Below are 128,105 nucleotides of genomic sequence, written 5' to 3' on the forward strand. Positions count from 1 at the left end.
CAACTGGAGTAAGTATTTAAAGTCTCTCATAGTGAAAGTCAGCACCTACCCACCAGCCACAGTTTAGCACTGGGATAGCACTGTTGAGTACACTTAAGAGTACACTAACTTGACTGATGAGGTCAAAATGGCAGGTGAGATGTCAAATTAGCATTTGATGTTCACAGATGTCATAGTCAGCTTATGCTGGACTTTTCCAGTATGCATGTCATGCCCATGCTAATTCCTTAAGGTATAGGAGCAGAATTAGGCCATTAGATCCATCAGGTCTGCTCTGCTATTTCATCATAGCTGATATGTTTCCCCAACCCATTCTCCTACCTTCTCCCCATTAATACCACAATGGTAAATACTCTGCTGAAACTGTCTTTCCTACTTCTCTTAAGCTTCAGATACTTTGTCCTCCCCACATCCTCACGGTTTTGAAATCAAGACTCATCCCATTGTCTCCCATTGGAACTCATTCTATTCTAGATTTCAAAACTGGGGATCACCTCACCATCTGGCATTTCTTTCGACGCGCAATCTACAGGCTTTTAAAATCTGAGATAGGCGCCGCCAGACACTACTTATTGATTCACCTTGTCTACCTTCCATATTTTTACGATCCTAGCTGTGTCCGCATTACCTCATTATTTTTCTCCTTGAACTTTATTTGTATTTGTAATAGAAGCATGCTTAACTACAGGAACCTGTAAAATACTGAGAGTGAGTAGTCCACTGTTCATAGAATCTGAGGCCTGAAGAGCCACACAGCTCCAACGTACTCAGCCTTAATTAAATCTGCAAATCTGACCTTTAAAGTCAACACGTTTGAACGATTTTTGATCTTTTCAAACTTTGTTGCTGCTTCTTTATGACTCATCTGAAAAATACCTTGTGCATGGAACCCCTTTAAAAATAGAATCACTGTTAAATTACATTTAGTGCAAGAGGAATGCACTGAAATGAACAGAGTGGGAGGCAGAAACAGTGTGATCCTTTGGTACAGAACTTACTAATTTGTCACTGCCAGTTGACATTAAGAGATCTATGATTGAACTTGAGAAAGACAAAATGCATGGTTAAAGACATTAGTTTTTTGAGATCGTTTTTTGAAGGCAGAAAGAGCAGCAGTAGGCAAGGATATTTTAGAAGGGAACTCTCAAAGCAGTGGCTGAAAACTTAACCTTCAATGATAGATCAAAAGAAATAAGAATTGAATTATAACACTGAGTTAAAGGAGCAGAGAATTCTGAAAGTGAAATATGATTCAGATTGGAAGAAGTAAAAGTACACCAGGATCTAAAAATGAGAGCAATGTCTTGGGGCATGGAAAGTTGCCTCAGCAATTTTGTTTTAAAGTCAGGACTTAATTTGTTTGATTGTTTCTGGAAAATTGTGCACAGCACAGTAACTCAGTGGTTAGCATTGCTACCTCATGGTATCAGGGAGCCAATTTCAATTGCAACCTTGGGCAACGGTCTGTGTGGAGTTTGCACATTCTCCCCATGTTGGTGTGAGTTTCCTCCAGGTGCTAATGTTTCCACCCGCAGTGCGAAGACCAAAGATTGAGATGAAAGGAGAGATTTGGTTCAAAGCAATTGTTGAGGTAGCTCAAAGGCAATCCTCATTCATTCAGCCAATCAGATTAATGGAGCTGCAGCTGTAGTCATAGTGAATGGGATCCTGGAAGAAAGACTTGAAGACAAAGAAGGTGAAGGTGATACACTTAGCCAAATAATTTCCTTTTGAATAATAAATTTGAGAACTCAACAATAACGAGACTTGATATTATGTGCTTTAAACATACTGAACGTTTCCTCCTCTTTAGCGTACCTGCCTCAAAGAGAGGCAGAAAGAGGGAAGGGTGGGCAAAGGAGTAGGGAGGGAGGGAAGGGTGTGTAGCTCAGAGGAGGAGAGTGGGTAAGGTAGAGGAGAGTGGAGAGGGTAGGGTTAGAGAGGCAGGAGAGGGAGTGTGAGCATAAAGGGGTATAAGTCTGTGAGAGGGTGTGTGTGGAAGTGTAGTATGAGGGTATGAGAGAGAGTCCGCGTGAGTGTGTGTCTGTAGGGGTGTGTGTGTGTGTCTGTCTGTCGTTACCTAGCCTACTTTATTGTGAGTGCTCAATGCAAACATAAAATCTTCAATTCTTCTTTATGTTTTTGCATTATTTTTGTACCATGATCCAATTTTCTACTTGTCCTGGTTTCTCCTGCTTTCACCTTTTTCTTTCTTATCTTTCAGTTCTACCTTTACTTCTCTTTCTTTTGTCTTGCTGTTCAGGTATTCATCCCACTGACACTCCAATGCCCCTGTGAGGAGTTTGGCTCCAGTCCACCTGGGGTGCAACCTGTTTAATTTGTAAAGGCCCCATTTTCCTCAGAAATGGTCCGTTGCCTCAGGAATTTAAATCCCTCCCTATACTATCTCTGAGTCACACATACATCTATTCTCCTATTCCAGCCCTCACGAGCATGTGGTTAAGGGAGTAATACTGGGATTATTACCTTTGAAGTCCTGCTTTTAAATTTATTCCTTAGCTTCCTACATTTTGCTTCAGGACCATTTTTTTCATCTGTATTATTGGTATTGACATGGACTACAATCTCTGGCTGCTCACCACCACTTCAGAATGTCCTAAAGCCACTCAGCGATATCCTGGACGCTGGCACCAGGGAACCTGCATACCAACTCAATGTTTTAACTATTGCCACCTAAGCTTCTCTCTTTTCCCCTTAGAATCTTTTTTCCTGTTCTTTTTTAACACTCTATTCCAGCTAATCCACTCATGGTATGACAGACTTGGCTCTTGCTGCATTCCCCTGCAAAACAGAAAGTTCATTAGAGAGGGAAGTGGACCTGGGGAACTCCTGCACTACTTACCTGGTGTATTACCTACCTGGTGTATTTACTCGGTTTGGTGATCACTCATTTCTTTTCTGCCTGTGCACTATTTACCTGCAGTGTGATCGTCTCATTGTACATGTTATCCATAAAGATCTCAGGCTCCACAGTGACTCTGGCTAGTCCAGGTGCAAACAGCATATTTAGAGTAGCTGAAGCTGTGACACTTCCTATGTCACACTGGAGAACCATTTCATTTGGCTGAGTTGCCCCATCATGACTTACCTTAAATTATTTTCTATACATGTATTTCCTCTTGATTAAAGAAAATTAAATACTGTACAAACTAAAGATCATATCTTACTTCTAATACTTTAAACACTCCTCAATCTAAACCTAAATTCAAACAGAAACTGTCCAACAACTAATCAACTCATGACTTTCCTGTGACATCATTCTTGGGACTTTTTTCTCAAACTCAACCCAGTTCCTGATTAGGGTCTAACTTTGCTCAGCTGTTTCCTTCCCTGACTTACCTGCAGCTAAGTACATTCATCTAGTTCTGTCCTTTGGTCATCTCTGCTTCTGTATGTAAGTTAGCTCGCTGAGCTGGAAGATTTGTTTTCAGACGTTTCGTCACAATACTAGATAACATTATCAGTGAGAGCCTCTGGTGAAGCGCTGGTGGTATGTCCCACCTCTCTAGTTATAGGCTTGGTGTCTGAAGGTGGGTGGTCATTTCCGGTTCTTTTTTTTTCAAGGGAAGATAGATAGGATCTACATTGATGTGTCTATTGATGGACTTCTGGTTAGAATGCCATGCCTCTAAGAATTCTCATGTGTGTCTTTGTTTCATCTGTCCTAGGATGTATTGTCACAGTCAAAGTGGTGTCCTTCTTTGTCTGTATGTGTGGAAACTAGTGATAGTGGGTCATGTCTTTTGGTGGCTAGTTGGTGTTCGTATATCCTGGTGGCAAGTTTTCTGCTTGTTTGTGCAATGTAATGTTTTTACAGTTCTTGCATGGTATCTTGTAACTGACATTAGATTTGCTGGTAGTATCTAATGGATCCTTTAGTTTCATTAGCTGCTGTTTAAGCGTGTTAGTACGTTTGTGGGCTACCATGATGCCAAGTGGTCTGAGTTGTCTGGAAGTCATTTCTGATATGTCTTTCAACCTGAGCTATAAATCTTCTCAAAAATCACTCATCTCTGCTTCTAATTATTCCAACACTAATGGCCTTTTGTTGTTTGGCTTCTGTTTCCTTAAAGACGATCCTGAAAGTCTACCTCTTCAATCAGGTTTTTGACCATCTGCTCTGATATCACCTTATATGGCTTGTGGTCCAATCATAATCCATGTGAGGCATCTTCAGATATTTGACTACAGGCAGTCTTTGGAATGCAAACAGGGTCTGGTCTGGAGACCTTTCACAAGTCATTTTGTATGCAAGTTGGAACCCAATGCAGGACAATATAAAGGAGTATTTTTTAAGTAAAGAAGGTGCTCATATGTTGGATCTTTAGAATTATATCCCAGTAGAAGATCACATTTGTAAGTATAAGCATTCGTAAGTCCAATGTACGTAAATCAGGCCCCCACCCCCTCCAAAACTTAAACATAAGTTGTTGTTGTGATCTATATCACATTTTTTGTTCTTGGATCTCAGTCATAAGAGGTCTGCAAATATCACAATCAATGATGTTTTACAATTGATTCTAATAAAAACTGCAGGGAACAAGCAATGATTTTCCCTCCCTTTTGGATTGTAATTCTCAAATGTAGCTCATGGATAGTGATAGATGGTAAATTCAATAAGCTCACTGGGATTTGATGTCAGTAAGTAAATCTCAATCTTTTCCCTAGTATTCCAGCTACTGTGTGAAGGGAGATGACTAATGCTAAATTCAATGGAGTCAGAAAACTGAAAAAGCCCTGTGGCCTTAAAAGCTGCTGTCCCATGTGGGTGGGAACCTTGTTATTGCCTAATCCAGCTCTGTTGAAACAAAGCTTAGAGGCGGGGTGAAACTGGAGAACCGGCATGACAGGTGGGGAGTCTAAACTGAGCACCTGTCTGCTTTTGTTCTCAGCCCCAGTGGGGGCCAAAAGACTTGCCCATCAACTCTTGTTTCCCTCTCCAAAAAAATGGAGAGTATTTCTAGATTTTCTATCTTTACTTCCCTTTTGTTGTATGACATAATGAAGGTGCATTATTTGAAGTGTTAACTTACCAAATTATTCACTGAATTTATATCTTGTACAGGTCACTTCTACCCCAGGAGAGATTCCAGTTATCCAAAATTGTGAATCCTTCTCCCCTGCACCGGCTCCTCAGCCACATATTCATCCTGTTCTATCCTCCTATTCCTACCCTCACTAGCTCATAGCACCGGGAGTAATCCAGATATTACTATCCTCTAGGATCTCCTTTTTAAATTCCTGCCTAACTTTCTATATTCTCCCCTCAGAACCTCATCCTTTTCCCTTCCTATGTCGTTAGTTCCAACATGTACAATGACCTCCTGCTGGCCCCTCTCCCCTTTGAGAACAGTTTGCACTCTCTCTGAGACAGCCTTGATCCTGGCACCAGGGAGGCAGCACACCATTCTGATGTTTCTCTGCTGGGCGCAGAAACATCTGTTTGTGCCTCTGACTAGAGAATCCCCCATCACAATCAATTGTTTGGAACCTGACGTACCCCTCATTACATTACAGCCTATCTCGATACCAGAAACTTGGCTGTTGTGCTACATTTCCTTGAGAGTCCATCACCCCTTACATTTTCCAAAGCAGCATACTTGTTTGAAATAGGGATAACCACAAAAGACTCCTGCACTACCTGCCTGCCCCTCCTACCTTTCCTGGAGTTAACCCAACTACCTGATTGTATCTGCGGCTTTTCTCCCTTCTATAACTGCCATCCATCACACCCCCTAACTCTTGTAAATTTCTCATTGCCTCTAACTGCCGCTCCAAGTGACCTATATACACTTCAGCAAGGTATTCGACAACGTTCCTCATGGGAGACTGGAGTTAGCAAAGTTAGATCTCATGGAATACAGGAAAAATTAACCATTTGGATACAGAACTGTCTCAGTGGGAGATGTCAGGGGGTGATGGTGCAGAGTTGCTTTTCAGATTGGAAGCCTGTGACCAGGGGTGTGTCACAAAGTTCGGTGCTGGATGCACTACATTTCATCATTTATATAAATGATTTGGATATGAACATAGGAGGTATATTTTAGTAAGTTTGCAGATGACAATAAAATTGGAGTGTAGTGGGTAGCAAAGAAGGTTACCTCAGATTATAACAGGATCTTGATCAGATGGGCCAGTGGGCCAAGAAGTGACAGATGGAGATTAATTCAGATAAATGTGAGATACTGCATTTTGGGAAATCAAATCTTAGCAGGACTTATACACTTAATGGTAAGGTCCTAGAGAGTGTTGCTGAGCAAAGAGACCTTTGAGTGCAGGTTCATAGTTCCTTTAGAGTCACAGGTAGATAGGATAGTGAATAAGGTGTCTGGTATGCTTTCCTTTATTGGTCAGAGCATTGAATATAAGAGTTGTGAGGTCATGTTGCGGCTGTACAGGACATTGGTTAGGCCACTCTTGGAATATTACATGCAGTTCACGTCTCCTTCCTATCAGAAGGATGTTGTGAAACTTGAAAGGATTCAGAAAAGATTTACAAGGATGTTGCCACTTGGAGGACTAAACTATAGGGAGAGGCTGAATAAGCTGGGGCTGTTTTCCCTGGAGCATTGGAGGCTGAGGGGTGACATCATAGAGGTTTATAAAATCATGAGGGGCATGAATAGGAAAAATAGACAAGGTCTTTTCCCTGGGTGGCAGAGTCCAGAACTAGAGGGCATAGGTTTAGAGTGAGAGGGGAAAGATATAAAAGAGACCTAAGGAGCAACTTTTTCACACAGAGGGTGGTGTGTGTATGGAATGAGCTGCCAGAGGAAGTGATGGATGCTGGTACAATTACATCATTTAAAAGGCATCTGGAGGGGTATATGAATAGGAAGGGTTTAGAGAGATATGGGCCAAGTGCTGGCAAATGGGACTAGATTAGTTTAGGATATCTGGTTGGCATGGATGAGTTGGACGGAAGGGTCTATTTCATGTCTATCTATTTCCATGTCTATTACTGTGACTCTATATCTCTAGCTTGAATGCAAGAAAAATTTTGGCTTTGCAAAAAAATACAAGCTGCTCAAATAGAGTGAGTGAGACCTCAACACTGTCAGAGAGATAATTTGCCTGAACTAACAATATTTGTCCTCTATTTCTCTGAAGCCTGTCCAATTAAAGTTTATAAATTGAAAATCAAAAAATGACAATGATTTCATCACTAGAAATGAACCATTTGTAAAGGAGAATTCAAAGTGTTGATGACCTATTTACCATAATTTAGAACCCAATTTCCAAATAATATTATATAACTTTATCACAACTTCCTTTTCATGGAACTAGAGTGCATCAATTTATTGGGAGGCTCTCACAGGTTGTTACAGTCCAAAGGAAGTGGTACTAGCAGCCACTCTTGGCTTGCAATCCAAAAGGGAGAGGTTGTGCACAGATAGAATCAGGAGTGAGAACATTGCTTTGCGAAGGTTATTGGCTTTTCAATGGTGCAGGGAAACCACTGAAGAAACACTTGTGGCTCTGTGAGTGTCAGATCTCAACATGGGCATGTACTGGGACCACAAACGATTCCATCCACATAACAAGCAGTCGGTATGTAACTATGCATATTGGTTAATGCAATCTACCATGGTAGTAGCCACGATGCTCTTATCCTGCGCAAGTCGGCCATTCTAGCCTTTTTAACTTGAACTAGAAGGTGACTGGTGACGCCCTTGTTCAGAAGTCCCCTCAATCTCCTGACCACATGTGCATAAACATTGATGATTGAAAATGAACTATGTTGTGATCAGGGACACTGTAAAACAATCAGTATTTTCAAATAATGATTCTGGACTGCAAGGAGTTACTTGCCAGTGTCTCCAAACATTCTAGGAATGGTTGTGGGTTGCTATATCCTACACAAGCCAGACAACATGAAGGCACAACTCTTGTCATAAGGCTTTCAGTACAGACGTCATGACAAGGAATAGGAACAGCATTATGTCATCATTGCTCCACAATTCCCCACCGTGCCATCCCTCTGTTACATATGATCACTGAGTTGGAAGCAGGAACAAAAACAAATGCAAAGTCAACTTTATCCAAAACTTCCAAGAATACATATAAAACTGAAATATTCTTACTCAAGCATGGATGATAGCAGTCTAGGCTGGCTGGTTGAGGAGGCAACAGCAGGGACATCAGCTATACTTTAAGACTAGAAAGTTGGGTTGGTAACGGTTGCCATTCACTTTAATACACTCTCCAACTCCCTTTCCCAATCCTATGTCCATCCTTGGTCTTCTCCACTATCAGGGTGAGGCCAAACAGAAACAGAAGGGACAACACGTTTTATTTCGCCTGGGAGGCTTAAAGCCCAGTGGCCTTAATGTCAACTTCACCAGCTTAAAAATCCCTCCTCCTCAAACTTCTCCAGTGTCTAACCCCACCCCTCCTCACCTCTCTGACCTGTTTTAACTTGTCCATCTTCCTACTCACTTACCTGCTCTACCCTTCCCACTGACCAATCACAATAATCCCCTACTTACATCCACCTATCACCATTCCACCTACCTTCCTGTAGCCCCACCCCCTCCTCTGATTGTTTCTGGGCTCCCCTCCCCCAGTCCCAGCGACGGTTTCAGCCCAAAACATTGACTTTCCTGCTCCTTGGATGCTATATAACCTGCTGCACTCTTTCAGCTTCACATCTATTGACTCTGACTCCCAACATTTGCAGTCCTTACTGTCTCCTACTCCATGTCTGTGTGGGCTCTGAGAATATCTACAGTGTGAAAGCAGATCATTCGGCCCATTGGGTCCACACCGATCCTGGAAAGAGCATCCATCCAGAACCATACCCTTACCATATCTCTGTTATGATGCATTTCCTGTGGCTAATCCATTTAGACACTGTGGGCAATTTAGCATGGTCAATCTACCTAACCTGCACATCTTTGGACTCGATGGACCAAATGGCCTGCTTCCACATTGTAGGGATTCTATGATTCGATTTTGTATGAGGCTTGTAGCTGAGGTAAGTGCAGAGATTTGAGCATATGAACATTAAGTGTACGTTGTGATTGCGAGAGATTGCTAATGGTTGAGTGATAAGCTGGGGAGCTTGATTGAGCAGGAAATGACATTTGTAGATGTGCTCACTGAGCTTCATTTGTGTGAGGTCATTTATCATTTAACAGCAGGTTGGCACTCTGAGAAATAAACTAGAAAGTCAGTTGTAAAGGATATAAATTGAGTTAAATCTTTACTCAGTCTGACATTTATTTACACATAACAGCCACTGAAAGTATCACTCTAACAGAAAAATCAAATTCTTAAAGGAAACTTTTAAGTTTTAATTAAAATTTTGTTGTAGTGGGAGATGATGCTATCCATCAGCTGTGTTACCCACTGGTTGAGAAGGTCTCAAACATAACTTTAGACATGGCATGCTCCCTATTGAAGGAACCACAAGCACTGGCATTAAGCACAGAAGTGAGGCAGACAGTTAGGTCTAACAACTTCCTCCAAAGTACCACTTTAAATGCTGAAAATGTGTTGCTGGAAAAGCGCAGCAGGTCAGGCAGCATCCAAGGAGCAGGAGAATCGACGTTTCAGGCATGAGCCCTTCTTCAGGAATGAGGAAAGTGTGTCCAGCAGGCTAAGATAAAAGGTAGGGAGGAGGGACTTGGGGGAGGGGCGTTGGAAATGCGATAGGTGGAAGGAGGTCAAGGTGAGGGTGATAGGCCGGAGTGGGGGTGGGGGCGGAGAGGTCAGGAAGAAGATTGCAGGTTAGGAAGGCGGTGCTGAGTTCGAGGGATTTGACTGAGACAAGGTTGGGGGGAGGGGAAATGAGGAAACTGGAGAAATCTGAGTTCACCCCTTGTGGTTGGAGGGTTCCTAGGCGGAAGATGAGGCGTTCTTCCTCCAACCATCGTGTTGCTATGGTCTGGCAATGGAGGAGTCCAAGGACCTGCATGTCCTTGGTGGAGTGGGAGGGGGAGTTGAAGTGTTGAGCCACAGGGTGGTTGGGTTGGTTGGTCCAGGTGTCCCAGAGGTGTTCTCTGAAAGGTTCCACCTTCTTAACCAACTTATCTACCCTACCACATTCAGCGGTCGGTGAATATGCACACCAAGATCTCTCTGAAGTACTTTTCAGGGCCCTACCATTCATCGTGTAATCCCTTGATTTGTTTGCCTTACCAATGTGCATTACCGTTGACATGCTGTTTCATTGCTTTTCTTTCTTCCATATTAGCAATACATATCGACGGGTCCCAACACCTATGGTTGATTGCACCACCTCTTTAAGAAGTACAGACCCATTCAAGTAGACAAATTTCCAGAAGGTGTTTAGCACCAGGCTACAAGCTACAACCATGGAGCTGAATAGGCAGTGCATACATCACCTCAACAATGCATCATAGTTCCCACAACAGAACTGATCCTTATCCAATTCTCTGTCTGTACATTTGCAGACAAAAGGTCACAAAAACAATATTCTTTTAAGGAAACCTCAACTCAGGTTCAAACACCAAGTGACAGACAAATTCCAGCAAAGCTCTCTGTATGAAAGGGCTTCTACCAACACCTGCTGTTTAAAGCCAGATGCATCACTAAAACCCTCAGAAGCTGCACTGCATGTATGTTCTTGAATGTCTATGATAAGCATATGATACACATACAAAGCTTGTGACATGTGCAGTTTTATATTTATTTACACAGTCTTTGAAGTTTCAGTTTCAGAACAGTCTTACTGAGAAATAAAATAGATTTATTTTTTAACTCTTGGGGATATAAAGGTCAGCAGAAGAATTTCAGCAAATTTTGAAAGGTCCCTAATCGAATAGAGTTGCTCTACTATTCCCCTCCAAGCTTTCCCATCCTATTCAGAAGAAACCTACTTCAGGAGAGCTATACTAGGTGATTAATAAAAGCTGAATATTTTTGTTTCTGATTTTAACATTTTAAAATAAAGGAGCTTGCAAAACGTTAATCATTGCGAAGAAAATCAGTGCTGTTTTTCTTACTATTAGTCCTGATCTTCTTAACATCACTAATGCATTCTTCAACATGACTTCTTCAGTATCAGTACTGGGATCCTTCATATTAATGTTAGCAAAAATCAGAAACTTCTGCAAAGTTGTATCTGATCTGATAAAGGTGATCGTTTCATCATACAGGTTAAATACTCTTACAAGTTAAACTTGACTTGATCTTCTTTTTCTTGATAGTTCTGAGTTTCTGTAATCTGACCATGAGGACAGGACCTGGTAAGACTGTTACACCATTCAGACTAATCTGCAGTTCTGTTCCACAGCTTAATTGGCCTCCCTTTTTTTTTAACTTTCATTGATACCTTACCCAACAATTAAATCTCTCAATGTTTGTGTCAAGGTTTGTAGCTTGGTTGCCATTTGCAGTTGGCGTGAGGAAGTTCGCTGGAATTTGGAGTGCAGACGTTTGGTCCCCTTTCTAGGTGGCATCTTCAGTGCTGTGGAACCTTCTGTGAAGCATTGCTGTACTATGTCGGTTGGAATTTATTAGTTTTTTTCCCGCTGCTTCTGCCCTTTCCAGTTGTTCATTGCAGTGGTTGGTATATTGGGTGTCAGTCAACGTGTTTATTGATGGAGTCTGTAGATGAGTGCCATGCTTCTAGGAATTCTCTGGCTGTCCTCTGTTTGGCTTGTCCTATTATTGCTGTTGACCGAGTCGAATTTGTGGTCCTTTTTGTCTTACATGCGGCATTAGGACCCTGTTCAAGAGGGCTACAACTCGCTGCAGCACTCCTGATCTGAGAAGAAGAATAACACCTCTACAACTCCTTGCCAAGAACAGATATCCCTGCAACTTCATCCGCAGATGCCTGGCAGACAAACAACACAATGAAGACATGCCACAACTCAACACACTAACCACTCTACCTTGTGTAAGAAATGTCTCAGAACTGACAGCCAGAATCCTCTGACCACTTGGATTTATGACAGCACATAAACCAACAACCAGGCTCAGTCAACAACTCACCACAACAAAAGACCCAACACCTACCATGTGCAGGACAAATGTGTTGTGCAAGATTCCATGCAGAGATTGCATGAAACACAATATAGGCAAACAGATAACTAGCGATCTGTATTCATAAACATCAACCAGCCACTAAATGCCACTAGTATCTATACACACAGATGACAAGGACCACAAATTCAACTGGGACAACACAACAATAATAGGACATGCCAAATAGAGGACAGCCAGAGAATTCCTAGAAGCATGGCACTCATACACTGACTCCATAAATAAACACATTGACCTAGACCCAATATACCAAGCACTGCAACAAACAACTGGAACCAGCAACCAGAAGAAGTGGGAACGAAACCAAATAAGTTCCAACTGCACAGTACAGCAGCACTTCACAAGAGGTGGCATATGGTCCATTGGTTATCACTGCTGCCTCACAATGCCAGGGATCCGGGTTCAATTCCAGCCTTCAGGACTGTCTGTGTGGAGGTTGCACATTCACCCTGTGTCTGCATGGGTTTCCTCTGGGTGCTTAAGTTTCCTCCCGCAGGCCAAAGATGTCCAGGTCAGGTGAACTGCCCATGCTAAATTGCCCACAGTGTTCAGGGATGAGTAGGTTAGGTGCATTAGTCAGGGGTAAATGTGGATAGTAGGGGAATGGGTCTGGATGGGTTACCCTTCAGAGGGTTGGTGTGGACTTGTTGGGCCAAATGTCCTGCTTCCATACTGTAGGGATTCTAGATTCCACAGCACTGAGAAACTCTGTAATCCAAATTCCCAGCTCGGTGAATATATCCACAATAACTAAATCTGTCAATTTCAGTTCTACCTTCAGATGGAATGGACCCAAAAAACAATAGTCTTTTAGAGGAGTGAGTTCAAGGCTTGCATTACACTTGGAGTAAAAGTTTCCAGAATTCACTCCTAATTTTAAGAAAAAGCCCTTATGTTCTGAATTCTCTATAACTATAAATTATATTTGTAACCCTTTTATTACTTTAACTGCCAATCAACCTTCTAAACACAAGGGAATAAAAGTAAGTGCAGCTTTTTATAATGACATCATTCTGATTAATCTCCAGTCTATCCCTTCCAAATATAATATCATTCCTGAGAGACTGGTACTCAAATATGAATGCAATACCCTTGATGGAGTCTGACCAAAGCTTCGTACAAATTAAGGCATCACTTCACTTCGTATTTCCAACCCCCTGGAATAACATATCCTCCAAATATTTTTGTAGTGCATGTTGTACATGAACAGTTTGTTCCAAATGTGCAGGGCCTTTTAATCTTTTTAAATGTGACGTGGATGTGCAGACGCAGTAAATTAAAAAGGCATTGCAAGAACTTTTGGTTTTCTGCAATGCTTAGGGAGAACATTGTCATAAAATGATATGCTTGAGGCAAAACATTCATTTACATTCTTCTAATTTCAACAGTAAATATGTCAATTAAGTGACATGAGAGAATCCAGTTCCATCAGTGGAACATTTTCCATTCTTGTGGCCATCTTCAATTAAGATGTCAATAAATGCAAATGTGGGCGAGTAGAAACCTGCCTTTTCAGCACCAGAAAGGGGCAATCAATTTTAAAGACAAACCCTGAAAGTTTAAATCTTATAGAAAAGTAACATTTTTATCCTTCCAGTTCAGAAGACTTTTAAACAAGTCCATTTGAAAGGGCAGTAGAGGCAATTTTGAAAACAGTGACAACTTACATAGGAAGTTATACACACATGACTAACATGGTACTTGTATATACAGCGAAACTGAATATATACATCAGTCAATGAAAAAAGTTATAACCAAAACATAAGCATTCCAACCCAGAATGGTTCATACCATACATTTTTTAAAAAGTGAAGTTGAGCTACAATATTAACGAAGACATATCTGATTGGCAAGCAAATGGCAGTCTAATCAGCTTTTTGAAATATACCTTTGATGAAATTTTCCTTTTAATATTCACTTCCCTATCTTTGGACCATGGGCCAAATCAGCCTGAGAGTACTGGCACAGGTCTTACTCCGAATGGATAGCTGACATCAGAAAATTACTAACTGCAATGCCACTGACAAATATCTCCACCTCCTACCAACAGCACAGTAGGATGCAAATGAAAACGAGTAAATCTGTCTTTATTAACGTAATCTTTTGTATGGCATTTTTTACAACCTATTCACTTAATTAAATACGTTCCCAATTTGTCTCAATCTTCCTCATAAATCACTGCCTTAACCATTACCTTTAATTAGATTAGATTCCCTACAGGGTGGAAACAGGCCCTTCAGCCCAACAAGTCTACACCGACCCTCTGAAGAGTAACCCACCTAGACCCATTTCCCTCTGACGAATGCACCTAACACTATGGGCAATTCAGCATGGCCAATCCACCTAACAAGCATAACTTTGGACTGTGGGAGGAAACCCACACAGACACAGGGAGAATGTGCAAACTCCACACAGACAGTAACCCGAGGCTGGAATCAAACCTGGGTCCATGGTGCTGTGAGGCTAAAGTGCTAACCGTTGAGCCACCGTTCAACCCCAATTTGGTTGACAATTGCCTGAGCAAATTAAAACAGAAAATGCTGGAAATACATAGCAGGTCTGGTAGTAAGTGGGAGACAGAAATGGGATTAACATTTCAAGTTAATAACCTTTCATAGATCATTGAATGATACAACATGGAAACAGACCCTGCGGTCTAACTTTTCCATACTGACACGATATCCTAAATTAAACTAGTCCCATTTGCCAGTATATCCCTCCATCATTTCCTATTCATGTACCCATTCAGATATCTTTTAAATGTTGTAATTGTACCAGCCTCCACCACTTCCTCTGGCAGCTCATTCTATACTTGCACCACCCTCTGGAAAAGCTGTCCCTCAGGTCCCTTTTAAATCTCTCCCCTCTCAACTTAAATCTGTGCCCTCTAGTTTTGGACTCCCCTACCCTGGATCATCCCGCAGTCTCTGATACTGCAGAGAAAAAAAGCCCCAAACAATTCAGCATCTACATGTAGCTCAAACTCTCTGAGTTCGGCAACAGCCTTATAAATGTTTTCTGCACCTTCATCAAATTTAAAAATGTTAAGATATGTAGACAGCCTTTAAAAAAAAAGTAGTTTCAGTGAGAGGGAGATGATCCAAGAAAGTGAAAGGCGGTGAAACTAAAGTTATAGATGACAACAGTGGAAGACAAAAGGAGATGATAATAGAACATAGATGTACCCAGTTTTTAGTCCAACAGGTTTAATTGGAAGCACACTAGCTTTCAGAGCGCTTCTCCTTCATCAGTTGGTTGTGGAGTACACAATTGTAAAACACAATTTATAGCAAAGGTTTACAGTTTGATGTAACTGAAATTATACATTGAAAAATACCTTGATTGTTAAGTCTCTCATCTGTTAGAATTACCATGTTAGTTTCACTTATTTCATATGTAAATCACAAAACTTTTTTTAAAAGTTACATTCTCAGGTTAACTTTAACAATTGGTGTCAACCCAGATAATGTGTTGAAGCTGTTAACCCCCTCTGTGCTGCTGTCTGTGCCATAATGTTTAGACGGATTCTAATATTAAAAATGAATTAACAGAATCTTACATGGATTCATGAAGTTTTTGAGCAAAGTACAATGTAACGCTGCAAGTACAAATTCACCCCACAAATGTATATGTGTATGTGTGCATGTGGGGTGGGGAGATGTGAGTGTCTGTGAGAGAGTGTATATGTGTGCATGTAAAGGGGTCTAAGACTGTGAGAAGGTGCATGTGTGAGTGTAGGAGTGTGTGTGTCTGTAGGAGTGTCTGTGTGTGTGTATAGTGCAATGGTAGTCACCTGTAGTGTGACATGAACCAAGGTCCCGGTTGAGACCATCCCTATGGGTACCGAACTTAGCTATCAGCATCTGCTCGGCCATTTTTCGCTGCTGCCTGTCCTGAAGTCCGCCTTGGAGGATGGTCACCCGAAGGTCCGAGGTCGAATGTCCTGGACTGCTGAAGTGTTCTTCAACTGGGAGGGAACACTCCTGTCTGTTGATTGTTGTGTGGTGCCCATTCACCTGTTGCCACAGCCTCTGCTCGATTTCATCAATGTACCATGCCTCAGGGTATTCTTGCCTGCAGCCTATGAGATAGATCTACTCTCTACTATCTGTCTCATTCTTGGTACTACTCTCTACTATCTGTCTCATTCTTGGACACATGCATCTCCATCAAGGATGGGCACCTCAGCACCACAGTCTACCGCAAACCCACAGATAACCTCACAATGCTACATTTCTCCAGCTTCCACCCAAAACATATTAAGACAGCCATCCCCTACGGACAAGCCCTACATGTACACCAGATCTGTTCAGATGAGGAGAACGTGACGGGCACCTGGAAGTACTCAGGGATGCCCTCATAAGAACGGGGTATGATGCTCAACTCATTGACCGTCAGTTCCAACATACCAAAGCAAGGAACCGTAATGACGTCCTTGGGAGACAGACACATGCTGCAACCGACAGGGTACCCTTCGTTGTCCAGTACTTCCAAGGAGCTGAAAAACTACGCTATGTTCTTCACGACCTGGAAAACGTTATCAGTGAGGATGAACACCTCGCCAAGACCTTCCCCACACCTCCACTGCTTGCCTTTAAACAACCACCAAACCTCAAACAGATCATTGTTCATAGCAAACTCACCGGCTTTCAGGACAACTCTTATACAACCCTGTCACGGCAGGCACTGCAAGACGTGTCAGAGTGTGGACATGGATACCACCATTACGCATGGGGACACCTCCCACCATGTACGTGGCAGATACACATGTGACTCAGCCAATGTTGTCAATCCCATACGCTGTAGGCAAGGATACCCTGAGGCATGGTACATTGGTGAAACCGAGCAGAGGCTACGGCAACGGATGAATGGGCAACGGATGAATGGGCACCACACAACAATCAACAGACAGGAGTGTTCCCTCCCAGTTGGAAAACACTTCAGCAGTTCAGGATATTCGACCTCGGACCTTCGGGTGACCATCCTCTAAGGCGGACTTTGGGACAGGCAGCAGTGAAAAGTGGCTGAGCAGAGGCTGATAGCTACATTCGGTACCCATAGGAAGGGCCTCAACTGGGACCTTGTGTTCATGTCACACTACAGGTGACCACCATTGCACTATATACACACACAGACATGCATCCTCTCACAGATTTAGACCCCTTTACACTCTCACACACACATATACACTCTCTGTCACAGACACTCACAACCCCCCACCCCCCACACACAAACCCACATACACACATACGTTTGTGGGGTGAATTTGTATTTGCAGAGTTACATCGTAGTTTGCTCAAAAACTGCATGAATCCATGTAAGATTCTGTTAATTCATTTTTAAAAATTAGAATCTGTCTAAACATTGTGACATGGACAGCAACACACAGGTGGCTAACACCTTCAACACATTGTCTGGGCTGACACCAATTGTTAAGATTAACCTGAGAATGTAACTTTTAGAAAATGTTTTGTGATTTACATTTGAAATAAGTGAAACTAATATAGCAATTCTAACAGTGAAAGACTTAACAAACATTCAAAGATTTTTTTAATGTATAATTTCATTTACATCACACTGTAAACTTTTGCTATAAATTGTCTTACAATTGTGTACTCCACAACCAACGGAGGGAGCGTCGCTCCGAAAGCCAGTGCTTCCAATTAAACCTGTTGGACTATAAACTGGTGTTGTCTGATTTTTAACTTTGTACACTCCAGTTCAACACCGGCATCTCCAAACAGATGTAACCAGACTTGTTGAAGGTTTCCAACTTTTATTTTGAAATCATACCACCTTTCAGAAGATGGGTGTAGAAAAAGGCTGTTTGGCCCTTTGAATCTGTTAAATCATTCAATGAAATCATGCCACAGCTACGGCCTAACCTTTGTATGACTTGGATGAATGAAATTACTCTCTTACAATGGGGAAAGAAGAGTAGTCTGGTGAATGAGGATGGAATCTGGTGATGTGAAACAAAGTGTTTGTGACTGGACGAGCGAAGACAACTCTTGTTGCTCCCTCCACAAATACAACATTACGTCAGACTTTGGGGGAGCAGACACTCACATCGCCTGACGTGATGGGGGGGGACATCACTTCCGGCCAGCGCCGGATGTATGTGGCGAGTGACGTAGCAGATGGGGGTGGGGCCGTGGCCCGGCGAGGGCGTCTGTGTGTACGGTTTGTTGTGTCCTGTCAATGAAGATGGTGGTAGCGAACAGGAACGATGTGTTGGACCGGCTGCCCCCCGACGACTGCCTGTGAGTAACGCCGTGCCCCTCGCTCTTGTGCCGGGTTTCCTGAAATATCCGTGGCATGGGATTTTGTGGCTGAAGGAACGCCCGAGGTCTGATTGACAGATGGCGGACCGATGGCAGGGTGCTCTGGTTTCCTAGGTTACTGCTTATACCAATCAGAGAGAGGAGGGGGCGGGATCTGTTGGTGGGCGGATGGCCAAGGGTGGGGGTGGTGATTGTATCAGAACAGAACGGAGCTCCTTTTAGATGGGCAAGGGGGTGTGTGTGTATAGTATCTGCAGGGTTATAGATCCCCCAACAGTTAAGTCTGAAATGAAAACAAAGAATGCTAGATTCAGCAGGGCAGGAACATGCGTGGTGAGAGAAGCTGTTAAACCATTCAAGTCACCCGTTCTTTGGCTTCTCCGCACATTTGTTTCTGATCTCTTAAGTCAGGATCCCAGTGCTGAAGTGGTTGGCATCATGCATGAGTTCCCAAGCCTTTTTCATCGCTGTTTCTGCTCTGTTTCGAGCCGGAGATCCTCTTGCGTGCGAGGTGAAGGTGGTGACTATTGCACCACCGAAACTCTTTAGGTGTACTTTTTAAAAAAAATAACAACTTGCTCAGAGACATTATTGCCTATCTCTGGAAGAGATGGGACTTGAACCCAGGCCTCCTGGCTCAGTTATGAAAATCACCACTGTGTCACAAGAGCTCTTTCAGTATGTAGTTATTCCTAACCGTCTACCAAGTCCAACTGCTGTGGGAGTAGTAGAGGTCCTTATACAGGACTAAGTCTCCGGAGATCATAGAATGTCACAACACATCTGTTTAGCATTTATTTTCTTGTTCATTGCACAACACATCCAGTTAAACAGGAATAAGATTATTTTCTAATTGCTCAAAATATGCATGGACCTTTAGAAATGCCAACCATAAATCTATATCTCATTCTATCAGAACTGTTTACATGATTGTGCAAAGAACTGTTTCAGACACTTTTAAGTTTGGAAGTTCTGAACTGTTTAGAACCATATATGCTGCTGTTTCACTTCCTTTCTGGTCTGCACTACTATTCCTCTTTGATGATAGAATGATAGATATTTTTAAGCAACTGGTTCAGAGATGTTATTATGTACCTTTGGAGATACAGCACAGGAGGTGGTCATTCACGCACAAGTCCTTTGGCAGAGTAATTTATTGACTGCATAGTTATTATGCATTTGTCTTTTGAAAATTATGTTTGAGTTTGCTTCCACTGTCCTTCCAAACGGTGCATTTGTAAGAACAGGAAAACAAGTCCTTTTGTTGCCCCTTGTTCTTTTGCCAGTCACCTTGAATTTGTCATTTAGTTATCGACCCATCTGAATTTATATCCAATTTGTTTTCATATCCTTTATGATTTTGAACATTTTCTATCTATCCAGTTTGCCAACTATTAGGAATATTGGAGTAGGACCTCTTGAGTCATTAAGTTTGTTGGTTTCCTGGCAGCTGTCCTCTGTATTACAGTTTTATCAAGTGCTTTTGATTGGTTGCTTCCCTATTATAAAATACCCTCTATTAAGGTTGTCATGTGGATCACCAAAATTTAACACCAGCATTAAAAATTTAAAATTAAATTCTTCATCTAACCATTTCTTGAACCTTAAATGGCCATTGTATATTTTCCAAGGTTTTCTTTTAAAGTTAATAACTGGTGGTGGTGTTGGTGATAATAACTAGTGTTCCAGTTATTGGGGGAAAAGTATTAGAATAGATGGTATTGCTGGTTGTAAAAACTGTTTTTATTTCATATTTGTTGGTCTTACACATTTGGCTTCTGTGTCTGCACAATGATCAGATTTCAGAAGTACTTCGACTGTGAGTACTTTGTGACATCCTCAAGTTGTATGAAGTGCTGTATAAATATATGTTTTCCTTTCTGCATAACTAAATACACTCATAATGACATCAGTGACCAAGGCCCATCTGATCAGCACCTCCCATGCCTCCCCAAAGATTAGGAGAGGTGATACTGTCGTGTTGATCTCGTAATCCAGAGACTCTGGTAATGATCTGGGGAAACAGATTGATATCCTATCACAGCAGATGGATGAAAGAATTTATATTTTTTTAAAATCTGGAATTATAAGTCGAATGATGCCTGTGAAACTATTGTCAGTTGACATTGCAATATATTTAATTTTGTGAGTAATGTCCATTACAGAAGGAAATCTGCTGCCCTTGCCTTGTCTGGCCTATGTATAACTCCAGACAAATAGCAATTTGGTTGATTCTTAACTGCCCTCTAAACTGGACTTGCAAGCCATTCAATTGTAACAACTTCCTCAAAAAAGGAAAAAAACTGAATGGACCATTGGGCATCAACCTGGACACCTGAAATAACAAAGGGTTTGGAGTCTTCAACATTGATCTTTCTCTTCTCCCTTCCCCAACTATCCAGCTGTTCCAGCATCTTGAACACAACTTGGAGGAAGCATTGAGAGTGGCAAGAATAGGCAAAAAGAAAAGTAGGTAGGGTAGCTTTGTTGTAACTTAGGCATCAGAGTCCTCTCGACTCTGCAAAGTTACTAAGATCTGAGAGCTAATGCTAAAATCAGAAGCTGCGTCATAGACTAGTCAAGCAATAACCTGACATAGTCAGACTCCAGGAATCAAATCAGATGATGGCATCACCTCCCACTTTCCAGGGTATGTCCTGCCCAAGGAAAGATGGCAGCACAGTGGTGTACAGTTGTGAGGGTGTGGTTTTGGAGTCTTCAATATTGATCTTTTCTCCTCTCCCTTCCCCAGCTACCTAGCTGTTCCAGCATCTTTAACACCAGCATCTTGGAGGAAGCATTGAGAATGGCAAGGGCGCAATGTATTCTGGGTGAAGGAATTGAATATACATTACCAAGATTGACTTGGCAGCAAGACTAAAGTGTGGGTTTTAAACTGACTAATGGATGAGGGTGTTTGACTGAAGAAAATCTTTAAAAATCATAAGACATGAGAGAGCAGAAGTGCAGGATAGTGAAGTGAGGAACAATACTCAAAGTTTGACAGGGAGGGGATAGAAGTTATTTGCAGAAGAGTGCAACAGGAATTGGAACCAGAAAAAATAATGGTAAAAAGTGAAAAGTTTAGGCTCTTTACCTGAATGCATGCAGCATTTGCAAAAAGATAGATGAGTGATGGCACAAATAGAAATAAATGATTATGAATTGATAGATAGTAGGTAGACATTGTTGCAGGATGACCAGGACTGGGGACTCAATACTCCAGTGTATTTGATATTCCGTAAGATTTGGCAAAAAGGAAAAGGAAGTAGGGTAGCTTTGTTATAAAGGAAGAAATCAGAGTGATGGTGAATAAATATTTTGGTGTGATAGATGCTGAATCAGTTTGTGTGGAAATAAGGAAGAGCAAGGGAAAGAAAAATCACTGTTGAGAGTTGGCTAGGCCCCAGTGAAGTGTCACATTGTAGAACACGTAATTGAAGGGAACTACAAGGTCATTTTATTCTTTATATTTACTGGACAAATAAGATGGGAATGGCAATGTAGAAGTTCAAGTTAGTAGACTGCACCAGGGATTATTTCTTACTGCACTAAGTCAAAAGTCAGAGCATAAGCAGTTGCAGATGCTTAAACAGATATTTCATAATGTTCAGCATAAACATATACCAGTCAAAAATAAAGTACTGATTCGTAAAACCACCCATGGTAAACAGAGGTAGGCAAGTAGAATATCCAGTCAGAATCTGGGATATACAAAGCAGTGAAAACTAGTAGTAGGCCAGAGGATTGAAATTTTGTTTTAGGAACCAGCCCTGGACTGAAAGGTTAACAGAATGAGAGAAAATTGATCATGAAAGTAAATTGGTAAGAAATCAAAAACCACCAAGAACTTCTACTGGTATGTGTAAAGAAAGAGAGGTTGCAACTGGGGTATTAATAATGGGAACAGGGAGATGCAGATAATTTAAACCTTAGTAAAAGATTTTTTTATTAATTAGAAGAACACTATAAATATCGCAAAGATAACAGTAAGAAAGATACTAATGGAAGGAAAGATTTTATAACAATTTCTATCATAAGGGGTAAAGTATTTGACTAATTAATTGGACTGAAGGAAGACATGTCTCCAGGACTTGATGGCCTGCATCCAAGCATTTTAAAAATGTTGGACGATAACCTGGTGTTGTGATTTTTAACTTTAAAGTGATCAAATAGAGTCAGCGTGGCTTTGTGAAAGGGAAATCATGTTTGACAAATTGACTCGACTTCTTTTGAGGATATAAGAAGCAGAGTTGATAAAGGGGGAACAAAGAGTATAGTGTATTTGGATTTCCAGAACTCATTTAATAAGATGCCACAAAAAAAGCGATTGAGCATGGAATGTCGGGTAATATTTGGATTGAGAATTGGTTAACACAGAGAATTGGTTAACACACATCAGGATTAATATGGAGAAAGCGAGGACTGCAGATGCTGGAGATCAGAGTTGAGTGTGTGTTGCTGGAAAGGCATAGCAAACCAGGCAGCAGGAGAGTCGATGTTTCGGGCATAAGCCCTTCATCAGGATGTACAGCTATTGGCAGCAATTCAAAAGTGATTCATTAGACTGTTTCCTGGAAGGAACTGGTTGATTTATCAAAATGGTTAACTAGTTAGGCTTTTGTTCATAAGAGTTTAAAAGAAAAAGAGATGATCTAGTGAGAACATTGAAGATTCTGAGGGGACTTGATATGGTAGATGTTGAGAAGATGTTTCAATTAGTATAGGAACATTAAGCTGGGGACATGATAACAGAATTACAGGACACTCATTTAACCTGAGATTTGAAGGAATTTCTTTACCCAGAAGATTGTGAAAGATTGGAATTCCCTACCCCAAAATGGTGTGGAGCTAGATCACCTAAAGTATTTATAGAGGATGCAGATAGATTTTTGAAGGGTCACAGAATAAAGTGTTATGAGGAACTGACATGAAAGAGGAGTTGAGGCCAGGGATAGATCAGCATTGATCTTGTCCAATAACAGGGGAGGCTCAATGTCCTGCAACTCCTATTTCTTATAATTTTATGTAGTTATTCGGCTGGCTAAGTCCTAACAAGGCCCTGCTAGTCTGGTGAAAAAGGCAACAAGGTGGAAAATCATATTTGACATCATCCTCTGATATGTCTGGCCATGCAGTATTGGTTGGCCATTGCACAGTCCTGTGGAGACCAAGTCCCATTCTCATGTTGAGGGTACCCTCCATGCTGTGTGATACTACATTGTGCTCAATGGGATTGATTTTGAACAGACCTAGCAACTCAACTGCGCATCCCATGAGTGATCAGTGGTAGCAGAATTGTACTGTGCCATAACCACAACCTTATGATCCTGCATGTTCCCCACTCTCTCAATATCATGAACCTCGGGGATCAATCCTGGTTCAGTGAAGAATGCAGGACTCCGATTCTGCGTGTACCAGCTGATGGAAGTATTCACTGACATGTTTAACCTCTCCATACTACAATCTGAAGTGCCCACCTGTTTTAAGAAGATCACCATTATCCCAGTACTAAAGAAACCACATCAATGGCTACTACCTGGTGCCCCTGATCTCCATAATCATGAAGTGCTTTGAGGTTAACCATGGCCCACATCAACTGTAGCCTTCCAGCCTGCCTCGATCCCTCAAAATTTGTCAACCGGTGAAACAGGTCCACCATTTCCCTAGCCCTATACTCATCCCTGGCACATTTGGATAATAAGGATACCTATGTCACATTCATACTTATTGACTACAGCTCTGCCTTCAACACTATAATCCCAATGAAACTAATCTCAAAAATCCAAGACCTGGATCTCAGCTCTGTTCTCTGCAACTGGACCCTCGGCTGGCTAACCCACAGATGGTAATCAATGAAGAAGACCTCATCCACAATAATGCTCAATACTGGTGCCGTGCAAGGATGCCCACTCAGCCCCCCTACTGTACTCCCTGTACCCTCATGATTGTATGGTCAAATTTCATATGAGCACCATCTACAAGTTCGCTGATGATACCACCGATGTAGGCCAGACATCAAACAATGATAAGTCAGAATACAGGAAGGAGATAGAGTACTTGGTATCATGGTGCAATGATAACAATGTCTTTCTCAATGTCAGCAAAATAAAAAACCTGATCATTGACCAGGAAGAAAGAAGGAGGACTCACCCCTATCTACATCAATAGAGTGGAGGTGGAGAGCATTAAGTTCCAAGGAGTGACAATAATCAACAATCTCTCCTGGACCTCCCACGTAGCAGCGATGGTCAAGTAGGCACAACAACATCTCTTTCTCAGATGGCTTAGGAAATTTGGCATGACTATGAGGACCCTCATCAACATTTACAAATGCTGCAAAAGTATTCTATCTGGGTACATTTCAGCTTGGTATGACAGCTGTTCTGCCCAGGACTGGAAGAAACTACAGAAAGTCGTGTACACAGTCCAGAATAATGCAAAAGCCAACTACCCATCCATGGACTCTGTTTACAATTCTCGTTGCCACGAAAGGCTACCAACATCATCAAAGACCTCTCCCACCACGGTAATACTCTCTGCCGATCTCTAACCTCAGGCAGAAGATACAGAAGCTTGAACATACATACCAAGATGTTCAAGAACAGCTTCTTCCCTGCTGTTATTAGATTATTGGACCTTTCTAACTTGAAATCTAGTCCTGATCTTTCTTTTGTGCCCCACTGTGTAGCTGTAATCTTGTATGCTTTGCTCTGTATAAATACCTTATGATTTGTATATCCTTGTATGTTATGTTATGATCTGCCTAAACTGTTTGCAAAACAGCATTTTTTACTGTACTTAGGTATATGTGACGACAACAAATCAAATCAGGACTATTGCGAGGCTATTAATTCAGAGACCTGGTAATATTCTGGGGGCTTGCAGCATCCAAAGAGCAGGAAAGTCATTTCGGGCAAAATACTGTATTCCTGATGAAGAGCTTTTGCCTGAAACGTTGGTTTTCCTGCTCCTTGGATGCTGCCTGAACTGCTGTGCTTTTCCAGCACCACTCTAATCCAGAATCTGGTTTCCAGCATCTGCAGTCATTGTTTTTACCTAATATTCTGGGGGCCTGGGTTTGAATCTAGCCATAGCAGATGATGGAATTTGAATTCAGTAAAAATCTGGAGTTAAGAGTCTAATGACCATGTAACCACAGATTGCTGAGGGAAAACTATCTCATTCACTAATGCCATTTAGGGAAGGATGCATCTTTACCTGGTCTGGCCTGGATGTGACCGACGCTTAACTGCCCTCTGGGCAATGCTGGCCTAATCAGCAATGTCGGCATCCTGTGAATGAATGAATAAATAAAAGTGGTCATGCCAGATGTAGCTAAAAGGTAAAAACAAGGACTGCAGATGCTGGAAACCAGAGTCTAGATTAGAGTGGTGCTGGAAAAGCACAGCAGGTCAGGCAGCAACCGAGGAGCAGGAAAATCGACGTTTTCGGCAAAAGCCCATCATCAGGAAGTAGCACAGGCACACCTGAGAAAGAGGTATCAGCTTGGTGATGACTTGCATGCTAAACATTAAAGTGCAGCAATAATATGACAAGAAACAGAGTAGGCTATTTGCTTCTGTTCTACCCAGTTCTGGGTAATCCAAGATGGAGGACAGGAAAAATTCCTGGCTGCAACAGCTGTTCCTTTTTTGAGGTATTTTAGGTGTTGGAGATGATTCCCTCGAATTGTAGGAGTAGCAATTACTGTTTTATATGCTGTTGCATTGTTTTGGAATTTTGGAGAATAAAAAGTCAAAACAACAGCACTTTTAAAAGGGAGAGGAACAGACAAAGGAAGCATGTGGTGAGGTCAGTGCAGGTGAGAGAGAGAGAGAGACAAAGAAACCCACACTGCTATCTGACACAGCAGTGAACCTGCACAGTTCCTGCCTTTGCTGTTTGGATTCATGTATCGCTGGACATCAGAGTGCATCTGGGAAAATTAACAGTGAAATTCGTAACTAATCTAGGAGGAACCTGTTTGGGAGAGATCACAGCATAGAAACAGGTAAGTGGATATTTTAAGCATTGCTTTACAGTAAGCCTGCAGTAGTGAGTAGAGTGGGTTCTTTCTTGCTTGTATGTTTTGTTGAGATATGTCTCTTGATTAAACTTAAAAAATAAGCCATAAGTATTAATTTAATCTGGAGCAATGTTTTGTAGAGGAATAAGATAGTGCTATTTTCTGGGTCTGTAGATTGAAAGAAGCAAAAATGGCCTTTAGTAGAGTGATATGCTCTTCTTGTCAGATGTGGGAGTTAGGGAGAGTTTGCGTGTTACTGAGGATTAAATCTGCAATAAATGCCGTTGGTTGCAAATCCTATCAGATCGAATGGATCAGTTGGAGTGACACTTAGAGGCAATGAGGCATTTGCAAGATCAAAAAGATGTGATGGATGGCAGTTATAGGAAGGGGAGAAGTCACATATACAGTCACATAGATGGGTTAACTCCAGGAAAGGTAAGAGAGATAGGCAGTTAGTGCAGGAGTCTTCTGTGGCTATCCCCATTGCAAACAAGTGTGCTGTTTTGGAAAATGTAGGGGGTGATGGATTCTCAGGGGAACATAGCACGAACAGCCAAGTTTCTGGTATTGAGACTGACTCTAATGAAATGAGGAGTGCACCGGGTTCCAACAGATTGATTGTGTTAGGGGACTGTCTAGTCTGAGGTACACACAGACGTTTCTGTGGCCTGCAATGAAAAATCAAAATGGTTCATTGTTTCTCTCGTGCCAGGATCAAGAAAGTCTCAGACAGGGTGCAGAATGTTCTCAAGGGGGAATAGGGTCAGCAGGACGTCATTGTACACTTTGGAACCAACAATATAGGAAGGGAAAAGGATAGGATTCTGAAGGGAGATTATAGAGAGTTAGGCAGGAAGTTAAAAAGGAGGTCCTCGAGAATAGTAATATCTGCATTTCTCCTGGTGCTACGAGCTAGTGAGGGCAGGAATAGGAGGATAGAGCAGATGAATGCATGGCTGATGAGCTGGTGTATGGGAGAAGTATTCAGATTTTTGGATCATTGGAAGCTCTTTTGGAGCAGAAGTGACCTGTACAAGAAAGACGGATTGCACCAAAATTGGAAGGGGACTAATGCACTCGTAGGCAGATTTGCTAGAGCTGCTCCGGGGGATTTAAACTAGTAAGGTGGGGTGGGGTGGGATAGTGGGACCCAGGGAGATACTGAAGAAAGAGATCAATCTGAGACTGTACAGTTGAGAACAAAGGTCAGTCAAACAGTCAGGGCAGGCAGGGACAAAGCAGAGAACAAAGGAGGACTGATAAACTGCATTCATTTCAATGCAAGAGGCCTAACAGGGAAGGCAGATGAACTCAGGGCATGGTTAGGAACATGGGACTGGGATATCATAGCAATTACAGAAACATGGTTCAGGAATGGACAAGACTGACAGCTTAATGTTCCAGGATACAAATGCTCCAGGAAAGACAGAAAGGGAGGCATGAGAGGAGGGGGAGTGGCGTTTTTGATAAGGGATAGCATTACAGCTGTACTGAGGGAGGATATTCCCGGAAATATATCCAGGGGAGTTATTTGGGTGGAACAGAGAAATAAGAAAGGGATGATCACCCTATTGAGTTTGTATTATAGAGCCCCTAATAGTCAGAGGGAAATTGAGAAATAAATTTGTAAGGAGATCTTGGTTATCTGTAAGAATAATAGGGTGGTTATAAAGTTAAAAATCACACAACACCAGGTTATAGTCCAACAGGTTTAATTGGAAGCACACTAGCTTTCGGAACAATGCTCCTTCATCAGGTGATTGTCAGCGTCGCTCCGAAAGCTAGTGTGCTTCCAATTAAGCCTGTTGGACTATAACCTGGTGTTGTGTGATTTTTAACTTTGTACACCCCAGTCCAACACCGGCATCTCCGAATGACTACTATAGGGTGGTTATAGTAAGGGATTTTAACTTTCCAAACATAGACTGGGACTGCCATAGTGTTAAGGGTTCAGATGGAGAGGAATTTGTTAAGTGTGTACAAGAAAATTTTCTGATTCAGTATGTGGATGTACCTTCTAGAGAAGGTGCAAAACTTGACCTACTCTTGGGAAAAAAGGCAGGGTAGGTGAGTGAGTTTCAGTGGGGAAGCACTTTGGGGCCAATGACCATAATTCCATTAGATTTAAAACAGTGATGGAAAAGGATAGATCACATCTTAAAGTTGAAGTTCTAAATTGGAGAAAGGCCAATTTTGACAGTATTAGGCAAAAGCTTTCAAAAGCTGACTGGCGGCAGATGTTTGCAGGTAAAGGGACGGCTGGAAAATGGGAAGCCTTCAGAAATGACATAACGAGAGTCCACTCCTGTTAGGGTGAGGGGATAGGCTGGTAGGTGTAGGGAATGCTGGATGACTAAAGAAGTTGAGGGTTTGGTTAAGAGAAAGAAGGAAGCATATGTCAGGTATATACAGGATAGATCGAGTGAATCCTTTGAGTATAAAGGCCACAGGGGTATACTTAAAAGGGAAATCAGGAGGGCAAAAAGGGACATGAGATAGCTTTGGCAAATAGCGTTAAGGAGAATCTAAAGGGTTTTTACAAATATATTAAGGACAAAAGGGTAACAAAGGAGAGAACAAGGTCCCTCAAAGATCAGCAAGATGGCCTTTGTTGGAGCCGCAGGAGATGGGGAGATACTGATGCAAAATACTCATTTAGTATTTACTGTGGAAAAGGGTATGGAAGACATAGAATGTAGGGAAATAGATGGTACCATCTTGAAAAATGTCCACATTACAGAGGACGAAGTGCTGTATGTCTTGAAATGCATAAAGGTGGATAAATCCCCAGGACCTGATCAGGTGTACCCGAGAACTCTGTGGGAAGCTCGGGAAGTGATTGCTGGGCCTCTTGCTGAGATATTTGTATCAATGATTGTTACAGGTGAGGTGCTGGAAGACTGGAGGTTGGCTAACATCGTGCCACTGTTTAGGAAAGGTGGTAAGGTCAAGCCAGGGAAATATAGACCAGTGAGCCTGATGGTGGTGGTGGGCAAGTTGTTGGAGGGAATCCTGAGGGACAGGATGTACATGTATTTGGAAAGGCAAGGACTGATTAGGGATAGTCAACATGGCTTTGTGCATGGGAAATCGTGTATCACAAACTTGATTGAGTTCTTTGAGGAAGTAACAAAGAGGATTGATGAGGGCAGAGAGATGGACGTGATCTATGTGGACTTCAGTAAAGTTTTTGACGAGGTTTCCTCATGGGAGACTGGTTAGCAAGGTTAGATCTCACGGAATAAAGGGAGAACTAGCCATTTGGATACAGAACTGGCTCAAAGTTAGAAGACAGAGGGTGGTGGCGGAGGGTTGTTTTTCAGAATGGAGGCCTGTGACTGGTGGATCAGTGCTGGGTCCACTACTTTTCATTTATATAAATGATTTGGATGTGAGTATTAGAGGTATAGTTAGTAAGTTTGCAGATAACACCAAAATTGGAGGTATAATGGACAGTGAAGAAGGTGACCTCAGTTTGCAACAGGATCTTGATCAGATGGGCCAATGGGGTGAGGAGTGGCAGATGGAGTTTAATTCAGATAAATGCGAGGTGCTGCATTTTGGGAAAGCAAATCTTAGCAGGACTTATTCACTTAATGGTAAGGTCCTCGGGAGTGTTGCTGAACTAAGAGACCTTGGAGAGCAGCTTCATAGCTCCTTGAAAGTGGAGTCACAGGTGGATAGGCTAGTGAAGAAGGCGTTTGGTATGCTTTCCTTTATTGGTCAGAGTATTGAGTACAGGAGTTGGGAGGTCATGTTGTGACTGTACAGGACATTGGTTAGGCCGCTGTTGGAATATTGCGTGCAATTCTGGTCTCCTTCCTATTGGAAAGATGTTGTGAAATGTGAGAGGGTTCAGAAACGATTTACAAGGATGTTCCCTGGATTGGAGGATTTGAGCTATAAGGAGAGGTTGAATAGACTGGGGCTGTTTTCCCAGGAGCGTCGGAGGCTGAGGGGTGACCTTATAGAGGCTTATAAAATCATGAGGGGCATGAATAGAATAAATAAATAAAGTCTCTTCTCTGGGGTGGGGGAGTCCAGAATGAGCTGCCAGAGGGGGTGGTGGCAGCTAGTACGATTGCAACATTTAAAGGCATCTGGATGGGTATATGAATAGGAAGGGTTTGGAGGGGTGTATGGGCTGGGTGTTGGCAGGTGGGACTAGATTGAATTGGGATATCTGGTCAGCATGGACAAGTTGGACAAAAGGGTCTGTTTCCATGCTGTACATGTCTATGATTGTAATAGCGCTGCTAATATTCCTTTTTGTTTAATAACAGGCTTCTCAATTTATTCTGACCTTTCAAAGATTTGTGCATATACCCCTGATGTCTATTTCTGTACCTGCTTTAAAACCATTCCATTTTATGTTGCCTCTCCTCATTCTTTCTATCAAAATGTATCACTTCTTATTTCGCTGTGTTAAATTTCACCTTGCCAACCATGCCTTCCTATTTCACCAGCCTGTCATGTCCTTCACATCTGTTACTGAATTCCTTATTGTTTTATAAGTTTTTATCTGCAAACTTTAACATTATTGATACTTTCTAACCAACTTCTTCTGACAGCATGTGTGTCTTGAATCCAGGCCTAACGTCTCAGAGGTATGGACATTACCACTGTGCCACAACAGCCCCTAACTTTAACATTAAGGATCTGGACTTGTATGTACAGGATATAATGTGCAGCTTACTGAAAAAAAGTGAAGTCCTAATCATTAGTTTTGCAGAAAATTCCTGCATTCTTCTCTGATGTCTAGAAAATAACTGCTTACCACTTTGTTCTGCTATCTGTCCTTAACCAAGAGTTTTATAAGGCATTATGATTTATTTACTTTGAAAGGAAGTGATATACTTTTAAATGTGTCTGCAACACAACAAACACACATCTTTTAAAGCCAATTTTAATATTTACTTACTCAGTTTATATTGATTATTCTTTGTTCTTTTTTATGTCTTAGCTCATTTAGAACAAGAAATGAGGAAATAGAAGTTAACTTACATTAAATACTTGCTGTGTCTTGAAGTTGCCATATTACAGCTATGTGTAATTACTGCTTCACGTCAGAATGTAATCCTAAAACCGACAGCCCATTTAATTGATTTTTTAATTAACTCAGTGGTTAACAATTTACTTGGCTTTGTTTGTCTGGAATAACTGCAGGAAAAACAACTTTTTGTGCTGCATCGCTTAGTCATATTTTGAGGTTTTGATTTTTCCATTTGAGTTCTTGAGCTGAGACTAATGTTTACCTGCTACCTAAAAAACAACTCGCCTATCAGATGAGGTATCAGCAGGTTGCCAATGCCTGTGGAATTGCAGAGTCAGAGCCTCCGAAAAAAACAGAACGAACTAGTCTGCACACATTGTGTTTCAGAGAATCCATTTTTGCATACTGCTTGCATTATTTGTAATACGTTATAAATGATAATTACTCTTCCTCTTTCATGTATTTTCAGTTTGATTGAAGATTGCCTTCCTCCTCTACACCACTCCCCATCAAAGCGTATATCACCTGCAAAACGCAAACAATATTACATCAATCAAGCAATTCGCAACTCTGATCTCATTCCCAGGCCAAAAGGAAGAAAAAGTCTGAGGAGACTTGAGAACAGTAAGGATTGGATATTGAGAACACAGAATTTCCAAAGTGCTCATTTTCTGTTATCAGCATGACTGACATCTTGAATTACTAATAGCATTTATTACTGTTATAGTTAAATGTTAATGTGTTTCTTTTACTGATCTAATTTGCGTTTAGTCAGGTATTCAAAAAGAATATTGACTGGATTATACAGTCTGGGAAAGTGTAACTGGTTTCTGGTGCTTGTTTTACTCAACTTTCCAAATGGATTGCTGAGTAAATTCACTTCCCAATGTGGAAATAGGAAGTTGCAAACTGCTATTATTCAATCTCTTTCACAACCTTGTGATGCTGTAAAGCATTTTGCAACTGATTAATCATTTTTGAAATGTGGGTAAACAGATCAGCAGACTTTTGCAGAGCAGTTCATATCAAGCAGCCTTCTGCTTTAAAAGCAGTTACGATCATGTTAATTTGTTGAAGTGATGTTGAAAGATCAGTATTAAGACAGAAAAAGAAATCTGAACAGCCCTGATGAAGAGTCAACGAACTCCAAGCATTAACTACTTTTTTTTCTCACAGCTGCTGCCAGAACTGCCGTGTTTCTCCAGTAATTTCTATTTTTATTTCAGATCTTCAGCATCTGCAGTTCTTTGATTTACTGTGCAGAAATAATTCTCATTCCCTTCAAAGTTACTTTGAATATAATAAATGGAACACAGCAATTAGGCAGGGCTAGGGTTTAAGATGTTTTCCAAGAGATTGTACTTCTGACAGTGCACTTCCTCTGAAATAGAGTTGTTGGAGACTGAAACAAATGGAATTGTTGAATTGCAATCTTTAGAATCAGTACTCCATTAGCTAATCTTGGCGAAAAGAGTGATTTGAATACTAGAATTAACCTAGCTTTCTAGGTTGAGGAGGGGAAAATGAACCAACGGTTTTTTGTATACGTTGATTCATGTTAGCCGAGAACCAAATAAGGCTTTGTTGTTGAAATGTTGTCAATGGTGGAAAACTAGCCGATGCTCATTTGAGTTGCTGAAATTGGAATAATGTGTAATTAGGGGGTGACGTGAAGGTTCTGATATTATTTTTCATTTTCATTGTTTTCATGCTTACTATTCTGTGAGGTCTCTGATCAGGAAGAAGGTCCAACTGAAAATTTGTTAAGGAAGTAAGACACAGATTGAGGAACCTTTTTCTTTGATCCTAGTGCAACTAGATTCAGGGAGTCTGTAATTAGAGATTAGCTCAATAATTTATGAAGCATGGCAAATCACACTTCTGTGTTAAAGTTCAGTATTGATGAAATAAGTGGATGTTAATCATTAATCAGTATATTCACCAACTACGAAATGAACATTAAAGTTATGTCAATAAATTTTTTATTTAGTTTGCCTTTCAAAGGCAGGAGAAATGCATGTAGGGGTACATTTGAGATTTCAGCATGCAATTCACATAACAAATAGTATTCATCACGTTACTTGGGGCGGGGGGAATGTTATGATTATGTAACAAGAATTTTGACTGAGAAACTTCTAAATGCCGATGACATAGTTCTGCTTAAAGCAGTGGCTGATCGCACTGAGTCAGAAAATGTCTACTTTGGACTTAAACTAGTGGTGCAAGTATGAGTAGCCTTATTCTTTAGTATAATGACCTTTTCTTTGTAAGTCCCAGCCTATAATTAAGCTAATATAGAAACAGAAATTCCTGGAGAAACTTGACAGGTCTGGCAGTATCTATGGAGAGATAAACCATGTTAACATTCCAAATCCAATATGACTCTTTGAAAGGAATTTCCAGAAATGTCTGTGTTTTTCCCAGATTTCCAGCATCTGTGCTATTTTGTAGTTACCTGAGAGCATGCCATGTCTGATATTTCACTGGAAGAAAGGTGGCAATCTCAAGATTTGGACTGGCAATGCTTAATTTAAATTCTATGGAACAGAATAGGAAATAGAGAAGTCCAGTCACAGACTCAGTGTAATTACCTCATGATTATAAACTAGCAAACCCTGCTTAGTTTTTAGTACTGAATTTATAGCATGAAAACACATCTGTACTTTTCATTATTTTGTTTAGCTCACTACTTGATGAACCTTGTAGACAAAGATGACTGTACCAAAGATGAAGGAGACCAGACAGATCCTGCCTCCCCTACAATTTTCACAGAAGTTTGTAGTAATGATGACTATATTGAGGTACTCTAGTTTATTAACTTGACTTTTGAATTAAAACTTTAATAATGTATACTTTGATTAAAATTATCTTTCATCAAGGTCATTAATTTATGCTGAATTACTAACTCAGATTCTATTTATTACATGCAATTCTGTATTTTTCTTAAAACAGTCTTCTGTCTATTTGAATCATGGTGATGGGTTTATGGCAGTCAAGCCAAATTTCATTCATTGTAAATTCTGAAATTTTAATCTGTGCTTTAATGATTCTTCATTAGTTCTGTGCATTCTTCCATGAAAAATGCAAACCAGTGACTTTGCCCATAAATGATTCCTTAAGTAAACAAGTATTGTGCACAAGTATTGGATAACCATAACTCTTGGGGAAAGCTCCTAGAAAAGCACAAAACTCCCATGCTGTACATGTGAAATTGCTACTCTATTCCAGAGGGGTAGCTGGGTTTTTTAAAAATTGATAATTGCCTCCTGAGTGAGGAAATATGTGGAATTGCGAATGCATCATTAGATATATGAAAATAAATTTCTTGCGCTCTATAATTTGTCAAGTTTGTTTTATAAACTTGTAAGTTTCAATTTAGAATTGCCAGTCTTAACACAGATGAAAGAAGACCAATAATTCAACATTGAAAAATTATAATAAAATTATGAAATAATATCTTTAGTTATGAACTGTGAAATTCCAGCAGTTTCATTCATCATATAATCTGGCTATTCAATGCTTTTCTTCTTTCTTCCAGGTTTTTGATTTAGTTAATTGCACATACCAGATCTGCTAATTATACATTTTAAAAAAGCAAATTTTACTTATTCACTTCCTCTTCACTCTATTTTAGAACAGAAGTAGTTGCATTGTTGAGCACTGCTGATCACTTCTGCTTCTGTTGTACATGTCCTTAGTTCTACCTTACTACTGTTTGTGTGCCCCTTCGCCATGAAACAAAGACCACTATTATTTGATGTGTTTTTAGTTAACCTCCATGTGAGCCATGATTTCAGCCTTTGTACACTTTTTCAGGGCACTACCATGTGAGTGTAGGGCTAAGAAGATGAAAGGTTTGTGCTTGTAGCAGAGCTATTTCTAATAATTAGGAAAGTACTTTTGCTATTCTCATTTTCCACTCTGTTTCAGTGCTTTACTGTTGGAGTGAAAGGTAATGCTTGAAGAAATATTCAGATACAGAATCTTGAAGTCTGATGAAACAGCTCCCTGTGAGCATGGATTTTATTACATTATTAGCCATGAACTAATTACCATTTGCAGTGCAAAATTTGTCTTTTGCTGGGTAACAAATATCCCAAGTTGATACAAGAAATAACAGCTTTTTACCCATTAGATTGTTATTGTTGCACAACATACCTGGTAGGTGGCAGTTAAATTCCATTTTACAGGTCTGGAATGATTTCATGAACCGTACTGGTGAGGAACAGGAGAAGTTTCTACATTACCTAGAAGAAGAAGCAAAGAAAAAGAGCAAAGGAAAAGTGCACCTGCATTCACAGGACAAAAGAGGGGGTAAGAAACAGTCCTTAGGAACATGGGAATTGAATATCTTTCTGACCTTCAGTTATTTCATGGCTGATCTTTACCTTACCTGCATTTATCAGTCTTTGCTTCATATTCCTTGATTTTCTAATCCAAGAAAAATGTATCAGATCTTCATTGAAAAAAATTAATTGACTCAGAATCTATAATCTTTTGGTGAAAAATTTCTACTGCCCTCTATGTAAGAGATATTACCTGTTTTAACTCCTGACCAGGCAATTTTTAAAATATGCCCCTTTTATTCTGGATTTCCCCTCTGGAAAACTAATAATTTCTCTTTGGTTACTCTGTTATTTCTTTATCATTCTAATCACCTTGATTAAATCACTGTTTATACCTGATAGGTATGAGCCAAGTTTCTCGAATAATATAAAAGCAAAATGCTGCAGATGTTGTAAATCTAAAATAGGCATAGTCCTAGGAAATAATAAAGTATTATCTGGCACTATCTGTGAAGAGTTAATGTTCTGAGGCCACTATGTTTGATCATAATCACTGAAGAGAGGTAAAAATGTGATGGGTTTTATGCTGTTGAGAAAGAGAAGTGGGTCAGGTGGCACAAAATGGAAGGTCAGATATGTTTAAAACAACAAAGATATATGAAACAAAAGGCAAAAGGTGTGGTATATGTTGTAATAAGGAAACAGAACTTGCACCAGAATCAGTATTAATATAGGATAAAAGACAGTAACTAGGGAGAGAAAAGGGCCTCTCAAAGATTAGCAAGCAGCCTATGTGTAGAACCACAGGAGATGGGGAGATACTAAACGAGTATTATGCATCAGTGTTTACTGTGGAGAAGGACGTGGAAGATATAGAATGTGGTAAAATAGATGGTGACATCTTGCAAAATGACCATCTTACAGAGGAGGTGGTGCTGAATATCTTAAAACACATAAATGTGGATAAATCCCCATGAACTGATTAGGTGTGTCCTAGAAGTCTGAAGGAAGCTAGGGAAGTGATTGCTGGGCCCCTTGCCAAGATATTCTTATCATGGATAGTCACAGCTGAGGTGCTGAAAGACTGGAGATTGGCAAATGTGATGCTGCTATTTAAGAAAGGTGGTAAGGAAAAGCCAGGGAACTACAGATTGGTGAGCCTGAGATCAGTGGTGGGCAAGTTGTTGGAGAGACAGGATGTACATGCTTTTGGAAAGGCAAGGAGTCATTAGAGATAGTCAGCATGGCTTTGTGCATGGGAAATCATGTCTCATGACTTGATTGAGTTTTTTGAAGAAATAACGAAGAGGATTGATGAGGGCAGAGTGGTAGACGTGATCAATATAGACTCCAGTAAGGTGTTTGACAAGGTTCCTCCTGGTAGACTGGTTAGCAAAGTTAGATTACATGGAATCCAGGGAGAGATAGACATTTGGATACGGAACTGGCTTGAAATTAGAAGACAGAGAGATGGTGGTCAAGGGTTGCATTTCAGACTGGAGACCTGTGACCACTGGTGTGCCACAAGGATCAGTGCTGGGTGCATTGATTTTTGTTTATATAAATGATTTGGCTGTGAGCATAAGAGGTATAGTTAGTAGGTCTGCAGATGACACCAAAATTGGAGGTGTATTGGACAGCGAAGAAGGTTACCTCGGATTACAACGAGATCTTGATCAGATGGTCCAATGGGCTGAGGAGTGGCAGATGGAGTTTAATTTCGATAAATGTGAGGTGCTGCATTTTCAAAAGGCAAATTAGAGCAGGACTTATACACTTAATGGGAAGGTCCTGGGGTGTGTTGCTGAACAAAGAGACCTTGGCGTTCAGGTTCATAGTTCCTTGAAAGTGAAGTCACAGGTAGATAGGACAGTGAAGAATGCATTTGGTATGCTGTTCTTTCTTGGTCAGCGCATTGACTATAGGAATAGGGAGGTCATGTTGCGGCTGTAGGGAACATTGGTTTGACCACTTTTGGAATATTGTGTGCAATTCTGGTCTCCTTCCTAGAAGAAAGATATTGTGAAACTTGAATGGGTTCAGAAAGGATTCACAAGGATTTGCCAGGTTTGGAGCGTTTGAGCGAGAGGGAGAAGCTGAATAGGCTGGGGCTGTTATCCCTGGAGTGTCAGAGGCTGAGGGGTGATCTTATAGAGATTTATAAAATAATTTGGGGCATAGATAGAATAAATAGGCAAAGTCTTTTCTCTGACTTGGGGGAGTCTAGAACTAGAACTAGAGTGCATTGGTTAAGGATGAGAGAGGAAAGATTTAAAGAGGACCTGGGAGCTTTTTCTCGTAGACAGTGGTGCGTGTATGGAATGTGCTGCCAGAGGAAATGATGGAGCCTGGTACAAGTACAACATTTAAAAGGCATCTGGATGGGTAAATGAATAGGAAGAGTTTAGAGGGATATGGATCAAGTGTTGGCAAATGGGACTAGAGTAATTTAAGATATCTGCTTGGCATGGACAAGTTGGACCAAAGGGTCTGTTTCCATGCTGTACATCTCTTATGATTTTATGGTACGTACTCTGTCCCTGTTACTCTATATCCTACTGCCTAACCATTTTATAACCTATGTTATAAATTTGCTGAAATCTTTGTGACCTTTCACTTTTGACAATGATCCCATTTGGAACCTTATTAAATGCTTTCTGGAAGTGCATAATATCAGAATCATAAAAATAAATATCAGAATATTTCATATTCTCTTACTATGTCAGTGACTTAAATTAGTTCAACTAAATTAATTGAATATTCCTTAGCCTACAGAAATCTATGCAGACTTGAGCTGACAAGTCCAAATTTGTGCAAGTACTCAGTTTTAAATAACTTCCCAGAATCTTTGTCAGACTGGTAAACTAATATATGCAGTTGTTTAAGTTTCGCCTTGGTTTAAACACTAGCTAATTGAATTGAGCAAAAAAAAATTTACTCCAAATTTTGAGATCCTGTTTCAAGTGTCCCATTCATGCTTTGGATATTGCTGTTATGAGACTGAGTAATCAAAATAATTAAAGTATTTGCACTGTTGACTGCTTTTCCAAGGCAGTCACAAGATTACGCAGGGAAATGAGCCAAAAATGTGAATTGTATTTTATTGTCATATGTACAACATTTTTTCTCCTACAGAGCAGTCTGGCTATGCAGGAAAGGAATGTTTTCAGCGAATTGATCGAAGACTCCGTGTTACTTTAAGACGGCGTCAAATTCCCATGGTTAGTACTGCAGGGGTTTTGTAATGAGAGTTTTTATGTAGCTGCACTAATAGACTAAAACAGAGTTACTGTATGTAGTTTATGCGTGTAAGACTAGTTTAAGGCAACTCAGGAGGTCTTGAAAAGCTGATTTTATTTCAGGATCACATTGTGATTTCAGCTGATTTTCTCTGAAAAGGCTGAACCAATAACCTTGAGGGCCTAATTTTCAAAAATGCATGTTAATGCATGAGTAATGTGTAACATTATATGCTATAACTATGCATAGAACACACAATGTTCCCTGATTCCACACCGCTCTCCATCCATGGTAACATATTCAGTCTCTGAGTAATATTTTGACGCTTATACCATGTGACACAGCTTTGTTCCCAAACTGATAAGATGGAAATTCTTTGAGCTGGACATATAGTTTGGTTTGTTTCAATCCTGATTTTGGAGGTATGAAACAATAGAATAGATCTCTCCTTAATGATATGAATTGTATATAAACTGATGAGCTTCATAAATTGATTAGTAAAATTCTTTCCAAAAATGGTCTGAGTAGTAGTAGTGATTTGACTAATATTATGGTATTGATTATCAATGGTAAATGTAGCATTACACCAACAATACATTCCTAAAATTGCTAATGAATGTTTTCTTGTGTAATTCACAATTGTGTAAACTAAAAATGAACTGACTACGAGTAGTTGCTTCTCACCCCCACTCCTCTTAGATAATTGAATCTATATCACTAAATCAATTTAGTTGGAGAATAAATTCATGCCCCTGGCAAACCACATGTAGAGAAATTTACACCTGTGCACAGTCATTCTGGTAATTATGATGTTGCACTGCTTATAGATCAGTTGCATAAAAGCAGGAAATGTTTTAGATGCAGTCACCAAATAATGACTAAATTTTATGGGGGTGAAGAAAAACCTTGTATTTACGTAGTACATCTCCCAACCTTGGCTCCTCAAATTGTTTAATTAAAATATGGAATCACTGCTGCACTGTAGATAATGTGGCCACCAAGTTACACATTTTTATCATAGAGCAATGAAATAATAACCAGACAGATTTTTATTTAAGTGATGTTGATGAAGGGACAGATAATGATATGAATTGTATATAAACTGATGAGCTTCATAAATTGATCAGTAAAATTCTTTCCAAAGATGGTCTGAGTAGTAGTAATGATTTGACCAATATTATGGTATTGATTATCAATGGTTAAATGTAGCATGCAGTGGGAGGAGGGGGAGGGTTACATTTTACTTCCAATCCTGTGATGAGCATTGTTTGGACATTCTTTCATTCAGGGTACCCTGGAGTTTCTAGAAGAGGAGCTGACTAGATTCTTTGCCATAAAACCACAGTCTGTGTACAAAGCAATGCTGGAAAACAGGTAAGATAATTTCCCAAAAGCAATATGTTAAAAGTTTTAACGTCTTAAATGAAAAAAAAGCTTTTTGTTGCACTCTAAATGCTGAAATATTCACTATTGGTGGATTTGTGGGGAAACTAAATTGGCTTGAACTGTTGCAAAAAATAATAAAATGTTGTATTTTTGCTACTTTATTTTCATTCGTCAATGTTTCAACGTCATATTTGACCCAAATCAATAATGAAATTTCATCTAGAAAGCAAGTAATTAGGAAAGACCAGTGGTGGCTGAGAATTCAGCTGTGGTTTTGTTTGGAAAGAATACTGAATTTAATCTTTGTAGTGTTGGATAAATGTGATTTTAAAAAATATTTTTGGAGCCACAAGTCACTTTCCATACATTTGTACATCTGTTTCAGCTACGAGAGATTATTACTTCATGCCCTTTGTCAGTATCTAGACCTTGTCTCTCAAAGTAAGTTTTACATCAGTGCTTTGTTAATTCAGCTTTGTACTTGGCGTGTAATTGAACTTGCCATACCACTTTATTTGTGCGATCTTTTATAGGTTCTGACTGCAATGGAAAACGGCAGACAGAAGTAAGCAACAAAGGGACAGATTTTCTGCCGCCTGTGCCTCTGTTATCTGCCTACCTAGAACAGAAGAGATGATCATGAAATTATCCCCATCATATTTCAGTTGGACGTGTAAATGTTAAGTGACTAATCAGCTGCCAAAGTATCTTTGTGTAAAATCCTCCATGCTGCTTAGTCACACATTAGGAACTAAAACCAATGGTTCCTATTTTATGGATATAAAGTTATTGATTGCTTTATCTGCTTAAAGCCACAAATACGTTTTTGAATGTAATGTTCAGTTTTGAAGATTGATAAAAAAATATGATGCACCACTTTTATTTTTCTATATTTCGCTTTCTGGTATATTCAATATTGATGGGGAAAGTAAATGTCTTCTGCAGACTGGTTTATGTGACATTGAATACTATGGCTACTTGTTTAATTTATGAACAATTCTAGTTTGTTTTTTATTCTGCCTGGCTTGTGGAAGCCACCCAATATTTGGGGGGGGGGGGGGGGGGGGGCACAGATGGAGGAGCTGAATAATTCCAGAGATGCACCAACTTCAAATTTTTATCTCATTTGCCAATTCTTTATCTAAGAGTCTGCAATGAGTTAGTATTGGTGTGATCACACTGCTCACTGAGAATTCCCATGAGTCTATAAACCCTAACCCTACTGGGATGTATAGCTAAGGAACCACACATACATGAAGAGTATTTTATCTCTAATATGGTGGGTTGATGGAAAATATTTTAATACATCATAAAGAATGTTTAGTTGTGAATCTGTAGGTAACATTAGGTATTGCAGAAAGTAATAGCATCTTCTGCATGTGATTTGTATTAATTTTACTTCAAGAATTAATAGACAAATTAAGAGTCAGTATGGATTTTGGCCTGTATATTATTAATAAAGGAAGAAAAATACAGACTTTGATTTGGACTGAAATAGGTGAAGTGTTGTATGGTATTATTTATCTGGAGATTTCCACATGGTGTGAATTTAGTCACCAGGAATTACGATTTTTAAATAAGTTAACTTCTGTTTCATTAAGCATGCGCTGTTTAGTAAACAAAGTTTGTCAGTGATATTCAGCACTCAGACCTTGGGTAATTTTAACATTTCTACAGAATTTAATTATTTTCTCAGCATTGTTCTGTTTGCTAAGTAAAATATTTCCAATTGCAGTGTCACACACTTGCCACCTACTTTAGCTGCTGTGACTCAATGCTCCTCATCAGCTGGTGTGTAAATGTAACTTGATTCGAGTTAAACAGTCCTGAGAAGTCCCAGCTTCAGTTTCCTAATTAGTATGGACTTGATAGTTGGCAGCTGAGACAGCAGACAGCAGTTTAAGATCAGTAATTTAACTTGGGATGGAACAAACATTCCACAATCTGTGACAAGATGACTGGACTAATTTCTTTTGGTGGTCAAGTTGTCTTTTCTTTCAGTGGTCAAGTTGTCTTTTCTTTCAGTGGTCAAGTTGTCTTTTCTTTCAGTGGTCAAGTTTTTTTTCTTTCAGTGGTCAAGTTGTCTTTTCTTTCAGTGGTCAAGTTTTTTTTCTTTCAGTGGTCAAGTTGTCTTTTCTTTCAGTGGTCAAGTTTTTTTTCTTTCAGTGGTCAAGTTGTCTTTTTTTTCAAGAGGCTAGCTTGTTTGGCGTGCTTATTATTTGCAATATTTTCTAAAAACACCTGCAGGAGTTTTGTCTTTGGAAGATATCAATGCTGACTGATGCCCAAAAAAAGTCTACATCTGCCCTACAAAATATGGTTCTGCAGTTTTACTTTCAGAATTGTTATAATCTGCCAATCCTTTTTATAAAATTCAATTTCCAATGAGTTACTAAATGACAGTTTTGCAGTTTTGATTACAAATCACTGTCTTTTTCTGCTAAACCACTTCCATTTTTAGTTGTAATGCAGAAAAACTTTAAAAGACTAGTCATTGTTGTCTGGTTTTCACCTTCTTGCAAATCCAATAGATCAATATATTAATAAATTCTAGAAGGTAGACTTTTTCATGGAAAAACTTTAAGTACATTGGTTGGCTTTGTCTTAAAGATTTCTGTATAGTATGTAGAAATTGTTAACAAACAAACTTCAACCTGTTACATATTTCATGTTATCAGGATGGAATAGAAGGCAGAATAAAAGATTGATTTAATTCAAAATCCTTGTCACAAATGTTATTCATTGTCTCAAGCCACTTAACAGTATAAAGATAGCTGATTTTTTATCTTTTGTTGTACACCCAAAAGATTTCCAATCCCATTTTTAAAGTGTAAATTTAAAATAAATTCAGCAAAATTATCTAATTCTTTAACTTTATTTTGTTTTCATACAAATTATTTATATACCATAAAAATATATTTTCAACATTTGGCTTAAACTGCTAACATATACAGCAATTTAATGAACTTGTCGCACATCCAAGATCATGAAATTACAGGCATTCCCCATATTGCAAAGGAGTTTCGTTCTTGAGTCCATTCCAAGTTGCAGCACAATGCAGGACAATATAAAATAGCCATTTGTAAGTATAGGCAATGTTCAAATATTAGATCTTTAAACTTACATCCCTGTATGGCATTGTTTGTATACAGGAACTCATAAGTTGGGGTCCCCTATATTTTTCAGCACTCCAATTATTGCATCAACACAAATTCCTGTCTGTTAACTAATGCACAGTTGTTTAATTATCTGTACATGTTAAGCAATACAACAATAATAACACTTGCATCCACAAGTCACAAAATTGCCAGAGTGGTGTCAAATCTCAATTCATTTGCTGATTTAGGCACTTCTGTAAATGAACAGAAATAAAACTCCCAGAGTACACAACTGCCTGAGAGTTCAGGCAAACTATTACTTACAACTAGGATGTATATTTTAGAGTTACTCTTGACCAAATAATCCCTTTCCACCTTGTGTAAAAATATTAAGCACTACTCAGTTTTATACACACCACCACCAAAGACTGCACACTATCAAGCAAGGCATTAGCAATGATCATTCTTTATACAAAAAGGAACAGCAAAAAAATTTGGACTTTTAACTTTTCTATTCCAAGTATTTAAATTGAACATTGACATGAGTACAAGATTCTAATCACACGCTTCCTGTATTCAAAATAAGGAGAACAGTTATATTCTTGTTTTCTAAAGGGCTAATTATTGATGCAAACATAGGTGAAAATCTGCAACTGAGTGACGGATGTCACTATTACAGGTTTAAAGTTCCCTTTGGTAATCTCAGACTTGTACTGTTTTACTGTAAGAATCCACAGACATTATATTTAAATAAATCTGAGAAAATTACAAAGCTCAACAATGCAATCACACCAGCTTAATTTTATACACACATTTATTTTCTGAATAATTACATAGTAAAGCTTTCACCACATCCACATGTTCCTTTAATATTTGGGTTATTGAAAATAAATTCATTAGAGAGTTTTGTTTCAATGTAATCCATTTCTGTGCCTAGTAGGGTTAACTGTGCTTTCTGGTCAATGAACACACGCACACCTGAAAATGAAATAATGCAATGAATGGACTAGATAATAGTGTAGAATAAGGCAGTTTGTAAAAATATTCATTAATTGAATGATCAAAAGCTTACAGCAGACAGTCTGTCCTTTTGAATACCTCAAGTGAACCTGCATCCATCAAATTTACAGGCAGCATATTCTTGTCAAACTACTCATTGTGTAAGTTTTTTCTGAAGCATCCTTGTTTCATTTACACATACATTAATCTCCTCAGCATAGGCAATATTGGTGAGACCAGCTGAAGATTCATGGCAGGGATGGAGATCTGGATATTGTCTTTGCCTTTGATTTCGGCTCTTGTTGTTAATTCGACTATTATATTTTAAGATCGCGCTGGAGAGCTCTGTACGCCTGTGCTCGGGCACATGTGACAATATAATCGAAACTAATCTAATCTGACCGCAGTAAATACAGTATATGTGTGAATCAAGAAGTGTGAGCCATAGTTCATCTATCACTGTACTCATTGATCGAAAGTGGCCCTAGTCAAGGTAACATTGATTTTAAGTGCTCATACTTATTCTGTAGTCCTTTCATGGCCTTGGTTTTCACCAATCCATAAGCTTTGGTACTTCTCTAATATTGGCCTCTTGAGAATCCCTAGTTTTAACGGCTCTACCTCTGGGGTTCTGTTTTCAGTTCAGTAGGCTTTAAGCCCTGGAATTCCTCTCAAAATCTTTCTGCATTTCTACTTTTACTTCTTTAAGACTTTTCTTAAAAGTTCTCTTTGACCAAACTTTTAGCCTTTCACTCTAATATCACCTTAGACAGATCAATGTTAAATGCTGTTTTATAAAACTCTTCTACAAAGTGTCTTTTATTACTTTAAATACAAATTACTATCGAATCAAATGGTTGTGCATCTGTCTTGCTCTAGAAACGTGAACAAAACTCCATCCTAGCATGCCAATGCCCTATTAAAAGACTGTTATACTGAAAGTGGTCTCATCATTTGAATGAGACATCAAACTGAACCCAAGGCAGATATAAAATATTCCTTGGCATGACTGTGCAAAGCTAGGAAATTATTGCCAGTATTCTGACCAATACTTTGCCTCAATAAATATCACAAAATACAAGATTATTTGGTCATTATCATGTGCTGCTCGTGGGGGGTTGCTGTGGACCAATTGGTTGCTCTGACTACAACAGTGAATACGCTTAAAATGCTTTAAATTGAGACAACCTGAATGGCACTATGCTAATTCAATTTTTTTTTGTTTATCTTCCTTTAGAAATCAAAGTTCCATATTCCTTGTAAAGACAAGGTTTCCCACACGTCAAACAAACACCATCACTCAGTTCTCTTTCACTCTCTGAAGAAAATTCATTATGATAAAGCAAGCACAAGCAACAGACCACTTGCTGCAAATCGTTGACTTGAAAATTATGAAAATGTGAGGCTCGAAAGCTAACATACATAAACGAAAAGAAAATAAATTCCCAGCAAACCAAGAATGCTTAGTTTGGATTGATGTTCCAAAAACAAATGTGGTAGACTTGACAAACAGATTTCACCATGAATTAAGAGATTGCTAACATTGCATACCATCCTGATTAACTTCTTCATCAAACTTCCCTTTCTCTGTTGCATACTCTATCATGTATGAGAGACCACTGCAGCCACGAGTGCGGACTCCAACTTTCAAACCAACCTGAAGAATAAATGGGAAAACTCTATAAACAACAAGTTGCATTAAAGCAGGATTAGTACAGTTTTAGTAAATACACTTACAAAATAAGTCCTGAAATGAAACTAGGATACGCCCTTAACTGTACATATAAAATCATAAATAAAGGTCCTTAGATTATGTGATTATGTTTCAATGTTCTATCTTTTCACTACAAATGTAAGAAAAATAAGTATATCTAAATCATGTGAATAATTAAGAGAGTGCTAGTCCTCTAGAAAATGAGAATGTGGAGTTGATGGTAAGTAAAAAACAAAGTGGCAGAATTCATTTTGCTCAATGCTTCACTATGGAAGACACACAATGTTCCAGTGATAGCTGTAAATTAGTGGGTGAAATGAGGAGAGAAACTTCGTCAAATTACAATCGCCAGGGAAGTAGGACCATGCTTTTTTTTATTATTCAAGGGTTGTGACCCAGCATTCATAGCCCATCCCTGGTTGCCATTGAGAAGACAGTGATGAGCTGCCTGCTTGAAATGCTGCAGCCCATTTGGTGTAGGTACATCCAGAATGCTCTTTGGGATGGAGTTTCAGATTTTAAGCCAGCGACTTATGGAGCTGCAGGCTGATAAGCCTCTGTGTACTGAGTAACTGCATTCTAGGGTCTTTGAAAAAGTGGCTAATGGGGCAGAGGATGTGTTGGTGTTAATTTTCCAGAATTCACAAGTTTCTGGAAAGGCTCCACAATTGCAGTAGATAGGATAGTGAAGAGGGCATTTGGTTTGCTTTCCTTTATTGGACAGAGCATTGAGTATAGGAGCTGGGAGGTCATGTTGTGGCTGTACAGGACATTGGCTAAGCCACCTTTGGAATATTGTGTGCAACTCTGGTCTCCTTCCTATCAGAAAGATAGGGTGAAACTTGAAAGGGTTCAGAAAAGATTAACAAGGATGTTGCCAGGGTTGGAGGATCTGAGCTACAGGGAAAGGCTGAATAGGCTGGGGCTGTTTTTCCTGGAGCATCGGAGGCTGCGGGATGACCTTATCGAGGTTATAAATTCATGAGAGGCATGGATAGGGTAAATAAACAAGGTCTTTTCCCTGGGGTGGGGGAGTCCAGAACTAGATGGCATAGGTTTAGGGTGAGGGGGGAAAAAATTTAAAAGGGGACCTAAGGGGCAACGTTTTAATGCAGAAGGTGTGCATGAATGGAATGAGCTGCCATGAGCTGTGGTGGAGGCTGGTACAATTACAATATTTAAAAGGCATCTAGATGGATATATGAATAGAAAGGGTTTAGAGGGATATGGGATTAAATTAGGAGAGGATATCTGGTCAGCATGGACGAGTTGGACCGAAGGATCTGTTTTCCAGCTCTACATCTCTATGACTAAGACTCTACGACTGCAAAGTAGCAAATGTAACCTCTATTCAAAAGGCAGGCAACTACATTTGTAAGCCAATTAGCTTAACATGTGTCATGGAACATAAGAAGAGAATGAGGCCATTCACCACTTCACCATTGAATATGATCGTGGCTGATCGAAACTTCAATGCCTTTCAACCATACAATTCCCATAACCATTCATGCCATGCATAATGAAAAAAAACTATCAACGTCCACATTATTCTCAAAGACTGGGCTTCCATGGACCTCAGGGTTAGAGAATTCCAAAGACTCTCCGCTCTCAGTCCTAAATTGTATTCCTCTTAGTTTTAAATTGTGCCTCTTGGTTCTTCTGTCAAAAGTGTTATAATCAATCATTAGAGAGGTATAACTGGCACTTAGAAAAAGTCAAGGAAGGAGTCAGTGTGGTTATGTAAAAGGGAAATCATATTTAATGAACTTACTGGAGTTCTGTGTTGTGGATAAGGGGCATCTGTTCATGAAGTATACTTGGATTTTGTGAGGCAGTTGACAAGGTGCAGGAGAAAAGCTTATTGCACAAAGTAGAAACGTATTGTGAAGGAAGAACAAGAAATTGGGCAAAGAGCTCAGAATTGCAGGGTGGGGGAGTACAATCCTGCACTTTGAGGGTGGGGGAGGAGAGGATGAGATTGGAACAGAGGGGAAGAGAGAGATTTTGACTTGGGAGTGTGGTGAGAGATCAAGAGTGGAGGCAGAGGGGAGTAGGGAGTGGAAGATAGTCAGAGACGGCAAAAGCTCCTGGCTCCTGGGCTTCCTTTGTCCCTGCTTCTGTGACCTCTCTCCACCACTGAAGCCCAACATGTGCAGTGATACATTGGCATGTGACATCACAGCAAGTGTATGTGATGATGTCAGTGCTTAGAAACATGATTGTTCCCAAATGAGTGTGAATGCACAATTGCCCACAGACGTCAATGAACACTGCCTTAATTCTATTGCCTAACCAAAATCTATTCACCTCTGTCTATTATTCAATGATCCCATGTCCTCCGCTTCTGAGGCAATGTTCCAAAGCTGCGCTGCACAACCTTCAGAGAAAAAAAAGTTCTCATCTACTTAAACTCTTAATTAATAAACAAGTACAATTTCACGTACACATTCTGGTCTCTGTTGCAGTAGAGTCTTAATTCTGTTGACAGCAGATGAAGTCTGAAAATGAAAAGCATAAATACAAAATTAAAAATCTAAGTTGTTACAGATAGGAAAAAAAAGAGGTTTGAAGACACTATTTGACTGTAGCGATACCACTGAAGTGAATGCTAGAGTTCAGAAGACAACTTAAATCAATTTTCCTTTTCTGTTCTAGAGGAATGTTAATGATTCCACAGTGTTATTTCTCTCTCAACTAACATGAATCTCAAATTAATTGGTCATTTATTTTCAGTTTGGTGGTAACTCCAGAAAATTGACTATTGTAGCTTTGTAACAACTACAAACACAGCAACAATGACCATTTTGCTAAAATGATCCTTTGTATGAACTGGATGAGCTATCTTTGCCAATAGCATTATATATTATTTAACAGTACCTAAACGGAGCCGGATAAGAAGTATTACACTGCTCGCTAATCTCCCAGTCATTGTTCATGGTGATATGAGCAAAGTTGTGACTTTGAATTGTGGATGTAGATCCCCAATGGAAAGCTGATCTATCAATCAATGGACACAGGAAGCTAACTGTACATTTATGGCTACATATCAGAAGTGGTCAGCATGGATCAATTATGTTACTCTCTGGTTAAAGAGTTTATTTTCTATTTACAATCATGTTGAGGGTCTGTGCTAGATGCAAGTACGAGATGCTATGACTAGTAAATATCTTGTAATATTGTTTAGAGTCAATACAGCACAGTAGCAGACCCTTTGGTCCAACTTGTCCATGCTAAGCAGACTTTCCAAACTAAACAAGTCCCACTTGCCTGAGTTTGGCCCATATCCCTCTGAACCTTTCCTATTTGTGTACCTGTCCAATATCGTTTAAATGTTGTAACTGTCTGTGCACCTAACACTTTCTCCAGCAGTTCAGTCGACCTATAAACCATACTTTATGTTAAAAGGTTGTCCCCCAGGTCCTTTTAAACTTTTCCCCTCTCAGTCTAAAGCTATACCCTCTAGTTTTGAATGCCCCTACCCCATAGAAAAGACCTTTACTATCACCTTATCTATGCTTCATGATTTTATAAACCTCTATAAAGTCAACAGTCACTCTCCTATGCTCTAGGGAGAAAAGTCTCAGCCCATCCAGGCTGTCCTTATAACTCAAAACCTCCAGTACCAGTAACATTATTGTAAATCTTTTCTGCACCCTTTCCAATTTAATAACATCCTATAGCAGGGCAACAGGAACTGTATGCAGTGCTCCAAAAGTGGCATCATCAGTGTCCTGTAAAGCCCTACATGACACCCAAACTCCTATACTCAATGCTCTGACCAATGAAGGCATGTATGCCAAACACTTTTTTCATCATCCTGGCTATATGCGATAATAACTCAAAAGAACTACATACCTAAAACCCTAGGTCTCTCTGTTCAACACCACTCTCCAGGGCCCTACCATGAACTGTGTAAAGTCCTGTTTTAATTTGTGTTACCAAAATGCAACACCTTGCATTTGTCTACATTAAACTTCATCTGCCACTCATTGGCCCAGCTGATCAAGATCCCATTGTATCCTTAGATAACCTTCTTCACTGTCCATTATACCACCAATTTCAGTGTCATCTGCAACCATGCTTCCTATATTCTCATCCAAATGATTTATATAAATGACAACAACTGTGAACCCAGCATTGATCTTTGCGGAACACTGCTGGTCATAGGCCCCCAGTCTGAAAATGAACCCTCTATCACCATCCTGTGTTTCCTACTGTCAAGCCAATTTTGTATCCAATTGGCTCCGTCTCCATGTGATTTAACTTCACTAACCAGTCTACCATGTGGAACCTTGCTGAAAGTCTTGCTAAAGTCCATGCAGACAATGTCTACCATTCTGCCCTCATTGATCCTCTTGGTCACATCCTCAAAAAAACTCAATCAAGTTTGAGAGAGACAATTTCCCATGTACAATGACCATCCCAAATCAGTCCCTGCCTCTCCAAATATGGTGAGTCAGAAGTTTTACAATCACAAGATATTATGAAAGAAGTTCAACCTCTATTCTCCCACGCTGAATTAGGTGTCATATTTGAAGGCAATAGTCTGGCAATTCAGAACTAAGACATGGAGAAATTTCTCGACTCAGGTGTGAATATTTCTAAGCATCTATCTCACAGACTTGTGGATGCTCAATTAATGAGAATATTCAAGAAAGAGATTGATGGGGTTTTGTTTTGTCACTATGAAAACCCTTATGAAATAGAGCTTATGTGAAAGTTCAGCCATGACTTTAATGAATGGCAGAACAGATTTTATGAGCTGTTATGTATTAATTCCATTTCTTATGTTTTCATATGAAGTCACTGTTGGGAGTTGTCAGAATTGGAAACTGTTATAGCTCAGCCACTGGTGAATGTGTGGTCTTGTAGTTTATGACTGTTACAAAGAAGTCATGGATACCAAAATACAGAAGAAAAATAAGGGAGTCCCTGGATTCAAATAGGACTCCAAATGCAGTTTTGAATCCTTGGGAATTGCTGGGAATTTGACTAATGGTTGAAGTGGGGACTAACAATTCCTGAGTTGAGATCACAGGTGAATGGGCTTCATCAAAATCATCTGAATCAAATCAAAATCAATAATATAACTGCAGATGCAATATTTTCTGATGTACGATATATATATTGACAAATCATATTTATAAATTCTCAAAAGTTGGTGCTGGTGTTAAAATGACAGGCAGGGCTTAGAGTACACATTTTGTAAGCATTACACATTCATATTAGGTATATTAGAGTGATGGTAAAGTTATAGGTTAAGAATGAGGGCACAGACAATCAATAGCAAAGCCTTGACATTGGCATTATGACACCAACTTTCATCAGAATAATTTATTATTTAAAATAGCAAAATACTGCAGATGCTAGAAATCCTAAAAGAAACAGAAAATGCTTGAAATCTTCATCTCAATAACATTTCACAAGACCATCTTGATGTGTTCACATTTCTGTCGCAGGTCTGCTGCAGTGTTCCAGTGACGTCTAACACAAGCTGGAAGAGTAGCTCATTTTCATTTTGGATACCCCTTCCGCCTTTCGGACTCAACATTTGAGTTCAACGTCTCAACACCAGGAATTCTGCACTCAAACTTTTTTTCCCCACTTCCTAACATTGGTTTTCTTTGCGCAGAGCTAACCTTTATCCTGCTATTCTCACCATTTTACAACTATCACTTTCACCAACCATTACTACTCCTTTTATCATTTGTTCTGAGAAGTCCATAATCTCTTAATTTCACTTGCCCTCTAACCACCTGCTGCCCTTCCCTTCTGTTCCAGTTGCTCCACCTCATCGTTTTCTACAGTATAAATTACATCAGTTTTCCACTTCACTTCAGTTCTAAAGGAGTTATACTAGCTTTGCTGGGAATACGGTTCAGAGGCATATACAAAAACTTGGAAGGAGTGTATCTCCAAGCTGAGGCAGAACTGGACTTATAGGAACACTGCTCTCTCTCCATTGTAGGTAAAAACCTGGTCATTAGGTGTAAGGTACTTTCGGTTTTGCTGCATGAGGCACAGGTCTCACCCATTCCTCAAATTTGCACCTTTGCAGTCTCTCGAGCCACCTTCATCTGGAGGCTGAAGGTGCACTGTGTTTGCAGGGACACCATGTATAAAGATCTGGATGGGCGGGGCAGGGAACATAACCAAATTTGCCTTTATCCTGATGGCCATCTTTGTGTATGGGTGCATCCAGCCATGTGCAGACCCTCTGCAAACTCCAAGTGTCACTGTGTACTGAGGTTATACCTGACCTTGGTGTTGAGACGGATGGGTCTAGTCTCAGCACATGGAATGGTCCAAGTAGCTGGACCATTCCGTACTATCTGACCTTTGTGGAAAAATGCGTAAAGAGAAACACCTCCGACCACAAGTCCATTAGGGAGTGGTCAGCATGTAACATCCTCAAGATCCTGCAAGAAAAGGAGAGGGTGGATCCTCAGGGTGGGTCCCTGAACAAGTGATCAAAGTCATTTGCTAGAATGCATTGTGATCAGAAATTTACAACAAGTACCAAGACATAGCCTGGCTAGTGGTGAGAAGGGCACTGCCTGTCAGATCCTTCATATATGCCCTGTCTCTGTGCCCCAACTCCACTGCCCTTGAAGCAGCTGCATTGGCAAACAGAATGTCATATTTCTCCGTCTGGGATGTGCCTGCAAAGGAGGTCTGGAGAGAGAAGAAGTTCGTTCCAAGCATCTTCATGATGCACAACTCTGTGATCCCAGGGCACACACCAATAGAAACATAAATTGCACCTGGATGACCAGCAACTTGGTGAAAGACACTCTTTAGTCTGTCTGAAACTTGCTCGTCTTCCAGTGCAAACAAGTGACCTCAACCGAGTGTTGCAGACTGGGACATTCCAAAATCCAGGTCTATGTACTGAGGGATGCACTAAAGCTTGGGTCAGCTGCCGCCCTGGCGCAGTAGGGAAAGGCCACTGTCCAAGGTCTTTCTGTCAAAATTTAATATGGGTCTGTTCAGTTATCAGACCCTCTCACTGCCTCCACATATGTAAATACCCTACGGCAGGAGTAAGAAATGCCTATACTTACTGCAATTGCAGAGAATGTCAATGTTTTTTTCTTGATATGCAAAGGCCTTATGGAACTGCTTTAGTACCTGTAGATAAAGATTTTTTTATGAATGAAGTAGACTTTTGCAATTAAAAAAATGTTGTTTTCTCTCTCCCGAGATGCTGCCTGGTCTGCTGGACTTTCCCAACACTTCTCCTGTTCTGATTTCAAACCTTCAGCATCTACAGTATTTCAGATCTCTCAAACTGAATCTACCTCTACCATATTGTCAGCAAGTCAATTCCAGACCCCAACGACTCACTGTATAATTGTTTCAGATCATCTCGCTGTTACCTTTCTGACCAATCACTTTAAAAATCGAGCCTCTGATTTTATGTGGATCACTTTGCCAATGGGAACAACTTCATCCCATGGAGCCTGTCCAAACCCCTCCACGATCTTGAACTGCGCTCCTCGGAACCTTCTCTTCAAGGTTAACAGCCCAGCTTCTACAATCTGTCTGATCCGCTGTAATCTCCAGCATTTGTTGTTTTTCACGATGGAGATGCCGGTGTTGGACTCGGGGGGTGTATAAAGTTAATGATTTTTAACTTTGTTGCTTTCAGTACAGGATCTACATAACTATCGGGTACCGGCCCACGGCAAAAACCTGGTGACGATGTGAACTTTCAGATTCCTGAGCACAGCTTCCGCGCCCGTGGGTTACCCCCGGCACTCCCTGTCCTTACCAGCAGGAGAGCCGCTCTCGCTGGGACCCTCAGCCGCCGATCTCTCGCCGCTCGGACACTCGTCCTCACTGCCGTCGCCATCTTGTCTCCTGCGTCACCTGCAACAACGCCGTCTCTGAGTGGCTGGCTGCAGGCCAATCACAGCGCGTCGTACTGTGTTATGCCAACGGATGGCGCCATGGCAACAGTGAGGGATGGAGTCAGAGCTGGGGCTAGTGCATTCTTTTACTCTCCATTATCAGCGGCTCGGCTCGCATTTTCTTTCTGTCAAATGTTTGTGGGGCTCGGTTGCCACTGAGGTGCTTTAAACCCAGGCTTTAGCCTCAGCCACTAGACGGTTTTTGACTTCACTTCTGCACCATATATCCTGGTGAGAAAGTAAAGAGAATGGAGGGCAAAGATTGTTCCTGAAGCAAGAGGTAAACAGGCTGGAAGAGTAGTCAAAACTGATTGGTAAATTTAGTATCAGGTTGTCTCTGGACATTCTCAAAATGGAAATCAATACTTTTGCATCTGGAAGTGTAATAGTAGGATTTCTGGTACATTTCCATCAATCGTGAACAAATCTATGGAATTTATGATTTTCTCATGTTTGCATCAATCCATCGCCTCCCTCTTAGAACATAGAACATAGAACAATACAGCACAGAACAGGCCCTTCGGCCCACGATGTTGTGCCGAACTTCTATCCTAGATTAAGCACCCATCCATGTACCTATCCAAATGCCGCTTAAAGGTCGCCAATGAATCTGACTCTACCACTCCCACGGGCAGCGCATTCCATGCCCCCACCACTCTGGGTAAAGAACCCACCCCTGACATCTCCCCTATACCTTCCACCCTTCACCTTAAATTTATGTCCCCTTGTAACACTCTGTTGTACCCGGGGAAAAAGTTTCTGACTGTCTACTCTATCTATTCCTCTGATCATCTTATAAACCTCTATCAAGTCACCCCTCAACCTTCGCCGTTCCAACGAGAAAAGGCCGAGAACTCTCAACCTATCCTCGTACGACCTACTCTCCATTCCAGGCAACATCCTGGTAAATCTTCTCTGCACCCTCTCCAAAGCTTCCACATCTTTCCTAAAGTGAGGCGACCAGAACTGCACACAGTACTCCAAATGTGGCCTAACCAAAGTCCTGTACAGCTGCAACATCACTTCACGACTCTTGAATTCAATCCCTCTGCTAATGAACGATAACACTCCATAGGCCTTCTTACAAACTCTATCCACCTGAGTGGCAACTTTCAAAGATCTATGAACATAGACCCCAAGATCCCTCTGTTCCTCCACCTGACCAAGAACCCTACCATTAACCCTGTATTCCGCATTCTTATTTGTTCTTCCAAAATAGACAACCTCACACTTGGCAGGGTTGAACTCCATCTGCCACTCCTCAGCCCAGCTCTGCATCATATCTAAGTCCCTCTGCAGCCGACAACAGCCCTCCTCACTGTCCACAACTCCACCTATCTTTGTATCATCTGCAAATTTACTGACCCACCCTTCGACTCCCTCATCTAAGTCATTAATAAAAATTACAAACAGCAGAGGACCCAGAACTGATCCCTGCGGAACTCCACTTGTAACTGGACTCCATGCTGAATATTTACCATCTACCACCACTCTCTGACTTTGACCGGTTAGCCAGTTTTCTATCCAATTGGCCAAATTTCCCTCTATCCCATGCCTCCTGACTTTCCGCATAAGCCTACAATGGGGAACCTTATCAAATGCCTTACTAAAATCCATGTACACTACATCCACTGCTCTACCCTCATCCACATGCTTGGTCACCTCCTCGAAGAATTCAATAAGACTTGTAAGGCAAGACCTACCCTTCACAAATCCGTGCTGGCTGTCCCTAATCAAGCAGTGTCTTTCCAGATACTCGTAAATCCTATCCCTCAGTACCCTTTCCATTACTTTGCCTACCACAGAAGTAAGACTAACTGGCCTGTAATTCCCGGGGTTATCCCTATTCCCTTTTTTGAACAGGGGCACAACATTCGCTACTCTCCAGTCCCCTGGTACCACCCCAGTTGCCAGTGAAGACGAGAAGATCATTGCCAACGGTACTGCAATTTCCTCTCTTGCTTCCCACATAATCCTAGGATATATCCCGTCAGGCCCGGGGGACTTGTCTATCCTCAAGTTGTTCAAAATGTCCAACACATCTTCCTTCCTAACAGGTATCTCTTCTAGCTTATCAGTCCGTTTCACACTCTCCTCTTCAACAATACGGTCCCTCTCGTTCGTAAATACTGAAGAGAAGTACTTGTTCAAGACCTCTCCTATCTCTTCCGACTCAATACACAGTCTCCGACCACTGTCCTTGATCGGACCTACCCTCGTTCTCGTCATTCTCAGGTTTCTCACATACGCATAGAATGCCTTGGGGTTATCCTTGATCCTATCCGCCAGGGATTTTTCATGCCCTCTCTTAGCTCTCCTAATCCCTTTCTTCAGGTCCCGTCTGGCTATCCTGTATCCCTCCACTGCTCTGTCTGAACCTTGTTTCCTCAACCTTATGTAAGCCTCCTTCTTCCTCTTTACTAGACATTCAACCTCCCTCGTCAACCAAGGCTCCCTCACACGACCATTTCTTTCCTGCCTGATCGGTACATACATATTAAGGACACGTCGTATCTGCTCCTTGAAAAAGTTCCACATTTCCACCACATCCTTCCCTGACAGCCTATGCTCCCAACGTATGCTCCTCAAATCCTGTCTTACAGCATCGTAATTTCCCTTCCCCCAATTGTAAAAACTTCCTTGTTGTGCGCACCTATCTCTCTCCATAACCAAGGTGAAAGTCACAGAATTGTGGTCACCATCACCAAAATGTTCACCCACTAACAAGCCCACCACTTGTCCTGGTTCATTACCGAGTACCAAATCCAATATGGCCTCCCCTCTGGTTGGACAATCTACATACTGCGTTAGAAAAGCTTCCTGGACACACTGCACAAACACCGCCCCATCCAATCTACTTGATCTAAAGAGCTTCCAATCAATATTTGGGAAGTTGAAGTCGCCCATGACTACGACCCTGTGGCTTCTGCACCTTTCCAAAATCTGTTTCCCAATCTGTTTCTCCACATCTCTGCTGCTATTGGGGGGCCTATAATAAACACCCAACAAGGTGACTGCACCTTTCCTATTTCTGACTTCAGCCCATACTACCTCCAGAGGCAGATCCCCCTCAAACTTCCTTTCTGCAGCCGTTATACCATTTCTAATTAGCAATGCCACCCCCCCTCCTTTTTTACCACCCTCCCTAATCTTACTGAAACATCTGTAACCAGGAACCTCCAACAGCCATTCCTGTCCCTCATCTATCCATGTTTCCGTGATGGCCACAACCTCGTAGTCCCAGGTACCGATCCACGCCTTAAGTTCACCCACCTTATTTCTGATACTCCTTGCATTGAAGTATACGCACTTGAGCCCATCTCTGTGTCCACAAGTAGTCCCTGTCAGTGCTACCTTCTCCACAGCCTCCCTACAGTCTTGGACATCCTGACACACAGCTAGCTTACTTGCTGGACTACAAGTCCGGATCCCATCCCCCTGCCAAATTAGTTTAAACCCCCCCGAAGAGTGCTAGCAAACCTACCCCCCAGGATATTGGTGCCCTTCTGGTTCAGGTGCAACCCGTCCTGTTTATACAGGTCCCACCTTCCCTAGAATGCAGTCCAATTGTCCAAATATCTGAAGCCCTCCCTCCTACACCATCCTTGCAGCCACGTGTTCAACTGCACTCTCTCCCTATTCTTTGCCTCTCTGTCACGTGGCACCGGCAACAACCCAGAGATGACGACTCTGTCTGTCCTAGCTCTTAGCTTCCAGCCTAACTCCTTGAGCTCTTGAGTGACCTCCCCACCCCTCTTCCTACCTATGTCGTTGGTGCCAATGTGTACCACGACTTCTGGCTGCACACCCTCCCCCTTAAGGATTCTGAAGACACGGTCCGAGACGTCTCGGACCCTAGCACCCGGGAGGCAACAAACCATCCAAGAGTCTCGCCCATGTCCACAGAACCGCCTGTCCGTCCCTCTAACTAGAGAGTCCCCAATAACTAGCGCTCTCCTCTTCTCCCCCTTTCCCTTCTGAATCTCAGAGCCACAGACCCCTTCACTGCAGCTTACACCTGCAAGGCTGTCCCCCCCAACAGTTTCCAAAGCTCTTCTGACCTAGCTGTACTTTTTGATCTTTGCAACACAAAAATTGAATTTGAATTTTTTTTCAAGTTTATTAAAATTAAAAGTCTTGAAGTTTGTGCTGATTTTATCTCTCAAGTGGGAATATCTGTATAATATGTGAGAAACAGAACTCACTCACAAATCAATTAGCCTGAGACAAAGCCTTGGAAACAAGAACAATTTATTACAGCCTTGCAAGGACCAGATGCTTCTGCAATCAAGCAGAAATGCGCGCCAAAACAGAGCCTGTTAGCTTTCTTATTCAGTTTACAAGTTGCGGAATCACGCCTCCCTTTTCCCATCCTATCATAAGCCGATTACCTCACTTGTTAGTTATTTTCTTATCTGGCCATCCTGCTGTCCTTGGCTGCATTCTTTATTCCTTGTTTGTTACAGCTTGTTCTTTTATCCAGTTTCTCTTATCATACTATAAGCTTTATTGTGAAATGCCCTTGCTGCTTCTTTTTGTGGTCAGCTACAACCCTTCATAGTTATTTCCTAGCTTAAAACTATTTTCTTTAAAAGATCCTCTATAGTAATTAAATTCTTAGCCTTAAGTATGCTACATGCTACAAGAATTCCGCGACCATTTGTATAATGTTCCCCTTCCCTTCCCCCACTACACCCCCTCCCCCACCTGCAAAAATAACATTTCTAATCTCCCACATACAGATTTATTCAATCTCTAATTTAGAATCACACCAATGTGGTGTCAACATCCAAAAACAACAAAATAGAGCTTGCGTCAAATCCATAAGGCTAATTTTTCTCTTATAATGATTGTTAGTACCTAGTAAATATCTTTCAAAGATAAAGAGTCATTGACTATTATGAAGAGTTATTTTTAAGTCAGGACCATAGATCTAGGTAATGTTTATAACTTCATAAATGTGGATCATTGGTATACCTTTTGGGGAAAGTAGGACCTGTACAAGGAGCACGGGTTACACCTGAACTGGAGAGGCACCAGTATCCTAGCCAGGAGGTTTGCTTGAGCTCTTTGGGATGATTTAAACTAGTTTGGCAGGGGGATGGGAACCAGAGTTATGGATCAGAGAATGGGGTAGCTGCTGAACAGGCAGATACAGCGTGCAGAGAGTCTGTGAGGAAAGATAGAAAGATTGATAGGGCAAGGTTGCAGTCAGTGTGAGGGGTTAAAGTGTGTCTATTTTAATGCAAGAAGTGTCAAGAATAAGGGTGATGAACTTAGAGCATGGATCATTGCTTGGAGTTACAATATTGTGGCCATTATAGAGACTTGGATATCACAAGTGTGGGAATGGTTGTTGGATGTTCCAAGGTTTTTATGTTTCAAAAGGAAAGGCACAGAAGTAATAGGATTGTTGTCACGAGTGAATTCAACTTTCCTACTATTGATTGGAGCCTCTTTAATGCAAATAAGTTGGATGGAGTAGATTTTGTCAGGTGTGTCCGGGTAGGATTCCTGACTCAATATGTAGATAGGCCGATTAGAAGGGAGCCCATATTGGATTTGGTGCTTAGCAATGAACGAGGTCAGGTGTCAGATCTCTAAGTGGGAGAGCATTTTGGTGATAGTGATCACAACTTGCTGATCTTTACTATAGTCATGGAGAGGGAGAGGAGCAGACAGTATGGGAAAGTATTTAATTGGGGGTATTACAATGCTATTAGGCAGGAACTGTGAAGCATATATGGGAGCAGATATTCTCTGGAAAAGGCACGACAGAAATGTAGAGATTGTTTAGAAAGCACTTGCTGTCAGTGCTGGATAGATTTGTCCCATTGAGTCAAGAAAAGGATGGTAAGGTGAAGGAATCTTGGATGACAAGAGATGTGGAACATCCAGTCAAGAGGAAGAAGGAAGCTTACTTAAGGTTGAGGAAGCAAGGATCAGACAGGGCTTTAGAGGATTATAAGGTAGCCAGGAAGGAACTGAAGAATGGACTTAGGAGAGCGAGAAGGGGGCATGAAAAAGCTTTGGAAGGTAGGATTAAGGAAACCCCAAGGTGTTCTATGCTGACTTGAGGAACAAGAGAATGGCCAGAATGAGGGCTAGTGGAGGGAATTTGTGCCTGGAGTCAAAGGAGGTAGGGGAGGTCCTTAATGAATATTTTGATTCAGTATTCACTACTGAGAGGGATCTTGTTGTTTGTGAGGACGGTGTGAAACAGGCTCATATGCTAGAACAGGTTGATGTTACGAATGAGGATGTGCTGGAAACTTTGAAAAACTTGAGGAGAGGTAAATCCCCTGGGCCAGACGGGATATACTGAAGATTACTATGGACAGCGAGGGAAGAGATTGCCACACCTTTGGCAATGAGCTTTGCATCTTCACTGTCCACTCGACTAGTACCATATGATTGGATGGTGGCAAATGTTATTCTCTTGTTCAAGAAAGGAAATAGGGATAACCCTGAGAATTATAGACTGGTCAGTCTTACATCAGTGGAGGGCAAATTATTGTGGAAAGGATTCTGAGAGACAGGATTTATGATTATTTGGAAAAACATAGCTTAATTCAAGATAGTCAACATGGCTTTGTGAGGGCAGGTCATGCCTCACAAGCCTTTTTGAGTTCTTTGAGGATGTGACAAAACTTATTGATGAAGGTCGAGCAGTGGATGTGGTGTATATGGATTTTAGCAAGGCACTTGATAAGGTTCCCCATGGTAGGCTTATTCACAAAGTAATAAGGCATGGGATACAGGGAAATCTGGCTGTCTGGATACAGAATTGGCTGGCCCATAGAAGACAGTGAGTGGTAGTAGGAAAGTTTTCAGCCTGGAGCTCAATACCAGTGGTGTTCCGCAGGGATCTATTCTGGGACCTCTGCCCTTTTTGATTTTTATAAATGACTTGGATGAGGAAGTGGAAGGGTGGCTGAGTAAGTTTGCTGATGACATGAAAGTTGGTAGAGTTGTGGATAGTGTGGAGGGCTGTTGTAGGTTGCAACAGGACATTGACCAGGATGCACAGCTGGGCTGAGAAGTAGCAGATGGAGTTCAATGTGGAAAAGTACGAAGTGATTCATCTTAGATGTAGATTACTGGGTTAAAGGCAGGACTCTTGGCAGTGTAGAGGAACACAGGGATCTTAAGGTCTACGTCCATAGATCCCTCAAAGTTGCCACCCAAGTTGATAGGGTTGTTCAGAAGGCATATCGTGTGTTGGCTTTCATTAGCCAGAGGATTCAGTTTAAGAGCTGTGAGATTATGCTGCAGCTCTATAAAGCCCCAGTTAGACTACACTTGGAATATCGTGGTCAGTTCTGGTCGCCTCATTGTCGGAAGGATGTGGAAGCTTCAGGAAGGGTGCAGAGGAGATTTAGGACTGATTAAGACGTTTTAAAAAAATTGTCACTAGTTGGCATTAGCAGTCTAGTGGCTATGCTGTCAGCAACTTTGTCAGGACAATCACCTGATGAAGGAGCAGCGCTCTGAAAGCTAGTGCTTCCAACTAAACCTGTTGGATTATAACCTGGTGTTGTGTGATTTTTAACTTTGTAGCAACTTTAAAACCTGTTGAACTGATGAAAACCTATGGAAACATAAATTCAATCATGAGAAAGTATACAAGTTAAGTGACCTGCATTGAATTAAGGAAGAGGAAGAAATTATCCAAGGTTCCACTGGCCATATCTTGCAATTTTAAACAGAGTTTATGAACGAAGGATGGGGATGAATTACTTGCTGGCTTCTTTCGTCCCCCACCATATCTTCAGTGGAAGTTCATCTAGAACTCTATTTAGTTTTAAAATTTCTGGTCTCTCCCTCCTGTTGGATCTGATGTTGTGAAACTTGAAAGGGTTCAGAAAAATTTATAAGGATGTCGCTAGGGCTGGAGGATTTAAGCTATAGGGAGAGACTGAATAGGCTGGAGCTTTGGCCCTGGAGCATCGGAGGGTGAGGGGTGACCATATAAAATCATAAGGGACGTGTATAGGGTAATTAGAAAAGGTCTTTTCCCTTGGGTGGGGGAGTCCAGAACTAGAAGACATAGGTTTAGGGTGAGAGGTGAAAAATTTAAAAGGGGACCTAAGAGCAACTTTTTCACACAGAGAGTGGTGCATGTATGGAATGAGCTGTTAGATGAAGTGGCGGAGGCTAATACAATTACAACATTTAAAAGGCGCCTGAATAGGGTATATGAATAGGAAGGGTTTAGAGGGATATGGGCCACGTGCTGGCAAATGGAACTAGATTAGATTAAGATATCTGGTTGGCACGGACGAGATGGATCAAAGTGTCTGTTTTCATGCATTACATCTCTATGACTCTATAACCCAAGAATAATATTTTTACAAGTGCTATAATTTGTTTTCCTTCTTATACAACATATAATTGCCACAGGGTTTCTGAAGCTAGGAAAAGTACATCTTTGATTCTTAGCTGTTGTAAAGTGATAGGCTAATTTTAAGATTGAATTTGCCACAAAGCATTATTAGGTTTGGTAATAAACTTTTTCCATTAAAATCAATCATAATAAATTTGCAGATTTTTAAAGTAAAGAATTGTTAGGACCATGTGAGCATCCACAATGATTTTGGTCCAGGTGGTTGACCCTTGTATTACTAAATTCACTACTTTGTCCACATAGCTCAAGAATAAATAAATGACTGCTGAGGAAACTCGAATAGCCAGTTCAATCTGCTCATCCGAGGCATAAACTCCTTTAGCTGTTAATCTGGTTGATACATTCTTTTGATGACATTTTAGTTTTATTGTATTACTGTATACTGTAAAGCTGAATATCCAGAAGAAAACCTTAAGAGCATAGCGTATAGGAGCAGAATTAGGCCTTCTGGCCCATCAAATTTGCGCTGGTCAAAAGACAACCACCTAACTATTCTAATCCTATTTTCCAGCACTTGGCCCATAGCCTTGTATACATTAGCATTAGAAGTGTATACCTAAATACTTCATTAAATATTGTGATGGTTTCTACCCTTACAGGCAATGAGTTCCAGATTCCCACCACTAACTGGGTTAAAAGCATTTCTCCTCATGCCCTCAGGATGACACGATGACTCAGTGGTTAGCACTGCTGCCTCACAGTGCCAGGGACCTGGGTTTGATTTCAGTCTTGAATGTGTGTCTGTGTGGAGTTTCCATATTGTCTGTGTAGGTTTTTTCAAGGTCCTCCAGTTTCCTCCCACAGTTCAAAGATGTGCAAGTTTGATGGATTTGCCATGTTAAGTTGCCCCATGGTGTCCAGAAGGAGAAAGTGAGGACTGCAGATGCTGGAGATCAGAGTTGAAAAGTGTGGTGCTGGAAAAGCACAGCAGGTCAGGCATTCATCATTCAACTCTCTTGCTCCTTTAATGCTGCCTGACCTGCTGTGCTTTTCTAGCACCACAATTTTTGACACAGTGTCCAGAGATGTGCAGGCCAGGGGGTCACAGGGATACGGTGGGGTGAGGGGGTGGGTGGATCTGAGTGCTATGCTCTTGGGGGGTTAGTGAAGGCTTGCTGGGCTAAATGGCCTGCTCCCACACTGCAGGCATTCTATCTCTGCCTAAATCTTATCTTAAATCTCTGCCCTGATCATTGATCCCTCCACTAAAGAAGGATGTCTCTTCTCATCTATCCTGTCTCTGTCACGCACAATTTTTATAAGTTTCAATCATGCTCACGTTTTCAAATAAACCCGTTGGACTATAACCTGGTGTGATGTGATTTTTGACCTTGTCCAACACCGGTGCCTCCACATCATGAAATCCAAGTCGATTATGTCAAATACATGTCCTTTTCTTCTGTTTCAACACGTGTAAACATATAAACTTTTAACTTTAAAATGGAAATGCACTGTAGAAGAATCACAGGATGGAAGAAAATTTTCAGGTTTGTAAATTATTACAGCAATTTTGTCAGAAATTATCAACATGGTACTTCTGAATGCATATATGACACATCAGTAAAATTGTTGACTTATAGCAATGTTCTAATTGCCCAATTACAGCTTTCACCCATTATTCTCATAAGTGAAAATGGAAGATACACAAAGGTCACATTTACTGGACCTCTGGCATTAAATGCACCTATTTTTAGAAATGCTAAGGACAGGTAATTTAGTACTGACTCACAGCTCTATAAAATTTTACATAGCCAAAAAAATTATTTCAAGTCTCTGCTTCACCTGCAATTAGAGGCTTCTCAATTTAGTTTAGCCATTTCAAGTAGTTAATACAATAGAGTCATCCATCACCATATGCTTTTCAAAGGAAATAAGGTCATTTAGATGAGAGCTCTTTGATTCTACAGTGTAGTGTGAATGCTCAGTTGATTATTGGTAAATTGAATTGGGGAATATTTAATCTCTTTTTCAGGTGAGACAAAACTCAGCACGTGGGTGGCATGGTGGCTTAGTGGTTAGTACTGCTGCCTCATAGTGCCAGGGACCCAGGTTCGATTCCAGCCTTGGGTGACTGTCTGTATCGAGTTTGCATATTCTCCCTGTGTCTGCATGGGTTTCCTCTGGGTGTTCCGGTTTCCTCCCACTATCCAAAGATGTGCAGGTTAGGTGAATTGGCCACACTAAATTGCCTGTAGTGTTCAGGGATATGTAGGTTAGGTGCATTAGTCAGGAAGAAATGTAGGGGAAGGGGTCTGAGTGGGTTACTCTTTGAAGGGTCAGTGTGGACTTGCTGGAAGGAATCCTAATTATAAAAATTCTAAATAGTTAAAAATGATGTCTGCAGTTTGAATAATCGATTCATACAGATTTGAGAGATGGAATGTGGCATTGCAAACTAACAGCGGCACTGGACATTAGAATGAAGACGGTTCAGTCTTGGATGTGATTAACATCAGCAGTAACAGCCAGCTCTAACCCATGCTGCTTTTGGTGAACTGGCTGGCAACTTAGCAGGTTGTGTTACTTTTGAAATTCTTTCCAACATCCTATGAAAATCACCCTACGCTTCTCCATATTCCCAACTAATCCTTCATGCTCTAGTAAATTGTTTTCGTGTTAGTCCTCAACTAAGAGACAAAATTGTGACCAGACGATTGAATCATGGAAGGAATCACCAAAGTTTAACCCTGTCCTCACTCAACATCTAAACATAACTGCACATTACAGAGTTGAACATTTTCACGTACATCAGCTGTTTTTTTTTTAATCAGTCCAGAAAATCTATGTGAACCATTTGTTTGTGTTTCCTGCTGCATTCTGCACCATTCATATTTCTTCAAACTGAACTTCAATCAACACACGTTGAAGTTGGGATATCTGTAGAATGAGAAAAGGACATTGTGTTTTCATTGACTTTCCCTAATCACTGCGTTCAAAAATGTATTCTCTACTCTCGAGATGAGGTATGGACATTTGCCCAGGGAACAAGATGTAATTTGTTGCTTCATAAGATATAGGAGCAGAATTAGACAATTTGGCCCATCAAGTTTGCTCTGCCATTTGATCACGGCTGATAGGCTCCTCATTCCCATTTTCCTGCCTCCTCTCTGTATCCTTTCAACCCATTACCAATTAATAATCTGTATAACTCCTCCTCAAATTTACTCACTGTCCCAGCATCCACTGTACTTTGGGGTGGTGAATTCCAAAGATCCATAACCCTTTTGGAGAAGTTGTTTCTCCTCCACTCTCTTTTAAATTTGCCAGCCCTTATCCCTAAGACTATGACCTCTCGTGCTAGGATGCCCCACAAGAGGAAGCATCTGCTCCACATCTATTGTATCATACCTTTTATCATCTTGAATACCTCAATTTCATCTCCCCTCATTCTTCTAAATTTAGGCCGAAACTGTTCAATCTCTTTTCATATGACAAACCCATAGTCTCTGGTGAACCTCCTCTGAACTGCCTCCACTGCCATTGCATCTTTCTTCAAATAAGGGGACCAAAACTGTGCACAGGACTCCAGGTGTCGTATCACCAATTGTTGGTGTGTGGGTTCCTTGAGCAAGAGCCAGAAAGAAAAATACACTTTTTAAAAATATCTTATGATGTCAACTGTGGACAGCTCTTTTCTGGTGATTTCCCTTCCAGTATGCCCACCTTGAATATGTTCTAGTCTTTTCTCTGACAGGATTTCTGTTTTAATCTTTTGACTTTAGGCATCTTTATTTCCCTTTCACCACAACTAATAAGCACTTTGTCTTTTACACTGGGCTTCCACACCATCTGTTCTCCTCATTCCTCCTCTGGCTCGGTCAAAAATATAAAACCTATTATTTTCCAACTACTTTCATTCTGAAAAGTCATACTGGACTCAAAATGTTAAGTCTGTTTTTCTGTCTGCAGATGCTGCAGGACCTGCTAAGTTTCTACAGCATTTTCTAATTGTTTCAGATTTCCAGCATGTGAATCATCTTGCATGACTTTGTATTTATTTACTGCAGAATATTGTCCTTTATTGAAACTACCTGAAGCGTTTACCAAGCTGCAGATTAATAGCCAACATAAGTAGAAAATTGTCCTCAATGCAAAGCAATCCCGTTTTCATTTAATTCATGATGATGAAATGTATTTTTAAATGTCCAGTTATACCAGGGAAGACAGCATTTTTTGTGAAATGTAACATTTATGGCACACTAGTCCAAGATTTGTTAGATGGGAGCATTCAGTTCTGTCCTCTGATAGAGGTGGGCTTATTGCCTTGGTTCTTATAGGTTGCTTGGAATAATTCATGGTTCACGAAAAGCAATTTCAGGACACAGAATGTTGAAAAAAGAGACAATGACAAGGGAAGACTCCCAAGTTAGAAGCATAATTGATAGATGTGCTGCAGGCAAGGAGACGAGGCAGTTGACTGGTCTTGTAAGGTTAGAACAAACTCAGAACAGTTTCAGAAACAGAAATGAAGCCAAGAGTTACAACATGTCTGAGTATAGCTTGCAGTATAGCTCTTACTTGTATAGTAAAATATTGTTTGTGCACATCTATGGAGTCTTGTGGCTTTATTCTCCTAGCAAAACACCTGAATCTAATCTAATCTTTTGACTATTTTAAAAACAAAGGTTATTGGGCCCTCACTGGATCATGACATAAACCTGGCTGTCTTGTCTGAGATCATAATACAACCAAAAAATAACAATTGCAGAAGTGTGGGATAAAGTAGAGTCAATTGGAGTGATCACATTCTAGAAATATATTGTTTGCTTTTTTCCACCATTTTACTTTCTCATGCAAATGTTAAGTGGAGTTATACTGCAGAGAGACATAATTTCCAGATTGTAGTCAGTTTGCTTCCACATTGTTAGCAATGAATAGGAAAGACTCAAATACCCAGCAAGTGTCAGAAGACAGAAAACACCAGCCCTTTGGTAACTGTTTGTGAAACAGTCCTAACATCCTCTCTCATCCCTTGCATCCTCAATGTTCAGACATAATGTACTGAAATTTGGTTGCAATCCCCCTTTTTTACCATGTATTCAAATTTTGTACCATTTGCAAATTTTAAAATTATGCCCTGCAAGGTGAAATTTAGATAATTAACATAAGTTCAGAAAAACAGTGTTCCTAATACAGACTTTTGGGAACACTATACACTTGCCTCCAGTTGAAAAACAGGTGTTCACTAATATTCTCTGTTTTCTGTCCCTCAGCTAATTTTGTAATCACAAAACCAATGTTTCTTTCACTCGCATGTGGTTTGATTTTGTTTTGAGCTTGTTTATTCTGTAATACTTTATCAATATATTTTGAAAGTCTATCTGTACATTATCCCTCATCAGCTCTAAGTTTCCTCATCAGTTGATTAACTGGTCAGTATTTCATGGTTTATCCCTTGCATATTTTCCAAACTAGGGTGCAACATTTGCAATTCTCATGTTCTGTGGTGCCACTCCCAAATCTAAGGGGGAATTGCAAGATTGTGACTACAGCCCCTGCAATTTCAATCCATTTTTGCCTTGACCATCTTACCAGGAACATTGACTTTTATATTTTGAATACTACCAACCTTTAAGTATGTCTTTGCTGATTTTTATCATATCCAATTCTTCTACTTATTCCCTCTTTACTATAACTTTGGCAGCATCATCCTCTTTAGTGAAGTGGTGAAAAGCATAAATCTCAGCCATGCCCTCTGCCTCCACAATCAGATCTCCTGTTTAGATCCTAAAGAAGACCATTTTTAAATTTTGCTTGGAATTTTTTGGTGACATACAAAGCATTTGAAAGCCATATTCACTAGACTCTGCTATCTAATCAGTACACATGCTACATCATCTTCTATTCACTCTGCCTCCTCTGTTCACTACACCAACCTGCACCATTATGGCAATTACAGATATTTGTAATCAACCTGTTCAGAGACATTATTACACACTTCTACAGCTCAGAGACATTATACACACTTCTACAACTCAGAGGTATGACACTACCACTACACCACAAGCAGCTCTTGTATTTGCCATTATACACACACCTGCTAAATATATGAATTAGATACTCAGAGATAACTTTGCACATTGGTAATTAGCTTAGTTAGGTAGACAGCTTGTTTGTGATACACAGGGATGTCAAGAGCATAGGTTCAATTCCCACACCAACTGAAGTTAACATGAATATCCTATCTTCTCAACCTTATTTGGAGAGTGGTGGTTCCCCCGATTAAACGCACCAACAGTCATTTGTCTAAAATGGGAGAACAGCCCTATGACTACTGTGACTTTACTTTTTGTCTGGATAGTGCAGAACAACACAATCAGGGAAATGAAAAGCCAGAAGTCAACATTTTAGAATGGTAGCAGGATAAGGAATAAAAGTGAAACTCTAAAAAGCAAACAAAAAGAATTGAAATGATGCAATAAAAGATATGCATCTGAATGGACTATAACAGGAGCATAGTCAACCTGTTACCATCTGAAATAAGCTAGTGAGATTGAATTTAAAACAACCAAATATTCAACTATAAGTTGCAAGTAGTATGCAGAGGGAAATTTATCTCTGTATATAAGAGAAAAAGGAATACAAAATTATGTTAGTATGATGAGAAGTATTAAAATAGGAAGAGCATAGATTCTGTTATGCCAAATAGAGGATTGCAACCAAAATGATGAAGGTTCTTTATAGTTCTACATAATATGTCTTCACTTGCATCATGTTCTATCACCTATGATACCTATGCTCTTTGACTTACATGATCTTCCAAATCCCTAATTTTAAGATTATTATTCGTATTTTCAAATCGTTCTATGGCCTCTCTGTAATAATCTCCAAAACTTCTGGTTCCTGAGCATTCTCAATTTTAATTGCTCCACCACTGGTGGTCATGTCTTCAGTTGCCTTGGCTTCAAGATCTGAAAGATCCTCCCAACACCACCACCTCACTTGCCTCCTTTAATAAATTCCTTAAAACCTCTTTGTTCAAGCTATTTAGTCATCTGGTAGAATACCTCCTTTTGTGTCTTCGTGTCATAATTTGTTTTGTGAAGCTCCTGTGAAGCACGTTGGGATGTTTTATTACATAAAAGGTACTGAATAAATACATATTGTTGCCATCTTGTGGCCATTTTGCTCACTACAATATTAGCATTCGTATAGTGGATGGGGAACAAATGCAGGTGTACTTTTCCAAGTATAAAATTTCAATGTACAATTAATACTCTCAACATATTCTCCCCCAGCAGCAAAAATGTTTCCAATTCAGATAATCCCATGATAGATCTTCGTTTCTTTTGTATTTTCGTCATTTAATCATTTCTGCTTTCACTGTATCAGATTTCCCTTTTGTTCTTTCTTTACTTTCGTCTCTCCTTTTCTTTTCCTGTCTCCATATTTGGAAGAAAACTGTTAATCTTTCTTTAGAACTCAAATGATTATTTAATAATTGAAATTATCAGCTGTTTCCCTCTCTCAACTGATGCTGCCTGATCTGCTGACTATTTCAGTATTTTATGATTTTATTTCAGATTTTCAGTATTTGCAATATTTTATTTTTGTTGCCATTTCATAGAGTCATAAAGTCTTAAGAGATGTACAGCAAGGAAACACCCTTTGGTCCAATCATCCATGCCAACCAAAATTAATATCCAAAATTAACCTAGTCCCATTTGCCAACACTTGGCCCATATCCTACTAAACCCTTCCTATTCATATACCCATCCTGATGTCTTTTAAATGTTGTAATTGTACCAGCCTCCACCACTTCCTCTGGCAGTTCATTCCATACACATACCACCCTCTGTGTGAAAAAGTTGCCCCTTAGGTCTCTTTTATATCTTTCCCCCTCTCACCCTAAACCTATGGCCTCTAGATCTGGACTCCCCTACCCCAAGGAAGAGACTTTGTCTATTTATTCTATCCATGCCGCTCAAGATTTTATAAACCTCTATAAGGTCACCCCTAAGTCTCCATTCTCCAGGGAAAACAACCCCAGTCTATTCAACCTCTTCCTGTAGCTCAAATCCATCAACCCGGGAAACATCCTTGTAAATCTTTTCTGAACCCTTTCAAGTTTCACAACAGCCTTCTGATAGGAAGGAGACCAGAACTGCACACAATATTCCAAACGTGGCCTAACCAATGTCCTGTACAGGCGCAACATGACCTCCCAACTCCTGTACTCAATACTCTGACCAATAAAGGAAAGCATACCAAACATCTTCTTCACTATCCTATCTACCTGTGACTCCACTTTCAAGGAGCTATGAACCTGCACTCCAAGGTTTCTTTGTTCAGCAACACTCCCTAGGACCTTACCATTAAGTGTATGAGTCCCGCTAAGATTTGTTTTCCCAAAATGCAGCACCTCTCATTTATCTAAATTAAACTCCATCTGTGACTTCTCAGCCCATTGGGCCATCTGATCATGCACCACCCTCTGCGTGAAAAAGGTTGCCAGTTAGGTCCCTTTTAAATCTTTCCCCTCTCACCTTAAATCTATGCTCTCCACTTTTGAACTTCCCCCAATCTATAATACAGCTCTTGAAAAACTCATTCATTCCCTGAAATCTGAAATCTCTGCCAGCTGGAAGGACAAGGGCAACAAATGCATGACAACACAATCACGCTGGGGTTCCCCTCCAAATCATAGATTATCGTGACCTTTTTAAAAAAATTTTTCATGGCATGTGGGCATTACTGGCTAAGCTATCATTTATTGCCTATCTATAACATTCCTTTATTTAAAGTATCTGCACTTAATGTGTGGTTATTTACACTGTGCATGACACAGGCACCTGGTATGGAGGAAGAATGTCTGTTACTACTGATGAAACTTCTGTTGTTTCTTACAGAAACCAGGTACAAAGATTCAGGTACACTGAATTATGGCTGATGCTGTAAAATGTAACAAATGACCACAGCGCCAGGGTCCCAGGTTCAATTCAGGTCTTGGGCGACTGTCTGTGTGGAGTTTGCATGTTATTTGCGTGGGTTTCCTCCAGGTGCTCCAGAATCCTCCCACAGTCCAAAGATGTGCAGGTCAGGTGAACCGGCCGTGCTAAAGTGCCTGTAGTGATAGGTGTGTTAGTCAGAGGGAAATGGGTCTGGGTGGGTTACTCTTCGGAGGGTAGGTGTGGACTGGTTGGGCCAAAGGGCCTGTTCCTACACTGTAGAGAATCTAATCTAATCTAATTTTTTTCCAATTATATCTTTTTGCTGCTGACAGGACTGGCTCATATTGAGGTACAGTTCCACAGGTGGTGATTGTCATTCATTCTTAATTTGTGAATCTCCAAAGTATTGGTAGGATATTTGCCACAACATACAATATGCTCTCACAATTTGCAGGTTGCATCAGTGAATAGCAGGTGACAATAAGACCACTAACATCTACTTTCCCCAAGTTAGAATCACCTAATTTAGTGAAGACAAGTGACTGACCTGCCATCTTTGACCCAAGTTGTCACTGGTGGTAAATTTATCCAACAAGCTATTACAGAACACATTTTCTTCCTTTAATTAGACCATCTGTTTTGAGGAAAATTCAAAATTCGTGCATTTTAATTCTAAAATCAAAATATGGCAATCATTTATTAATAAAGTCAGGTAGAAAATACAATCTACAATTATTTTTCATACCATAGAAGACATTTAGTTAGCAATTTACCAGGATAACTATGGCTGTTAATTCCTTATAATTTCATTTGCATTTGTACTGTGTCTCTCCTGAACATAAAAATTGACAAGACCTGTATAAAATTACAAATACAGTTAGACTCTCTCTCTTGCTGGTCTGCAAATTTCAGCTTCTATTTTCCACCAAATGATATCTTCAGATATTTATATTCTTCTGTAATTATTTCTGAATAAAGGAGGTCCTTGACCACAGATAGAGAGAGAATGAATCCTGCATCACACTTTTTTTTATTCAGTACTTCTTTGTCATCTATCTGCACCATGAGCTCTGATATTGTTGCCATAGAAACTCTAACTAACTCACAGTATAGTCTTATATATTTCTCTAAAGGGAATAGCTGCCATTTGTTTTACTGCAAAAAGAAAGCGTGACAAGGATGGTAAAAATAATGAATTTAAGAACAAAATACAAAAACAAAATGGAACACAGAATAATGAATGAAAACCAAAATAATTAGCTAGGCACTATAGAAAGAACTTCAACTTACATAAAACATTAACAGAAATATTCAAAATCCTCTGATCTGCTGTATTACCTTGAATCGTTTTTGCAATATAGATGAATAGGATATCTATGTTGTACTTCAATGAAATAAATAAATAATTAGTTTTTTTCCTGGTATTGTTTGAGGAAATTACAGTTCTTGGACACTGGAGCACCTGCTTATTTAAGAAATTATGGCATTTGAACTCATCTGTGAACAGTATCTTGCAATTATAATCTGTGACATAAGACATGGTACAAGAGGGAAGGCTTCAGTTTCTTGGGGCATGGTGACCAGTTCCAGTCAGAAGGTACCTATTCTAAAAAAAAGTTCCACCTTAACAGAATAGAAACCAATATCTTTGAGAACAGGCTGCTCATGTATTTGGGTATGCTTTAAACTACACTAGCAGAGGAATAGGCACCACTATAAAGAAGAAAGAAAATAAGAAGGTGCTTAAAATGAGCTGGATGGTAGTACATTCACTTACTAAAACACTGAAGGAACAACTCAACATTTCAGTCTGGAAGTAAGCTTTGAGCCGACGATGACTGATTTTCATTGTCTTTCCCAGAAGAACAGGTGACAGTATTCACAAACTGATAGGTGAAAATACCACTACCTTCCAGATGTTGGTCAATTCTTGCAGAAATATTTACTGGGTTCTTTGTGACCAGCCGAAATACCTGCACATTTTAGGCAGATATCAGATTGTGATCTACCAGTCAGGATTTATTTTGTATTTTGAGCACCAATGTGAATTGGTAATATCGCTGGACTGGGGTTAATCCAGAGGCCTGGATTAGTGCTTTGGTTAAATGGGCTTGATTCTCACCACGACAACTGGTGGAACTTAAATTCAATTAGAAAATGAAGAATATCAAGTCTCAGTAATGGTGACCATGATAATTATTACCAATTGTTGTAAAAACCCATCTGGTTTCTTAGGAAAGGTGTCTGTTTTTCTTACCCAAACCTGCTTACAAGTGACTCCAGATCCACAACAATGTGGTTGACTTTTAACTACATTCTGAATCACTCAGCAAGCTGCTCGGTTCAAATCCAATTAGAGATGGACCACAAATTCTGGCTTTGCCAGCAATCCCCATATCCAATGAAAGAATAAAGAAAAAAAATAAATGGATGAACAATGCATGCTCTGATCCATTGATATTAGTGACAAAGTGGTCTTGATAGCAGCTCTTAATGGGATTGATTAATCCAACATGTCTTCCTTAAATTGATTTTTGAGAAGCCAGGTATATATCTAACAAACAAATACTTCCATCTGCTTTCCCTTTGCACTACACTGAACTGCTCCAAACTCTCCACACTTCCCCCCCCCTTAACAAACAATGTTTGTTCCTGGAATCCCCTCCTGCAGTCAGTATACTGTCTGTTAATGATTGTTCAGCATTTGCCACTTGCTATGAAATGTACATGTGGTTAAAGTATCAAAAGGATGTAGGGTGGGCAATATAGTCACACCGTTTACCACCTGTCAATTTGTCACCCAAAACAAAAATCATGCCCCTTATCCTATATCTCAGAGGTCCCAGCAGGAATAAACACTCACTTTTAGAGGCAAAATGAGTTACATTTCACTGGTTATAGGACAAATCTTATCAGCAGTTACAAAGGATTACAAATAAACATCAGATTCACAAACATGAATAACTGCATAAAACAATCCCTTGTCTTCACCCCAACCCCCACACACTAGGCTATCACATCATCTACTATTATACACAACTCATCATTAGCTATTAACTGTCCACTAGTAGCTATTCATTCTCCCAGGTTGATCACTATCCATTCAAAGTGTCAAAGTACAGCTCAGAAACAGACCCTTTGGTCCAACTTGTCCATGCTGATCAGATACCCCAACCAAATCTAGTCCCACCTGCCAGCACCTGGCCCATATCCCTCCAAACCCTTCTTATTCATTTACCCATCCAGATGCCTTTAAAATGTTGTAATTTTACTAGCCTCCACCACTTCCTATGGCAGCTCATTCCATAATTCAAACCCTCCAACCCTGGCAGCATCCTTATAAGTCTTTTCTGAACTCTTTCAAGTTTCACAACATCCTTCCTAGAGCAGGGAGACCAGAACTGTATGCAGTATTCCAAAAGTGGCCTAACCAGTGTCTTGTACAACTGCAAGATTACCTCCCAACTCCTATACTCAATGCAGTGACCAATAAAGGCAAGCATACCAAACACCTTCTTCACTATCCTATCTACTTACAACTCCAACCCTTTGTCTGTCCAACTGTTCTCTCTCTTTGTGCTCTATCTCCACTGATTGTTTACTCCGTAACCCCTCCCCTACCCTAACACCTGCACAAAAAAAACATTTTCCTAGCTACCATCTGATCTGAGGATGGGTCACAGGATCCAAAATGTTAACTCTGATTTCTCTTCAACTACCAAACCTGCTGAGCCTTTCCAGCAATTTCTGCCTTTGTTTCTGATTTCCAGCATCTGCAGTTCTTTTGGTTTTTAATCCACTATTTTGATTTGAAGAGAAAAAAAGCATCCACACAGTCTACATCATTTCAAATACTAATTATGTTTAAATCAGTAACAATCTGTAAATTTTGTCTATTAAACGCCATATTAAAGAAGAGTTAACATCAAATAAAACAGGGAGGAAAGAAAAATGTATAAGATCCAGGGTTGATTGATTGTTGAGCAGTGGCTGTTGGGCACTGTGTTTTAGTTCTAGTCATTTTGAATTATATAGATTTCTAAACTAGCCCAGAGAAAGTAATAAATTATAGGCACAGGAGAGGGAGTGAAGTTTGAGCGATGAGGAATTTCTACTTTCTATTAATCCCATTTTTTAGTTAATAGCACACAAATAATGCTAAAGTAACATAAAGCAACTTAAAATTATTCATTAAGATATTGAATAGCAGCTTGGCTAAGCACGATGCATATCGTGTGGCATGTGGGGAGTGGTGGATATTTCTTGTAATCCACACAAGCCCATGTGCATAAAGTGTCAACAGCTGCACAATCTCAAGCTCTAGGTTTCAGAGCTTGAACAGCAGCTCCAGTCACTGATGTGCCTCTGTGAGGCAGAGAACTATGTGGACAGCATGTTCAGAAAAGTGGCCAACTGCCAGTTGTCAGATATGGAATAGGTGACCAGGCAAAAGTGAGGACTGCAGATGCTGGAGATCAGAGTCAAAATTAGAGTGGTGCTGGAAAAGCACAGCAGGTCAGGCAGCATCCGAGGAACAGGAAAATCAACATTTCGTTGATGAAGGAGGGCTCCTGCCCAAAACGTTGATTTTTTTTTCTGTTCTTCGGATGCTGCCTGACCTGCTGTGTTTTTCCAGCACCACTCTAATCTTGACATGGAATAGCTAACTTCAGTCCATATAACAGAAACAGGCAGATAATGTAGGAGTCGTCAGAGGTCCCATTCACTAACCAGTTTTCCATTCAGATATTGATGAGGGGATAAATCCTTGGAGGAGTGCAAGAGCCGCACCCAGCACCACAGGTGACCCAGATGTACAGGAGGGAATGAGGAAGAGCAGAATAAACTATTAATGGGGGATTCTTTACTTTGGGGATTAATCAAGCTTTCCTGTAGCAATCAATGTGATTCCAGGATGATGCATTGTCTCCCTAATGCTAGTGTCAAGATTGTCACAGAATGGCTGCAGTACATTCTGCTGGGATAGGTTGAATGGCTAGAGGTTGTGGACCACATTGGCACTACTGATATAGATAGGAAAGGGGATGTGGACTGCAATCGTAATTTAGGGAGCTATGCATAAAATTAGCAAGCAGCACCTCTGAAGTTACAATTTCCAAATGACATGATGTAAAAGTAAATACATATGGCTGAAAAGATGATGCAGGAGGGAAGGTTTTAGATTTCTGGGACTGGCTCTGGGTTGCATCTGAACAAAGCCTAGATGATTATATAGAATCTCAAAAGGACAGTGACAAGTTGGTGAATAGATTGCAAATGAGGTTCAGTGTGAAGCAGTGCGAGGTGAGAACTTTGGTACAAAGGAGGGACAATTGAAATAAAGGCTATATTTTAAAGGGTATGCAGGAACAGAGAACTCAGTGCAAATATACATCGGGTGTTAAAGGTGACGAGACAGTTAAAGTAGCCTTATGATAAAGCACACTGTATTGTTGGCTTAATTGAGTCATTTTGTACAAGAGCAAGGAGGCTGTGAATAACATATATAAGACACTAGTTAGACCTCAGCTGGGTACTGTATACAGTCTGGACACCAGATTTTATAGGAAAGATGTGAATGTATTGGATAGAGGGCAAACAAGGTTTATGAGAAAGGTTCCAGGAATGAGAAACTTCAGTTATGAGGACAGATTGCAGAAGTTGGAACAGCAACTTGACTGAAGTCCTCAAAATCATAACACTGGACACTACAGATATGGAGAAACTGGTCTCCTTTGTAAGAGGATCAAGATTCAGACACAATTGTAAAGAGTTTTGTAAAAGAAGCTCAGATGGACAAGAATTTTTTTTAACCAAAGACTAATCCAGATTTATAATGTCACGCCTAAAAATGCCTGGTGGAGGTAGGCTGAAATAAAACATTTGATGGGGAGCATCATGTTATATTTAAAGAGAAATAATGCGCAGCAGGGTTACAGAGAACAAGCTGGAGTCTAGCACTAAGTTGAAATGCTCAGACAGTTGTTGCAGACACAATGGACTGAATGGCCTGCTTCTGCACTATAGCAATTGTTATTTAGAAACTATTTAGGCGACATTCATGCTCACCAAGAATGATCTCCAGATTACAAAGTCATTTCAACATACAGAGTCCTGCGTATAAAAAGTGATACACAGATACCCCAACAGAGATAGTTGTGAAAATATTTTTGAATGGTTCACGAAGATCTGTAGCTCAGTTTGTGGATGAGGTAGTTGGTTAGCTCACCGATAAACCAGCAGTTGTAAAAATAGGGAAAATGCATCTGGAAAAGGGGTGGAAATGCCGAAAATGCGAAACAAAATCCGGAAAAATTGCGGCAGCTACAAAAAATACTCATGGTAAAATAGAAACTGAAAGATCTACGCTTAAAATCTCTTTTTCAGATACGTAGTGATTTGTTGTGTACTCCCAGTAACTTAAGTAGGGTACCAATAAATGTACACATATTTCAATATTTGGAATGGGTCAGTGAGGGATTGCACCTTTCATTTTAACATCCTTTTAATATGTCAAATCAAAGAACAAAATCTGAGTCCTTGCACAAACAGAGATCCTTAAACTTCAGTTCTAAAGAAGGGTCACTGGATATAAAGGGTTAACTCTGATCTCTCTGTACAGATGCTGCCAGACCCGCTGAGCTTTTCCAGCAACTTCTGTTTTTGTTTCTTAAACTTACCTCCTGTGGAAAAGAACATATAAAAACCTGTCTGTACGTTGTATCATTTATCAATAATTTAGAAACCGCGTTAATTGATAAATTGATTAAACTGAAATCTCACAAAGCACAGCACATCAACCGACGCATGCGCCGTGTCAATGAGCATATCGACGCTGTAAGAACGGCAGGTCGGGCTGCGCTTGCGCTGAGTACGGATAGACGGGCTGCGCTTGCGCTCTGGGTATGGCTAGCCGAACCGCACTTGCGCTCTGGGTGTAGCGGGTCGCAGCACGCCTACGCTCTGGGTACGGCTAGCCGAGCCGTGCCTGCGCTCTGGGTGTAGCGGGTCGCAGCACGCCTGCGCTCTGGGTATCGCTCGACGGACCGCGCCTGCGCTCTGGGTGTAGCGGGTCGCAGCACGCCTGCGCTCTGGGTATCGCTCGACGGACCGCGCCTGCGCTCTGGGTGTAGTGGGTCGCAGCACGCCTGCGCTCTGGGGATGGCTAGTCGGGCCGCGCTTGCGCTCGAGGCGTTGGGAAACCAAGTGGACAGGCTCTGGTAAAGTAAACATGGATATAGCGTATGTCTGTGAGTGGGAGAAGCGGCCGAAGAGCAATTATTGTCCGTCTGTATTGCTGGTATGTGCTTGGTCCTGCAGAAACCTGGTTGCCTTCACAACGGATCTGAAGAACGAGGAAGAACAAGGTAAGGTTTTGGGTCTGGTCTGCCTCATCTTTCTTTTAGGACATAATAAAGTTCTGGTGATTTAAAATTCTTAAATACTATCTCCAGCGGTATGAATTTCTCTAACGCTGAACTGGCTTTTGGAAACACCTTGAAGAGCTTCGTAAACAGAGTGTGACTGTTGTTACGTGACAGAAATATCAACCCATTTGCAGAGAACAAGATCTCAGCAATAATTCAAAACGATAAACTTATGTTTTGGTTGACTTTGTCAACCAGGGAAAGAAATAGATGTCACCTAGCCTGAATCTACCATATTGTAGCTACCAGTTTTTGTAGTTTAGTCAGGTACTTGCCTTCAAGCATCACTTCAAAGACTTGAGCACAAATCTAGGCTGACACATCAGTGAGTTTAAGAGGGAATGTACCATGCGAGAAGGTACCATCTTTGAGTTGTTGGGGTCTTCTAAAATGTATGTTAAAGATGGCCGTGCATTATTTAGAGGAGGGCATGGAACTTCTTTCCAATGTAATAATCAACCAACACCTGAAAGCAGATTATCGTGTTTTTATTTGCATTATTGTTGGTTAGATTTTGCTCTGCATAATTTAGCTCTCTGCATTTCCTACATTACAATAGTGACTTTATTTCAAAAGGAAGTGATTTAAGATATCCTGATATTGTGAGAACTGCAATAAAAATATGATTAATTTTCTAGCATTTATTGTACGCTTCTGACTATAATATTGAACAATTTGTTTTTAATACAATGTCTGTATCCCTGGGGATTAAGATATTTTATTTTGTTTGTTGGACATACAATAAATATCAAATTGGATAGGTTCAAAGAATTCCTGTGGCTACAAAAGCAGCAGGCCCTGAGAATTAAGTTTGTTGTCAGCAGAAAGTGGAGAAGACATTGGCTCTAGATTATTTTCCAAAATAAAATTTGCTGATATAAGCTGCAACCCAATTTTTTATACAGTAATTAGAAATAAAAGAAATGCTCTCAGATATATTGGAGTAGTACTAAATAAGATAAATATTCAAAATACTGTCGGGAAACCTTTAACTTCTAAATAGAAGTCAAAACAGGACAGGACTGGAGCAAGTATAAAACATTTGCAGTACCAATTGAATGTTGAGGCCACAAAATAATTGATCCAATTGCTTTGTAAAACATTTTTCCTACGTTCTGCTTCTGGCTGGACTTAAACTTTTGTGAAAGCTGACAACCAAAATTTTGAACTCTAGGTGTGTTGCCAACTTGAACCAGGTCAGTGCAGTGCATTTGTTAAAAGGAAAGGACTTTCCAACATGTTGGGGTCTTGCTAAACCACTATGACTTTGCAGTGATGAGCTCAGGCCCCAAACTTTACTCTTTTTCATGAGAAGTACCAACGTTTGCATTCTTACTGAGTGCTGACGAGAATCTTTCCTTTCTTTGTCTTTATGTTTGTTCCTAAACCTTGTACTGTATATTTTTCAATATTTAGACCTAATCAACTGGCTCTGTGTTTCAAAAATTGTTTGATATTAGATTATTCATAATTTATTTGAGAATAATTTGGGCAGTGAGATTGTGCATAGTTTCCTAACTGTACATCACTTTCTTACAGATCTTACTTATATGATTCACATTTTGGACACTGAGCATCCTTGGGATGTTTACTCCATCAACTCAGGACATCATGAAGTGATTACTTCTTTGGAGTGGGATCAATCTGGTAAGCTTTGTCTGGTTAACTTTTAAGAATATAACTGTTTTGACCCAGAACCACTAGATTCAATCATAAAATAACAAGGTAAATCTAGCTATGCAAGCCCATCATGGATTTGATAAACAAATAACTACCATATGCATTATACTTTAAATGAAAAAAAATATAATCTGATGAGGATCAGTTATCCTCACTAATTAGTGGTGCTAGGTGGTACTGAAGGTTTCGGGCTTAAGATCTGACCTGTTCAATGTTTTTCCCTATTGTCTGTACCCTCATTTAAAGATGCGCTCGATAGGAGCACTTCTTATTAATCATCTGAGAAGGTTGTATAGTTGAGATAATGTTTCTGCTTTATCCTGTAGCAAAGCCACAAAATACTTTACAAAGTGTGCTCTTGATTTTACCACACAATGCAGAGAAGAACTCTTTCTCAATGTTTGCAGAAGAGCACTCATCCAGATCAATGCTTGCTACTTCAGTAATGGTGCATGTATGGAATGAGCTGCTAGAGGAAATGGTGGAGGCTGGTACAGTTACAACATTTAAATGGCATCTAGATGGGTATACGAATAGGAAGGGTTTAGACGAATCTGAGCCAAGTGCTGGCAAATAGATCTAGATTAATTTGGGTTATCTGGTTGGCATGGATTTGGACCGAAGGGTCTGTTTTCATGCTGTACATCTGACTCTATGACATTCACATTTCCTTTGTGGATAGCTACTACGTTGTTGACTGAATTATCTTCTGACTTCAAATTTAATGTAGTTGGAAAATAAAGTTAGCTCAGGAACTGAATGGTACCATAATTGTTTCTAAAATGTATCTTTTTGAATTGAAATGTCTGTCTAAAATGTCATTTTGCTCTACTCTGCCTCCTTGTAAGGTTCTCGGTTATTATCTGCTGATGCCGATGGTCAGGTGAAATGCTGGAGTATGACTGATCATCTGGTAAACAGCTGGGATAATATAGTCGGAAGTTCAGTGGACGGGGACCCTATAGTGGCCTTGTCATGGCTACACAATGGTGTCAAGTTGGCCTTGCATGTAGAAAAGGTATGTGCTGCAGTCAAAGTCTTAAGCAATTTTTTTAATGACCTGTCAAAATCCAACATCTTGTCTGAAACAAAATTCACTGCCTGATACAGTCTGTCACGTGGCTAGGTGTAGCACAGAACTGCATTTTCTCATTAATCTGTGACTCTTAAATTCTGGAACTTTAAGATTACTTTTATTTTATTTTTTACCTCATTCCCCATCAGTCTGGAGCGTCCAATTTTGGTGAGAAGTTTTCTCGAGTGAAGTTCTCCCCGTCCTTGACACTTTTTGGAGGGAAGCCAATGGAAGGTTGGATTGCTGTAACCATCAGTGGTCTTGTGACTGTGTCGTTACTGAAACCAAGTGGACAGGTTCTCACCGCTACAGAGAGTTTATCACGCTTGAGAAGCAGAGTTGCCCTGGCAGACATAGCATTCACTGGTGGTGGGAACATCGTAGTGACCACTTCGGACGGTAGCAGCTCTTCTCCTGTTCAATTTTATAAAGTCTGTGTGAGTGTTGTAAATGAGAAATGCAAAATTGACACTGAACTGCTTCCATCACTCTTCATGCGCTGTACAACAGACACTGCTCGAAAGGAGAAGTATCCGGCTGTCACACACCTGAAATTTTTAACAAGAGAGACATCTGAGCAGGTAATGTGATTTTTCCCTTATTTCTCTCCCTGCATACCTCTGCTGCCAGTCCCACACAAAGGAATTTTTCTGTTGGAATTCAGGTATCTGTTGGTCATTGTGTTTGTTATAGTTCCTTGTATTATCAAAAAATCACTTCTGAAGTAAATATATCTAAACACAACTAGTTTCATTTTGAAATTGATAGTATTAAGGCAACCAAACTATGTTATGCCTATAGAGATTAAAAAAATCTCAAAACATACTGTCCATGCAGTTAGTGTGTGAGAATTGATATTAGTATCCACATAACATAAGTATTGCCATTGTTGATGGATGAGAGTCTATTTAAACTTTATCAAAATAACATTCATTAAGGCTATAATAATTTAAATCTTCATTTATGTTAGTGTATTTATTCTTAATTCTGGTAGGCTGCCATTTTCTGTAGCTGACCTGAATAAGAGAAGCTGTGCTGTAACCATAAACATATGGTTACCAATTTAATTCTGAAAATCAGTGGAGGTGTTAGATTCTTTTTTTCTTGAGATTTTCACACACTTGATGCATCTGCAATATGCCAACTTCTGTGAGCAGCCAAAATTTATTGAGTAAGTACAAGTTTTTGGAGGATCACTTAACACTTTGCAAAGCGTGTCACGCAAAGCTTTCTGAACAAAGTTAGTAATACCCACAAGACAACCCCCAGCCACTCCCCCGTAGTCACATGCCAACCAAGACGCAAAGTAGTGATTTGATTATTTTCAGAAACAATGTAATTAAGATCATTCCTTAATGGCAAGATCTGGTATAAATCTTTTTTTAACTACAGGGTGTGGGCAGAAGTTTAACTGCAATGTTCTTATTGATTCTGAATAGCAGGAGATGGCAATATAAATTTTTTTTTTACATTCTACCTGCAAGATAGAGAAACATGCCACCCTACCCCTGGGACATCCAATTTCTTGCAGGTCAGCAGAACAAATTAACCCTTTAACATCTCAGAAGTTTGAAATGCTTCACAAGTCTGACAGAATCTTTCGAGAAAGAAACAGCATTAATGTTTCAGGACTGACCAGAAGTTAAAGTGTTTAACCATAGATGCTCTCAGGTCTGCTGAGCATTCTTGGCATTTTATGTTTTTATTTCAGATTATTAGCCACACCAAACTTCGTTCTTGTGCCACTATAAAGTTCCTGGCTATCAGAAGTATTAGTGTTGTTTCATATTCTATATAGTCCTTTAGTTTCTTAATGTCTTTCATAGTGTCACCTTTGAATGGTTACAGTACCATCAGATGCCGTTTGACCCACCATGCTGCAAAAGCAATTTATCTTGTGCCAAATCCTGTCTGGCCCCTGCACATAGTTCCTTTTCCTGTAACAATCCAATTCCCTTTTAAATATAATGATTGAATTTGTCTCCAGCATATTCGAAGGCAGTGATATCCAGATCCTATCTATTTGCCACGTAGAAAGTTATTCCTCATTGTCATTGCAACTTCAGTCTGTGCCCTCTGATCTCTATGCCTCTGGCATCTGGATGGGTGTACGCATACAAAGGGCTTAGTGTGATAAGGGCTGAATGCTGGCAAATGGGACGAGATTAATTTAGGATGTCTGGTCGACATGAACACGTTGGACTGAAGCCTTGCTGTACAGCTCTATGACTCTATATACTCTCGAGATTTTAAATACCTCTATCAAATTTTCCAACCATTCATTCTTCAAAGAGAATAGTCACAGCTTCCCTAGTTTATTCACATAACTGAAATCCCTCATTCCTGAAACAATGCTCAAATAAGAAACATTCCAATGGGCGACTCACTCTTTAGGATTAAGTAGACATATTAAAGGTTGTGTTAAACTAAACGAAAAAGCATATAATTATGGAAATACAAGTCACAGGTCAAAATATAAAAAAAACAAAAATTCATTAAGGGGAGACAAATTAGAGCATAAATTTACCCATAAATGTAAAATATAAAATACTTAAATATTTAAGTATTTAAAGAAGAACAGTATCAACAAAGTGAATGCTGGCCCTATAGTATGTCAGACTGGAGAATTCATCTGGGAAAATAAGGAAACAGACAAGTTGAGCAGGTTTTATATCAGAGCTTAAAAATGTGTTGCTGGAAAAGCGCAGCAGGTCAGGCAGCATCAAAGGAACAGGAGAATCGACGTTTCGGGCATAAGCCCTTCTTCAGGAATGAGGAGGGTGTGCCAAGCAGGCTAAGATAAAAGGTAGGGAGGAGGGACTTGGGGGAGGGGCATTGGGAATACGATAGGTGGAAGGAGGTTAAGGTGAGCGTGATAGGCCGGAGAGGGGGTGGGGGCGGAGAGGTCGGGAAGAAGATTGCAAGTCAAGAAGGCGGTGCTGAGTCTGAGGGTTGGGACTGAGAAAAGGTGGGGGGGGGGAGGGGAAATGAGAAAGCTGGAGAAATCTGCATTCATACCTTGTGGTTGGAGGGTTCCTAGGCGGAAGATGAGGCACTTTTCCTCCAGGCGTCGTGTTGCCAGGGTCTGGCGATGGAGGAGGCCAAGGACCTGCATGTCCTTGGCGGAGTGGGAGGGGGAGTTAAAGTGTTCAGCCACGGGGCGGTTGGGTTGGTTGGTCCGGGTGTCCCAGAAGTGACACATTATCTGAAACGTTCTGCAAGTAGACGGCCTGTCTCCCCAATGTATAGGAGGCCACATCGGGTGCAGCGGATGCAATAAGTGATGTGTGTGGAGGTGCAGGTGAATTTCTGATGGATATGAAGGATCCCTTAGGGCCTTGGAGGGAAGTGAGGGAGGAGGTGTGGGCACAAGTTTTGCATTTCTTGCGGTTGCAGGGGAAGGTGCCGGGAGTGGAGGTTGGGTTGATGGGGGTGTGGACCTGACGAGGGAGTCGCGGAGGGAGTGGTCTTTCCGGAACGCTGATAGGGGTGGGGAGGGAAATATATCCTTGGTGGTGGGGTCTGTTTGGAGGTGGCGGAAATGACGAAGGATGATACGATGTATCTGGAGGTTGGTGGGGTGGTAGGTGAGGATCAGTGGGATTCTGTCCTGGTGGCAATTGAAGGGGTGAGGTTCAAGGGCGGAGGAGCGGGAAGTGGAGGAGATGTGGTGGAGAGCATCGTCAACCACGTCTGAGGGGAAATTGCAGTCTTTGAAGAAGGAGGCCATCTGGGTGGCTCAGTATTGGAATTGGTCCTCCTGGGAGCAGATGCGGCGAAGGCGAAGGAATTGGGAATATGGGATGGCGTTTTTACAGGGGGCAGGGTGGGAGGAGGTGTAGTCTAGGTAGCTGTGGGAGTCAGTCGGTTTATGGTCTGGCGAAGGCGCCTGGAGGAAGAGCGCCTCATCTTCCGCCTAGGAACCCTCCAACCACAAGGGATGAATGCAGATTTCTCCAGCTTCCTCATTTCCCCTCCCCCTCACCTTAGCTCAGTCCCAACCCCCGGACTCAGCACCACCTTCTTGACCTGCAAACCTCTTCCCGACCTCTCCGCCCCCACCCCCTCTCCGGCCTATCACCCTCACCTTAACCTCCTTCCACCTATCGCATTCCCAATGCCCCTCCCCCAAGTCCCTCCTCCCTACCCTTTATCTTAGCCTGCTTGGCACACCTTCCTCATTCCTGAAGAAGAGCTTATACCAGAAACGTTGATTCTCCTGCTCCTTGGATGCTGCCTGACCTGCTGCGCTTTTCCAGCAACGCACTTTAAGCTCTGATCTCCAGCATCTGCAGTCCTCACTTTCTCCCACCTTAATATCTGTAGCAAATGTTAGAAGCAATTATTTAATAAATTACAAAACACACTTGGATAGGTTTAAGGTTTATGGGTGGCACGGTGGCACAGTGGTTAGCACTGCTGCCTCACAGCGCCAGAGACCTGGGTTCAATTCCCTACTCAGGCGACTGACTGTGTGGAGTTTGCACATTCTCCCCGTGTCTGCGTGGGTTTCCTCCGGGTGCTCCGGTTTCCTCCCACAGTCCAAAGATGTGCAGTCAGGTGAATTGGCTATGCTAAATTGCCCATAGTGTTAGGTAAGGGGTAGATGTAGGGGTATGGGTGGGTTGCGCTTCGGCGGGGCGGTGTGGACTTGTTGGGCTGAAGGGCCTGTTTCCACACTGTAAGTAATCTAATCTAATCTAACAAAAAAGGTAATCGTGCAGAATTGGCATGGCTTTGTGAAATGGAAATCATGTTTGTTAATCTGTTATTGTTCTTTAAGGAGGTAACATGCCGTGATGATATAGGGAATTGGTGGATGTGCTGTACTTGTGTTTCCACTGGCATTTGATAAAAGGTGGCTTCAAAGATTGTTGTGGAAATTAAAAGCTTGTGGTTTGGAGATAACATATGACATGGGTAGAAATTGGCTGGCTAATGGGAAGCAGGTGTAAATTGGTCTTTTTCAGGTTGGCAGGATTTGACAAGTGGTGTGCCATGGGTGAAGCTGAGACCTCAATTGTTCACAATTTATAAAAAGATTTAGTTGAAAGGACGGCAGGTATGGTTGCCAATTTTGCTGGTGACAAAAGATAGGAAGAAAGGTAAGTTGTAAAGAATACATAAGGAGGTGACAAAAAGGTTAAGTAAGCAAGGAAAATGTGGAAAATGGAGAATAATATGGGCAAATGTGAAATTTTCCATTTTAGCAGGAAGAATAAATTTTTAAAAATTATTTAAATGGTGAGATTGAAGCGTTCTGAGATACATAGGGTCCTGGGTGTCTTTGTGTGTGAATTACAAAAGGTTAGTCTGCAGTTACAGTAATTAATTGAGTAAGTTAATGGAAAGTTTTTGTTTACCATGAGTGTAATTGAGTACAAGAATAGGGAGGTTATGCTTCAGTTACACAGGACTCTGGTGAGACCGCATCCAGAACACTGTGCTCAGTACCTTATTTAAGGAAATGTGTAAGTGCTTTGGAGGTAGTTCTGAGCAGGTTTACTAGACTAACACCTGGAATGTGCAAGTTATCTTACATGGATCGGTCAGACAATCGAGGCTTGTATCCTTTTGGAGTTTAGAAGACTACAAGATGAATTGATTGAAACATACAAAATCCAAAAGGTTCTTGATAAGATCGATGTAGAGACAATGTTTCCTCTGAGAGAAGAATCTAAACTAAGGGATCTCTGTTTGAAAATCAGATATTAGGTGAAATTCTGTGTCTGAGTCATACAGTCCTATAAGCATGGAGACAGGCCCTTTGGCCCAAACTGATCCATGCCAACCAAAATGTCTGTCCACACTAACCCCATTTCCCTGCAATTGGCCTATATCCTTCTAATCCTTTCCTATCCATGTATTTGTCCAAATGCCTTTTAAATGTTGTTAATGTACCCACCTCAACCACTTCCGCTGGCAGTTCAATCCATATGCGTACTACCCTCTGTAAAATAAGTTGTTCCTCAGGTTCCCTTTTATTCTTTCCCCCTAAACTTAAACTGATGCCCTCCAGTCCTCAATTCCCCAATCCTAGGAAAAAGACTGAGTGCATTTAACCTATCCATGCCTCTCAGTATTGAGTGTGTTTGGAGCTTTCTTTCTGAAAAAATGGTGGGATCAGAGTCCTTGAATATTTTTGAAGCAATGGCAGGTAGATTCTTGTTAAGGAGTTAAAAAGTTTTCAGGGGTTGGCAGGTTTGTGGATTTGAGTTTACAATCCAATCACCCATGATCTTATTGAATGACTGAGTAGACTCGAGGGCTGAATGGCATACATAGTCAGATTCACGAGCAAATGTGTTTCTGTACCCTCTCTCATGCCATCATGTTCTTCAAAACGGGTGTAGTATTCCTTTTTAGGGTGAACAAGTTTATGATAATGATCCACAGCGCAAGGAATAGAAATTCCTTTAGAATAGAGGGTGCGTTCACCATTAACAGGGAATCATACATCAGTCTACTGGTGCTGCCTGACCATAATTTATTTTCTTATTTTTGTAACTGCTTGTTGCTGCTTTGTAACTGTTTCTGCAATGTCTGATTTTAACTGTACAAGTGCATGCGTTTTGAGTATGTTAAAATCAGCCCACTGATACATTTTGATCACTGCAAATGATGGTTTGACTTTTAAGTTTTCACTCTTAATAGTACTTTGGTATGATAAGCATTCTGTTCGACTGGTAACTGAAATTGGCAATTTGGGGGGGGGGGGGGGGGGGGTGCGAGTAACTGTGATGGTAACAAACCATTTCAGATTAGTAGAATTAATCTTTTGTTTCAGATCTGTCACTATTACTAATGTAAAAGCTTGGGTGTCAAAGTAATTGATATTTCATGTCCCCTGCAGGTATTACTGTGTGCTTCCAGTCTGACTGGCAGCATTGTAGAATGTTGGTCATTAAGGAAGGAAGGGCTACCAGTGAATAACATCTTTCAGCCAATTTCCCCTGTGGGTGAGTATTGATGTTACTGCTCCAAACAAGATTCATTAAGTATAAATTGCACATAACAGTACTTGACACTTAACCTGCTCTTTCAAAGAGGCTGCAAGTAGTATATTACAGAATGTACATTCTTCTGAAACCTGGTTGTTATCAGTGATTAAGGTTGGGTGTGCTTCCCCCATTTTGATGACTCCCCAGTAAATTGAACTTTGTGAACTCTTCCTAGGTGGAATCTAAGTACAAAGCTGAGATCAAACCTTTTGCTGAAAAACTAGTCACATCGCAGCTCTACTATTCTTCTGCATATTACTGTTTTATTTGCTAAATGCGGTATTAATGTTTTGTGCTACTGCTTTTGGACCGACCCCTTATTCTTCACCCCATGGAAATGGCTGTTTATAGTTTAATCAAAATCAAATCAAATCTTGATCTAAGAAACAAGTTAAACACTAGAATTAGGAGAAGGGTTTCAATATATTAATGATTCTGGAAAAAGGCAAAGAGGTGACCTTATAGAGGTTTACGAAATTATGAGGGGCATGGATAGGGTGTATAGGCAAAGTATTTTCCCTGGGGTTGGGGAGTCCAGAATTAGAGAGCATAGGTTTAGGGTGAGAGGGGAAAAATATAAAAGAGACCTACGAGGCAACTTTTTCACACAGAGGGTGGTACGTGGATGGAATGAGCTGCCAGAGAAAGTGGGAGGCTGGTACAATTGTAACATTTAAGAGGCATCTGGATGGGTATATGAATAGGAAGGGTTTAGAGGGATATGGGCCGGGTGCTGGCAGATGGGACTAGATTGGATTGGGATATCTGGTCGGCATGGTTGGGTTGGACCGAAGGGTCTGTTTCCGTGCTGTGCATCTCTACGACTCATATCTGTGATGTTTCTTTGAAAAGATCTGAATAATTAAAAATCATTGGGCTTCTTCAGCTGTGTATGAGGGAAATGACCAGGTTTGTTGCATTGATAAGATAATTTCATAAGCCATTAGTAGTAAATGATTAATGATTTTTCATTAAAAACAATGGTAATCTTTAATTGCATTATAGCAGGGATGGCAATCTCACTTTGTACTGAATACTGAGAGTTTTCCCAATTTCTATCTCTCTTTAACACTGACCTAAGAAGCAGAATATTGTTCACGTAGCTGGATTAATATTCTTTGTACTATTGCCCAAGGAGTCAATTCTAATATTATCAGAAACTGTAGGTAGTTTGGCTGGAATTTGGTGTGAAAATCAATTAAAAGATAGCGGTCATTAATTTTGTGTACCATTTTGGTCATACTAACTGAGCTTTGAGTCTTTCTCTGGATGTGCAAGTTCCTATGTAAATTGGTCTGTAAACTGAATGTATCCGATGCATCATGTTGCCTGTTTCATTGTTGAAATGCACCATTTATTCATTGCAATAAAAATAAAATGGTAGAGGAACTGGTCAGGTCTGATAGCATCTGTGGAAAGAGAAACTAAAATATTTTGAATCCAATAGGACTCTTCAGACATTTTTTATGTTTAGTTTCTCCATTTTGTTTTCATTTGTGATCTCTAGTATCCTTATATTTTTCTTTTATTTCATGTTGTAATTCTTGATTTGCTTTGTTTAGGTGATAAACAGCCAAGCATTCTGAAGTGGAGAATTCTATCTGCAACCAATGACCTGGATAGAGTAACAGCTGTGGGTTTACCCAAACTTCCAATTTCACTGACCAGTACTGACCTAAAGGTGGCGACAGACACCAAATTCTTCCCAGGACTTGGTTAGTACTATCCCTCACACTAAATCCAAGTAAAAATTTTGTTAATATTTTTCCACTTGTCCAATAAAATGTGGCTTTATGAATCCCTGAGCTTGAACTTCTCAAAGTCTTCATTTTCTGTTTAATAATGTTTGATCATATTATGGTGAGATTTAGAAATTGCTGAAGACCAGCTGTGATGGTAACTGAACAGAATGGCTTTCAGATCATCAAATCCCTGTCTGGTAGCTCAAGAGAGTAAGGTGTTTGAATTACCTGTATTTGTTGGCATGCATTAGCATTGGAAATAGCTGGAATCTATGGCTGTTTCTCTTCTGTTTTGCTGAAGTCTTATTTGTATTGTTTTCAGGGCAGTTTGACATTCCTATCCTTAAGGAGCGATTTGCTGATGAAGAACAGCTAATTGAAAAAAGTTAGATGCTTTTCTGTAATGAGAATATGCCATTTTTTAAATTTATTTTCTAAATGTAACCATTCTATGAGTACAACACAGAAGGAGGCGATTCTGTCTGTTTTGTTTGTATTAGCTGTCTACAACAACAACTCCCTTTGTTCCATTCAGCTGCTTTTTTCACAAAGTCATAAAATCATACTGATGTACAGCATGGAAACGGATCCTTTGGTTCAACTTGTCCATGCTGACCAGATATCGTAACCTAATCTAGTCCCATTTGCCAGCACTTGGTCGATATCCCTCTAAACCTTTCCTATTCATATACCCATCCAGATGCCATTTAAATACTGCAATTGTACAGCATCCACCATTTTTCGTGTGGCAGCTCATTCCATACACGCACCATCCTCTGTGTGAAAACGTTGCCCCTTAGGTTCCTTTTTATATCTTCCCCTCTCACCCTAAATCTATGCCCTCTAGTTCTCGACTCCCTCCTCCCCCCCCCCCCCCCCCCCAGGGAAATGACCTTCTATTTATCCTATTCATGCCCCTCCTGATTTTGTAAACCTCTATGAAGTCACCCCTCGGCTTCTGACCTCCAGGGAAAACAGCCCCAGTCTATTCACATCTCCCTATAGCTCAAATTCTCCAACCCTGGAAACATCCTTGTAAATCTTTTCTGAACTCTTTCAAGTTTCACAGCATCCTTCCAATAAGAAGAAGACAAGAGTGCACACAAAATTCCAAAATTGGCCTAACCAATGTCTATACAACCTTAACATGATTTCCCAATTCCTTATTTCCTGATGAAGGGCTCCTGTCCGAAACGTAGATTTTCCTGCTCCTCGGATGCTGCCTGACCTGCTGTGCTTTTCCAGCACCACTCTAATCTTGACTTCTATATTTAATGCTTTGACCAATAAAGGAAAGCATACCAGACACCACCTTCACTATCCTTTCTACCTGTGACTCTATTTTGAAGGAACTATGAACCTGCACTCCAAGGTCTCTTTGCTTTGCAACAGTCCCTTTCCATTAAGTGTATAAGTCCTGCTCTGATTTGCTTTTCCAAAATGTAGCACCTTGCATTTATCGAAATTAAACTCCATCTGCCACTCCTCAGCCCATTGGCCCATCTGATCAAGATTCCCGTTGTAAACTGAGGTAACTTTTTTGCTGTCCACTACACCTCCAATTTAGGTGTCATGAGCAAACCTACTAACTATACCTCCTATGTTCACATCCAAATCATTTATATAAATGATGGAAGTCATGCAAATCATTACTCCATAGGTGCTTATACAATTCCTTTTGAAAGTCCTAATTGTGTGTGTCTCTACCAAACTTAATGCATTCTAGATTCTAATCATTGGTTGCATGATTTTATTTTCTTGTGAACATACGTGCAGATATCTGAATTAGGAGCAGGAATAGGCCATTTGAAAAGATCATGACTGATCTATCTATCCCTAATAACCTTTCACCCTTTGCTTGTTAAGAATGTATCTAACGCCATCAAAAAATCTCTGCTTCCACTGCCTCTTGAGAGAGTTCTACACATTCACAACCCTCTGTCAGAAAATAATTATGCTTATCTGTGTTTTAAATAGACAACCCCTGAATTTTAAACAGTGATCACAAGAGGAGCTATCCTTTGCAAATGCACCCTCTCAAGACCCCTCAGGACCTTGCACGTTTCAATTAGGTTATCTCTTACTGTTCGAAGCTCCAGCAGATGCAAGTTTACCTTGTCCAGTACTTATTCATGGGACAAGTCACCCATGGTACGGATTAGTTGAGTGAACCCCTAAACTGTGACAGTGCTGTACACCATACTGTCCATGTAGTTGCACCTGTATAATTGAAATATAATCTCCCTTCAATTCACCTCTCAATAAATACTTTCCTAATTACTTGTTATATTTGCATGCTAGCTTTTGGTGATTCATACACTAGAACTTCCAGATCACTCTGTAGCTCAAAGCTCTATAAACTGTCACCATTTAGATAATATACTTTCTTTAATTATTCCTGCCAAAGTGGACAATTTTACGTTTTTCCAAACCCTATGTCCTGGAGCTTTACCCACTCACTTAATCTATTTGCATCCCTTTATAAACACCTTTATTTTCTCTTCACAACTCACTTTTCTATCTGTTCTTGTATAATGACACCATTTGTTCTTTTGCTAATCACCTCAGACAATGACCTCTCTAAAGTCTTGCACTAATGGGAACAGTTCCTCTCTTAATATTCTGTCTAAAGCTGTCATGATTTTCAGCACTTTTATGATATGGCCTCTTAAACTTCTCTAAGGGAAGATCCCCAGTCTCTTCAATCTATCCAGTTAACAGAAGTCTGTCATACCTTAAATCATTCCTGTAATAGTCTGGATACCTTTGCATCCTCCTTAAAATACAGTGCTCCGAACCAATGACCAACTGCACTGTTGAAGCTGATGCAGTGTTTTAAAACAGTTCATTATAACTTCCTTGCTGTTGTACTCTGTCTCCCTTTATACAGTCTAGGACTCAGTATGCCTTTCTCAGTCTACCTTCCTACCTTCAATGATTGTCACAGTCATAGATTGGTGCATGCATACCTCCAGTCTCTCTATTCTTGCACATCTTTAACATCGTTCCCTCTGTTTTCTACTGCCTCTCTTTGTCCTTTATATGAAAGCGTGTCATTTCCCATATTGCATTAAATTTTATTTCCCACTTGTCCAACAGTTAGACTGCCTATCTGTGACCTCTGAAGACTGTTACCAGCCTCACTGTTTAAGGTAGTTCCAAGTTTTGTCATGTACAATTTTTTAAACTGTGTGCACATCCATTACATTTGGTAATTCACATATACTAGAAAAGCAGTGTTCCAAATACTGATTCCAGGGAATTCCAATTTGTACCTCCCTCCAATCCAATAAAAATCGTACAACACTGCTCTGCTTCCTGTAGCTCAGCAAAGTTTTTTTCCATGTTGTCACTGTCTACTTTTATTTCATCAGATTACCTGCAAAGTTGAAGTTTATGGGTCACTTTATCAAAACTTGTTTGGCAGTCCAAGAACTGCATTACCTTTATCAACCATCTCTGTTACATCATGAAAATATCAAACATGTTTTCCTTTTAACAAATCTGTGCTGACTTTGCCAAATAATCCATACTTGTCCACTGACCATTGATTTTGTCCCAGATTATTATCTTCAGTATATTGATTAGATTAGATTCCCTACAGCGTGGAAACAGGCCCTTTGGCCCAACCAGTCCACACCGACCCTCCGAAGAATAACCCACCCAGACCCATTTCCCCTCTGACTAATGGGCAATGACACTACAGGCAATTTAGCACAGCCAATTCACCTAACCTGCACATCTTTGGACAGTGGGAGGAAACTGGAGCACCCAGAGGAAACCCACGCAGACACTGGGAGAATGTGCAAACTTCACACAGACAGTCACCCAAAGCTGGAATCGAACCTGGGACCCTGGTGCTGTGAGCCACCGGATTTCCCACCTCCAGGGTTTAACTCTGGGCTACAGTGGTTAGGTGTACCCTTGAGCATTTTTCGATGAATGTAACATTCACAATTCTTTAGTCCTCGGCTACAATTCCTTATCCCGGAAGGATGGGGAGATTATGGAACAAAATCAGAAATTGCTGGAGAAGCTCAGAAGGTCTAGCAGCATTTGTGCAGAGAAAGCAAAGTTAACATTTTGAGTCGAATGACCCTTCAGAGCTAATAGTAGCCAGGAAATGTAGGTATATAGCTGAAGGAGGAGTGAGCAGTAGGTGGACATGGAGCCCAGAGAGAGAGTAACAGGCAAACAAAGTGACAAATGATAGTATACCAGTGAGAAAGAAAAGCTGATAATAGGAACTTTTTAAAAAAATAAATGGCTCTGCTGAAAGCAATCCCTGTCACGACAGGGTCTGGTTTGTGGGAGTGGGTAAAGAACATGGCAGAAGCTGTTGAAGTTCTAAAACTATTGAACTTGATATTGAAGGTTGCAGGGTTTCTAGGTGGAAGCTCAGGGTTATTTTCGTGGACAGGATAAGAGGTTTCTATAAATTGGTCGACAAGTCTGCATTTCCTCTCCACAGTGCAGAGGAGACCATGTTATGAGCAGTGAATACAGTGGACTAGATAAAGTAGAAGATTATGGCTTGTGCCACCCCAATTTCCACCCCAGCAACCTTGCATTCCATTTGGTCAAGGTGACTTATCAACTTATCAGTACAGCCAATCTTTCTAATGCCTTATCATTACTTCCCATCTAACATCTAACTACATTTTCTTTCAGTATGATTTTGGCAGCATCTTTATCCTAGGTAAAGACAGATTCAAACACTAATTTTGGTACCTCAGCTTTGCCCTCCGCCATTGTGTGTATCTGCTTTTTCTTTCTTCATTGGTTCCATCACAAAGACCTATTAATTTAAGTGCTTACAGAAAATGTTTGGATTTCATTTTATGTTAGTTATGCCATTGTTATTGGGTAATTCACATTGTTTACATGCCTGGCACAAAACTTCCAAAACAATTTATCTGCTTCCTGAAAATGTATAAATCCCTGTAAACTTGTGGAAATCTAGCTCAGCAGTGCCTAAACTGGAGAAGAAGCATTCGCTCAGGTGCTAGTCATCTTAAGCATCTCTGACAGGTCCAAAAAGTGGTTAAGCACAAGGAATGGAAGCAATGTGCAAAAACCCAAGCCACCTGCCTCTTCATGCGCTACCTGCCCCACTTCCGACAAGGTATGAAGATCTAGGAATGGACTGTTTAGTCACCTTGGGACCCAAACTCTGGAGTGCAAGGAAATCATACTCTGTCTCGAGGGACTGCCTAAGAAGAAGAAGTTATGTCAGTCTCTTTTTGTACTCACTCTTTGCCTCACATATTTGCTTTTTTTGCTTTCCCTCTGAACTTTCCATATTCAGCCTGGACATCTTTATATTTTATCCATCTGGTACCTATCATATGCCTCCTTTTGTCCCTCTCATCAATCAGGAAGCCCTGGCTTTAGTTGCATTACATTACCTATCTCCATAGTGGGAATGTAACTTATATGTACTCAAACCTTTAAAGGCAGCCTGTTCTTACAGTTGTTGCTTTGACTGCCAATCTTTGATTGCAATTACCTTGGATAGATTTATTCTCATTCTAATTAAAGTGGATGTCTTCTATTTTAGTACTTTTTTATACTTTAGTTTGCTCCTTGTCTTTTTCTGTGCCTAACCTAAACTTTCCACTATGTTCACAGTTGTCTGCAAGTTCCTCACTAATGTTTGACTTCTCGCTCATTCTCCAGAACCAGATCCAGCAAGACCCTTTTCCTCACTCGGCTAGAAAATTCTCTTTCGGGTTCAAAACTCTTTCCCCCTTTGTGTTCTTTTAACTATTCCTACTCCAGACTATAATAGGTTAATTGATGCCTCACAGTATGATTATTCTAGTTTCTGTATTTTTCTACAATATCCTTGCAAAGCTCCTCTTCTATATTTTTCCCACCAGTTGGTGACCGATAGAAAATAATCAGCAGTGTATGATACCTTTATTGTTTGTCTAACCAAAAAGATTCTGTCCTTGATCTCTTCAGGGTATCTCTTCTGTACAACACTAAATTTCTCCATAATCATTATAACTATCTAATTTACTTCCTTTATTTCTTTGTGTTTCCTGAACACAGTGCATTCTGACATATTTAATATGCAATTCTGACTTCTTTCAAGCGAGGTCTTCATTATCACAACTTCATTTTTGCCTACAACTCACCAATCTTATTTGCCACACTTAGAGTCATAGATCTGTACAACATGGAAACAGAAGCTTCAGTCGAACTCATCCATGCCAACCAGGTATCCTAAATTAATCCAGTCCCATTTGCCAGCGTTTGGTCCATATCCCTCTTAAACCCTTCCTATTCATGTATCCATCCATAAATGTTGTAATTGTACCAGTCTCCAATACTTCCTCTTGTAGCTCATTCCATACATGCACCACCCTCTGCCTGAAACATTTGCCCCTTAGGTCCCTTTAAATCTTTCCTCTCTCAATTTAAACCTATGCCCTTTAGTTTTGGACTCTCCCACCCCAGGGAAACCTAATTTAAACCCTTTGCCAATACCTGTTAGTTTGACACAACCTAATGCCTAAGTCTTAAATTTCTCCTGGTGATCACACTGCTTGCACTTATAGTTGTTAAAAACCTGAAAGTTTCCTGGAATTCCCATATTGAACTAGATGTGCGCTCTATGGCACTGTGGTCACCCTGCTATGCCCCTATTTAATAGGCTATCTAAACTTAACAGAAATTATGAATGACTTTCCAGAAATGGGTTTATGTATTATTATCTGTATTTTTTAAAGCTGTGCTATTTTCAAACAAATATTGTTGGTTGAAGTAGTACATGGTGGCTTTGTTCCATGCATTGACTTAATTATCCTACAGCAATGATAATCCCTAGGCTGCAGGAGTGTATTGCGTCTGATGTGGACAACGTTCTTGTACTAAATTCTAAAGATTTTATTTTTCATTCTGTTCAGGACTTGCATTAGCATTCCATGATGGAACTATTCACATTGTTCACAGACTTTCACTACAAACAATGGGAGTTTTCTACAGCACTCCTTCTCAGCGACCAACAGATGACCAAACTATTAAACGACAACGTACAACTGCATCTTCTGTACACTTCAAAGCATTACAGTTGTCCTGGACTTCATTGGCATTGGTAGGAATAGACAACCATGGAAAGGTGAGAACAAAATTTGAGTTAATTAGAAAGTACATGCAACATTTAGAAAAAAATTATAGAATTTTTATGCTGAGATGCATTTTCAAAATTTGAAATGACTGCTTCATTTTTGTTAATTTAAAAAATAAAGTAGTCATTTCAAATTTTAAAAAATGCATCCCAGCAGAAAAATGCTGTACACTGCAGAAGTATTTTCCCGCTCACCACATCTTTCCTATTTGTGGGCTACTCCAAGTGAGTTTACGTTTTATTCCCCAATGATTTGTGATCTGGAGCTGAACTGATTTGATTAATCTCGAATCAGAGCAGGTCAGGCAGTGTCTGAGGAGCAAGAGAGTCGACATTTTTGTCCTGATGAAGGGTTATGCCCAAAGTGTCAACTCGCCTCCTCGGATGCTGCCTGACCTGTTGTGCCTCACCTTAACGACTTTGAGTCTTCAACATCTGCTGACTGGGGAGGCACGGTTGTTTATTGGTTAGCACTGCTGCCTCGCAGTGCCAGGGACCCGGGTTCGTTTCCCACCTCTGGTGACTGTGTGGAGTTTTCACATTCTCCACGTGTTTGCATGTGTTTCCTCCGGGTGCTCCGGTTTCCTCCCACAATCCAAAGATGTGCAGGTCAGGTGAATTGGCCATGCTAAATTGCCCGTAGTGTTAGGTGCATTAGTCGGGGTAAATATAGGGGGTAGGTCTGGGTGTGTTACTCTTCGAAGGGTCGGTGTGGACTTGTTGGTCTGAAAGGCCTGTTTCCATACTGTAGGGAATCTAATCTAGTCCTCACTTTCTCCTTAATCTTGAATCAGTGGTACTCAATGTCAATATGTGCCCCAGCTCCCTCAACTCTCTTTTAGTGGCAGTAGTAGACGAAAACTATAAGTATATTATAGGAAAAAAACTACTTACCCAGCTTTTGGAAGGTTCTTCATGGTTTGAAAGTTGATTTATTTTTGAAAAAAATATAGAAATAAACTATGAAAGAGTCAATTCTGCTCTTGTCTGAATTTTTCAAGGAATTAGTACGGTGTTCATGATGAAAATTTGCATTGTCCTTTTTTCTTGAAATTTTGAAGTCTGGCTTTCTATCTTGTTCTCAAACAGTTAAGTATGCTGAGGATCTCCCCTTCGATGGGTCACACGTTAGATATGAACACATCGCTACGTCACCTGCTTTTCCTATTGGAGTACTGCATGGTGACTGGTTACGATTGGTGGGACATTCTTTTGCATGTGCAGCCTAACATGGTGCAAAACCTAGTGGAGAAATTACATGAGGAATATACACGCCAGAATCAGGCTTTGCAACAGGTAAGGGATTAATAGAATGTCATGTTGTGCCGGTTACATAATGTGTCTGTCTATAATACTCACTTGCTTTTAGATTAACTACTTTTGCTGCTTATTAAACCTGCATATACAAACAAAAGCCTAGCTAAACTCTATCTTACTAATGAAATGTGAGCTCAGGGAACACAGGCCTCAACTTGGAGAGTGGTGAAGGCATGGAATTGAGGTTGAGTTTGACAGTTCTGCAACTTTCTGTAGCAGTGATGAATCAGTTTATATCGTCAGTTTGGTATCTTCTAAATGGTGTTGGTTAACAGTGCAATTGCTAAATCAGAAGTCTATAGATAAGAGACTGTGTTATGAAAATACTATTTAAGGCTTCAGATATGTGAAACTGTGCTTGTACTGTTGGTATTTGTTATATTTTCACAGCTGAGTACTTAACCTAATCCTTAATTATGTAATCACAGCATTTTACAACAGACAAAAGAGATCATATGCCCTGACGTAGCAGATTACTGAAACTTATCTACTTGAATTCACATTGAAAAAGGACAAAAATATATTTATCCACTTCCCTTTTAAAAAGGACTACTCTCATTAGTGTGATGGGGACATTGCAGACTCGATGGGACAAATGGTCTCTTTCCACACTGTTGGGATTCTATGATTCTACAGAGTCTAAGCTGGGCGCTTCTGTTCCGTGCTAAGGGTATGCTACTTTGTTGAAGTTATACCTTGGAGTTAATGAGTGAAACTGATCATCACCACCACCACCACCACCACCAGGAAAAACAAATGTCATCACCTGCTTTCTTAAATGAACAAACGTAAACACATATACAAGTTTATATAACACTATATTCAGTAAGGAGCAGGGGAGTACTTCTGATATCCAGGTTGACATATGTTTCACAACTTGCATCTAAAAAAGATTTCAAAAACCAGATGCAAACTCTGAAATATGACCAGGAAAGTCTAGAAATACTCAGACCTAGCAATATCTGCAGGGAGGGAAAGTGTTAATATTTCAAGTCAACGATTTTCTTCAGAATGGGATTTTTAAAAAATAAGTAAAATGTCGGGACGTAGGAAAAAAGTGGATGGTAGAAGAGCTTAAATGACAAAAGGATCATGGTCTAAGAAAGATAGTGGCAATGAAATAAATAAAGAAACATTCTTTCTTGAAAAAAATCATAGTTTAACAAAACAAAAGGAAACAAAATCAGGCAGAGGTTATGCTCTAAACCTGCTACACGTGATATTGAGTTTGGCAGACTTTCAAATGCCAGTGGCAGACACAGTTGAGGTATTGTTCCTTGAGCTTGCATTGAACGTCACTGGAACATTGCAGGATGCTTAGGACAACAAAGTCAGAAGGGGAGCAAGGTGGAGAACTAAATTGCGGGAGCTCAGAAACTGAGAACAACTGCAGGTGGAACAGAGATGTTGGACAAAGCAATCACTCTTGTATTTTGGTGACCCCAAGGTAGTGGAGACGCATTGTTTTCAATGAATACAATATATTAAAACAAATGTAGAGATAAATCATTGTTTCCACATTGGAAAACCACCTGTAACATCCCATTTATAGGCCAGTGTTGTCAGCCTTCCTTGAGTAATACCTTGGGATAGCAGTGATCTTTGCTCAGTTTGTTAAAATATTGCTTCCTTGGAAACTTGGGAGCTCTCTTTCTGTGCACATATTTAAGTTGCTTTATTTGCTTTATTAAGGTTCTGTCTACTCGAATTGTTGCCATGAAAGCATCTTTGTGTAAGTTGTCAACGAACACATTGGCAAGAGCCTGTGACTTCCATGCAAAGCTATTGTTGATTGCGATTGGTTCCACGCTTAAATCACTCCTTCGACCACATCTGCTTAACACGCCAGACAAGAGCCCTGGAGAGCGCCTGACTGAAATCTGCTGTAAAAATACTGACATTGGTATGTGCCAAGTGATGGAAATGCAAGCTTTCTGATTTCGTCAGCTTAGATACTGCTACTAGTGTTTTCAGATTGAACTTACAAATTACAGGTGCTTTTAAATGCAAGAAAAGTTGGAGTCATATCCTGACTTTAATTATGCTAGTTATTGCCTCTTTTTTTTTGCCAAACCCGAGGCAAATAAGCATAGAGCTGGGATCATTGGTTTAAATTCTGTTCTTTCTTTAAGTCATTGAATCAGTTAACTGATTTCTACATTTTAAGATAAAACTGGACAGTTTTTAGGCAAAGTAGAGCAGCATTGTCATAGCCCCAGGACATCACTGCTGCTGATCATCAGGGTAATGTCGTAGGTCCAACAATGTTCAACAATACTTCAGTAATTACCTTTCTGCCATCAAAAGGTCATAAATAGGAATATTTGATGATGATTGCATGATGTTCAAAACCATTCATAATTCTTCATGCTGAAATAGTCCATGTCCATATACAGTAAAGCCTGGACAACATTCAGGCTTGGGCTGAAAATTAGTAAGTGATACTAATGTGGCCAATTACCATCTTCACCAAAAGAGAACCTAACTGCTTCCCATTGACATTCTGACATTATCACTGTTGAATTGTGTGGTTTACCATTGACCAGAAATTGATCTGGAGCAGTTTTCTAAATGCTGCAGTTACAAAGCAGGTCAGACCTAAGGAATTCTGTAAAGAGTAACTTGCCTCCTGTCTCCCCACTAAAAGGCACAATTTGTGAGTGTGATGGAATATTCTTCACTTGTCACATTTGCTCAACAACACTCAAGAAGTTTGACACCATCCAGGATAAAGCAGCCTACTTAACTCCATTCACCATAAGTATTTCCTGCACCACTGGTACACAGGATTGCGTTGTGTGCTAGAGACAAGATACACTGCAACAGCTCACCAAGCCTGTTTAACATCTTCCAAACTCATGAAGCCCTCCTACTTAGAAGGACAAGGGCAGCGAACTCAGAGTCATACAGCACAGAAGCAGACCTTTTAGTCCAACTCATCAGTGCAGACCATGTTTCCCAAACTAAACTAATCCCACTTGTCTGCATTTGGCTCATATCCCCCTCAAACCTTCCTACTCGTGTATCTGTCAATGCCTTTTAAGTGTTGTAATTTTACTTGCATGTACCACTTTCTCTGGCAGTTCACATCAAATGACTGTGTGGAAAAACTTGGCCTTCAGGTTCCTTTTAAGTTTTTTCCCAACTCACCTTAAAAATATGCCTCCTACTTTGAACTCCCCCACCATAGGGAAAAGATGTTTTGCTGTTCACCTTATGTATTCCCTTCATGATTTTATAAACCTCAATAAGGTCCCCCCCCCTCAAACTCCTACACTCAAGTGAAAAATGTCCCAGATTATCCAGCCTCTGCCTTTAACTCAAACCCTCCAGTACTGGTGACAGACTAGTAAATTTTATCTGAACCCTCTCCATTTTAATAGTCTCCTTCCTATAGCAGGGCAACTAGAATTGTACATATGGGAATACCACCACTAGCAAGTTCCCTCCCAAGCCACATTATCCTAGCTGTTCATTCTCTGTCACTAGATTGAAATCCTGGGTCTCCTGATATTGCTGTTGGTGTAGCCACAACATGTGGACTGCAGGAGCTCGTGAAAGAGGCTAGAAATCACCCTTTTCAATGGCACTGGATAGGCCCAGGTTGTTTTCTTTAGAACAGGGAAGGCCGATATAAGGGGTTGAAGTGTATAAGATTGAGGAGCACAGATAAGGTGGTTAGGAGGCAGCTGCTTTCCTTAGTTGAAGGGTCAGTGCGAGGAACATAGTGGAGAAGGTGAAGGGCAGGAAGTTTAGAGAGTATTTAAGGAAGAATCTTTTCACTTGGAGTGCAGTGTGAATGTGGAATGTACTGGCTCAGAGGCTAGCGAGTAGCTGGAAACCTCACAACATTTTTAAAAAAAATGTATGGCTATCCATTTGAAATGTGATATGGCTATGGGCCAAGTGCTGGAAAGTGGGATTAGTATTGATTGGTGATGGGTTTTTTTGTCATTGCAGACTTGATGGGCCAAAGGGATCCTCCTGATCTGCATGACTCTGTGACTCTAGAATTAGGATGGGCAACAAATGCTTTCCTTCGTAGTGACTGCAATATCCACAGAAAATTTTAAGTAGTACTAAACTTCTTTCTTTTTTATTTACTCATGCAACTTGTGCATCACTGGCTAGGCCAGCAGTTTATTGCCCGCTCCTGGGTTCAGTTCCCATACTGGCTGAGGTTACTGTGAAGGAATTATTTTCTCAACTTCTCCTCTTACCTGAGCCTTCCATGTTTCTATTGTCCTGTGGGACTGTGGCGACTTTACCTTTTGCAACAAGATTTTATGTTTTTAAGTTAAGGTAAAGTTTACTGCTTATCACAAATAATTAAACAAAATAAGCACATTAACTTAATGGTGTAGTTTGAAACTATGTAAATTATGAGCTGAAAATGTATTGCTTTTCCAGCAGCACATTTTCAGCTCTGATCTCCAGCATCTGCAGTCCTCACTTTCTCCTACACTATTATGAGCTCCGTTTCACTTTTCTATTTCTCTAACCCCTCCCTCCCTCCCAGGGATTTTCTTATACATTACAATAATCTTGAGGGTGTATTGACTTTGGTATAAATCAATCCAAAAGTATACCACACCACTCTGGAATTCACTTTAATTCTCCTCAATGTTCCAAACGTTCTCCAGGGTAGGATTCTATTGTAATCCTTCCATTTGTTTATTTTTTGGCTACCTGGATCTGTCAACTCTGGATGTTTCAGCTCCCTGCTCAGATATCCATTATTTTTCCACAGTTTTTCAAGTTAACTCTGACTGTATTCTGTTACAAGGCTTTTGGAGGACCATTGTAGATTTTTTCCACGAGCTGCAAGCTAGAGTAAATCTTCTAACTACTTTTCCAAAATGAAATTGTAACAATCTCAGTAGAGACCGGTAACTTGCTTTTAAAAACAAAAAGATACCTGAAATCCCAGTTATTTACAAAAACCTATGAAGGCACAAAATTCCACAGTTTAAACCCAAAGAATTTTTATTATAAAATAGTTGAGCAAAACAGAATAAATATACTTAGCTAACCACCTATACTTTTAAATCCAGAATCAATGTAAATTAAATCTGTATTCACAGACAAATTGGAAAGATAAATTTTGCATTAACTGGCAGATATAACGAATAGCAATATCATTAGTTGACCTAGTAGTCCATTCAGCATACAAATCATCAATCTCAATTACCAAAGTCTTTCAAAACTCTGGAGATCACAGTGGGTCGGGCAGTATCCATAGAGAGAGAGAGTAATCTAACATTTTGAATCTAAATGACTTCTCATCAGAGTCATCTAGAAACACAAGCTTGCGTTCTCTCGCTCGCTCTCTCTCTCTCTCTCTCTCTCTCTCTCTCTCTCTCTCTCTCTCTCTCTCTCTCTCTCTCTCTCTCTCTCTCTCCATGGATGCTGCCTGACCTGCTGTGATCTCCAGCATTTGTTGTTTTTAGCACAGACTCCAGCATCTGCAGTAATTTGCTCCTCTTTTGAAACTCTGCCTTCCTCATGAAAACTGTAGTTTCTATCCTTCTAGAGGCTAGAAGCAGTCTACATAAAAAAACAAAGCAATGACTGCCTCTGTTTGTTCCCAAATTTAGCTACAACAACCCTAATGTATAATGATATGGCGTGCTTTCAGATTTTCTCAAACAAAAATATGACTGAATTACCTTATGTTCAATGCTGCTGTTCTGTAACATATGAAGAATTCATTTTTATAATGGAGTTTTACCACTCTTTCTCAAGACTCCTTTGGTCAACTACAAAACCCTGTGTTTACAAAGCTGCTTTCAGGTTTCTTTTGTTTGTAGACTATAGATATATATGGCAGAGTTTTAGGAGATGTAGAGTCACATGACGAGTAGCAATCTGGATAGAAAACCTAGTTACAAAAGAAAAGCAGAGTAAGAGTTAATCAGTTTGTCAGATGGTGGGTATTTAGTAATCAAGGATTATTGGCTTTTTGATCACTGTTCATCTTTTGCAGTTATGTTTGGACTTGAATTGAAGTACAAGTTCAACATAGATGACGCAGATTTGTTGGCTTTAGTAAATGTACAGGAAAACTATGACAAACCTGATGCAAGGTAATACATTTTGGTGGGAAGAATGAGGAGGGCACATGTTGTTTGAAGCGCTATGTCTAACTGGAGTCAAACAATCCTCTTAAAGGAGAAACTGATGGGCATGTTTCTAATTACTTAATGTTATCCTGTACATTGGAAGAAGAGGTCAACATGCCAGACATTGCAAAAGAACCAATATTGATTCAGGGTCAGGAACTTTCTAAATTTGCTTAAGGAAAACCACAAAAATGAAGAGAAAAATGACAACAGTGACAGAGCCCCCACATCAAATGATTTCCGTAGAAAGTCGTATATCCTAATTTGCTGGAGACAGTATTATAAACAGAAATGTATTGATGAATTAGGTAGACAAAGTTGTGGGAAATGAACTTTGTAGGCAAATGTGATGTCACCCATTTTGGACCTAAAAAAGTTAGAGCAGAACGGTTTCTAAATAGAGAATAGCCAGAAACTATGGAGTCCAAAGAGACATGATAGAAGTAGTTGGGTGGGACAGTCCAAAGATCATTAAAATATTATGAACTACAGAAAATAATTAAAAATGCAAGTGGAATGCTGGCCTTTATATTTGAGGATGGAGTAAGAGTGCTTACTATATGTATGATTGAAGGTGTGACATAATCTGCTATACAAAGTGCAGGTTATGTCACACGTTCAATAATACATATAGTCTGGGCGTCACATCTTAGGAAGCATCCATAGGCCATGGATGTAATTCCAATTAGCTTTTTCAAATGGCATCTGGAATTGAAGAGTTAATTTATAAGGAGAGATTACATAAATAAGGATTCTATTCCTTGGAATTTCAATGGTTAAGAAACAAAACAACTTGATTAACTGCTCAGTTGCCACCTCAAGCATTCACTCCCTCTGTACTGTAACTGCTGCAAATGAATTTATTCAGCAGATTAATGAGGTTTCTTCAGCACCTTCCAGCCCTAAGCCTGGAAGCAACTGCAGCAGCCATATAGGACCAGCACCACCTGCTAGTCAAAATTCTGGAAGACCCCACCTAACTTGTTTGTATCTACATAGCACTGAACCGTAGTGATTTAAGAAAGCAGCCCATCCATACTCTTCAACAGCAATTAGGAATGAGAAGTCAGTGCTGACCTTGCTAGCAACATCCATGTTGTATGAATGTTTAAAGAAACAAAAAGTATGCTTGATGTTTCTATTCTTTAAGTGACCAATTGTTTAAAGGGTCTAACTGACATGTTTGTTTCAGATATCGATAAAGTTATGATAAATCTGAAAACTGAAGAGTTTGTCCTGGATGCATGGGTGTTACAGTCACTTCAGCAGCTCATACAGTGGGTTGGAGACTTTGTGCTATACCTTCTGGCTAGTTTGCCAAATCAAGTGAGTATAGTCCTAATGTAGAGTGGTATAACTTAAATATTTTTTATCAAAATAGAATTTATGCCAAGAAAGAGATGAAAACTTTTCAGAATCTTTCCCAAAGATTAAAGGCTGCATTGTTCAGTCCATCACCAACAATTTTGCATAAGTATTTCAGTTCTTTGAACAGGATGTTCGGAGTATCAATTTGATTCTCTTTCTAAGTGTTTGAGAAATTTCTGTCCTAAACAGACAATCTCAGAGTACAGGCAACAATGAACAAGTGTGCCTTAGTCCAAAAGTGAAACTGTTCCTCCAATTAGGAAATGTGACAGAGGCTAACCGATAATGTGTTATTTTGCCACTTACAGTAAAAGTTACTCTGTAATGGGTACTGCATTGTTTTACTCATTTAATGCCAACTGATTCCAAATTTTGTCCCCATTTTGTTTTTAAAAATATTCTATTCTTTGTATAGCAAGTTCATTGAAGAAGATATCAATTGCCTTTTTTTAAAATTTGGTTTGATCCATCCATTAGATGAATATTGGATCAAGGTCACATGAACGTGATTGAGGAGCACTCATGTTCTGTTAAATTAGGCAGCTTCTGTTGCTTACCTTTTGCACTTCCTTTTTGGTTCCTATGATTATTTAATGGTGTTTTGGATAAGAATTCAATATTTTGAGTGCCTAAACAGAATACAAAATATGCCCACAAATAACATCTGGGGTTTGCACAAAATGTTTACAATCAGGCTACCTCTAACCATTATGTCCTAGGCATGAAACTTGAGGAATGCTGATCGGTGTACAAATATTTCTTGAGCATTTAGAAATGTGAGATTTTAGTTCCATTATTATGGCATAATGTACAATAATATTCATGGAAAAGGCAAGAGAATGGAGAGCAGTGGTAAGATATTTGTGGTAGTTAGATTGAACAGTTACATTGACCTGCTGCAGCTTGACTATATTTACTTAGTTGGAAAGAAATATCAGTTTTTCCTCATTTTTTTTTCCCTCCCCACACCTTTATTCCAGCAATTATATGACTAAGGAGAGTGAGTTTGCATAGAACATACATCACATACATATATTCAGCACAATTAACCTTGCTAGTAATTATACTAAATGTGATCATCTTCCTAACATTATCTGTGTACCCTTCTGATTTGTAACGACATCTATGGCATTTGTCTCAACGACATTTGTAAATGTAAATGAGGCTGATCATTCCTGAATGTGATCGATTTGATGCACCAATTAGTAAATTCCTGTTCTTCTTTTCAAATGTGTGTATATCTTTATTCAGACCACTTGATCTACAAGAACAATATACATTCATGTCATATTAACTGCTTTTTGGTTCATCAGTTAACAGATTAAAAAAGCCAAAAGAACTGTAGATGCTGCAAGTCAGAAACAAAAACAATTTTGCTGGAAAACTCAGCAGGTCTGGTAGCATCTGTGAAGAGAAGTCAGAGTTAATGTTTTGGGTCAGTGACACTTCTTCAGAACTGTTCCAAAGAAGGCTCACTGAACTCAAAACGTTGACTCTGATTTCTCTCCACAGATGCTGCCAGACCTGCTGAGTTTTTCCAGCAACTTCTGTTATTGCTATTTAATCAGATCTCTCTTTTTTGAGCTATTCCAGTGACTTCAAAACAATGAAGGACAAATGCAATCTTTCAGAAATCCTGCTGGATGAATGAAAATTTCCCAGATGGTAGCATCCTGAGGGTCAGGAGGTTCTGCAGCTGTTGCTGTGCTTGTCTGAAATCACATTCACTGTGATAGAATAGGATAGAATCTGAAATGGGGGTAGTTATTTCCCATACAATGATGTTTGCACAGCTCAGCAGGGAAGGGAATGATACACAAAGATTACTAAGGCAGAATTAACTCTACACCACAAAAATAATAAAATAATTGGCAAGAATATATTTTGATCAAACAGTCCTTCCGTACTTTGCTTCTTCCGCGTGTGGGTTAGTGTCTTACTGGTGTTACAATCTGTATTTTCAGGGTTCTCCAGTTCGGCCAGGATTTAGTTTCCTCCGAGATGGCACCTCGCTTGGAATGCTCAGAGAGCTAATGGTGGTGATCCGAATATGGGGTCTCCTTAAGCCTGGTTGTCTGCCAATATACACCGCGACATCCGACACCCAAGATAGCATGTCACTGCTCTTCCGACTGCTCACCAAACTCTGGCTCTGCTGTAAGTTCAAATTGTACACCCTGGCATTTTCAAAAGCATGGTGCTGGAAAAGCACAGTCAGTCAGGCTGCACCTGAGGAGCAGGAGAGTCGACGTTTTGAGTATGAACTCTTCATCAGGAATGAGGGGGTGGCCCAAGGGAGCTGAGATATAAGTAGGCGTGGGGCTGGTGGGAAGATAACTGGGAATGCAATAGGTAGATGAAGATATGAAGTGATGGCAATAGGTCGGAGAGGAGGGTGGAGCGGATCGGTGGGAAGGAAGATGGACAGGTAAGACCGTTCAAGAGGGCAGTGCTGAGTTGGAAGGTTGGATTTGGTGGGGGGGGAGATGTGGAAGGTGTGGAGATGAGGAAACTGTTGAAATCGACATTGATTCCGTGCGATTGGAGGGTCCAAAGGTGGGAGATGAGGCGTTCTTCCTCCAGGCATTGGGTGACTGGAGTTTTGAGGTGTAGGAGGCCCAGGATTCACATGTCCTTGGCGAAGTGGGGGGGATGGGGGTGGAGTTGAAGTGTTCAGTCGAAGTGTGTTGGGGTTGTTTAGTGCTTGTGTCCCAGAGATTTCTCTGAAACATTCCGCAAGTTGGCATCCTGTTTCCCCAATGTAGGGGAGACCACATCAAGAGCAACGGACACAGTAGATGACGTTTGTGGAAGTACAGGTAAATCTCTGTTGGATGTGAAAGGATCCCTTACGGCCTTGGATGGAGGTGAGGAGAGTGGTGTGGGTGCAGGTTTTGCACTTCTTGCTGTGGCATGGGGAGGTGCTGGGAGTGGAGGGTGGGTTGTTGGGGGGCGTGGACCTAACAAGGGAGTTGCAGAGGGAGTGGTCTCTGCAGAACGCAGAGGGGTGGGGATGGAAATATATATCCCTGGTGGTGGGTTCTGTTTGTAGGTGGCGGAAATGGCAGAGGTTGATGGGGTAGAAGGTGAGGACCAGGGGTGTTCTGTGCTTTTTGTGATTGGAGGGGTGGGGGTCAAGGTCGGAAGTGTGAGAAGTGGAGGAGATGCACTGGAGAGCATCGTTAACCACGTGGGAGTGAAAATTGCAATCCTTGAAGCAGGGGGCTATTTGGGATTTTCTATGGTGGAATTAGTCCTTCTGGAATTGCAACATCGAACTTTTCGTCTACTGCCTCTGCCTCCTTTTTCTATGCTTACCTTTTCCATTAGGACTCTTACCCCCATCCAACTGGACACCCTGTACTGGTCTGTTACCTGCCCTCGATCTCTTCATCTCCAACTGCCACCATCACAGTGTTTGCCTCAACCTGTCCACACCCCTCAACCACTCTGACCTCTCACCTTTCAATGCACAGCCCTCCACTCCCTCCGCTCCAACCCCAACCTCACTATCAAGCCAGCTGACAAGAAGGGTGCTGTGGCAGTTTGGCATACCGACCTCTACACCACTGAAGCCAGGTGCCAACTTACAGACACCTCCTCCTACTGCCCCCTCAACCACGACCTCGCCTCCCGCCATCAAACCATCATCTTACCGACCATCCACAACCTCCTCACCTCAGGGGATCTCACGCCAACAACCTCCAACCTCATAGTCTGAGAACCCCACAGCGCCTGGTTTTACCTCCTACCCAAAATTTACAAACCTGATTGCACCGATCGACCCATCATCTCAGCTTGCTCCTACCCCACCAAACGTATCACTGCATACCTTGACACTATCCTGTTCCCCTTAGTCCAGGATCTCCCCACGTATGTTTGGGACACCACTCACGCCCTTCACCTGCTCCGTGACTTTCATTTCCCTGGCCCCCAATGCCTCATCTTCACGTTGGACATCCAGTCCTTGTACACATCCATCCACCATGACGGAGGCCTCCAAACCCTCCTCTCCTGCCGGCCCTTCCACTGGCACACTCATTCAATTGACTGAACTGGTCCTCACCCTCAACATTTTCTCCTTCAAATCCTCCCATTTCCTCCAAAGAAAAGGCGTAGCCATGGGCACCCCCCATGGGGCCCAGCAATACCTGCCTGTTCGTTGGGTATGTGGAACAGTCCATCATTTGCAGCTAACCCAGCACCATTCCCCACCTTTTTCTCTGTTACATCGATGGCTGTATCAGTGCCACCTCATGCTCCCATGAGGAGATTGAACGGTTCATCAACTTCACTAACCCCTTCCACCCAGACCTCAAGTTCATCTGGACCATCTCTGACACCTCCCAGCCCTTCCTGGACCTCTTCAGCTCCATTTCCGGTGACCGGCTCAACATTGACATCTATTTCAACCCACTGACACCCAGAGCTACCTGGACTACACCACCTCCCAACATGTCTCCTGTAAAAATGCAATCCCCTACTCCCAATTCCTCCGCCTCCACTGCATCTGCTCCTAGGAAGGCCAATTCCACCATAGAACATACAACATCCCAGATGGCTTCCTTCCTTAATGACCGCAATTTCCTCTCCCACGTGGTCAGTGATGCCCTCCAGTACATCTCCTCTACTTCCCACACCTCCGCCCTTGAACCCCACTCCTCTGATCATACCAAGGACAGAACACCTCTAGTCATCATTTTCCATCTCACCAACCCTCTGGATACAAAGCATCATCTTACACCATTTCCGCCACCTACAAACAGAACCCACCACCAGGGATATGTTTCCCTACCCACCCCTATCTGCATTCTGCAGCGACCATTTCCTCTTTGACTCTCTTGTTTGGTCCACGCCAGCCCGCCCCCCCCCACCAACCCACCCTCCCCTGCCACTGCAAGAAATGCAAAATGTGCACCCACACCTCCCCCCTCACCTCCATCCAAGGCCATAAAGGATCCTTCCACATCCAACAAAGATTTACCTGTACTTCCACACACCGTCATCTACTGTGTGCATTGTTCTCAATGTGGTCTCCTCCACATTGGGGAGACAGGATGCCAACCTGCAGAACTTTTCACAGAACCGCTCTGGAACATACTGACTAAACAACCCCTGTGGCTGAACACTAACTCCCCCTCCCACTCCGCCAAACTGTAGCCACCCAACGCATCATCTTTAGCCTTTGGACCCTCCAACCGCACGGGATCAATGTGGATTTCACTAGTTTCTTCATTTCTCTCCCCCCCCCCAACCTTATCCCAGATCCAATCTTCTAACTTGGCACCAACCTCTTGAACTGTTCTCCCTGTCCATCTTCCTTCCTACCTATCCGCTCCACCCACCCTCCCAACCTATTGCCATCACCCGCCACTTTTATCTACCTTTTGCAACCCCAGCCACCACCACCATCCCCCCTACCTCCCTCCCTCCACTCCCATTTATCTCTCAGCCCCCTTGGGCCACCCTACCATTCCTGATGAAGGGCTCATGCTCGAAACATCAATTCTCCTGCTCCTCGGATGCTGCCTCACTGGCTGTGCTTTTCCAGCACCACACTCTCGACTCTGATCTCCTCCTTCTGCTGTCCTCGTTTTCTTCCAGCTGGCGTTTTCATCCAGGTTTAGTCAGTTTGTTTCTAAAGGGGGGTAGAGGCAAATTGCATATATTATTTCGATAAGATTGTGTTGAAGTTGGTGGTGATCATCTGTAAATATTAGATCAGAGTCACCCTTTATGTTCCAATCAAATTAATATTTGAAAGTAAAGGAGGCAGAAAACATGAAGCAATTTGCTGGATGTGTTATGTGGGTGATGTTTGAATTGATCATTAAGGAGGTTTAGGCACTTGGGGAAACTGAAGGTAACAAAGAAAAGTCAGGATGGATTTGTGAAAATGAAATGGTGTTTAACCAATTTATTGGAATTCTTCAAGGCATAGCATAGTGTAGTTGTGGATAAAGGAGAGACATTGATGTACTATACTTTGATGTCCAGAAGGCATTTGACAAGGTTCCACATATGAAATTATTATGCAAATCAGGAGCTCATGATGTAGGCGATTACATAGTAGCATGAATAGAAGATTGACTAGCTGGTGGAAAACAGAGTATGTATAAACTGTTCTTTATCAGTTTAGCAGGGTGTGACAGATTCCTGCAGGTATCTGTACTGCCCTCGGGTTTTTCACAATATATATCAATGATTTAGATAAACACATTAACGACATGGTAGCTAAATTTGCTGATGACAGAAGGTACATAGAAAAGCATCTTGTGAAGTTGTTATAACAAGGATGCAAACCATTACAACCAGATTAAAGTGAGTGGGCAAAAATCTGGCAAATGGAATATAGTGAAGTCTGGTAAATGGAATATAATGTGAAGTTGCTCGCTTTGACAAGAAGAATAAAAAAGCAATATTATTTAAATGGAGAATGACAGCAGCATTCCAAGTTGCAGGAGCTAGATGACCTAATTCACATCACTAAGTTAGTATAGAGGTACAGTAAATGATTTAGAAACATAATAGGATGTTATACTTTATCAAAAGACGAATTGAACTTAAAATTAGGGGTGTTATGCTTCAGTTATACAGGGTATTGATGAGACCACATATCAAATGCTCTGTGTAGTTTCCATCTCCTTATTTAGGAAGGACGTAAATACGTTGTAGGTGGTGGTTTAGAGAAGTTTTATTAGTTTGATACCTGGAATAATTAGGCTGTCTTATGAGGCAATATTGAACTGCCTGAGTTTGATTTCTTTGGAATTTAAAAGCAGAAGGGAGGATTATTTGATTTAGGTTTATAACATCCTAAACTATCTTGATAAGATGCATGTGGAAAGGCTGTTTATTCTTGCACAACAGGATTGATAAGATCCTGACTGATCAGGATTCCACTTTCCCTTAAATCCCAGTAACCCTAGATTTGTTTTCCTAACAAGGATCTATCCACCTCTCTCTTTAAAAATTCAATGACCCTATCTCCTCCACCTTCTGAGTTGAGGTCACGATTAGTGATTATTTTTAAAATGGAAGTAGGTTGATTCCCTTGTCTAAAAAGAATCTAATGTTATCAGGCATGGATGGGAATCTGGATTTCAGAAACAAACTGATCAGCCATGACCTTATTGCATGATGGAGGGGCCTTGAAGGGTTGAGTGGTAATCTTCTGTTCAGGTCATACATTAGTCCGTAAAGTAAGACAATCCAATTCAGAAAATTTCTCCCTACCATTTTAATCCAGAAAACTGTTGAATAATTTTGATCAGCTACTTAAGTAACGGACTGGCTCAGTGTATTCAGTTGTGTTATGTCCTGTAGTACTACAGTTTCAGAATGTGTTTTGCTGGATTTATTTCAAGTTTTACTATTAAAAATTACTCCCTTTCGGTGTATTTTTTCAAATAAGTAAACTGGAACCTTTTTGTTAAACTTATGGATGCTCACATCTCCTTATATGTTAGAAAATGGCAAACTGATTGTGGCATAATGTGTCCCCAAGAGAATTTTAATTTGCAGTCCTGACTGTAGAAATAACTGCATCTGTAACACAATACTGAAATAAATTCTAGCATTCAAGAATAAAGCATTATGTCAGGATTAGGTCTTAGGTTAGCTTTATCTCTATTGATTAATTTGTGAAATATTCCTTGCCGTTTACTTAAAACAAAAGTTCTGAAGTTTGAGTGATAGTGATTTGATATGATACTTTAGCATTGCATGTCCTTAGCTTGATTCCCACTCAGACTAATATAATAGGGTGCTACTATGTGAGCTGGATCCGTGTACCTCCTAAAAAATGGCTCACAGCACAAGAGACCACACACAGGAAATTTGATATGAGTCAAAGAAAAATTGTTATATGGAAAATGGTCTTCTGAAGTTGAACTGAAGTCGCATTATTGGGATATAGTTAGAGCATCGAGCCATAAATCTAAGTCTGAAACTTTTAAAAACACAATTAATTTGCTTCACCACATTTTAAAATTTTAAGACTAGAACTCAGCAAGTTTAAATTGAACATAAGAAATAGAAGCAGAAGGAGAACATTAATCTCTTCAACCCTATCCTACTATTCTATAACAGCTGATGTTACCCTAGATCTCAACTCCTCTATTTCAATACTTTGTGATCTAGCATCTACAATTCTGGGGTTAGAGAATTCCAGACATTCAGTATCCTCTGAGCAAATAAATTCTTCTGCATCTCAGCTACAAAATAAAGGGTCATTCGTTTAAACTATGTCCCCTAGTCTGAGATTTCCCCGACTAAAGGAAACAAAAGTCTGAAATAGATATGTGCAGGGGTCACATACGATCGCTGACCTAACACATGAAGGATTAGAAATGGTGGTCAATAATATAAATTCTTGCTAACTTTGTTTATTACTGAGCTTTGTATTTTTAATATTCAAAAAGGAAGATTCTCATCTCTACGAGCTTTCGTTGTCTTGCTAGTTGGCTATTACTTTGGATCTGAGGGATGCTTTTCAATGGGTGCATTGGTTAATGTCCAGTCTTTTACAAAGGACAGAATATGATTAAGTTGAAACATTATTGGGACTGCAGTAACTAAGATTAAAATCTGTGTATAGCTACTCAGAAGGAAAAAATAAAATTTCCTTAATTTGACGTTCATAAAGTTTTTTCTTTTTAATGGTGACTCTGTACTTAGCATTCAGTATTATTTAATATTGTAAATGTTGAATGCCCAAGAAACCAAACTTGCAGCTTAATAAATAATATAAAGTTGCTTTTCGTAAGGTCTAATGCTTCTCGCAATACTTTTTTCAGGTAGAGATGAAAATCATATAACTGAACCTGATGACAATCTGATTGATGAATGTTGTCTGCTTCCCAGCCAACTGCTTGTTCCCAGCATGGACTGGTTGCCAGTGAATGATGGAATTATTGGCAAATTACAGAGTAAACAGCTGTTAAAACTGCAGTTTGGAAAGCCGATCAGTGTACCCAGTCACTTTGCAACCTCTCAGCTAGATATTTTTGCAAGGTAATTTTCCTATTTTGCTTTTTAAATGCTCACCTAGTTGTTCTTACCATGCTGAGTTTGCTTTAATGCCATCATGAATAGTTTTACAAGCTCCTGTATTAATGTTTATAAGTGCACTAACACTGAAGACATTTATTTGAGAATAAACTTATGACTTTCTGTTAAAAAAATGTTTTCTTATTTGTCTGTTGTACTGCATGTCAATTTAAGAACTGTCATAGCTAAATATTGGGCTGCCTTCAGGAAAGACTCCGAAATAGCACTGATAGTCAACAAGCCTTAGTATTGTAAACATTTTCCTTGATTTAATATTGTTATTGAAGTTTGGAAATGAGCTTCCTCTAGGATGCTTGGTTGAGATTCCAGAATGAAATCTTGTATTCCTTACATGTGCTCAGTCCAAATTCTCAGCATGGCGGGAATGAGCTTAATAACTGAACGATTCTTTGCTGCAGTCATAGACATGTGTCCAGGATGTTGGGCAGCCAGCTTCAGTAAGCTCCATATGAATAAATACAATCCTGTTCAGAATAAATACTGAATCATTTCTGCTGTCAGCCCAAGCAAAAAGCTGAAGCACCATAATAGATTTAAACTTTGTTTTCCCACTATTTGGAATGCATGTAAATAAACCCCACTGTATTACTCTGTCATGATAATTCCTTGTCATTATACCTGATATGCTTTCAAATTCATGTTACATGCAGATCACCAGGGTATCAGAAAATGGACAACTTAAGGAGACTTAGTTTAGGAGTCTGTCCAACTGAAGAAACCAAATCCTGTACTAGGTAAGCAGCAAAAAAATGAAAAGGCAATTTATGTAAGAGTTTACCTGTACAGCTGAGCACCAGTGATGGGTTTTCATAGATCCAGCTGCTTCATTTGTCAGAATTCTTTTTTTGTGATGGTTAGTATAAGTATTAAGTTGACCAAAAGATCTCCCCACATTGCTCTAACTGTGAATCTGTCTACAGAGGAACCTCAATTATCCGAAAATCGGATTATCTGAAGGAGATGTCAAGGTCCCGACAGAAATGTAACATCAAAGACATGTGTCCAACACTGATCGTGTTTTTTGTTTACAGTGATTAAAAGTGCTGCCAAGAACAGTCCTGGACTGATGGGAGCACAGGCACTGTCTCTAAATGACTGTCTGTCTCTCTCTCTTGTACCCTAAACCCCCTTCCCTAGATAACTTCTCCAATATTGTCCTGTACAGGGCAAAGGTGGAACCTGTCAAAGAACTTGTGTGTTTATGCTATTTGGAGACTCACCCTCCAAAAGGCAGCAGCAGCAGCAGTCTTGTTGTTGGTGTCCAGTCTGACTGCTCTGGTAAGGGGATGGGGTTGGGGAGTGAGGTTGTACGGGGGGGATGGGGTTGGGGAGCGAGGTTATACGGGGGTGGGGGGGGGGTGGACCCACACGCGCGCGCGCGCTGCCGCATCTCCTGAACAGGGAGCAGACTTTACAGAAAACTCTGAGCCCCAGGGAAAGGCATTGAATCAATTAACTGAATAATCAATTATCCAAACGAAATAGTGCCTACCCATCTCATTCGGATAATTGGGGTTCTTCTGTATTTAACGATACAAGCTGTTAGTTTGGTAACTTCTCTTAGCTTAACAACAACATCTGGAAGTAATGCCTATTCAGCAGAAGTACTGCCATTTGTATGAAATATGTTTAACCAGGAGTTTGATGTCTAAGGGTTAGATTGGAATGACTGAATTCTTTTTTTTTCTTTCAAACAGATGTGGGTGTAACACCATGTTGAAATCACCAAACAAGTCGACTGCAGTTAAACAATGGGAGCAACGGTGGATTAAGAACTGTCTGTGTGGAGGGCTATGGCGCAAAGTGTCCATTAGTCTGTCCTAAATAATCTTTGTTACAAGGATAAGACAAAATATGCATTCGAAGATATCAGTTGGAAAGTATATATTGCCTCTAATTCTTACCAAAAAAACTGAGTTTTGATAGAATTTTTATTATAATAAATGAACTTGTTTCATAGAACGCTTAGTTTTCTTGGCTATTTTTCTGATTTTTACTTCATTAGTTCAAATATAAACAAATGAGCTGACCTCCAGAAAGAAGTGAGGGTTACTGTCTTGGCAAACCTCTCCACTAGTTGGAGTCATACTTGAAGTAAAGGAAGATGGTTGTGGTTGTTGGATATCACTCCTCTCAACATCAGGACATCATTGCAGAAGTTCCAGAAGGTAGTAAACTAAGCGTAACCATCTTTAGCTAGTTAATTCAACAATTAATTTCTCTTCATCATAATGTCAGAAGTGGGGATGTTTGCTGATGTTATGAGTTTTGAACATTGCTTCAGCATCTCCAGAAATTATACAATCCCTGTCAATTGTGGTAGCAGTGTGTACCATCTACAAGATTCACTGCAACAACTCAGCAAGGCTACTTAGACCTTGCCTTCCAAACCTGTGATCTCAATGACTTAGATTTCTTATTCTTCTAATCAACCTACTTCTGGAGCAAGTGGGACTTGAACCTGGGCCTCTTGGTCCAGGGGTAGGGACATGGCCAATGCACCATAAGAGGGCCATCATAACAATTAATAATAACTAAATATTAAAATTAAACTCTCCGGATGAAGTTTTAATTGACTAGGTTTCATCTAGTGGCAGGAGAAGTTGGTCAGTGTTAGCAGAATTATATTGATCAACCTCTAACACTGGTGTAGCCCAGAGCACATGTATAGGTTCTGAACAACCAGAATAAAGTGGACACTAGAGACTTTAAAGGTAAGGCAGAAGGTGGGAACTGAAGCTGGAAAAATTATGGTTGGAAATGTGATGAAAGAAGACTGATGGCAGGAATTAGAGAAAGATCTGGGGAACTGGATGTAAGTGTGTAAACGTGAGTGAAAGGTTTTAAGAGCAGGAAGGCCATTTGGCACATCTGTATTAAACTGAAATTCACAATAGTGACTTATACTGTCACTAATTTATTAGTTAAGCAAAACAACAGTAACTGAGCCAGCTTTAAATAGGCCTTTCTTGTACTTGGTACTTAATTTTTCAGCTACTTTGGGGCAAGTATTTGTCCTTTGTCTTCGTAGTGATATGGCTTTGTATGATGCTGATTATTTATTTTGTTATGAAGATGTGGGTATACTCTATCTTTTTAAGAGAGTTAAAAGCAACAGAATACCTGACAGAACCAAGTGTTCTGAAAGAAATATAATGTAACATTTGGTTGAACAACTCGATTAGCTGGTTGCCTGGAAATGACAAAACAGATTTGAATTAGGCCAATCAGTTTAAATTATATCCAGAAAATACCAAATTCCAATTAAAAGCCAATGACACTGTCCGATGCTTTGGGGGTATAAGACCAGGGGAAATTGAACAGTTGAGAGGAGAAATGCCAAGCCCCAGTTTGTAAAAAGACTGCCTGAAAAATAGCGCTCTTAAAAGGTACCTTTATCGATCAGTAACCTGTGAAGCAGAAACCCCTAAAAAGAAAAGAAAGGCCAGAATTCAGAGAAAACAAAAGCTGCCTGGTTTTGAGATAAATTTTGTTTTGTAAATCATAATCAGGAGTTTTATCAGACTAATATTATAGAAGGGAAGGTAACAGATAGGTTAGAGTAAGGAATTGTAAATAGTTGTTAGTTAGTTATTCCCTGTTATACTTTATTTCTTAAAGTTGTTAGTTTTTACTTTAACTAGTTCTTGGTCTATGGAATTTTCACAGATCACTGCACAGGATAAATCTTTTCTGTGTTGCTGGTTTTAAATTAAGCAGGAGAGTTTGCCCATGTCGTAACAGTTTGGGGGCTCCTCCGGGACTTAAATTAAACGTAGGTGAGTCGATTTGTTTAATTTCGGTGACTTGCGGTTGACTAAAAAGAGAGAAATGGCTCTTAAAATCCTAGAACCTCTTTAGCAATTTTAAGATGAATCTCAACTTTGCCAAGAAATTTTAGAAGGAAACAAAAAGGACATACTTTTAGAATTAACAAATAAATTAGATTTGGTTTTAACTAAGGACAAAAGTAAAGCTGAAATTGTAAACGAATTACTCAAACACTTGGGTGTATCAGAGAAACAGACAAGTGCAGCAGAGGCAGAAAAACGTAAATTACAATTGAGGAAAATGGAGTTGGATAAACAAAGGGAAAAAGAATGAGACAGAAGAGAGAGGAAAGAGAGAGACAGAAGGTTCAAACCAGTCACTGAAAGTAAGAAATGTGCGAATATGCACTCTTTCTGATCTGTTACCTGAGTGTGGTAATTTATGGGATAGACGGACAGAAATGTAGCATTCCCTGAGTGTAAGATCAGGTTGGAGTGCCACCTCAAGACTAGGGAAGTTACAGTGGGTGTGATTGACAGTGTGTCAGTTCCAGGAATTCAGTTTGTTCTTTGGAATGATTCCGCAGAATCCAAGGTGGGAGTGACACTCCTTGTTGTGGAGAAGCTCTAGGAAGACTGAGAAACTGAGGAATCAAAACGGAAATATCCTGGTATTTTCCCAGATTGTGTGGTAACCAGATCCTACTATCATAAAAGTCACAGCACAAAGTGAAAGTTAGAAAGAAAGGTGAAGGAGTTGAGGTTCAGTTAGCAGATACCCTGTTTGATGTAAAGGCAGAGGGTCAGACAGAAGTGTTTATTCTTGAATGGCTAAGAGATTTGCAACAGCAAGACAAGGTGATAAAAGATACATGTGTGGATGCGTACTCTGAAAAGGAGGCAGATAACATTCTGGAAGGTTGTTACCTAAAAGGTAAGATCCTAAAGGAAATGGAGACCACAGCAGGTTAGTGCAGAGGAGAAATGGGCCAAAGTGCACTGGCTTGTGTTGCCGGTAGCATACAGACAGGAAGTGTTATGGGTGGCGCATGAACTACCTGTAGGAGGTCACCTAGGTGTAACAAAGACTCAGGCTATGGTACAAAAACATTTTTTGACCAGGAATGCACAAGGATGTGGTTAACATTTGCCGTACATGTCATATTTGCCAAATAGTAGATAACCAACAGCCGGTGAGAAAACCAACACCTTTGTTGCCAATTAACGCACTTGAAGGACTTTTCAGGCGGATTATAATTGATTGTGTGGGTCCTCTCCCGAGAACTAAAAGTGGGAACCAGTACTTGTTAACTATAATGGATGTGTCAACCAGATTTCCGGAGGCAATTCCATCACTGGGTATCAAGGATAAAAGAGTAGTAGAGGAGTTAGTAGCTTTCTTCACATGTTATGGGCTACCCAGAGGGATTCAGTTGATGCTAATCTGTTTAAGAAGGTTATGGATAGCTTAGGTATACAGAACTTTAAATCCAGTGTGTATCATCCTGAATCCCAGGGAGCTTTAGAAAGGTAGCGTCAGACCTTGAAGACCATGTTGAGAGCATATATCAGGACTACCCGGATGATAGGGATAAAGGTATCCCATTTGTATTGTTTGCCATTAGAGATGCCCCAAATGGATCTACTCGGTTCACTCCCTTTGAAGTGAGAGGCCCTTTGAAATTAATGAAAAAAATGACAGGACCAAAGTTGGACATCATGTATCGGAAGTGAGGGAGAGACTAAATCGAGTAGGTGAGTTAGCTAAACAGCACCTAAAGAGAGCACAGTGTAGAATGAACGTGTTAGTACCCTTACCAGTGATAGGCGATCCCTTCAAAGTCAGGTTTAGTGGTCCCTATCAAATTGAGAAAAAGTTGAGTCAGGTGAACTATCTAGTAAAGATGCCAGATTGGGGGGGGGGGGGGGCGGTGAGGGGTGATCGGGTATGTCACATGAACATGTTAAAACCATGTTATACTAGAGAGAAAGAACTGGAGAAAAAGGTGTTAGTTACTGCCCCACAGAGTGTGGAATCAAATCCAGATGACGTGGAATTTGAGGTGCCTCGAAATAGATTTAAAAATGTAGTCCTTGAGGAGTGGGATAGGTTAGTAAGTGATCTGTCTCAGGAGCAAAGAACACAGTTGAAAGATTTGTTACTGCAGTGTAAGAACATATGTAAGAATCAGATGGGGAGGACTAATGCTATTGTCCATGAAGTAGACGTAGGCAATAAAATAACATCCCTATCGCTTTAATTCTTTTAAAGCCAGACAGGTCCAGGTGGAGGTGGAGGCCATGCTCAATGAGAACGACAACAAGCCAAGCCAGAGCAAATGGAGTTCGCCGATTGTATTAGTTCCCAAACCAGACTGGATTCAATGATTCTGTGTGGATTATCAGAAAGTCAACACCGTTACAAAATCTGACTCATATCCAATTCCTAGATTGTAACAAGAAAGACTGTAACAAGAAAGTCAGACAAGCCAGTTACATCACCAAGTTGGACTTAATATGTGTTACTGGCAGGTACCTTTATCAGAGTCGGCAAAATAAATTTCTGCGTTTGAAACCCCAAATGGGATATATCAGTTTAAAGTGATGCCCTTTGGATGAAGAATGAACCTGCCACATTACAAAGACTCATGAACAGATTTGTGGCTGGGTTAACAAACTGTGCAGTCTATTTGGACAATGTAGCGATCTTTAGAAAGATCACATGGAACAGTTGGCAGAGCTCTTTAAATAACTATGAGAAGCAAAACTGGTGATAAACTTAAATAAAACAGAATTTGCAAAAGCAGAGGTGACGTTCTTGGGACATCAGTCATGGAAGGTTAACCACACAGAATGCAAATATGAAGGCCATTGAGGAATTTCCATGACCAACCACGAAGAGGTGCGTCGATTCTTAGGACTCAGCGGATTCTACCAGAAGTTTGTTCCAAACTTGGTGAAAAAGAACACAGTTTCGGTGGATGGAACAATATCAGGAGGCATTCGACCATTTGAAAGCTATATTAACCAATAAACCAGTTTTAGCTACACCAAACTTTTCAAAACCTTTTGATGTCGCCATCGATGCAAGTGATATAGGAGTTGGGCCTGTATTCCTACAGGAAGATGAGGATGGGATTGAACTGCCAGTTGGCCTTACAACATTTTAATGTGTATGTCACGAGCAATATGTCTGAGACTGTCGTATACACTGACCACAATCTACTTACATTCTTAGAAAGCTTTATAGACAAGAATGAGAGACTATTTGGGGTCTTATGTAACAGACTTTTCATTTAAAAATCATCCAAGTTGTGGCTTGGAAGAATGTAATCGCAGATGCGTTATCGCGAACTTAACTGAGTTTAGATGAGATTTGTCTTTATTTAATGTATATAGGTATTTGGGAAGAAGTTAAGGTAAACCTTTATTAAAGTTATCTGTATGTTAGGGTAATGTGTTTAAAAAGTAGAGAAAAAAATGAAGCCATCTTTTCATGATGATGGTTCTTTTTTTCTTAAGGGGGGAGGTGTTATGAAGATGTGGGTACAGTGTACCTTTTAAGAGAGTTAAAAGTAACAGAACCAAGTGTTCTGAAAAGAAATATAATCTAACATTTGGTCTAAAAACGTGGTTAGCTGGTTGCCTGCAAATGACAAAACAGATTTGAATTAGGCCAATCAGTTTAAAGTATATCCCCAAAAATACCAAACTGCAATCAAGTTTGAATTTAGTATATTGTCATTCTTAAAAGCCAATGACACAATCTGATGCTTTGGCGGGGGTGTAAGACCAGGGAATATTGAACAGTTGAGAGGAGAACTGCCAAGCCCCAATATGTAAAAAGACTGCCTGAAAAATCACCCTCTCAAAAGGTACCTTTATCGATCAATAGCCTGTGAAGCAGAAACCCCTGAGAAGAAGAAGAAGACCAGAATTCAGAGAAAACGAAAGCTGCCTGCTTTTGAAATAAGAAGTTTTGTTTTGTAAATCATAATCAGGAGTTTTATCAGACTAGTATTATAGAAGGGAAGGTAACAGGTTAGAGGAAGAAATTGTAAATAGTTGTTAGTTAATTATTCCCTGTTATACATTATTTCTTATAAGTTGTTCATTTTTAATTTAACTAGTTCTTGGTCATAGAGTCATAGAGATGTACAGCATGGAAACAGACCCTTCGGTCCAACCTGTCCATACCAACCAGATATCCCAACACAATCTAGTCCAACCTGCCAGCACCTGGCCCATATCCCTCCAAACCCTTCCTATTCATATACCCATCCAAATGCCTCTTAAATGTTGCAATTGTACCATCCTCCACCACATCCTCTCCAGCTCATTCCACACACGCAACACCCTCTGTGTGAAAAAGTTGCCCCTTAGGTCTCTTTTATATCTTTCCTGTCTCACCCTAAACCTATGCCCTCTAGTTCTGTACTCCCCGATTCCAGGAAAAAGACTTTGTCTATTTATCCTATCCATGCCCCTCATAGTTTTGTAAACCTCTATAGGGAAAACAGCCCCAGCCTGTTCAGCCTCTCCCAATAGCTCAAATCCTCCAACCCTGGCAACATTCTTATAAATCTTTTCTGAACCCTTTCAAGTTTCACAACATCTTTCCGAGAGGAAGGAAACCAGAATTGCATGCAATATTCCAACAGTGGCCTAACCAATGTCCTGTACAGTCGCAACATGACCTCCCAACTCCTATACTCAATTCTCTGACCAATAAAGGAAAGCATACCAAACGCCACCTTCACTATCCTATCTACCTGCAACTCCACTTTCAAGTAGCTATGAACCTGCACTCCAAGGTCTCTTTGTTCAGCAACACTCCCTAGGACCTTACCTTTAAGTGTATAAGTCCTGCTAAGATTTGCTTTCCCAAAATGCAGCACCTCGCATTTATTTGAATTAAACTCCATCTGCCACTTCTCAGCCCATTAGCCCATTGGCCCATCTGGTCCAGATCCTGTTGTAATCTGAGGTAACCCTCTTCGCTGTCCACTACACCTCCAATTTTGGTGTCATCTGCAAACTTACTAACTGTACCTCTTATGCTCACATCCAAATCATTTCTGTAGAGGACCCAGCATCGGTCCTTGTGGCACTCCATTAGTCACAGGCCTCCAGTCTGAAAAACAACCCTCCACTACCACCCTTTGTCTTCTACCTTTGAGCCAGTTCTGTATCCAAATGGCTAGTTCTCCCTGTGTTCCATGAGATCTAACCTTGCTAATCGGTCTCCCATTGAGAACCTTGTTGAACGCCTTACTGAAGTCCATATAGATCATATCTACTGCTCTGCCCTGATCAATCTTCTTTGTTACTTCAAAAAACTCAATCAAGTTTGTGAGACATGATTTCCCATGCACAAAGCCATGTTGACTATCCCTAATCAGTCCTTGCCTTTCCAAATACATGTACATCCTGTCCCTCAGGATTCCCTCCAACAACTTGCCCACCACTGAGGTCAGGCTCACTGGTCTATAGTTCCCTGGCTTCTCTTTACCGCCCTTCTTAAACAGTGGCACCACGTTTGCCAACCTCCAGTCTTCCGGCACCTCACCTGTGACTATCGATGATACAAATATCTCAGCAAGAAGCCCAGCAATCATTTCCCTAGCTTCCCACAGAGTTCTCTGGTACACTGATCAGGTCCTGGGGATTTATCCACCTTTAACCATTTCAAGACATCCAGCACTTCCTCATCTATAATCTGGACATTTTGCAAGATGTCACCATCTATTCACTACAGTCTATATCTTCCATCTCCTTTTCCACAGTAAATACTCATGCAAAATATTCATTTAGTATTTCCCCATTTTCTGTGGCTTGCTGATCTTTGGCCACCTTGCTGAGCTTTGAGGGGCCCTATTCTCTCCCTCGTTACCCTTTTGTCCTTAATATATTTATAAAAATCCTTTGCCAAAGCTATCTCATGTCCCCTTTTTGCCCTCCTGATTTCCCTCTTAAGTATACTCCTACTTCCTTTACACTCTACTGATTCACTCGATCTATCCTATCTCTACCTAACATATGCTTCCTTCTTTTTCTTAACCAAACCCTCAATTTCTTTAGTCATCCAGCATTCCCTATACTTACCAGTCTTCCCTTTCTCCCTGACAGGAATATACTTTCTCTGGATTCTTATCTCATTTTTGAAGGCTTCCCATTTTCCAGCCGTCCCTTTACCTGTGAACATCTGCCTCCAATCAGCTTTGGAAAGTTCTTGCCAAATACCGTCAAAATTGGCCTTTCTCCAATTTAGAACTTCAACTTTTAGATCTGGTCTATTCTTTTCCATCACGATTTTAAAACTAATAGAATTGTGGTCGCTGGCCCCAAAGTGCTCCCCCACTGACATCTCAGTCACCTGCCCTGCCTTATTTCCCAAGAGTAGGTCAAGTTTTGCACCGTCTCTATTAGGTACATCCACATACTGAATCAGAAAATTGTCTTGTACGCACTTAAGAAATTCCTCTCCATCTAAACCCTTAACACTATGGCAGTCCCAGTCGATGTTTGGTCTATGGAATTTTCACAGATTACTGCATGGGATACATCTTTTCTGTGTTGCTGGTTTTAAATTAAGTAGGAGAATTTACCCCGGGTTGTAACAATGTACACTCACTTATTCAAGTGCAGTTGTCTGATCAAAGCAGATCAAGGCATTCTGGCTTCCTGGGCTATCTTCATGTCTAACTAGCACATGTCAATAGTTTTCAGCTAATCGCCCACCAAGCTTATGGCTGAATGGCAGGTCAATGAAAATTTCAAAGGATTGCATGTGGCTGAGCTGCACTGAGTCACAAAAGTGATAAATAAGAAGTTGAATTATCAGTGAAAGCAGTGAAGGGAGAAGGGAGGATAAGTAGTAATGTATGCTTTAGTCAGTCAGGGTGCTCCACAACTGCCGGACTTGTTAGCCTGCAGTCAGTCTGCAGTGGTGAAGGGTCTGTCCAGGGCATTATCAATACTGATAATGGCTAGCTGGCTGGGTTATCTAAGCAAAGGGAAACAGTCACAGGAATCCAAGGACAGTTGAAAGTTGTAGTTGAGGGGGAAGGATGAGAATATCAATGGTAACAATAATTACTGGTGCAGGAAGGTAGCGTGAAGGGTTATGGAACCATAGACAGGAGAGATGGTCACCGGGAAGGGTGTGGTGGTGGTGTTTGTCGAATGGCCCAGTGAATAAGCTGAATATCTCCTGGCTGAAAGAGTATCAAAATTTATTGTACAAAACTGTTGAAATAGAAATGGCTGTAGTCAAAGTGGGAGAATTTTTTATTGGAGGCAAAATTATACCTTGCATGTTTTAGCCAACTGAAGAGGGTCTCTCATATTAATCAAGAGTCCAGTGCATGGACAATTAGATACATTACCAGATTATCAACAGCACTCATGTACGCATATTCCAACAAGATTTCTTGCAGTTGTGGATTCAAAGTTCATTTGACAGGTTGCTGCATATCTAACAGATCATGAGGTGACGATGTAAATGTAAACATTGCTCCAAAGTTACAAGCCAACCATCTAATAACTGCGCGTTTTGGTGTCCCAGCTGGATGATGAGGAGCAAAGTGGCAGGAGCTGTGGACTGGTGGTGGCAGTGGTTGTTGGCAGCACCATCATATCAAGGATATGTTAGAAGGGTTCTGCATCAATTATCTTGAGGCAAGCTATTGTGCATGAGAAGGTATACTGTGAATATCCAGGCAATGTGCACTGGCACCATTGCATGACACCTTGCTCACAAGGAACTGTTCTTCAAAGCCACTCGAGATGCAGCTTCTCGTGGAACATATAATGGTTGGACTGAAGAAAACATTGCAAGGTAACTGACTTTCCACATGGTGGGCAGGCTGGCAGTATGCAAGTCTAAGAGAAAGATCTGCATGACATTACTGTCTCCATAGATCTCCAGAAAGCCACATCCAATGGCAAAGATAAATCCTGCCATTTCTTTGGTCATTTTGATTTTCAGAAAAAGCTGTGAGCATCAGCTGCTCCTAAGTCAACAGCACATGCAAGAGCAACAACAACATGTTCAAGAGCCACCACCAGCAGTTCACTACCCTATGGAGGCAAAACTGCACAAGAACATCAACATAGATGGCAAACATTGGTCTGAAGTTGAGGCTACATACAGCTATCTGCATATGTCACCAATGATGTCTCAGGAAATCGCAAGACGTTGTCTGCTACCTTTGCCAGCAGCTGGTTGAGCACCTGCAACATCATGGACCAGGAGGAAACCCCATCTGGTTATTTTGAAGTTTTCAGTGTTCTGTAATTTTCATGTGGGTAGATCATTTCCAGGAGCCAGTGAGAATCTCTGAAGATTGCTAGATCTGAAGTCTGTTTGAAGAGGTCCACACCACTCCAAGAACAGAAATGCTAATAACAACACATACTGGCAGTAACAGCAAATGGCACGGGAACACACTTCCCAGAGAAGGAATAATCATTAACAGCTTACCATTAAGATGCCAGCACAATTTAAAAGCTGTGTGTGCAATGCATATGTAGAGACTTGATGAGAATAAAACATTGCTAATACATGAGAACAGTTGTTTCGATAGTCAATAACTCAAAATATACAAGGTAATACGTTTTTTTGTAAAGGGAATGTTTGCAATAGAAATGTAAACTTGTACTAGTGTGTCTCCTAGCTTGCCATAGTCATGTGGCTTCTACCAGGACGCATTTACTGAGGGCTGCCATCTTGCAATCCAATATACAATACAAACAATATGGTACTCAACTAAATCACAACAGTTACAGTCTTACATTGTACTGTTTCAATGGCTGTGTATTCTCAACAAGTGAGGTTCCAGAATCATGAAGTGTACAAATGCTCAGACTTCCCCATTTGCTCTCCATGTATCCTTGAGAAGAAGGGCCATCTTTAGAGAAATTGAGTGCTTCATCCCCCCCTCACATCATCATTGATGCTGGGCATCTATGGCTAGACCAGTGAATTGCAGGTCTGAGCTCACATCCAGCAGTCAATGTACATGCTGCTAGACCTACAATTTTAAGCTATGTGTCACTCTCTCAATGGAGGCAGCCGAGCTTTGTGTGCTGGAGCAGTAGTACACAAATGATGGG

General features: G+C 40.5%; 3 protein-coding genes and 1 long non-coding RNA gene across 6 annotated transcripts; 2 read left to right on the top strand and 2 right to left on the bottom strand.

Moving 5' to 3' along the window:
* The first annotated feature begins 18,157 nt into the window (after positions 1 to 18,157).
* On the top strand, positions 18,158 to 46,172 carry r3hdm4 (R3H domain containing 4). Of its 2 annotated transcripts, XM_072593926.1 has the most exons (8): positions 18,158 to 18,299; positions 31,815 to 31,969; positions 34,028 to 34,146; positions 35,536 to 35,659; positions 38,767 to 38,852; positions 40,160 to 40,245; positions 40,643 to 40,698; positions 40,791 to 46,172. In XM_072593926.1, the coding sequence occupies exons 1-8, from the start codon at positions 18,238 to 18,240 to the stop codon at positions 40,892 to 40,894; spliced, it is 792 nt and encodes a 263-aa protein (XP_072450027.1). In that variant the 5' UTR covers positions 18,158 to 18,237; the 3' UTR covers positions 40,895 to 46,172. The 2 variants fall into 2 exon arrangements, with proteins under 2 accessions (XP_072450027.1, XP_072450028.1); XM_072593927.1 differs by lacking the exon at positions 40,643 to 40,698.
* On the bottom strand, positions 44,152 to 53,951 carry LOC140494587 (iron-sulfur cluster assembly 1 homolog, mitochondrial-like). Its single transcript, XM_072593928.1, has 4 exons — positions 53,843 to 53,951; positions 48,513 to 48,566; positions 45,906 to 46,011; positions 44,152 to 44,333 (listed from the first exon to the last, which is right to left on the bottom strand). The coding sequence occupies exons 1-4, from the start codon at positions 53,921 to 53,923 to the stop codon at positions 44,185 to 44,187; spliced, it is 390 nt and encodes a 129-aa protein (XP_072450029.1). The 5' UTR covers positions 53,924 to 53,951; the 3' UTR covers positions 44,152 to 44,184.
* Positions 53,952 to 63,785: 9,834 nt separating this feature from the next.
* On the bottom strand, positions 63,786 to 78,117 carry LOC140494394 (uncharacterized). The gene is made up of 3 exons (XR_011963947.1): positions 77,960 to 78,117; positions 71,827 to 71,913; positions 63,786 to 65,265 (listed from the first exon to the last, which is right to left on the bottom strand). It is a non-coding gene; the product is annotated as an uncharacterized lncRNA (long non-coding RNA).
* A 319-nt stretch (positions 78,118 to 78,436) lies between these two features.
* Positions 78,437 to 121,275, top strand: med16 (mediator complex subunit 16). 2 transcript variants are annotated; one of them, XR_011964014.1, is made up of 15 exons: positions 78,437 to 78,646; positions 80,246 to 80,353; positions 81,235 to 81,404; positions 81,611 to 82,042; positions 88,315 to 88,420; positions 90,025 to 90,177; positions 97,119 to 97,330; positions 98,429 to 98,635; positions 100,349 to 100,559; positions 105,971 to 106,104; positions 108,111 to 108,303; positions 114,945 to 115,161; positions 115,869 to 115,952; positions 116,916 to 117,098; positions 121,261 to 121,275. XR_011964014.1 is itself a non-coding variant. In XM_072593929.1 (14 exons), the coding sequence occupies exons 1-14, from the start codon at positions 78,511 to 78,513 to the stop codon at positions 117,040 to 117,042; spliced, it is 2,490 nt and encodes an 829-aa protein (XP_072450030.1). In that variant the 5' UTR covers positions 78,437 to 78,510; the 3' UTR covers positions 117,043 to 117,180. The 2 variants fall into 2 exon arrangements, 1 of the variants encoding a protein (XP_072450030.1); XM_072593929.1 differs by lacking the exon at positions 121,261 to 121,275 and having other exon boundaries at positions 116,916 to 117,180.
* Positions 121,276 to 128,105: the final 6,830 nt, after the last annotated feature.

This window comes from Chiloscyllium punctatum, chromosome 24 (assembly GCF_047496795.1).
Source record: "Chiloscyllium punctatum isolate Juve2018m chromosome 24, sChiPun1.3, whole genome shotgun sequence".
Classification (NCBI taxonomy): Eukaryota; Metazoa; Chordata; class Chondrichthyes; order Orectolobiformes; family Hemiscylliidae; genus Chiloscyllium; species Chiloscyllium punctatum.

Excerpts from the sequence above, each read along its gene's own strand:
- LOC140494587 (XM_072593928.1), bottom strand. The coding sequence starts at position 53,923 with ATGGCGACGGCAGTGAGGACGAGTGTCCGAGCGGCGAGAGATCGGCGG. Across the intron at positions 48,567-53,842 it reads CGAGAGCGGCTCTCCTGCTG|ACTTCATCTGCTGTCAACAG; the intron begins GTAAGGACAGGG and ends TTTCATTTTCAG. Across the intron at positions 46,012-48,512 it reads TGCAACAGAGACCAGAATGT|GTTGGTTTGAAAGTTGGAGT; the intron begins GTACGTGAAATT and ends TTTATTCTTCAG.
- med16 (XM_072593929.1), top strand. The coding sequence starts at position 78,511 with ATGGATATAGCGTATGTCTGTGAGTGGGAGAAGCGGCCGAAGAGCAAT. Across the intron at positions 82,043-88,314 it reads CAAGAGAGACATCTGAGCAG|GTATTACTGTGTGCTTCCAG; the intron begins GTAATGTGATTT and ends TGTCCCCTGCAG. Across the intron at positions 108,304-114,944 it reads CACCAAACTCTGGCTCTGCT|GTAGAGATGAAAATCATATA; the intron begins GTAAGTTCAAAT and ends TACTTTTTTCAG.
- r3hdm4 (XM_072593926.1), top strand. The coding sequence starts at position 18,238 with ATGAAGATGGTGGTAGCGAACAGGAACGATGTGTTGGACCGGCTGCCC. Across the intron at positions 40,246-40,642 it reads AAAGCAATGCTGGAAAACAG|CTACGAGAGATTATTACTTC; the intron begins GTAAGATAATTT and ends CATCTGTTTCAG. Across the intron at positions 40,699-40,790 it reads TCTAGACCTTGTCTCTCAAA|GTTCTGACTGCAATGGAAAA; the intron begins GTAAGTTTTACA and ends GATCTTTTATAG.